Consider the following 121,896-nt stretch of genomic DNA (forward strand, 5'->3'; position numbering starts at 1 on the left):
AATGCTTTTTCCGTAGAATTGAATTTTTTGAAAATAAATCATATCCCCAGTAGTTTTGATTAAGACATCGGTAAATGCGTACACTATTAGTTGCATTACCGGTCAATCTATTTATTCAAACTGCTCCACCCATTCATAAATCGATGTGCATCAGGTGGATCATCATTGTTCCTCAGAAGAAGTAAGTTTTTTTAATTGACCAGTTGTAGTAGTGTACCCACTTCCTATGTGTGTGACAATTATGTTGAATTTTATTATTACATTTCAGTTCAAACAAATTTGATTTGCGGTTGGCATTGGTAAGAAAGCTGGACTCTGAGTTGAAACTGGAAGTTTTTATATGCACTCTTTTTAAAGTGCTGATGGTCAAATCGGCTGACAAATTTATTTCAAAAATAAGATGTCGTAATACATACATATTGTAGAAATTAATCTCAATGACTTTAACTCCCAAAATAAAATACATATTAAGTATACAGACAAATTAAGAAGGTTTATCCAAAATGAATGAAATCTATGAAGCATGACAAATGCTTTTAAAACAATCAAAGGTACAAATAAAAAAAAAACATCATAGATGCCAGGATTAGAATTCTATCTTTCCCCCAGACGCGCATTTCGTCTTCAAAAGACTGATCAGTGACCCTCATATCAAAAAATGTTTTAAAAGTCAAATAAAGTACGAAGTTGAAGAGCATTGCAAACCAAACATTCCTAAAAGTTTCTGAACTGTTTATAGCTCCGCCAGATGGACGAGATTGGGCGACCCAAACAGACATAATAACTAAACTTGATATCATTCTGATCAAGCAGGCAACTTTGTAAATACACTTGAAGATGATTATACTTACATCATGTACGTACAGTGTAGTAAAAATATACTTTCACTTATAAAAAGTGTTTAATATATACCTATATTTTCTTTCAGAACGATAGGTCATTCTTTCGAAGAATCAACTTGGACGATACCATGTTTCAATGAACTATGCGTCAAGGCATAAAATAATTACCTGTGTAAGGTCATTATTTCCCTTGATAAACATGCAAACTATAATTTACATCAACATTGGTGCCAATCTTTGATAGTTTAACAAAACAATCGTCATGGATGCACATTTTTACTTTAGAAACAAACGTAATGGTTTGTCAATTTATCGCTACAATAAAAAGACATGATCATATATGTGAGATGAATTTTAATGTTAAACTTTTCATAAAACTCTTGTATTGATATTCGTTTTCGTGTAGTGTGTAGATGTTTAATAATTCCGTGCTCTCTTCGTGCCAGAACTCTTTACATCTTACTCTATCAAACGATCAATTGATAACAGATTTTTATATTCTAATGAATAATAGCCACGTACTGCACAATACGGTCGGGGGAGTATACTCTTGATTTTTTTATTTAATAAACATGTATTGCTATTCAAAAGAAAATTATTCTGACTACTAGTAGTTCATTCGTAAACATCGTTGAAAAAAAAATGTTTACGCGATACAAATGTCATTACAAATAGACTAACAAATAGAAAAAAAAACACTTCATAGCATCCCACTCAATTCACTAAATTGGTACAATAAATTACTTACAAAGTGACTTGTATTTTTCATGCACCGTTATCAGGGTTATTTAAGGAATGACTGTAATATTTTTTCTGTCTATGATGAAATAACATAAAAATTTGGTGCACACTAAATAACGTCCGTAGCGTGTTATTTTACAGTGTGCACCACATTTTGTATGTTATTTCGAATAGACAGAAAAAATAGTATAGTCATTTCTTATCATTTAATTCTGAATTCCATTGAAAAGCGTAGAAAACCATGAAAAACGTTGATGACTCACGGTCACATGACATAATTATGTCTAAGGGCTTATGACAAAATAACGTCAGCCAATCAGAGAACGCGTTACATCCAAAATTAGATTATTGGGTGTTAACAATTCATTTGTGTATTTCTTCATGCAGTTACAGTAATATTTGTATTGTGTCTAGGACTTCTAACGTGTATTTGTAGATTAATAAGTGAGTTTTATTTCCCAATCTAAAAGAACCGAAGGGCGTATAAAAACCTGAACGCATCAGAAAGGAACACTTATGTAGTAGAGAATTAATAAGAAGTAGTGGATTCGTAAACGAAATCAACGCGCGACTTTAGATTCAAATCAAGTTTAGAACGCCACACAACCATTATACATTGTTATAATATACTTTATATATTACGATGTATACCCTTTATGACCCCCCTAACACGATAAGTAGATATCAAACAATGTCAACTCGTCCCACTGACCAATCGTCCCACATTATAATATCGCCACTTTATGAAAAAATCGCCCCACTCTTGTAACCGACTCGCCCAACTTTAAGAAAGTGCAAAATCAAATTGAACAATCAGTCTGACAACTCATTTCAAGTAAATACGATCCGGGTAAACTAATCAATATTATAAATAAACTGATTCTAAATGTTTACAAGTTCATCGTTAAACAGTGTATTTGCAACAGTGCTATGGACATTTTTTTAATATAAAATTCCCAAATGACTGTAGGGTTAGCTTTTGACCTTTTTATATCAACTTTGTACAAGATGAATTCACACACTTATGCTCTTTTGTGTGATTGCACACATTTGTAAAGTGGGTCTCAGAGGTCATGTGACCTGTTGGGTTACTAAGTCAGGAAACTTTACCATTTTGCCTAGTGTTGTTCATTTCAAACACAGAAAATTAAATGCATGTATGTGCCTGTTATCAACTCCCTGTGTCTGGTTGTACGGAGTATATTTAGATTTAAATTCAAATAATTGTGAAAAATATAATGACCACCTTTAAATCAAAGGAAAAAGTTTCGTTAGAAGCATACAAATATGTTTATTTGAAAAATCAGTTAATTAACAAAAAAACTCTTCGAAAAAATAAAAATTCAAAATAGAAAGTCCAAATCAAATGGAAATACAAAAGCGTCAACACACCAAACAAATGGATAACAACGAAGTAGTGTCTTTTTTATGTCAGATATTCTATATAAATCTTTCAGTGAGTATACGTCTTTAATATTGTCAAGTTTTTAATAAGTATGACATGTATTCCGGAAGCAGATGTGTAGCCGTAATGATCACTAACTTAGGTTATTGTAATCTTGTTTCATAATTATGGAGATTAAGTTTCCTGTAACAGATCCACCTCCGTGACGATACATGAAGTAGATACAATTAAGCATTTTTTTTTTAATTTTTGCCATATTTTCGGAATCCTCTGGTTTTATCCATGTATTGTCATTAAAAAAATGCCCACTAACCCCTACTTTTCTTTTCATAATTTTATTACATACAGTTTTAACAGCCATATTTCAAAATATTATAAAATTCTTGTTATTTTTTCTTAAGTCTTTGAAACAAATAAAGTGCTAATGTTAATTATATGAAAAATCAAGAGAGAATTATTTTCCGACAAATTTTTAATGGCTTTTATCTCGAAAACGAGCACATGGACGGACCCTTAATTTTTTTCCTACCTTTTTTAGTTTCTTTATTTATATACTATCAATTCATTATAGTCTTTTGAAAAGCTTGTTATTTTTTAACAGAGTATCGAACATCCTTAAAAAGACAACTTCAGAGAACAATTGTAGGTCTTTCACCTCTTATGATATATCTTGATCTAAACCCGCACATACATAAAACATTTTTAATTGCTGATCCAACTTTCTCAAATGAAAGTCCACAGTCAAGAAGGTCCATTACACACTGATCTGTTTGACTGTTAAAAGTGTATTGACCATTTTTTGGATTCGGTAGTAAGTTCAATTGTACGGTCATTTAAATCTGTAAGATAATCAATCTGTTCTGCTTGCTCATTTACTATTTTTGAATATTTTTTAATTTCGTCTTCATTGACCTTTATTTTTTTCTGAGTTCTTTCTGAGTTCTTGTATCTGTATTTCTTGAGTGCTGATTGCTGTTCGTGACGGGTTTTATTGGCAATACCTTCCCAATACTTAATTTTTCAATTCAGCCTTTTCTTCTCCATTCTGCATATGGTTTTAACTGTTTTAATATGGATTTTTTTCAAGCAGCAACCTTTTTTCTAAGGATTTCATATTTGTTTTTATGACTTGTATATTCTTTTTTGTGTCTATTTTCTTAGTAGATTCATGGTTAATTTGTTTTGCAATGATAGACATTTTCTCTAGGTTTTGTATTATCTTTTCTCGGCTTTCTATCTTTAGTTTTGTATTATCTGTCTTTGTTACTTTGCTCTGTATTGTTACTTTATTGAAAGCATTTTCTAATTATGTAAGAGTTGCCTTATTTACAGTACTATTTTCTGTTGATTCGTTGCTGTCAACAATAATTTCATTTGGTTATACAGTAAACTTTATGGAGGAACTCATTTTGTCTGTTGTGGTAAGTCCAATTTCTTGTTTTGAACATGTTCAATTTTTCTTTGTAAAGTTTACGCAAACCAAAGTTAAGCTTCCGAATAGTGTTATCACAAAGGCCGTCTTTAATTGACAGAAGCTGAAATGACCATTTAAGGAGATAGCGAAGTGACGCTCCAAGCTGTCTGCGTAACTGATCTAGTTCAAACAAAAGCCTATTTGTAAATAAGTTGATTTCAATTTGGCTAAAATTTATTTCATTTGTGTTAATGCTTCATGTTCTTAAGCATCCCATATTTTTCTTTCATTTTATTTTCGGCTCTTTAAAATAAATATTTACATATTCTATGAACATACCCTTAAATTTTTATAGACTACATGTAGATCTATATATTTTTTTACAGTTTCTTATTTTTCAATGAAGTATTTCAATTAAAAAAAAGTTTCTGGTTTGCTTTTTTTTATTTTCATAGCTTTTTCTTTTTCTTCGTGAACTTGAAAAAAACGAATTTAAATTACCACGGACCAGTACAGTTTTTAAACAACTATTACATGTTTGCGTAAATATGTTTGTAAAACAATTTAACATGCTTTAATTAGGTCTTTCCACTTTTCCGTGGAAAGACCTATTGATTTTGTTCTGATTATTATTATTATTATTATTATTAGGTCTTTCCACCTTTCCGTGGAAAGACCAATTGATTTTGTTCTGATTATTATTAAATTTTTTTTCAGCCTAATTTTTTTTCTTGCGTAGTATTGTTGTTTCATAAGATGTCGCTTACATATTTGGAATATGCTATCACATAGTTTATTCGCTTTAAAAATTTATAACCGCGTAACAAAATACTTTACTTTGTAAGAGTTATCTCCCCAAACACTGTTTTCCTTGTGGCCACTACTCCTTCGCAATCGTAAAAGATTACGACAAATTTAGTTTACCAAATTGCTCGTTACATCTTCAGGATTAGGAGTTAAGCCTTGACCGAAGCTATCCGGAGACTCCATATGAGAGTTATTCCCCCTTATGTATTTGATATAAGTGAAATGCATTTCTAACTGGTAAACCATAAGTGATAGAGGCCTAGGGTCTTTTGATTCTGGGTCCAAAAAAAATAAAATAAGGTCAAGGTCAAAGGTCAAGGTCATATTCAAAATTTTTATTTTGGCTTATTTTTACTAGTTTTCAAAACCTTATAACATATCAACATCTTAGTTTCACTAAATTGTAAGTGGCGACATGCCGTTACTTAGAAATGTTGATTGACAGGGTGCATGAACAATAAATAGTTTTCGCCCATCTTATATTTAGAATTATGCATAAAGTGATATAACTCATTAACCATACATAATAAAGACCTAGGGTCTTTTGATTTGAGATCCTTGGTTCATGACCTTGAAATTGAGGTCAAGGTCATAGGTAATTTGCACGTTTTAGATTTTGACCTTTGCTTTAAATTAATATTTATACATCATAAAGCCATAGGAAATGACATTTAAAACTGATTTTTAATATTTTGATAACAAAATAGATATTGACTGGTGGAAAGACCTTTTATTTTATTTATTTCATGATATAAATGTATGACATCAGACATCAGACTCGGACTTCTCTTGAACTGAATTATAATGTGCGTATTGTTATGCGTTTACTTTTCTACATTGATTAGAGGTATAGGGGAGGGTTGAGATCTCATAAACATGTTTAACCCCACCGCATTTTTGAACCTCTCCCAAGTCAGGAGCCTCTGGCCTTTGTTAGTATTGTATTATTTTAATTTTAGTTTCTTGTGTACAATTTGGAAATAAGTATGACGTTCATTATCACTGAACTAGTGTAATATATTTGTTTAGGGGCCAGCTGAAGGACACCTCCGGGTGCGGGAATTTCTCGCTACATTGAAGACCTGTTGGTGACCTTCTGCTGTTGATGTTTTTTCTATGGTCGAGTTGTTGTCTCTTTGACACATTCCCTATTTCCATTCTCAATTTGATGAATACAATTTATTATTTTCGTGTCTATAGATAGTTTTGATCGGGGAAGCAAAATTTATTTTATCTATTGGTTGCTAAGCTATCGTAAACAGATCGATTTACGCGAGACTTTGTCTTTGCAGTACTTTGCATACAAAGGTTGGATGGAGATTTTTTAATATATATATATGTTAGCGGCAATAAGTGAAATTAGGCATTAAGCTTAAATCCTAGGCAATAAGCTAACGCCTAGGCAGTAAGTCTATTGCCTAAATGATGTTAGTTATTAGTCTTAAATCCTAGGATTTAAGCTTAAATCCTGAAAAATATGTGCAGGCATTAAGCTTAATGCCTAAAACCTAAATGCGAGTAAATAAAAGACATTTATTCATTTAAATAACAATATATTTGTTAAATAATAACATTATGAGAACTGGGCCCTGTTTGTCGATCCTATAAGATATTCCTAGGACAGAAATTATGATAAAATTAGGACCGACTAACGACATGTCTCAGCATGCACATTGAAGCTATCTGAGGATTATCTTAGCTAGGATGTCCTAACCGCGTATTGACGTAAAAAATATCAAATGAAAAAAATTAGTATTGTATCAAATTTAACCAACAACTTTAATTTAAAAACCGACTAATTATTAGAAAAGTTTTAAATTAATTGTAAACTATATGAAACAAAACATAAGTAAAAAATATAACTACGTTTTATATTAGAATTGAACAAACTAACTGCAAATAGTTAAAATTTTACATATAATCAGTAAAATCATGCTTTGAGGGAGCTGACAACACTCCACAAGAGACTGGAAATAAAATCACTAATAAGATATGTTATCTATATTAAAATAATAATCTAAAAATATGAAAACTTGATAAAAATTTGTGTTCAAATAATTTTGTTATCACAAGTTGTGAAACTGTTAATAAAGAAAACTTACTTATCCTATAACAAAAATATTGAAAAATGGTGTGAGCAAAAAAATCACATTTTAATTTTGTCTACTTTTGAGCAGTTTAAATCAGCTCGACTATAGTGAAGTGAAACTTTTTTCAAATAAATATTAAAATTATTTTATAGAATCTCCCCCTTGTTTAATTGGATTATACCAATCACTTTTTTAAATCTTTTTAATATTTTGTAATATCACAAAAACATGAAAAAGTATGTGTAAATTCTGTTTTTTAACTGCTAAAATTACTAAATAAACTTACTAAATTTGAAGATCTGTCAAATGAATGTATATTTACACATGTTATATTAGAAGTAAATTTAGTAACTCCTTTATATCAAGAATAAATCACCAAATATGCATTAATTCCAGATTTCACTTATTGCCTAAAATTATGTTCGGCAATAGGATGAATAATCATCATAAGATTTCAGGTAATAAGCTTAATGCCTGAAAATTTCAGGCAATAACTTAATGCCTAGGCGTTAGCTTATTGCCTAGGATTTAAGCTTGATGCCTAATTTCACTTATTGCCGCTAACATATATACATGTATATATATATATAGATAAATGTCGTACCTTATTAATACTTTACTTTTTTGTCGGATTTATCTCATTTTTAAATCGGGAAGTTTTATTGTTTGCATTATTATTTTCCCGTGCTGACAATTGAACAATTTTTACACATATATATATATATGTGTGTGTGCAAGCGAAATGTCCAATAATGTAATCCCCCCCCCCCATCTTTTACGTTTGCATCAAGACGACGTTAATAGCGAAAACGTTCACCTTTTTAGAGTAACATTCGGTACTTCAAACAAAAATCGCTTTTTTCTTAAAAAATTAATTACTGTCAAAGACCGGTTTCTAAAAGAAAAACTTTCACACAATCGAATGAACTACATGTAAGTTTAAGCTACGGAAAGGTCAGGGAATATAACATTTTGTTCGTAATTCTTTAAAAATCGAAAATCATCTTAATGGTTGATTTGAAGCTTTATACCTACCTAAAAATCTTAATGAGCTAAAAGGCTTTCCTTTAGTTATCTCTGGTGTATTTCTGATTGCTTGGCTTGAAGCGAGAACAGACGCAATATGTCTAGTGCTGCTGAAAAGCGACCGTCTTTCCCGAACGTCGCGATAATCACGCTTTTGTAAACGTAAATAAAGGTGAAAAAATATTTTATTTCATGCACATGTATTACAGTTTGAAACAAAATACATTCTTTGCTTCCTAAATATCTACTTTTATTCACATTTTCTGCCTCCAAAACATTGATTCGGCAGTTTAAAGAAAGTTCATTTTTTTCATTTTTTGTTCGGTGGCAGATATAACGTCTTTGACGTCGCAATCCCACAGAGTCCCTACAAAAAATATATAAAAAAAGCTCCCTAGATTTTTTGTCTGTAGGTAATTCTCCATTTGTCCTAACGGCTTCTGGTTTTATATAGATTAGACCGTTGGTTTTCTCGTTTAAATGGTTTTACACTTGTAATTTTTGGGCCCTTTATAGCTTGCTGTTCGGTTTGCGTCAAGGCTCCGTATTGAAGGTCATACCTTTGCCTATAATGGTTAACTTTTATAAAGTGTTACTTGGATGGGGAGTTGTCTCATTGGTACTCATACCACATCTTCATATATTTATTGACACATATAAATCTGTGTCGTATCTGCTATCGTTCACTAAAATATCGTCATTTGAGTTTTATGGACCAGGCTATGACAAGTTGTAATTTAGGTTGGATTGGTCAGTCCGACATCTCTGCTTGATTAGGATTCGCTACTTTGCACCCTCTACCTCTACATCAACCCCTACTATCGCGTGCTCTATTAGATTTTGGTGGCATGACTGTGTTGTTTCCGAGAAATCTACATATCAATTAGAAATAGTAGGAATGATACAGTACTCATATGGAACACGATATTGACGTTACTGCTAGGAGCGTAGCAAGATCGCGAAATGAACGCGTTATGAACGTAGTATGGACGTGTTAAAAGTGTGCTATAATCGCAGTAGAAGCGTGGAAAGATGATTTTGCATCGGATAACTCGTGTTATGGTCGTAGTGAGAACGTGAAAAGCGTAGAAAGATATTGATAAGCGTAGTGAGGTCGCAGAATAAGCGCGGCGAGAACGTGGTATAATCATAGCGGGATCGTTGTAGAAGCGTAATGATGACGTAGTCGAATCGTGAAAGCAACTAAAATTTACATTTTAATGCCGCTCATACCGCGACCTCACCACGATCTGAATTCATTTTAGATCGCGGTAAGCGTGATGCGATCGTGGTCTAGTGGGACTGGGCTTAAACGGTTTTTGAAAAGAAGTGAAAATAAGCAAAAATTAAAAAAAACAATATGACTTTTACCTTTGACCTTGACCTAATTTTCCTGGGGTTTTTTTTGTGTTTTTTTTTTTTTGGACCAAGGACCTCAAATTCTTAGACCCTAGGTCTACTTCACTCATGGTTTTAATGTTTACAAGTTAGACCAAATGGTCAAATGCAAAAGGGAGAATAACTCTCACATTGAGTCTCCGAATAGCTTTGGTTCAATAGTCATCCCAATCCTGAAGATGTAACGAGCAATTTAATTAATTAAATAAATTTGTCGTTATCTTTTACGGTTACGAAGGAGTAGTGGCCACAAGACAAAGAGTGTTCGGGAAGATAACTCTCACAAGAAAAAAAGCTCGGTGAAATAGGCTCAGTTTAAAATCGTATAAAGTGCCCGATAATATTCACAAAAAAAATTTACTGCACAATAATAATGCACAAGAAAATAAATTTGGGGGGAGGAAAATATATAATGATCAGAACAAAAGCAAAAGGCCTAATCATGGAAAATTGGAAAAACCGATAATAATGATTTAATATGGCATAATATATGTCCTTTAGATGCAGTCTACCCAACTAAACATAAATTGGTTGTTTAAGAAATAATTTTATGAAATCTCGAAAAGAAAATCACGAAATCAATTGTTATCATCTAGATACTGATATTAATTAAACATGTAACAGATATAAATTGTGTTACGCCCGTTGCTCATTTTGATAGTTAATGTATTTTTAGTTATTCTCGTGACCACTTAATTTGAAAGTCGTCGATAACATGAAAAGTAACAAAAGTAAAGACAAAGCCGGAAAGGAATCCAATTTATGCATTAGGGGTTACGTACTTTATATATAAATGGTTGCTTTAGGTATAATTTTTTTACTTAAAAAAATCATTACTTATCTTTATTAACTGTGTATTTACAGTGTATCATAGATAAAATTTATTCGTTAAGTGTATGTTCATTTGTCTTACTACGTTTTTTGATTGAGTTAAGTTATTCCAACTGATATTGTATGGTAAATCTTTTAATGTTGTTATGTTAGACTATTGATTCATATAAGGGAGAAGATGTCATACCATTAGAAGGTTAAATACCGCCGCCAAGGCTCCGTGTTGAAGACCGTATCGTGACATATAATAGTTCACTTTTATAAAAGAGGGACGAAAGATACCAAAGGGACAGTCAAACTCATAAATCTAAAACAAACTGACAACGCCATGGCTAAAAATGAAAAAGACAAACAAACAACAGCACACACGACACAACATAGAAAACTAAAGAATAAACAACACGAACCCCACCAAAAAACTAGGGGTGATCTGAGGTGCTCCGGAAGAGTAAGCAGATCCTGCTCCACATGCGGCACTCGTCGTGTTGCTTATGTGATAACAAATCCAGTAAATAGTCTAATTCGGTAGGTCACATTCATGAAAGGGAAGGGGATTGTAGTTACGACGTAAGGAACATATCCGATACCATTTTTGAAACGGTTATTCCATAACGGTCAACCAACTCGTGATGGGTCCGTAAAATTTACGAAGGGATGATTTCAACTTCATTATTTGGAACTCTTGGTTTAATAGCTTCCTTGTGAGCAGCAACCCTCTATCAAGAAAATCATGATAGGAAATGGAAAGTTCACAATTGGAAAGCTGAAATCATCTCTTTTGTCGTAAAGTTTTGTTTTCAACCGACCCTCATTGTCAATTTCTAGATGTAAGTCAAGATATGAGGCAGACTTAACTGTATCTGAAATATCCTTTATCTCTAGCTCGATTGGATAGATGCGTTCCACATAGTCACCAAATTTTGAATTATTTAGTGAAAGAACATCATCTATATAGCGAAAAGTAGAGTTAACGGATATTGCTAACTTCTTATCTTTCTTCCTAAGAAGTTCCTGCATGAAGTCAACCTCATAATAATAAAGAAACAAGTCGGCAAGTAGAGGGGCACAGTTTGTTCCCATTTGAATGCCGACAGTCTGTTGAAAAATACGTCCTCCGAAAGTAACAAATATGTTGTCAATCAAGAAATCAAGCATCTTGATAATATCAGTTTCAGAGATTTTTTTGTTCGAATCAGAGTGATCCTTTACAAAGTAGGATTTATACCTCCCCAAGACAAGATACTTGTATCTACGTTGGCCATTCTTTTTTAACGAAGCAAAGCAATACCAACTCTTTCAATTTGTCTTTTAGTTTGGGATGTGAAATACTAGTGTACAGGGTAGAAAAGTCAAATGTTTTAATACTGTTACAAGATGAAAGAGAGTTAGATTGTATGTACTCTAAAAGATCTTTTGGAATTTTTAAGTATCCACATCTGATTCACAATAACTTTGAAGCCCGTCTTTAATTGCTGATAAAATAGATGTTAATAATTTAGAAAGAGGTTTCGTGGAGCACTTGGAAGACCCAGCAATATACCGTTGTTTGTAAGGACACTTATGTTGTTTAGGTATCCAATACAGTGATGGAAGATCCAGTTCTTCATCTTTGGTTGAAATTCCAAAGGAACACATAACAGACCTATGATTATCAAGGATTTCCTCTTTGGTATATGTCGTGAGGGTGTATGTTGAGTTTCCAAGTGAATTGTCAATACCTATTTCGTTTATCAAGCAGTTAATGTAATGAGTTTTACATATAAAAACGATGTTGTTTGGGGCTTTATCTGTGGGGACAACATATTTGTCATGGAGGTATGATAGGTGTTTTGCAACATTTGGGTCTTTAAAGATTGACGTAGTATGGGCATTGATAGACCCATTCAGTTTCTTAATTCTGATTTGTATCAACGACCTCACTGCCTTAATCCATTCGGAAAGAGTGTCTACGTCTTCCTTCTCGCGCTTAGACAATTGCCTGGTATAACCCTCAACTGAATCCATCAAAATTTTAAAGTTATATTTCCAATTGATGGATTTAGGTTCACGATATTTCGGACCTTTCGATAACACATTTCGTAGAGAAGTGTTATTAACAATGTTGAGGTCACCGGTAATAACGTGGCCAGCATGATTATATATGAATTGGGAACTAGCACAAGTGCAATCAGGAGGTTTAGACTTGAAGTCGTCAATATCGAGATCCTGCAAAACGTGTTTGTAATTGAAAATTTTAGTTGCAATAGGTTTGGTATAGGTATAAGAAATGATTGGTACAGACTGGTCTTTGAATTAAGGAGGTATTTTCGATTGAACTAATTTATGATGAAGGATATTGCCAAAGTTGACGCCATCGATACCTTTGTTGGCAAAGGAAAGCGACTTGGACGGAGAGTTGTTTCATTGGCAATCATACCACATCTTCCTATATCTATATATCCAAATATGTGATGTTCACTGCGAACAAATATATAAAATAAATGAAACAGTGGTTAGTTGCCTCTAGATTTCTTTTCAAAGCAATGTCATTTTATCAAACAAAAGTTCGATATATGCTGTTTAACAACTGTGTGTGTGTGTGTGCTAAAGATTCAATTCTAATATGACGTGCTTCTTTTGCTAAATGTGAATAAACCCATGTTTTAAATCAAATAAAACGTGTTTTCACATGAATAAACACTTCTAAACTTTTAAATGATGCACATGTTGTTCCTTATTCATTTATTATGACTGTAAGGTGCTGCAATTCCAAGTTGACGTATTTGACCTAGACACGAAAACTGTTCAATTGAGTTGACTTTTCAGAACTCCTCCCTCTGTATGCTTGTCGCTATAAAATAACTTAAATTTATTTTACACGTGTTCGTCGCTGTGTTACTGTATTTTCTATCGTGATTTAGAAATATTTCATTTGATGCGTGAAGATATGCATGCGTAATACAGATTCAAAATACAACGCATATGTCAGTCTCCACATATACCGACGCCTATGTTCGGAACAATGCACACATTCTTTGAATTTGGAACAAAAAATTATGATTTACTCTCAAATTGAATTGCGGAGAAATAATTAATCACATATATAAATATTGTTTCTTTTGTGATTTTTGTGTGTGGTGTTTTTTTTTGTGTTTTTTTTTTTTTTTTTAGGGGGAAGGGGGGTACCTAATGTTCTTCGAGAATGAGAATAGCTTATCCCGACGGACTTTAGCACAATTAAAAACAAACGCAAAGCAAGTAATTTTGAAATAATATATTTATTTGTGAACTAATATGTAAGCAAAGCAAAATCTATGCAGGTGTGTTCAGTTTATTTTAAGACGTTGTTAGTTTGTAACTTCTTGTTTCATTAAAAATGGCAGTTTGACATCTCTGTCATCTGGTACGTGGTGATTTGATATGTCTGTTATCGGATGTGCCTGTTTAATATTTCTTTTACGAGTTTGCCATATCAGTTTATCAGGAAACTTATATCTGGCTCCTGGAGACATAAGCAATATAATTTGCATTTCAAAATCCCAATATATAATGTACAGTCAGACGGTTCAGATCTCAGGTTCAGATATCATGAATCCAGAGAATGTAGAATGGGAACGACCATACGCCGCTTCCGCTCGATTATCTTTCTGGACATAAACCGTATCTCCTACATTCAATTGCAAGACGGCGGTAAACGTGTAACTATCCCCTTGTGTTTCGCTTGCATAGGGAATCATTATTGATGTTCCACTTTTCATCAACATCATACGTAGTGAATTAGGGGGAGCAGACACTACTGTACCTCCAAAAAAGTAGGTACCTTGTTTTGGGGCTTTGAATTTTCCTGTTCCAGGACTATAACCATTGCCTATGTTTGTGACAACATGGTTAAATTTTATTATATCATTGCTCCTCAAAGCAACAGTATCCGCTGTCCATACTGCAAGGAAGGCCGGACGAGGTTCTGAAACTAAAACATAAAAAATATTGACATTTGACATATTTTCCGCTCCCTATAGATGTCGGTTTGCATTAAAGTAGGCGTGAAAAATAACGTGTTGTATCTATACATGGGTGGTTACAACAAAGGTTGTATAGATAACTATGTATTATGCGTACAAATTAAATGTTATGTGTATTCCGACCTTGTCTTCTTGAGTATCAATATATTTTTATTTTGTAATTGCTGAGATTTGTTCTATAGTCTGTAAGAAATTCGTATATTTCTGACAAATATAAATGGTAACCCATATTTTTAAAATAAATTTGGAAAGTTTTGCTTTGAGCTCTGTTTCAGAAGAAATTTGGAGAAAATACAGAAGTTATTATCAGTCTACTTATTTGACCCCTTGAACTCGGTAATAGGACATAAGTATTTCAAATATCATGCAGAACAAATGTTTTAGTTGTCTAAATATGTGCATGCTTTTCAATTAGAATTTAAAGAAAACGTACAAAAAAATCTTTATTCTTGCGATATTTTTATCCGTCTTCAGGTAGAAATGTATTAGAATGTTTTAACACTTCATAAAGTGACGTTTTTGTTACTACATATACATCATAGAAATATGGCAAACCCAATAATAATATTTTTCGCAGCTTATTGTCCAGTTAAATTAATATTGTTGGATCAAAATATGTCTCTTATCATACCAAACTCTTTCAATGTAAATACATGTATGTTGATGTAAACTTACAACTTTGAAGCTTCGATTTGACTGTTGCTAATTCAGACTTAATAGTCTGATAACTCATTTTCAAACTGTTAAACTCCGGAAATAGGTCAAGTACTGATTGATCCGTCTGCAGAGCGACTCGTCCAACAAGGTTTAAAGCGATAATTGCAGCAAAAATGTGAACTAACAGAGCCATGGCCACTGGTTTCGGCGGGAAGTGACACCGGTGTTGCAGTGATATTATGACAATAAAGTTAAAAGCTGAAATAAAAGTTTTAAGAACTAATTATCGGTAACCTGTCGACATATGAGTTGCGTCGGATAGAAGATGCAAATGAATATCCATATAATTACATTAGATGTATGTTTCATTATGATACTTTATTCTGATTGGCTAACTGCACATCACGTGTTATTCCGTAAGCAATTGCATTGCTCAATAAAACTTTTCATTCATGATAACACGTGGTCCTACAATAAAGTGCACAGGTGAATTAAATAAAACAATGATAAAATTCGTATTTTCATGATCATTGTTAAAAAAAATGTAATTATAATTATTGAATGCTTCTTTTTGTAACTTCATAGGGTTGTAAAAGCGTTGACCATGCGCACATTTTTAGTATGAAGTGCTTCCGCGCTTCATACAAAATGTACTTCGGTTAACGCTTTTACACCCCAATGAAGTTACAAAAAGAAGCATTCAATTCTTAAATATATGTTTGGGAAAATCTTAATGCAAAGTATACATGTAACTGTTTATAAAATGAGTTGATGTAAGAAATTCTATAAAACAAACCAAATTCATCTTTTATGACGTCAACAATTCATCAAAGTCCTATACACGCACATGTTTTCTATCCGACGCATGCTCATAGTATACAGTGAATACAAAGCACGTCAACTTTATGTAAAATAAACATATATGACACCTTGCTTTATATATTACTGTTGATTGCTGAAAATTTTATATCAGAATCAGAATCAGAATAATTTAATATAGTATCACATACCAATATAAAACACAATAATTACATAATTACATAATATGCAATTGAATATTAAATATTACAATTAAAATATTGGTACCCAGAAAAATTACTGCCTTATGAGACTTATTGAAAATATAACACATATTCTAAAACAATTAAAACTAATGTACTAAAATATTACTACACACAATACCTTCTTCGATAAAACATATGATATAAAGTGTTTGCTTAAAATGGTTGAATTGCATCATTTGACATTAAAAAATAATTTGTCCTGTAAATAAAGGCAACAGTAGTATACCGCTGTTCAAAACTCGTAAATCTATGGACAAACAATAAAATCGGGGTAACAATCTAAACTGTGGGAAACGCATTAAATATAAGAGGAGAACAACGACACAACATTAAAATGTAACATACACAGAAAAGGACTAAGCATTAGACAAAATCCGATGACTCATGAGAATAACAAATATAACATCAAAACCAAATACATGAATGTGGGATAGAAAAGTACCGTGACACGTCTTATAGTAATGTGAATTCACACTCAAATATAAGAGAAAACAAACGACACAACGGAAACACAACGTTAAAATGTTACACACACAGAAACGAACTATGATATAACAATGGCCTTTCTCCTGACTTGGTACAGGACATTTTTAAAGATAAAAATGCTGGGTTGAACCTGGTTTTGTGGCATGCCAAACCTCGCACTTTAATGGCAATGTTAAATATAACATTTAAATGACAACATAATATTACAGGACTACAATACAAATAAATAGGAGAACGTATTAGAAAAAGAAACACATGATTATTAGATAACAAAAGGCATCAGGTTTAAAATTAAATTCGCCAAAAACGCGCCTCGTCCACACAAGACCCACCAGTGACGTCCAGATATAAAAGATCGAAAGTGAAAAAAAAGTACAAAGTTGTACAGCACTGAAGATCAAAAGTTGAAAAAGGTTGTGTCAAATAGGGCTATGTTTTTATGCTTGGGATAAGAACATCCTTATTATTTAGAACAATTTATGCTGCAAACAGTTTTTATCAAATGAATATAAAAGATATACATAATGTAACTGAAGTATTAACTAATTACAGAATACAAAACCCGAATACATATTGCAAAGACCAACACAGAAAAATAGACATACCCGACTTAGTCCAGGCCTCAACGTAAAAATTCAATCAAGATCGTTAAAAGTATCACAAACATCACCAGATTTCTTCATTAAATCATATCTTAAATCTATATAAAAATTGCATCCTAACAAAAAATATTTTTCATCTGTACAATATATAGAAGTACGCTCATTTAAAGGAATATATTTTGCTTGGTGTATTTAGCCGTTTCAACAGACAGTGGTGAACAGCCACTTTAAAAATTTGACAACAACTTGTCTATGCTGTCTGTTACGAACTAATTTTACATAAGAACTAAATTCTAAAACATGTTTATACTCTCTTTAAATACGTAATTTATTACCATTAATATATCATTATATCTGCTGAATCAAATTTTTAATCAAACTAGTTTCGTATATTTTTGGTTATGTTTATCTCTTTTTTAATACACATACTACATTTACTATACCTTGTCTTTATAGTGCATTAGAACCGGGACCGCTATGGCAAATACAATGGTGAGGCGGCGAATGTAGCTTTTTATAGTTTATGTCACACAGGAAAAAGGTTGGTCCTGAATGCAGATATTGTTTGCCCTGTTAAATGTAAATTACCAATCAGGGTGTTTTTATCAAGTAGAAACGATTGTCGTTGACGAGTCTCCCTTCAGTGCAATCATAAGACTTCACTTTAAGTCTTTCTCAGTCAAGTACTTGTTGACAATGATGCAGAACTTGAAATGTAATTGAGGACAAGTATCTACGGAAATCTTGCTACGGAAGCAGATGTGCATTCCATTGCATCACATTTTAATTACTTTTGTCATTCAGAATCCTTCACATAAGTTGTTTATTATGTTAATTTGAGACATCTAGTGAAAATAAAACCCAAAATAACCAAAAATACCGAACTCCAATGAAAATTCAAAACGAGAAGTAAATGGTAACATAAAAAATCTCAAACACATTACACGGTTCAAGAAAACATCTGTCAGATTCCTGACTTAATCTGTAGAGGAGCATTTCTTTATATAGAAAATGGTGTTTTATAGCTAGTTAAACCGCTCACTTGTACGACAGTAATATACAATTCCATTTATATAATGCATTAAGTAACTGACAATTATATTCACAAAATATCGTAAGCGTTCATCCAAATACATATAGCACGCTAAACATATATTTGTTTAAATCTACATGAAACGATGTTTGGAATTGGTTATCAAAGGTATCAGGATTAGAATTTGATACGCTAGACGATTATAATCCTGGTACATTTGATTACTATTTTAGACTCATCAGTGATGGCTTAGATCAAAATAGTTATTAAGCCAAACAAGTACAAAGTTGAGCAGTGAGGAACCAAAATTCCCCAAAAATATGGTTTGAAATTATTTCATATCTTGTCGTTTAGTAAATGTTATTCAATACTCATTGAAAATCCTAATATCACTGTATCATGTGTGAAATACAATAATTTTCGTATTAATTAACATAAAATCAAATCGTAATTTTTTTGGGAGCCCGCGACAGGAATATATGAGTTTGGAAAAATGCAAAACATATAATACAAATACGTTTATATTGTTCAGGGCAAATCTATTTTCTCTTTTTATCGAATGATCTAATTTCAAAACGAAAGACTTTGATTTAATAGCAGATGCATTATCAACACTCGAGCTTTCAGGTCTTGGACGATATATTTAATGTAAAAACTAGCATGTATTGTACGTAGCAAAATGACACTACGAGAAGGTTTCGATAGGTGATTATACAGAATAGAATAATTAGTCAAAAAGCAGAAAATATGGGATATATAATAGAGACAAGAAGACAATAAAATGAAAAAATGAAAAATAATTGGGAGCTGAATTATTAAATAGAGAATAATGAGCAAAATAAATACAAAATAGAGAAAATAAGCTGAAACAAATAAAGAATGAAGAAAGGAATGATCCCCTTCTTGACCCTCACACAAAATGGGAAACACATTAGAAAACTCCCTTCTGATTAAGGTTTACATGTAATAACTGTATAATATGATATATATTATATCATTAATCGGAAGTACTCCCTGGTATATATTTAGATTGGTATCGATTAGAGGGATCTAATCTCAGTCGTACTCGGCATTTTGGTTAACATTGGTACTTTGCGTATTATATCTTTCTGTTTACTTTTTTGCTTTCGATCGGGACTGTGTGTCAGCTATGTCTTTATGAGACCCTTTTAAAAGGCAGAATTAGACCGATTAGAGTGAAAAATAAAAATTCAGGAAAGAGATTACAATATCCTATCCCCCCTACTAAAAATTAAATGGTAGATCCCTTATGCAACCATGACCTTATAGTTTTGAGGTTTGAAAACGATTCTTCTGTGAAACTGGATAAAAGCAAACAAGCAAGCTAATGAACACATATCGCTGTATTCAATTTCATTTTTTACAGAGTTTGTCTTTAGTGACGTGTGGAAACAGTAGAGTGCCTCCCCGTGCTTCAGGTTTATGTTCTTATAATATACTAGATTATGGAGTGTGTGTCCGAGCGAGAACTTCTCTATGTTCATTACTCAAGTTAGTAATATTTATCAAAAAGCATTATTTCAATATTCAGCACTATTTAATCAGTCGCTACCCTGATACACCATTTCTTTTATTTCGTAGTGTAATTTCCCTTTCATGAATGTGACCTACCTAATTAGACTATTTACCGGATTTGTTATCACATAAGCAACACGACGGGTGCCGCATGTGGAGCAGGATCTGCTTACCCTTCCGGAGCACCTGAGATCACCCCTAGTTTTTTGGTGGGGTTCGTGTTGTTTATTCTTTAGTTTTCTATGTTGTGTCGTGTGTGCTGTTGTTTGTTTGTCTTTTTCATTTTTAGCCATGGTGTTGTCAGTTTGTTTTAGATTTATGTGTTTGGCTGTCCCTTTGGTATCTTTCGTCCCTCTTTTATGACGGGTAGCGTTTGACGTCTTTAGCCGAACAGTTTTATCATTTTTGCATCATTGAATTTATTGTGTGTTGGTTCATATTCTGGACGCAGTCTTTGATCCTTTTTAATAAAATCCACATAACAAAAAACATATATGAAGCGTAGAAATAGAAAAAATATTGAATATTAAACTCGTTCAAAGGGTATCTACACGTCTCTATCTTCAAAATCGCTTATCCAAAATTACTACCATCGCTAACATTTTTAACAAGAAAAATCTTGGTTACCCTTCTATCTATCTTAAACGTTGTAACATACACGAGCGAATCGTACGCGTTGAGATATATAAACATCATAAGGTGGTGACTAGGGAACGTCAAAATCATCTCTTATCATAATTGTTTTGTATCAAACTTCCCGTTAATGATATAGATATCAAGATCGAGGAAAGGGCAGTGGTCATTGCTAGTATTAGCTTTATGTAAAGTAAGTTCAACAAGATAAATTTCTTTAGTATACACACTGAAGTCGTCATTATTGAGAGCCAATATATAATTCAAATATCTAAAAGTATTGTTAAATTTTTGTATTAGATGTTGTTTCGATGGGTCTTTGCTGATTTTAGTCATACATTGTAACTCATGGCAATACAAAAACAGGTTCGCCTAACCTTAAGTTTAATTGAGGTCTGGAGCTAGCATGTCAGTTACTGCTTGTAGTCCGTTGTTATTTATGTATTAATGTATTATTGTCATTTTGTTTATTTCCTTTTTTGCGCCTGTCCCAAGTCAGAAGCTTCTGACCTATGTTAGTCTTGTATGATTTTTAATTTTAGTTTCTAGTGTATAATTCGGAGTTTAGTATGACGTTCATTATCACTCAACAAGTAAACATATTTGTTTCGGGGCTAGCCTAAGGACACCTCCCGGTGCGGGAGTTTCTCGCTGCATTGAAGATCCATTGGTTGACTTCGGCTGTTGTCTGCTCTATGGTCGGGTTGGTTTCTCTTTGACACAATCCCCATTTCCGTTCTCAATTTTGCATAACTAGCCAACTTCAGGTGACATAGGCAACACCAAGATCTCCGCCTATTCTAATGCGTTTCAAACAAGTTCTTAGTGTCGGCCCTGGAAGAGCGATTGATAACCTATAGTGTCTTGGATGTAGATGGTTGTCTCCACATCTTGATATTTTTCATAAGACTACACTTTCCTGCTTTATTCCACATTATTTTTAAGAAATATCTGGGACAATTATACTAATATTATACTAATACTAATAATATAATAGTCCCAGAATATATATTCAAATAAGAAAATTCTGTTTTAATTAACCATATATGAAATACAAGTACAACCGGGAAAAACAGGATACTTGACACTTGATAGTCAACATTTAATTACATGTTCAGCCCATCCGGCGGAATGGTGTTCACTTCTTTTGCTAGCTTTTGACTTCTAGCCATATGTTAGGAATCCTCTAGTTTTATCTATGCATGTAATAAATATTTTTGCCCGCTAAGCACCTTCTTTTCTTTCATAATTTTATCCAATATAGTTTAAAAGGCCATTTATGAGAAATGTATAGAACTCTTGTTATTATTTTATAGTTTTGCCAAGAAAGAGGGATCCCAATGATTAAAGGATGAAAATTGTAGAGAGAATCATTTCCCGCCCGACTGATCCAGTTTAAGGTATTTCGTGTGGGAGCATTCTCAGCCTGGATGATACAGTTGTACTTATTTATTTGTGGCAGCATTCTAAAGCACACTAATTCAGTTTGATGACTTTCTTTTGGGAACATTCTCAGTTCCACTGAACCAGTTTAAGGACTTTCTTGTAGGAGCACTCTTAGTCCCAATGATCCTGTTGAAGGTATTTCTTGTGGGAGTATTACCAGCCCCAATGAGCCAGTTACGGGTATTTCTTGTTGATTAATCATTCTCGGCCCTACAGATCCAGTTAAAGGACTTTCTTGTGGAAGCATTCTAAGTCCCAATAATCTTGTTGAGTGTATTTTTTATGGAATAATTATCAGCCCTAATGAGACAGTTAACGGTATTTCATTAATTCCTCTCCCCTCTAGATCCAGTTAAAGGTAGTTCATGTAGAAGCATTCTCAGTCCCACTGGTCCAGTTTAAGGTATATTTGTGTGGCGGCATTCTCAGACCCACTAATCCAGTTTAAGGTATATTTGTTTGGCGGCATTCTCAGACCCACTAATCCAGTTTAAGGTATATTTGTGTGGCGGCATTCTCAGACCAACTAATCCAGTTTAAGGTATTTTTTGTGGAAGCATTCTAAGCCCAACTGATCGAGTTTGAGATATTTCTTGTGGAAGCATTCTCAGTCCCACAGATATAGTTTAAGGACTTTCTTGTGGAAGCATTGTCAGTCCCACTGATATAGTTTAAGGACTTTCTTGTGGTAGCATTGTCAGTCCCACTGATATAGTTTCTTGTGGAAGCATTGTCAGCCCAAGGTATTTCTTGTGGAAGCATTGTCAGCCCAAGGTATTTCTTGTGGAAGCATTGTCAGCCCAAGGTATTTCTTGTGGAAGCATTTTAATCCCCACTGATCCAGCTTAAGGTATTTTTGTGTGGAAGCATTCTCAGTCCCACTGATCCAGGTTAAGAGGCCCCGCTTGTGAATATACAGCAAACTAAAAAATATTTTCATTTACAAAGTCCTGTACCGTGATTATAGTTGTTTAAAATTTCTGTGTTAGGCTCTTGTTGAGAGTTGTCTGATTGGCAACCAATCAACATTTTCTTATTTCGATAATAACTTGAGGACAGTGAAAGTGATGGACAAATGTGCCACCCAAAAATCAAACTTGATATATGTTTGAAGGTAATAAGCATTATGTAAAGGTTTCATTAAATTTGGTAAAGGCAAACTAAAGTTAGAAGGCAAAAACAGCAAATAAAGCAGCTTTTTTAGTTTGTAATAAGCATTCTGTATAAGTCTCATAACATTTGACATAGGCAAATGGAAAAATAATTTCAGGATGTGCAGACTGACATGCAGTCTTACAGACGGGCAAGGGTCAAACTAAGTTCCCCCCTCTGCTGGGACAGGGGCATAAAAATGCACAAATAATATGATTGGTTTAAAATTTCAATGTGAGCAATCAGATCTAATTTGATTGGTTTAATATTTGAATGTCACCAATATGATCTAATGTGATGGGTTTAATATTCTAATGTGACCAATAAGTTCTAATATGCTTGGTTTAATATTTCAATGTGACCAATAAGTCCTAATATGATTGGTTTATTGTGTCAATGTGACCAATAAGTTCTAATATGATTGGTTTACTATTTCAATGTGACCAATAAGTCCTAATATGATTGGTTTATTATTTCAATGTGACCAATAAGTTCTAATATGATTGGTTTAATATTTCAATGTGACCAATAAGTTCCAATATGATTGGTTTACTTTTTCAATGTGACCAATAAGTTCTAATATGATTCGTTTAAGATTTCAATGTGACCAATAAGTTCCAATATGATTGGTTTACTTTTTCAATGTGACCAATAAGTTCTAATATGATTCGTTTAAGATTTCAATGTGACCAATAAGTTCTAATATGATTGGTTTAATATTTCAATGTGACCAATAAGTTCCAATATGATTGGTTTACTTTTTCAATGTGACCAATAAGTTCTAATATGATTCATTTAAGATTTCAATGTGACCAATAAGTTCTAATATGATTGGTTTACTTTTTCAATGTGACCAATAAGTTGTAATATGATTCGTTTAAGATTTCAATGTGACCAATTAGTTCTAATATGCTTGGTCTAATATTTCAATGTGACCAATTAGTTCTAATATGCTTGGTTTAATATTTCATTGTGAAAAATAAGGTATGCTTCATTTAAAATTGCAATGTGACCTATAAGATCTAATATGATTGGTGTATATCAAAGTAAACAAGAAGATCTAATACCATTGGTTTATTTCAATGCATAGTTTAACATATAAATAAATTATAGCACACATTAATTGGACTACATTATTAAGCAATTACACAGTCAGAATAAAACTTCTGTCATAATTCTTCTAGATAGTTCAATGTACTAACAATTGACCTTATTCAATGTTGGGTTTTTATTAACTCCAAATTTTAAATTCCTGTTTTTAGCCTTTTTTTTAATTTTAATCATGTATGGAAAATAGCTAATATCCTCTTCTCATTTATGCCGTATAAACGAAAGAACAGACGGCATTGGTATAACGCACAGACCAGAAAACATATCGCCAATAAATGGGGCATAAAAAACACTATATTCTTACTCTTAAAAAAAATAGCATGTTAAAACTTGAACTTATTTTAAAAAAAATAATATTTTATTAATAATTATAATGAAAACTAATCTGTCTGAAAAAATATCTGCCTCATTTATCATTATAAAGAAGTGGGTTTTTTTCACAAAATATAAGATGAATGTTGCCAAAAGATACATTTCATAAATAATCATTTAAAAACTTTACCCAAACATTCACATAGCTTAAAATTTATCAATCAATATCAAACATTGATAATAAATAAAATAAACAATATATATTGCACATAATTATACATGATGTGATTTGTCATAAAAAGTGTGTACATAAAAAAAACATTAGACCTAGTTTATTAATAACACATGTTACACATGTATAATAAGATAAATTTATTGATTTTAATTTCTGAAGAACAAAATTCTTTTCAAAAAGGGGGAGGGGGTTAAAACCTGGATTTCAGCATTTTTAAAGTGAGTTTTCTCCCTTGGATCAGTTTTCATTCCTAACCAGTGTGAAACAGACATTACGGTTGTAAGAATATACTAGTTTAATGAGTAACCCCACCTTCTTGTTTGATTGAACTTTGAAATTAACATGTCCATATGTGTCATACTAAAAGCATTAGAATTTAAATGAAGAAATCTAAATATTGGGAATTTTAAACAATATTTTGCAAGTAAATTTCACAAATTTTTACAATTTTGCTTTGTCCATCTTTGACAGATTATTTTGAAGGAAAATAAATAAATCTTAAACAAACATTGATCAGATAACAAACTATTAATTTTTGGGACTTTGGAAGGAAAACTGGCAATTGATGTCACTTAAAATGTAAATTGAACACAATTTGCCACATGTGAGGTATGTTCTAAAAATTTGACAAGCTATTTATCACTAAAGATGAATAATTAAGACATTTGTCCACCACAACTGGACATGCTAGTGATCATTATATATTGTACACCCAGGTCCTGATTATTCTATGAAATTTCCAATAAAACCAAAACAAAGTGCAACCAATCACTATAATGGTGGCATCATATATGTCATCACTATAATGGTGGCATCATATATGTCATCACTATAATGGTGGCATCATATATGTCATCACTATAATGGTGGCATCATATATGTCATCACTATAATGGTGGCATCATATATGTCATAGACACAAAATAATACAAAGATATAACAACTAACACCGGTACTAGATATCTATATAGAACAATACAACACTGAAGACGCCATAATTGAGGTTGGAGTGAACAGGAAGAAACTTAATTTTGTGGATAATTTATTTCATGATATATGCTAAGCATGTTAAGCCAAAGACCAAATCATCAGTACGTTTGTGTCCATCATTTTCATAAATCGATTCTAAGCTTCTATGTTACATGGAGGATTTCCAATCTGTTTTAGGTAAAAGCTTAAAATACATTGATAAATCGTGAATTTTACAAATGCATAACTGATTTAAAGGGTTATCTTCCTGAACCAAGGTCTACTCCCTTAAATCAAAGAAGAATCAACTTTTACATATTCGTGACGATTTATATTCGCTTTATTTTTTACCAGCAAAAATAAGTTGGTTTACAGTAAACATGGTAAATTATCTGACATTGCAAATAGCATTTAAATATTCTGACCCAAATCACTATTAAATTTAAATAATTTTATCAAATGGTTGTAATTACAAAAGTGTTGTATTCTGTTAAAACAGTTTCTATCTTTAAAATAAATTGGCCAAAAATTCAACATTGTTACTGTACAAATGCTGTATTACATGTATATTATACATGTTATATGGAATCAACTCTGGTACTATCTTTTTCATTCCATTATACCATAAAGTGGGTTATTTTCGCACAGGTGTAAATTTTCGGTTATTTTAGGGGATAGATCAAAATTGTTTAAATAAATTCCACCAATTCAAAAGCCCACATGCAAAGGTATTGATATAAGTTTTGAATTTGCCGAAATAATAACGGCTAAAAAAGTTTGTATACCTTATTCAATGAAAATCTCAAAATTTTACACCTGCGAAAAAACCTGCTATACGATACCATGGGGCCTCTACCAATATACCATGTGTACAATCCCTTTACTTATCTTAATTATATTTCTGCCTTACTTATGATGTGTATGTAGTTTATAAATACTGTGACTGGATCCATGTAATAGATTCCATATATTTATATGTCCATGTACAATGATATAATTCAAAATTACAGAAAATAAAAAAGTATATAAAAATAAAATTTAGCAGAAAAAATGGAATATAAAAAGTACAAGAACTGTCATGACTATATAATAAAATATAATTCTGATGTTGAAATGAATGAATACATGTCAGTTTTATGCAAAAAATAAAATCAGCAAATTTGACGGTTACAAAAGTTATTCTCCAAGCTATAAATAAAAACAAATAGGTTAAAATTGAGGTCGTTACCATCATACACTACAACCAGCATGGGTTTGTCCTTCCACTCATCCATTGTGTCCACCATTTTAAGAGGATATGCCACTTCTATATTTTTGATATGTGGGGTTGGAAAGAGTTAAGACAGATAAAAATTATAAATGACAGCCAAAAATCCAAGTGGCAAGTATAAATAAAATAATTAATCTTTTATCATAATTAAAGAATTTAGCATAAAAATGACTTTGATTTGTTTTTAGAAACTATCGTATGAAATTTTATTGAATGTTTTTTAAATTGAGTGGATATAAGTTGGTTCTCCACAGTGGACAGGTACAGAAAGAAGCATCCACTTTAGCTGTAGTGTATTTGACTAGATCTTAATTAGAATATCTATACTGGCAGAGGTTTATCTTGAGGCTAATGCTTTTAAAACAGTAAATAAATATACCCTTTTGATTCTGAATTGAACTTATTTTTACAGTTTTTAATCTATGTTCGTTTTCATGCTCCTTGTCAACGATTTTATTGCTGTGTTGGAGATTAGTTAGAGGCCTTTGGCTGTTTTATGCTGTTTGGTCAGGTTGTTGTCTCTTTGACACATTCCTCATTTCCATTCTCAATTTTATTTAGTAAAATTTGACCTGTCTATCAAGTTAATTGTCATGATTGTGCAAAATATAATTTAAAAATAAAATGAAATAAAAAAATTAAAATGGTTTTCTGCTACATCATGTTCTTATAAAAATTTAATCTTTAAAGAAATAACACTGGTACGCATTTAAAAGACATAGTTAAAATGAGCACCATTAAACTGTACTTTTTTTCAACGTTAACAAAACTGTTATTGTCATCAAAGTTATACATTACTTAAAATTCATACAAGTTAAGAGTGTTAATTACATTGAAACATATAAAATGCTAGATAATCATTTCATTTGAGCTACGTCAGACAGAAATCAACCTTAAGCAAGTGCATGTATACATGTACATGTGCAAAAAAGTTCCAAAAAGAAATAACAAGATAAAAGTGTGTGTCTTACTTTTTTTTCTTTATTTTGTTATAAATTGAAAGTATATTAATAAAAAAACTAAAAAAGCAGAAAAAAATGGAGGTTCCGTGTGCTTGTTTTCGAGATACATGTATAAGCCGTTGAAAAATTTGGCGGGAAATAATTCTCTCTAGGTTTTTCGTTCACTTAACATTGGCACCTTTTTTGTTAAAAAAATAAGAAAAAATAACAAGGATTTCATAAGATTTTGAAATATGGCTTTTTAAATAATATGTAATAAAAATAGGAAAAGAAAAATAGAGGTTAGTGGGCAAATTTTTTTAATGTTAATACATGTATAGACCAGAGGATTCCAAAAATCTGGCAAAAATTCAAAAAGTAGAGGAGCAAACATCCTTAAGGTTACATATAAATTGTATGTCTTATAACAGGTATTTTCATTTACAGACTTTCGATAGATTTTTTTAAAATAGGTTACAAGAAGCATCAATCCTCATTTGTATAACATGTATAAGGTCGATTTCTATCTGACATAACACATTTCACATGTTTAAATATGCTCAACTTATGGTAAGTTATGACAGATATTTAATGAGAGGCTTTTTAAATGCATTACAAAATATTATCATTATTCTGATAAATGATTACGTACACATTCAGACAACATATATGCAGTAGCTTTCAGTAAAAACTTCATCTGATAAAAATGTTTTAGTGAATACAATTCTTTCAATCCCATGATCCTCTCCTTTGCAATAAACTGTACAAGGTTAGCCCGTTCTGTTTCTAACCATATTGATAGTTTGGGTTCTATGTTGCTTTCTCTTTGCATCTCACCTTTAAAGTAAGTATCTTTTGGTCCCCACAACAAAAATTCTATATAGCACCTAACCTGAGCAAGGGACTCTATTCTTCTGTATTGTAACATTTTACCGATTTTAAAAATCCCCATGTGAAATTTACCTCCCTTTGAATAAGCTCGGTAATTTAAATTTTCAGCTAAATACTTTTCCATGTACGCACATATAGACTCCACTTGTGAACTGTCATGTTGTTTCTGATGTGGCAAGAAAGCTATTGTGTTCCCATGGCAACGACTGCCGGGAGCAAGAACGAAGACATCACGGAAGTTTGCCTCACCTAATGAGAAGCCATGTTCTAAGCAGTGTGAAATAGCACTAAGGATCTGTAGGACATGAAACAGTAAAATCTCTAAATGTTCCTCTGATGGTGTGGCCGAATCGTATATCTTCTCCAGGGAAGCTAAGTGATTATTCATATTGTCTGTGATATCAAACTGTCCAGCAGCGATAAAACATTTAGCTGAATCAGGTTGTTTGTTGGAGTACTGTAAAAGTTGATTTGTTTTGATAAAATCGTCTGTTAGGTAGGAATGAGGGACCATGTCAGAGAATATTACACTAGGATGTAACAAGCTTGGGTGTTCTACAATACTGATATCTGGTCGGGAGTGTAGTAGCTGAAATAAGAACAAATTACACTGATTAGAAAACATGGATGTAACAAGCTTGGGGGTTCTACAATACTGATATCTGGTCGGGAGTGAAGTAGCAGAAATAAGAACAAATTATGTATTGATTAGAAAAAATCATTTTACCTCAGAGTTGTCTCCCTTCCACTGCAGGAGAAAAATAATTTTTAAATTTTATATTTATAAACATGTCTACAATGCTTATATCTGGTTGGGAGCAAAGCAGCTGAATTCATTTTATTTAAGAGTTATGTCACTTTCACTGCAGGAAAAATACATTTTTTGCATTTTTGAACATGTTAAATTTGTAAAACTTTATATTTACAATCTCAACATGATTGTCAACTTCCAAATGTTAAATCAATCTTTTAAAATTATTTGGAAAATAGATTGGTTACAATTTAAGCAAACATTATAACTAAGACATAAACTTTTTTAATGTAATTTCTGTCAGTGAGTTAATATAATGATTGGTTCATCTTTTTGTTGGAATTATTGTATCAATATTTTTTGTGTATCAGGTTTATGTATGCATATATGGAACTTTTGCTGATAACATATATATATGGCCAGCATGTATAAGACTTTAAATGTGTTACTGCAAACAATTGTTTTGTATTTACAAGTTTTTAGGTATATTGAACATTTAAAGTCATAAGAAACCTCAAATCAAAAAAAAATTAATGCATATGATTTTTATAACTCAATGGATAGTTTTCATTATAAAACTTGTGTACATATACTTTTTTCTGAAGAAAATTCTTTAATTTATTCATATTTAGAAGAAGTTTACTTTATTTGAATAGCTTCCTTCCAGCAAGCTATTCCCCCGACATATTTTCCGTATGCAAGGTGACCTCAGTGTGACCCATCTCGTAAAAATCCGGTGACCACAATACGCATGGATGTCCTTAAAATAAACTATTATCTGAATTTACATGTTAAACACGTGCTCAATTTCCATGCTTTTTTGTTTATTTTTCGTCAATTGTTGACAAACAGGTGACAATCGTTAAACTTCGGCTTCAAAACACGAACTTTAATTACCTGCCATATTTTCACAACAACACTGACCGATTGAGAAAAAAAATTGACAATTATACGAAATTTACACGAAAAAAATGATAAATTCGAGCACAGAAGACGAAGTTTAGGATGTTTGTATGCATTAGTTCAAGAATTGGAAGAACATTATTTTTCACCGGTCACTCGTTTCTTATGACTTTAAAGTTTGTTTGCTTCAGATATATCTGTTAAATTCATAACTTGTTTTACTATGTCAAGAGTTATTGCCCATGCTTCTTGTTGGGATTTTCAGATAAGTCAAGGGACTCATCTTCAAGGCCACATCTCATAACTTAACATATCTTAACATAATTATCTTAGACAAAACAACATCTATTGACAACTTAACAGTGTGCGTCAATCCCTTAATGGTCTTACCCGGCCACGTCCACTTGTATTTTTGTCCACCTGATGAGTTAAGTCTTTTTCAACTGATTTTTATAGTTGTTTTTATGTTGTACTGTTTTACCACTGTCCCAGGTTAGTGGGAGGGTTGGGATCCCGCTAACATGTTTAACCCCGCCACATTATTTATGTATGTGCCTGTCCCAAGTCAGGAGCCTGTAATTCAGTGGTTGTCATTTGTTTTTTGTTCATTTTTTTATATAAATAAGGCCGTTAGTTTTCTCGTTTGAATTGTTTTACATTGTCTTATCGGGGCCTTTTATAGCTGACTATGCGGTATGTGCTTTGTTGAAGGCTGTACGGTGACCTATAGTTGTTAATGTCTGTGTCATTTTGATCTCTTGTGGACAGTTGTCTCATTGGCAATCATACCACATCTTCTTGTTTTTATTTATTCAATAAAAGTGAATAAATGTAATCTAAACAATCAATAATCCTCTAATAATTTAATTTTGGATGTAACACTTCTTCTGATTGGCTGACGTTATTTTGTTGTCAGCCCATAGACATAATTCAGTCATGTGACCGTGACGTCATCAACGTTTTTTCATGGTTTTCTACGGTTTAAAATGGAATTTAGAATTAAATTATAAGAAATGACTGTAATATTTTTTCTGTCTATTCGAAATAACATAAAATATTACGCACGTTATTCAGTGTGCACCACATTTTTTATGTTATTTCTTCATAGACAGAAAAAATATTACAGTCATTCCTTAATTAACATATGTAGATTAATGTCAACAACGCTTACCATTAATTGACAGCTACACTGATTGGACCGTAACTTAGCATTATACACGATACATCTCTCCGACCTATGAACTGGCTTTCCATAGATATCAAAATCTCTCCATTTAAGAGGACCTGCAGAACCAGTAACGTTTAAATTCACATTATCCTTTTTGAATTCCTTTTCATAATGTGTGTATATTTCCCGTAGTGTCTGAAGATTAGCAGATGTCAAAAGGTTAACGGTCTCACGTAACTGTGACTCATTAAGGGACATTCCAATGGAAGGTCTATTCATAGCTATGTAGGGTTGTTCAAACACAGAACTATCAATAGGTTTTGGTCGTTTTCGTGGTAGAGGCCGTGGACGGTTTAAGGATCCAGATGCTGATGATGTGTCAGACTCAGTAAATGAAGAGGATGGCGACACTGTTATATTTCGTGAAATGTAATTTTGTAATTCAGTGACATCAGTTTTCATCGATTCTGCGTCTAAATCATCATCAAATTCATCTCTTTCATTATCATTACCGTTGATTTCCTCGTAAATTGGCTGAGAGGCTAAAATAACATTTCTGTTCTCAATCTTGGAAGACTTATCTTTGTAGTTATTTTTAGTCACATCTTTACTTCCTGTCTTTGAGGAATCCTGGGAAGGATTAGTCCGAACTGGTTCTAAATATCCTTCAGAACTGACTGGCAAATCAACAAATTTATCAGACAATGGATCATATGTATTAGGCTTAATGTCTGTGTTATCTCCCTTCCCTGGTGGTGGGGGTGGAGCTTCTTTTGGCACAATAGGTTCATAAAGGTTATCCAAGGAGCCAAGGGGAGAGAAGTCAGGCCATTCATCATATTTGTCATTTGTGGAACCCGATGATGTGGAACCACCTGCAAAATAAAGGTAAAAATAAAGGTCACAAAATTTTTTTTTATCAGGATAATAGAAATATATGTGACATGGTTCAAATCCAAGCTATTTTTGTACATAAATAATGCTGTTAGTTTTCTCATTTGAATTGTTTTACATTGTAGTTTCTTGGCCTTTTATAACTGACTATGCAATATGGGATTTGCTCATTGTTGTAGGCCGTATGGTGACCAAAAGCTGTTAATTTCTGTGTCATTTTTTGGTCTCTTGTGGAGAGTTGTCTCATAGGCAATCATACCACGATTTACATTTACATTGGCTTTTAAATCTAAGCTCTATAGTGTTGAAATAAGTTTGTAACCCTTAATAATAAAAGACAAGGAAACATTCAAACAATATAACTGTATAATAACTGTGACCACAGAAGGATCATCTCCAATAGTTATAATATTTCTCCAACTGATTGTAAAACCAGTTTACTTACCTTAGACCACAGAACAATCTTCTCCAATTGTTATGGTATTTCTCCAACTGATTGTAAAACCACTGTATACATACCTTAGACAACAGAACAATCTTCTCCAATTGTTATGGTATTTCTCCAACTGACTGTGAAACCACAGTATACATACCTTAGACCACAGAACAATCTTCTCCAATTGTTATGGTATTTCTCCAACTGATTGTGAAACCACTGTATACATACCTTAGACCACAGAACAATCTTCTCCTATTGTTATGGTATTTCTCCATCTGATTGTGAAACCACTGTATACATACCTTACACCATAGAACAATCTTCTCCTATTGTTATGGTATTTCTCCAACTGACTGTGAAACCACTGTATACATACCTTACACCATAGAACAATCTTCTCCTATTGTTATGGTATTTCTCCAACTGACTGTGAAACCACTGTATACATACATGGGACCATAGAACAATCTTCTCCTATTGTTATGGTATTTCTCCAACTGATTGTAAAACCACTGTATACATACATGGGACCATAGAAAGATTCTCTCAAATTGTTATGGTATTTGTCCTGACTTTGAAACATCTTTATCCGTTTATAAGTTATTACCTGAGACCACAGAAGGATCTTCTTCATTTATTCAGGTATTTCTCTTGAAACCACTTTATACATACCTGTTTACCATGTGTACTAACCTGCCAGTGATATTGTTTACCTTAAATTAGTGGAGAATAAAGGCTTTTTCCCCTGGAGAAGAATCCCAATTTGAAAAAAAATGGCTTAAAATTATTCCCAAAAGACAACTTTTTTCCCAAACAGTGCAGTCTCAGTAGTAATTGTGCATGAATACAAACTGAAAAACACTCATTTAAACAATTTTCTTGCCTAAAATGACTATATGTGCACATTTGAGGGTCTATTTATGTATCATCAATGACAAAAAGGTGTCTTATTTTAAAGTAGGGTTTGACTCTTGAAAATGGGTCTGTAAATCATGTTTGTAAATATAAGTTTCAGTCAAATTCATGGTTTATTTTAAATTTCCCAATTTGATGAAAATGACACATATTTTCCCAATAAAAAAGGGTAGAGGTAGTTTAGAAAAAAGCCAACAATATCACTGCCTGCAACTTCTAATTGACAGTGAAACCAGAATATACATACCTGAGACCATAGAAGGATCCTCTCCGATGGTGATGGTATTCCTCCGACTGACAGGAAAAGTATTTCCACAAGGATCTGTAACCATCTATAAACACAAACTTTTAAAATGCATATTCCTCAAAATATTGTAATCATACACGAGACCAAACCATTATATTTTAACTTGTTAGATAACTTGACAACTAGTTTATTCATCTTTTTTATTGTAGTTTATTCATCTTTCTTATTGCTCATGTTGCTTGTGTTTTAAAAAGTTTAATCTCCATAGCCATCATAGCTATGGGAAACAACTTATAGAACATGAGAGGAAATATCTAAATTTTAGTTGGATTTTTTCCTTTACACCAGCATATTCTTGTTAAATTAATGAAGCATGTTAGTGTGTCTGAAAAGTTTCATCATGTTAGTAGCTGCCTATGATGAGATTGGTTCATCTTTTTTTAGAATTATTGCATAACAGCTTTTGCTTATTGTTGTTGGTTGTATAGTGTCCTATAGTTATTGACATCCACGTCCTTTGATCTCTGGTGGATAACTGTCTCATTGGCAATCATACCTCATCTTCATATTTTTTTTAAATAAGCAGAGTTTCAGTCCTATCATCTAAGGAACGACTGTAGGATTTTTTTTCTGTCTAAGAAGAAATAACATAAAAAATGTAGAGCTCTGAATAACCTGTGTAGCATTTTAGAAGTAAATCATGAATTTACGTTGATGACTTCACGGTCACATTTATAAAAAAGTTATGCCACAAAACACAGTCAGCCAATCAGAAGACATGTTACATCTGACATTAAATTATATAGGTATAATCTTACCACAGGTCCTGATATATCAGAGAGGTCTATTTTCCTTGGCTGTAAATCACTGCCTTGTGAATCACTGATAGATTTAGTTCTTTTAACACTAGACTGCGGCCTTGAAGGAGCTTTTGATTTTCTGTTTAATTTTCCGAGGAAGCTTCGTCGACTTTGAGCTTTATTTGGCAATTCTATTTTCTCTACTTGTTTTGCTTCTTGTTGACTAGTATCAGAGTAATCTCCCTTGCCATCAGGAATAACTTCCTTTATTTCATCCTTTATTGAACACATTGATGATGTCATAGGTGATGTTTGAGGTTGACATAATGTTGACTTATGACCTTTTGAGGAAGGTTCCTCCTTAATAGATGTCGTTGATGTCGTCATTGGTGATGGAGGCGGAGCACCCAATGTAGATTTACGATCTTTAACTAATGAATTATCGTCTTTTAATGATGTTGTAGATGTTGCCATTGGCGATGGTGGTGGAGGACCGAGAGAAGATTTACGATCTATTGTATTCTTTGGTGATGCACTTTCAGAGGAGCTTCTAGAGAGAGGCTTTGGAGAAATAATGTCAGTATTGTTTTTAGTCACTTTTTTCTGTTCTTGTGTATTTTTTGGCAGTGTACCATCAAGGCTTGACTTCGGTGACACACTAACTTTTGTCTGTTCTGTATTTTTACTCAGCCTCATTTCCAGTTCCTTTGTAAATAATGAATGTTTAGTATCTGGTCCTGGGACAGGTATAACAGCAGGCCTAGAGGGCGCTGTACTTCTTTTAGGACTTTTTGCTCTCCGTCTGACCACTCCATTGTCCTCACCATGCTTTGGACTCTCTTCTAAATTACTTAAGCTACTTTCACTGGTCTTTCTACTTTGTCTTGGGGATCCTTTTCCATCATAGGACAACTGGGGACTAACAGTGGGTTTGTTAGGGTTCGGTGGTGGTTTTGGTCGTGTTTGAGGTCTGGGGGGAGGAGCAGTCAGTGGCTTCACAATCGGCTTTTTCTCTCTAATTATATCAGTTGCTTGTTCAGATACAGTTTTTAAATCTTTTTTATCAGTTTTTGGAGAATCTTTTCCATTTATCATATCTTTATCTTCTTGTTCCTCCTTTTTTTCACTGAAAGACTCAGACATATACATTATTATGCTAGTTCTTGGTCCTCGAGGATTAGTTGGCACTGGCTTCTGTGGAGTAGATTTAACTTTATCAGGTTTTGGTACACTTTCAGATTGTTTCTCTTCAGGACTATTTTTTGTCTGTTCATTACAACTTCCTGCTTTAGCTTCATCACTTCCTGTTAAAGGATAACTCTCGCCCGAAGAAGATGATGTATTAGAAACTTCTGATGATTTTGATAAATTTGAATCACTGTTTATCTGATCTGACTGGTCCACAGAATCCTTGCCTCGTTTAAGAATGTTCCTAAAAAATCCTGAAATTCCTCTCTTCGGTTTATTTTCTGGTTTTGCTTTTGCTGGTTGTTCTGGCTCCTCAAAAACATTTGCTGACCGTTTTGGTGATAAAGGTTTCTCTTGACCATGATCAATAATTGATTTACCGATGGTCACCATACCAAACTTTGGTTCTTGGAGATTTTGGTCTGAAGAGGAACTCTTTTTCAAAGAGTTATCAGAGTTCTGTCTATCAATTTTTGTTTTATTATTTTGCAATGGTAATGTTTTTGATTGGTCAGTTTGAACTGGTGAGGTTTTTGATTGGTCAGCTTGAACTGGTGAAGTTTTTGATTGGTTAGCATGAACAGGTGGTGGTGGCGGTGAAGTTGGAGGTTTAGGTGCTGGTTTTTTCTTCTGCTTTTTTATTATATTTGCAAGAGTAGCATTAAATTCTTTGGTAGACTTAATGCTTCCTTTGAGTGCTTTTATATCTTCTGCTCGCAATGTTGGGGGTCCAGAACTATTTTTATCTCTTGACAATTTAATCGGTAGGTCTGAATAAATCTCGTGATCTTCTATTCCACGAAAAGAATCGCTATCACTATACTTAGCAAGTACACCATTTAACATGTCAACAAGTTGCATTCCAGCGGAGGATGAATCTAAATCCAAATCATCCAGAAAACCATCAAAGAAATCCTCGTCAGGATCAAATTCATCATCATTCTCCATTGGAGAATTGTCTGTTTCATCATTACCTCCCTTTGATGGAGTTTGAACATCCTCGAATTTAGAATATAAGATCTCATTGATATCTAAAAGTTTATAAGGAGACGATGGTTCATTGTCACTATCGTGTTTTTCATTATCTGACCCTACAGAAGACACAGAACTTATTTTAGTCCGTGTCATGTTTGATGATAAATAATCGTCACTAAACACACTGTCGATGTAATTTTTCTTGGACTTTGACCTTAAAGGAAATGTTCCGTATCGTTTTGGAATAATAGCATCACAGTCCTTTAAATCCTTAAATCTATCAGCTTTCCATAAAGACAAAATTTTTATATCTTCAAATTCTCTACTGGAATTTTGTCGAGTTTTGACTGGTTTATTTTTTTCACTGTTTAAATTATCAACTTCAGAATTCCAAATTGTATTTTCTAAAGCTTGTAACACAAAAGAACGTTCCTCCTCCGTAAATGATAATTCTTCTACAACCGAGTCGGAATCTGAAACACTTTCATTTTCGTCATCTGAGTATAAGTTTACTATTCCACCGTCGTGTCCAATCACATCTGGAAAATCACTCACAAACTGAACATTTGCATGCTTGACATGTGAATTATTCCCCTTTAAAGAACTCTTCAAACTGCTTTTCAAATTTTTTAGATTTTCTGACTCACTGCTACCAAATGTTTTAATGATTACAGAAGTGCGTTTTTTAGGAACTGGAGAATTTTCTTTCACTGCTGCTCGTGAATGTTCTGCCCTTGACCGCTGACAGTTTGTACACAGATCTTTCCGCCATGCATTCTGGGTAAAATCAGAACAGGTAGCGGACATTACGCTTCCAGCTTGCTGCACCATCTAGACATATCTTCTACAATTAAAAATTTTTTAATTTTAATTTATTGTGCAAATACATTCTCATGAATGGTGTTTTTTTACAATGATTGAATGCATTTTTTTTCTCAAGAAAATAATTTCAGCTTTCATGTGCCAGTATTAAGCAGATTTAGCTATGACCAACTATTCATCATGTTCTAATTCAAAAATGAACCCAAATTTCTGTCATATTGAAAACAAGTGATCTTCGTTAATGTGTCCAGAGTTTATGCATACATAATATACATATACAAGTAAACAATTTTTCTATTATTAGTATACCAGAATCCCTTAAGTATTACTAATAGTCTCTGACTAACTATAATGACTTGGTAATTTGTCACAGTTTATAACTGTCAATGTAATTATTGGCTTCATAATTAATGACAATCAATACTAGTTATCTCCCCTACCATAACAAATGGACTGTTCCATAATAGTTAAACATTATGACATAATAGATTTAATCAATAACTGAAATCAGGGAAATCAGCATAGAAACAAATCAGCCTGGAAACAGACACTGAATAACCTACAGACCATTATAAAGGATTACAGATGGTTTATTATTATAATTACCCACAAACACTTTTAATCTCTAACCCAAATGTAGGAATTCTTATCTTTTAATCTCTAACTAAAACTAAAAGCAGGAAATATAGTATTTAAGACATTTAGAATTGCAAGAAAATAATTAACTTACTGTCATGACTGTTTAAATCAATTTTCAATATTTATTTATGTTTGAGAAAATAACTAAAGGATTTGTATAGAAATTTACAAAAATTAAAAAAGTTAAAATTCACAAATGATTAACACCATGAACATGAATGAAAATGAAAAATGTGTTTGTAATTTTGTAAATATATAAATAATTACAAATTTCTCGTGGTACATGTTTATATTGTTCTGTACAAAGGCTGCAGAAGTATAATTTTTATTTCCGAATCATGGGAAACTAAGAACATGAACATGTAACACGACAAATAGCAACAGTATTAAAACAAAATACACTTCTAAAGTTCCAAAGTAGATATTGAATAAGTAGGCTCATTGATATCAACTGTTCCTTTACAAAATATTGTTTTTAGAAAAAGACGAATTTAAAGTATCAGTTTGTTGAAAATGGCAAAGATGGCACTTAAGACCGTTTTGCTAAAATATCTGATCTGAAAGTTTGGAGATACAGAACCACCCATTTACTTAATGTATATACGTGTAAACAGATGTTTGATCATATTATCATTTCAAAGTTCTATCACAGAGACAAATCTCTACTACTCTACATGAAAGGGCAAGATTCCAAAAGTCCACCCCTGTCCATTATGTATTTTTTATCCACAAAAATAGCTTTCAATTATTAGTCTTATTACTTGAATCACTAAGTTTACTTCTCTCTAATTTGAAATGTCCTTGTTTATGTTTTTAGTCACGTTTTCCCCCAAGGTTACATTCTGTCTGTCTCAGCTTCATAATTAGATTTTACTTTTCATAAATTTCAAATCCGGAAATTTAAAATTCTAAATCTCAGCATATATTAAAAAATTATGGACAAACCTGTTACTATATAGTCTCCCTCCCTGATTTATCATGACAACAATGATATTATAGATAAATATATCCATGATTAACCAAGTCAATCAATCTCACCAGAAGCTTTGACTTAACATCAAGGATGCTGATTCAGTAAGAGTTTTCATGATGAGGATTCTTTTATTGGAAAAGCAGACTATTGATTCAATATGGCTTCCTTTAGAAAAATGTTCAATAAATTGATTTTTATCAGCTAGAAAACAGATGAGCAAAAAATATAATTAGCAACATGTGTATTTACAATGCAATTATAAGCACCTCTTCAAAACTCCTGAATTATACAGTGGGTGGATTATTCCATTCACATTGTAATAGTGGGTATGCAAAACCCCCTCAGAAACTTAGGAAATAGCAAATAATGGATTGATTGCTTGTGTTTTAACGCCAGTTTTAATCACCACATTTTGGGCTATTTCACATTGGCCAGTTTGTATAGGTGGAGGAAGCCAGAGTCCCCAGAGAAAACCACTGACCTTCAGTAGTAAAACTGCCAATCCTAGTCAAATAAGATTGGAACAGAGGGCACCTGCACGAGCGTGGTTCATCCTCACAACCTCATTGTTGACTGGCTAGTGATTACAGTAGTAGAACTACTTAGACCACTTGGCCACTGTAGCCCCTAGGGATATTGCATTTAATAATTATACCTAATAGATCCTAATAGTATTGGAATATTCTTAATTTCTGATCTTCACTTTAAGCACCAAAATCAGTCTTCAAAAAAAAAAACTTCTTTCATGGACCCATGGTATACATGTATAACTTTTAAAAATGGGAGTCATTTTTCATCAAGAATTTTACTGGCCTACACAAGGCCTCATGACTTCTGGTTACAGGTGTTTATACATTTTTTGTTTTCTAGAAGGATTTCTTTTTTTTAAGATAAAGGAAATCTTGCATTGTTTTTGAAGGAATATCTAAAATTCTTTTTCAAGGACATATCAAAAAAAATTTCTTTGAAAGTTGGATATCTGGTACCTTTCTGAATAAAATATTTTTAGACTGCTATTATTGTCATCTTAGATGCAGATTAAAATTAAACAATTCACAAACAAAATGGTCTCCTCTGCATTAATTATTTAATCATCAATTAAGGTGGTACCCAACACTTTCACTAAAATTAATTTGGCTCGTTTAATTTTAAAAAAAAATTGTCAAAGTAAATCCTTTAACAAAAATATAAAAATTTCAAAAATTTCGAACCAACTGTTTTGTCACAAATGGAAGTTTATAACGACCTTGACTGGCTATACAGCCCTTGCACGGTTGGTCCTTTTGTAAGAAAAATTACACTTGTTATATAGCAGTTTAAAAAACACCAATTTTGATCATTGAGAAGCTTAATATTCCTTTTACAACACAACATATATAAAATGTTTAGCTGACTTTACAGAGTTATCTCCCTGTAATGTTAGGTACCACCTTAATTACTAAATTGACAGTACATGAAATCTTAGGAAATTGATCTTGTTACCATATATACCAAAAAGTGTTAACCTGTCATGAATTATATACTAAACATGCTTAAAGAAGACCTAATCTGAAAACTTGACCAAAATACTGGAATATGTTACTAAGTTCAAGGTCATCAAGGTCTTATACTCCTTACAGTAAATCTGCATGTACCAAGTATTGCTATAAATCTATCATGCATAGTTAAGGAAGAAATGACATTTGATCCTGAAAGCAAATAAACTGACCTAACAAGGGAAAATTGGATTGAAGTAATAATGCATATTTTTAACAAATGTTTTATTTCCAAGTTCAATGAATATGAAGAAAATGAGATCTTTGGGGTTGCAATTCTATAAAAGTTGCAAATATATTTATTTTTTATTAAATATATTAACCATCTCCACTATATCATATACATTTTAATCAATGTACCCAATGTCAACGATATCTGTCCTTAAGTCAAATGGCTGTGCATTGATGTATAGGGTTTATTCAGTTCTCCCTTTATTTTGATAGAGTTTATCTGACCAAGTCTAATAGCTGTGTTTCAGTGAATAAGTTAATTCTATCTCCCCTACTTTAGTATTTGTTTCTATGTATTGGTGTAAACAGTTGATTCAATTTCCAGTAACATTACTTAAATATTTGTATTATAATTATCTCACTATAAATATCTTTACTTTAATAAAGAACTTGTCACATGCCTAAAATATCAATAACTAATTTTATATAGGACTAAATGTAATCTTTATCTGGTTATTTTATAAAACCTGGGATAGATTAGATTTTCCCTGAGTGGACATAACTAGTGGACATACCTGCCAACTGTCACTATTTGCTGGGGATTTCCCCCATTGAGGCTCCCAAATTGAATTTTTTAAAGAGCAATTATGTCCACAATTTTAATTTTACAATGAATTGAGGCTTATAAAAGTATGAAGAAGCCAAAAAACAACATTACACTGTATTTGAAGGCCCCCTTGAAGGTTTTTTAGGAGTATGGCAGCCATCTTCCACGCGAAACCCCCATTGGCATTTTGAAAACTTGGCAGGTATGAGTGGATTCAACTGTAAAGTGGTGAAAACTATCTCTATTAATATTTTGCATGTTTATTCATACCAAGCACCAGCTGACCAGTATAATGTTATAATAATTAATTGGTCTCAGTTTTTGCATTTCCCCTGGTGGACATTAATAAACATGTAAAACTTGAGGATTTAAAATATTCAAAAAACTATCTAAATTAAATTTGGCACATTTATCCATGTTTATTCAAACCCAATACTGACATTTTATTTAAATGGCCTCAGTTCTTGCATTTGAAAAAGAAAAATTTGAAGTAGTCCTATTTTTGGCAGATGACAAAGTATGGTAGGTTTTTCATACATCATTTATGCAAAGACAAAATTAATTCCTAATGTTAGCAGATGCTTAAAATCAATATCTAGTATTCTATATATAGTCAACAGTGACAACAAAAATACAGTCCTATGCTGGTAATAAATCCATAGACAAACATATCATGAATTTATCAGGTACAGGGGACATCTCATAGTCTTATACCCTTGACACATGGTAGGAGGTTATCTCAAACTCAATAGTTTATTACTAATAAACATTTTACAAAATTTCAAGAAAAACTTATTATTTTTAGAAAACATTATATTAGAATTGGCAAAAAAAATAGTTTTCTTTCTAAGTAACTGTACTCTTAAATCTATACTTTTTGCAAGTCTGATCATTTTAAACTGAATTCTACAATTTGTTGATGTTCTCATGGATTCTACAAGATTTGTTTTGTCCATTGTACTTGTTATATCATCTGAGGAAACTCAACACAGAATTAAATTTCTTGATGAATATATTTACCAAGAAACAAACTTTTGGTATTTCAAATAATAGCAGCTAATAAAGCATCCCCTAGTAGTGATAAAAGAAGATTATTAGATTTGGAAGGGAAATTTTTCTCAAACTACAAAACTTTAATACTCCTAGTAAGCATGAGACAATGATACCATATAAAACTCAGAAGATGTGGTATGATTGCTTAGGTGACAAACTATCTACCAGAGACAAGGATGTTAATGTGGTATGGGAGTCTAAAATAAAAATGATAGAATTTGTTCATACTTTGCCAAAACGTAGTATCTATTGATATATGTTGAAAAATATAATAAAAATGATATGTCACCGTGCATCTTCTCAAGCTACAGGACGTGACAAAATGACACATTTTGTATGAATTCTACAGGAAAAAAACACAATTTTGTGATTAGAAACTAAACAAAATGATAGAATTGTTAAATACTTAAGGAAAACATAGCTTTCAGACAATGTTTTGAGAATATCAAAAGAAAAGATAGGCCGGGTCACCATACGTTTTTTCCTGCTAAAATACAAAATAAAAAAATTCCATGTACAATCCTTCAGAAAATGCACTGTTTTAGAGTTACCTCCCCTTAAAATGTTAATTTTAATTTTTTTTTTTAAACAACCAAAAATAATCATCATTTGCAAAAATATTAATATTTTTAGGTTATTCTTATAAATTGATTCTTTTAAATGAAAATTCACATTAAATATCTGCATTCCTGCATCAAATTTTGCAAACTTGATAGAAAATCTTGACCTTTGGTTCTCTGTTTTTTACAATCCAAGATGGAGGAAGACATCCATACCACCTTAAGTTAACATACACTTTCCAAAAATTAGCAAAATCAATTTCACCCTTTGCTATATAAATTGTATAATTTTTTTTACAAAAGTGATTTGAAATGTTATGTTCTAAATGGTATTTCAATGCTCGCTGTTTTCTTCCTGAGTGTACTTTATCATAGAAGATCTTTTGTCTTGTGTCAAATCTATTTAAAGAATACTTCAGTATCTAATATTAACATATTACAGTTGTAAGTCTTTCCTGTTGAAAGTTTGTCTAGTTTAATTGGTACAAGTTAGGAATAAATATGGGGACCAAATTCATTATATTGGGAAATTCACAAGCTTCAAATAATTTAACATTTTAATTGCTGTTGCTCATCTTGAAGTTCACTGAAATATTGTAAACTTTCCCATGATAGAACTATAACAAGCACCGGTCAGTCAGTACACCTGTGACCTTACCTGACATCAATCTTCATCTGTCAACAGTCACACCTGGAAAATAGACAGGAAGTTCGTTAAGACTAGGTATATATCTGAGACAAATCATATGCTTACGAAAAATTCTATACTTTCTGCCTTCACTTCCGAATTTAGTCATTCCCTCCCCACCCATAAACCCCCTTTCTCCCTTTTTACCCAATTAATTAGTGTAAGAACTTTGCATACATTTTCAATTTTTTATGTATTTAGCCCACAAGTTCACAGGCACTTGTCTGATAAAAAAATAAGACAGTTTGTATCTATCAAAAATGTGGACTATTTCTTATGGCATATGTTTGAAAGAAGATAAGTCAAGTAAGACATCTATATAAGGCCAATTAAAATTAATTGATAGATTTTCATCCCCGTCCGCCCCTCTGAAATCGTCCCGCCCCGATATTTTTTATTTTATAAAATTTACGATTTACGGATTTTGTTGGTTTCCGTTACCGATAACCGTTAAAAATTTCGTTTCAATTATGACTTCCTGTCTCAAATTTCGGTTTTGTACCTCGAGTAAATCTAACCAAAATGATTGTCGACATATTCTCTGCTTTATGATGACAACATCATCTTCTGAGAGTAAAAACTGATAACGATAATGACGTTAAATATTCGTGTTACGAGAAAATTGTTGTGTCCTAGACCACAAATCGCGGTATGTCACAAATTTCTGTGATTAGAAAACTGAATTTTTTTTATGCAATGACTTTGTGTCAGGAAGTTTAAATGAGAAATATATCCCAAGCGCTTAACTCGTGGTACCCATTGATACAGAAACATGACTGGATTAAGGATATTGAAACACAAACACGAACTTGTATATTGAGTTTAAAAAGTCGACTAACATACGCTTTTTATTTACACGTGCCCTTAGATTTTACCCATGACTGTCTTTTCTTGTTGATTAATAGAAATTGTCCCAATACCCAAAAAGGGTAATTAAACAACAACTTCTTTTTTTATTATTAAGTTCACATGTGTTTTACATGGTAATTATATTTTCATTTTGCATAAATGCATAAGTACCAACCCTATTATTTTCAACACTGTTTGAGTTTTCTAGTTCTGTACTCATAATAATTGTGTTGCATACCAATGCATTTGCTTCATTTTATGGGGACTAAAAACCATCGTTTAGGAACCCAAATTCATTTGGTGTAGAAAGTCCAACTGAAGAGATCATTTCTACACATTTTTGTTGTTTAGCCGCAATTATATATATATATATATATAGAGAGACATTTATTTTAGGATTTGAAAAATAACGTAAGATTCCTCATACCTGTGTATACATGATATAAGCTTATTATTACACTTGCATATATGAAGAGCTCGTCACAAAATGGTTTCATATGAAATAAAATTTAAAAAATAAAATCCTCCCACCCGCCCCATTTTTTTAAAAAAATTGGATGAAAATCTACTAATTAATTTTTGTTGGCCTAAACAAAACATTCTCATACCCTTTGACCCATTTGGGTCTAAAACGACAAAAAAATCTGAAATATAAAGTCTGCGTTTCCTCACCTTCCATCGGAAATCTCTAAATCTCCAAAGTAAAGGACCATTTTGATAAATGAACTGTTTAATAATATATATTTACCTTGTGAAATAGATTACAGGTGTCAATCAGAATACACCTGACATAGGTAACCTTACTCTCAGGTGTACAAAACATTTACCTAATCTTGTATGTTACAACTGTTACCTAATAAACCAGGTAATTATGTAATATTTATGTTATTATCAACTCAGCTGTAAAATTAATTAACCTAATCCGTCATATAATTGATTTAAGTCATAAATTAGATTTTTAAAGGAAAAATAAACTTGATAAACTTGCACTTTTTAGATTTACCTTGGAGTTTGGTATTTTGTTAATCCTTTATCAATAAATATATAAAGTAGGTACTGAGTATGAACTGAGGGTGTGGGTGATATCTATAAGCTATATAAATTAGTAAATTGGTATTTCTTTGAGAACCAATAAAACGGTTAATTGGTTTTGTTATAGGAACACAAACCAACCATTTTATCAGTAACAAAGAACATTAATTCAACATTTTTATTGCTTCAAATATATGAATAAAGCCTATCGTTAATCCCACTTTCCAATCGTACATACTGTATATGAATAAAGCCTATACTAAATCCCACTTTCCAATCGTACATACTGTATATGAATAAAGCCTTTCCTTAATCCCACTTCCCAATTGTACATACTGTATATGAATAAAGCCTATCCTTAATCCCACTTTCCAATCGTACATACTGTATATGAATAAAGCCTATACTAAATCCCACTTTCCAATTATACATACTGTATATGAATAAAGCCTATCGTTAATCCCACTTTCCAATTGTACATACTGTATATGAATAAAGCCTATCCTAAATCCCACTTTCCAATTGTACATACTGTATATGAATAAAGCCTATACTAAATCCCACTTTCCAATCGTACATACTGTCTTCAAAATTATCCATGCCTCTATACAATATGTCAACCTATAAACTACCACAAGTCAAAGACAAAGTGTGAACAATTTTACTTATCTTTAACAGATCTGCTTTAAAAAAAGACAAAAGTTACCCTTAATATATCATGTATATATATTTCTCTAATTCTTCGTCAATTTATCCCTTTCTGCACCCATTGCATAAAAAAATTTCATCAAAGTGTGGTTTGTTTGATCTCAGTTCTTCATTGGTTAAAATACGATTATGACGTCAAATTTTCTTGCTTTCCTCTGAATTTCCTATTGTGACGACATGAAAAAAGGCGACCATGCCTGATGATGTCACATAGAAAGAACACATCTTTATCAGATCATTCGAAAAGAAGGAATATGTCTGCCTGCATATTGTTTGAAAATCATTACAGAAACAGATTCTACCACTGCATCTCGTGTAATACGATATTTATCCACTCTCGACAGTTAAATTCGCGTTTTAAATTTGAAAATTTAACTGTCTCGAGTGGATAAATATCGTATCATGCACACTCGATGCAGTGGTAGAATCTATATGAGTGTGTGTTTGAAGCCCCATTCTTGATTTGCCAAAGTATTTCTATAGACAGTAGAAAATGTAAATGTATGATAAATAAAATATGGGCATCTGAGGAGTAAGGACGTCAAATTCAGAATTATTCTATCTCTCTTTCTAGTCTAAACTTCCTCTTGTAAAAATCTATGGATATGAAAACAAAATCAGAAACATTCATGAAGAGAGATTTTTTTTTGTATGCAACATTGAATAAAAAATTTAGTCTCAGAGGGTATCATTCTTTTCTTGATTTTATGTGAGTTTTCACTTCCTCTGTTTAAGTAACAAAACTGAAAAAAAATTATGAACATTTGTAAAGAGATCATTTTGTTTTGTAGGCATTAAAAAATCAAACACCTTTAAATTTTAGTCTTTTCTTCTTTTCTAGATTTTATCTCGAGTTTTCACTTCCCATAATAAATTAAAGTTACGAAACTGAAAACAAAATTAAAAACAGTCATAAATTTTGTTTTGTATGCAATAAAAAATCAAACAACTTTAATATTTAGTCTGACAAAAGATACTTCAAATTCTTAAGACGGAAACGGAACTATGGCCTTTTTACAACATACCTGTGTTTTTATGTACATCTAAACGAACCTTCAAGCTCACCTGTCAAGGGTTTATAATAACGGAAGATTTAAACTTCAACAAATATTGACAACAAAGAATTTTGTAAATAAATGTTTATCACTGCTGTATCCTAGTCCTTTTGGTGACATTTAAACAACAGATTTTGTAAATATTTGTATGGAAAAAATATCATGGGATGATGAAATGAACAAATTTATCATATTCAATCACTATATATGATGTTACAATAGATTGTATTGTTATCTTCAAAACTTTATATACATATAGCAAAATTTGAAAAAATTGTAACAATCAGTACTTTATACTGTGTGACAGGCATATTCAGAAAATGATTCTTTTCTTTGTGTGAAATGAAGTAAAAATTTTAACATAGTATAAACCACATGTGTATTTTGATGCTAGTATGCTATTATGTAATAGAATTTTGCATCATAATATAAGACATTTGACAAATTTTTGATGTCATAATTAAAATTTGAATATTGCATGACGCCAGAAGGTTTTTTGGAAGACAGATCTATCATTCAGAGCAAATTCAGCTAAATACCCAAATGGTAAAGTGTCTACATGGTCTATGTAAGACAACAACTATAGACCACATGGCTAGAAAAAATGTTTGTTTTTAATTTTATCATTCTTAACGGATCAAGTAAAGGCCAATGAACTAGTGAAAAGGTTTTAAAACTTAAACCACAGAGGAAGTTGTTCTATTGAAGAACACTGAAATGGAAAATAGTTTCTAAATTTAAATACACAGCTGTTAGTTAAACTTGTACCTATGCCTGTACCAAGTCAGGAATATGACAGTTGTTATCCATTCGTTTGATGTGTTTAAACTTTTGAATTTGCCATTTGATTGGGGACTTTCCTTTTGGAATTTTCCTTAGGGTTCAGTATTTTTTTGATTTTACTTTTTTTTTTGTATGAATGAAAGTGTTTGAGGGTAAATGTTAATGAGATGGAAACCCAACAACACATATAAACTAAGCAAAATTCTAGAAGTGAAATCTACAGGGCAACACCTAGAGGGCGATGATTGTTTATCATTTTTTAACATTCATCAGAACTTAAAAGTTAATATTTTGTCTCACTAAAAGCAAATGGGTACATTTGTTTGTACATTGAAAATGACATTGTCCTGCGTCTAGACTTTTGTATCATTTCCGATAATCCCTAACTTGAAGTATGTACACAGATGGCACAAGGCTTAATATTGTCATTCTACTTATAATCCAATACTTTTAACAACTTTTAATTATTACTTTTTGTTTTTTATTCATAAATGGAATAGATTATTATACACCAAACACACTGCAGGGCAGTAAGAATATGCTTAGTTAAATTGAGAATGGAAATGGGGGATGTGTCAAAGAGACAACAACCGGACCATAGAGCAATATTACTTAAAACCATCTTTTTCCAATAATGATTTTATGTCATGAATTGATACTCCTGATGTCCCTACTCTTTCATCAACAACTTTGAACAAATAAGAAGTAGTGTCGTCAACAGTATAAAGTTTCATCATTATTTTATCATGATCATGTTTGTTCTGAATCAAAGGAGGAGTTATGTCCCCTACCAGAGACTATCAAAACATTTAGCTGTATTGAAGTAAGATCAATTATCTCCCCTTATAATATGTAGGACCATGTTGGTCATCCATGCTAGGGATCAGAAAAAAAACCAACTGAAATCATTGCAAAAGAGTAAATTATTTGTCATAAGAGCTTTTAAAAAATGTAAACAATGCAAAATGAAGACACATAAACTTGAACAAACTAGAGCTTCACATAGAAGAAGAATTTTTCATTTTTTGGTAAATGGGATTTTGTATTAGTGTCATAATGCATGTCAGGTGCAGGATTCAGACAGAGGCGCACCTATCCCGAATCCGAAGGAAAAGAAAAACAAAGAAAAATAAAGAATGTATTAAAGGTATGTATAGCATTAGCTGTGTACATTTCAATGAACAAAGATTTTACTTTCAACTGTTGTTACCTTTAACCAAAGAAACCACATACCCCAAAAACAATTTATATCAACATTTCAACAAACCTGCACTCATTGAAGTGAAGTTTAAACAAAGATGACATAAAAACTGAAGTAAAATAAATAAATGTGGTAATTTATGATATAATAAATGTTAACCCGATCACCTATATACTTTAAATTACAATCAACAAACATACAAAACATAACGGTCCCCAGGTAATCATAGAGGGCAACAGGTAATCAATTATCAGTGGAGAGTTTGTACAAAGTACTGTGTCATACTGAGGTTCATGGGTACATCACCTAGGGGAATATTTGTGATCTTTGTGTTCCGTGTCATACTGATGTTAAGAGGTATATCTTGGAGGTGAAGATTGTTTTATCTTGAAATATTTATTTTCACTGTTCAATAATTGAAATATGTTGTAAAAGAAGAGCTAAATTCTTGTAAGTTGACGACCCATTTAATATTTGTTTGGGGAAGCCCATGACAAATAGAGCATCAGGTGTCAACAGAGAAAATGAGATCCCAATCAGCTAACCCCCCACCCCCCCCCCCCCCCCTTTTGCCAGAACCAGAATAGCAAGTGGTCAAACTTTTATTGTTTAACATTTTATATTCTTAAAGTCAAATGAGAGGAACATGTGGGATTGACTAATAACCAGAAGTTTATAAAACACAAAATTTTAGAAGAAACAATAGGCCAGTCACTCAGACAGTGTTGATCATGTTCATCATTGTTCATTGGTGGTTGTTTTAAAATAAAAAATTAGTAAATAGCCTAACTTCCTCTCATAAAATAGGTGGCCAGGGGTGGATACGGCCATTTTCAAAAGGGGTATTCCCAACCCAGGATAAAGGGTGTGTTCCCAACCCAGGAAAAAGGGGGGTTTCAACCATACATGTCCCCATTTAAATGCATTAACCGAAAAAAAAAATGGGGGAGATTCTAACCCCTGATCACCTCCCCCCCCCCCTGAATCTGCCACTGGGTGGCAGTTGTTCAGTGTTTGTATAAACCTGGAGGGTGTTACTGTTTGTATCATATACCCCAATCTGTCCTTCTTATCTAACAAACAAGTATCATAACCATTATAACCACCCATTAACAGGAAGAATATATCACTTATCTCTAAGAGGATTTAAATGTTACTTTAACTTGGCTGTCTAAATTCATTTTCTAATTTAATCTGAAATGCCTCCTATAAACCATAGCAGTTAAAATCTCGATTAAAAAACTATATCCATATCTTTAAGCAAAAATAAAATTACAAAAAATAACAACATGAACAATGGGCAATCATATATATATATATGTTAAGAAATTTCTTCAAAGATTTTAAAAGCATATATATAAATTGTTTCATATAGAAATAAGAAGATGTGATTAGACAATTCTCCATCCAAGTCAAAATTGTGTAAAAAGTAAACAATAATGCCATTATCTGGCAGAAGCAGAAGCAGAAGCAGAATAATAGGTCAAAGATGTAATGGCTTCAAGCACAGAGTCTTGGATCACACAGAATAAAAAGCTATAAAGGGCCCTAAATGACCAGTGTAAAGCCATGAAAACAGGAAAATTAACAGTCTTATCTATCTATAAAACAATTGAGAAAAAAATCAAGAATGTGTCCTTAGTATATGAATGCCCCAATCACACCATCATTTTCAGTTGACTGTGAAATTTGGGTAAAAACTGTCATTTGTCATTAAAATTAGAAGGATAATATCATAGGGAATATATGTACTAAAATTCAATTTGATATGACTTCAACATCATCACAAACTACCTCGACCAAAAACTTAAATCAGATGAGGTACAGACAGATGAAAAGACGGACGAAAGAACAGACGAACAAACAGACAAACAGATGCACAGACCAGAAAACATAACGCCCATAAATAAGGGATAAAAACACTTACGAACCACATCAACAACCACTGAACAACAGGATCCTGAAAATCTTATCAGTTTGGCATGAAGTATGGGGTTTATTCATTTTTAGAATGAAGTTAAGCATATGGTATAAATCATGGCTATCTAATTTTTGTTTGGTTGCTGTCGTTTTGACAAATATCTCTGAATTTCCTTTACATTCTCGTCATCATAATGTCAGGTGCAAGCAAATTAAAGTCAGTCATTTACATACACAATGACCCTACAAATTTATATATGCTCCAGAAATAATTGACGTAAAATAAATTATTTTTTTTGGCGTTGAACCCCTACACACAAAAATAAAATTTAGAACAATGATCAATCAAAGAATTATTTTAAAATTTTGCCCTGAACAATAAGGATACAATCAGACAAAATTCTTTTGTATAAAAGTATTACAATGGAACAAGCTCTTTCCTATATATCTACCCTAACATCTGACCGTAATGTCACGATACCCATAGAGTTCCCCAAGTAGGACAAAGAAAACTTTTGCCTTGTCATCTAATTTTAAATTAATACAATAATACCCATGGATTAACTTTTTTGAACCATGTTTTTAATTTTTTAAAGACGTCAATAACCTTACTATATATTTAATATTTTTTAACTTAATGACCTGAAAAATAACTCTATACCACTAGCACATGACTTGACTTTTATGAAAGATATTAAACCTTATAGAAGGATGGGTGCAAAATGACGTAAAGTCTCTTCAATACAAAGGAGAAAAGATATTATAAACAAACAGACACACGAGACACTGTAGTAGGATGGAACAAGAGTATAACTTTATCTATATATATTATCATAGTGTCATAGTCTTCTCTCTTTTGTATTTAAGGAATACAAGTTACTTTGTTTGTTTCTTCATTTATAAATATCACTGGGAGAAATACAATCCATTCTAACATGTCTAAGGTAGAAAAGGGGCATAAAAAAGGTCTGAATAAGCTTGACCATTAGCCAATTAGAACTAGAATAATCAACAACAATAACATCACCCCTTTTTTTTTATCTACATCTTAAGTATGTTTTTTGTAAGGTTTGTGTTGCTTAGTCTTTAGTTTTCTATGTTGTGTCTAATGTACTATCATTTGTCTGTTTGTCTTTTTCCTTTTTAGCTATGGCCTTGTTGGTTTGTTTTCGATCTTTGAGTTTGAACATCCCTCTAGTATCTTTCTTCCCTCTTTTTAAACTTCTTAAGTAACAGTAAAACAAGTTGCTTTCTTTAAAAAAAAGAAATGCAATCGTAAACCCAAATGCTTGTTTGGCATTATATATTTATTAGATAATTGTTTAATAAAGATGTATTGTCTTATATTACTTTTGTTGTGCATAAGAATTAGAAACTGACATTGCCTGTTTAGTGGTTTAAATAATGTAATACCGGCTTCACACATCAACGTATCTATAGATCCGACGTACGTCGGCCGAGGTAAAAAAATCATGCACGCTACCAAAACGCTAGTAATTTTGATGCATTCAACCTGTCAATCATATCTGTATCGTGTGCACAACGAGCTTAAAGCGTGTATTGGGTGTGCGTAAAGCGTACCTTAGCGTTTCTCCTGGTCTTCCTACATTCCCAACTGCAGGTCTGTCTATATGTGAATGTTTGTCAATAAGTCTGTCACATTCACCCGTCTGTTTACATGTTTACCAGTCTGTCTATGTCCACTGGTTCGTCTACATGTTCACTAGCTTTGAAATAGCTTTCGGTAAGTGCGATTATTTCAGTGATTTGTGTCTATTGTTTTTATGTAAGTGATTATTGTGCACCGTACCCATAATTTTAGGGACGCGAATTGCAAACTGGTATTTTACAGTTTTTTTCTTGCGATGTGTTGTCCTTAAGGTTTGGTTCATTTGGGAGGGTTGGGTTTATGGCCACCACATTGTTTATGTGCCAATGTCCATTCTAAAGCCAGAAACATGTAGTACAGTGGTTGTTGTTCATAATTCATGTCGGTCAAGTTGTTTTCGTAAATTATTTTGTTATCAATAAGGCTGTTTAGTTTTGTTTGATTTTTGTTTTTAAATCTTAATGGTCGGGGCATTTAATAGCCGACTAAATAGTAGGTTTTTTTTCATTTTTGGAGGCCGCTCGGTGGCCTTTAAAGACTTACTACCACGTCATTGTAACTCTGGTTGGTATTTGTATCATTAGTGCTGGACCATGGTCGATCTTATATGCACCTTTGAGGCAGGCGGGATATTTTTGTAGATCTTGTACAGCTCAAACTAATGTGAGTAGTTCCTGTACTTCTATGTCTAGTCCCATGTTGCATGGTTAGAGAGGGTGTAATATCTTCTGTAGGTTTGATGAACTTTCACCCGTATCGGACTTCTTTTCCTAAATGAAAGCTTTAAGGCGACGAGTATTTTTGTATGCAATGTGCCCTTAACGTGTCTAAAACTTATCTGTAGCGTTTTCAACGCTCGTGTAGCGTGTATATTGTGTGCGTGCAGTTTACAGGTACATGTATATACGTTTGACAAACGCTTGAGCTGAATGATTTTTTTTTATGTTCCATTAAAATTTTCCTGAAGTAAAAGCGTTCACCAAGCGTATACCTTTGCATTTCGACGTAAGTGAAAACTTATGGAACACGTGTTTAAACGCTTGCGTAAAGTTCCTCTGGTGAGCAACTAAGTTACGCATACGACGATACGGACTTTGTTAATTTTCTTTTTTGACTGATTGTTTTACATTGTCATTTCGGGGCCTTTTATAGCCGACTATGCGGTACGTGCTTTGCCTGTTGTTGAAGGCCGTACGGTGACCCATAGTTTGTATTTCTGTGTTATTTTGGTTTCTTGCAGATAGTTGTCTCATTGACACCAAACCCGATATCTTCTTTTTTTATATTCGATATCTTATCGCCGACCTGGTTAAGTCTGCTAAAAATGCATGCATGATTCATTTTTAGGTTATCAGTCGTAATTAAAGTGGCACATTTAATTCGTTGTTTCATTGCTTTAAGTATCATTTCTTACATCTGCATGGTCAAATGTATATTTTTTTTAAATAAATTTTAGATTTAGATTTCAGTCACGGTTATTTTTTCCCCCTTCATATTGAATATCTATACTTATCAGTCGCATTTTAATGACGAAAAGGTTTCAGAGGTTATTAAAAAAAGTAAATAATGTTGCAATATTTAAACAAAGAAAATAACTTTAAATTTGCAATATTAATGAAAATAAATACGGACATAACTTTCATAATTAATTTTAACGTTATTTTCAATAAACGATTTTTTTTTAAATCCTCGTTTTTACACCTATTTGAGGCACGTATTTATGATTATATTTCCATGTCCTTGGTCTATCCTACACGTAAAATTTCAAAAAGTGCTAATACTTTTTTTAAAGATATTATTTTTAATTGTTCTCGTTCAAAATATTTTATTTTTTCATATTCAATATCTATTTAATTTTATTTTTAATAACCATTTTTTTTTTTATTAAAGTTGCAATATTTAACCAAAAAAAATAACTGTAATTTAATCATATGCAAGAAAGGCTTCCCTTTAATTTCAGTATAAAAAAATAAATAGCTTGCGTTTTACAACATGTACATCTTCACTAAACGTAAAATCTAAAATAAAATGCTACTAAAACTCTTTCTAAAGATTTTATTTTTAATTATTCTCGTTCAGAATATAAAGCGCATTGTTTACATGAAATCTTATCTCATATCTAAACACAGCTGGTTACATCGTTTGACTAATTAAAATACTACGCATGTAGGTTAATATTAGCAGCTTGTAATCGTGTGCAAAAAAATATTATATCATAATAAATTTCAGATCATACGTAAAATATCTCTATAGCAACTTAAGATGCTAATGCATATTCAACAGATTTGTAAGCTATTGCGCATGCATTTGAAAGGTGGTCATAGCTATTGCGCATGTATTTGAAAGGTGGTCATAGAAAGACCAGAAGTGTTCCGACTAACATCCGGTTTTCCGAAAGACTACATCACTCGTCCAATATATACTGCGTAAACCCTCAGGGGTTTACGCAATAAGAGAATAAATTCAATGGGTGACATATTTAATTACTTACATTCAATTAGTCGGTATATCCTATTCTGGTTAAATGTCCTCGAATATCACAAATATCATGTTAAATCCAATTATTATAAATCTCCACATCTAGTAAACGTTCTGTGTCTCCAGGTGGATATCTGAGGAACAAAGAAAATCAAATAGGTATGGTGAAAAAATATGTAAAATCTCAAGTACTTTTCAATGTTTTTTAACAAAGTGGTAACAGTACTCGGTCAATAATATAAATAAACATGGACTTTCTCAATACATATTTCCACAGAGTATTTCAATACATATTTCCAGTCCTGGTCAATAATATAAATACACACTGACTATCTCAATACATATTTCCAACATAACAATATTCCCTTTAATAACATAAATAATTTGTTGTTACGGTTAGGCGAACTTTTCTTTGTTTGTAAAAGTAACCGACTTTACCTTGGGTATTATCCTATTTAAATGCTCTTTTTCTGTCCTCAGTAGGTTTGATCTTAGTGGTGTTAGTAGTACCTTTAATTTAACGTTTAGAAAAACCGCAGCTTATCAATTACCTAAAATATCACAAGATTACACATTATTGAGTAAATAAGGACAAATAAATTCTCATTTCTTCTTTGTGTCTTTTTTTTTTGCATAGTCATTATTAGCGAATCAACAGTATTGATGTTTTGGTGAAGAACAGGTGTCTTTTAGAGAGTGTAGAAAAGGCTGTACTAATGACAGCATGATACGGCATTAAGTCAACAAGAGAATAATGAACAAATACAATTTAAGGTGGTACCTAACACTACAGGGAGATAACTCTGTAAAATCAGCTTAAAGTTTTAATTATGTTGCGTTGTGAAGGCAATGCAAAGCTTCTCAATGATCAAAATTAGTGTTTGTCAAACTGCTATATAACCAGTGTAATTTTTCTGATAAAACGCTTGGTTCAAATTTTTTGAATTTTTTATATTTTTGTTAAAAATGTTAAAGGGTCAAAGTAAATACTTTGTAAAAATTTTATAAAAATTAAACGAGCCAAATTAATTTTAGTGAAAGTGTTGGGTACCACCTTAAAGTTGCAACATTTTGTGCATGTAACAACTAAGCTTATTTGGTCCTTAGATATAGACTGAACCATTATGTAATTCATTGTTGCTGTCTTTGTTAGTAAGTCAATATGGATGAGTCCGTCTGTTGTTGGTAGGTGATTGTTGTTTGTTGTCTGTTGTACCTATATTGATGGATATATACATATTTAGTTGTACACTCAGACTGTATAAAAGATTTTATAGATATATTTTATAATTGTATAAATAAACCAATTTTTCAAGACTTTTTTCACCTTTCAGTAACAGTTATTTATTGATAACATCTTTTCAATGATTGAAAAAGAAATGTCAGCCATGTAGTTGAGAGGAAAAATAAAGAACTGAAGAAGGCCGATGGCCAAACGTCTTGAAAAATTGGTTTACTTATACAATTATAAAAAGTATGTTCCCTATTGGAATTTTGAAAACAAGGAGATATATTTTAATCAGACATTTATCTTTTATCTGACTAAATTCAGATATTAAGATATACATTATGTAAGGCCGTTAGTACCACATCTTCTTTTTTATATTATGTAATTACTTTCCTTGTTCTCTATATATACACATGATATATATGTCTCTCATTAATAAAATTATTCTAAATTCAAGTGACTTTTGTCTTCTATTGTATAAAATTTTATTATTAAATATTATCTTCTGTCTGCTAGACAATATAAGCTTCACTTCATCTCAATATAATGTCCTTCTAAGTTCTAGAAAAACAGAGCCCCCCTCCCTCCTCAAATTATGATACCAGAAACATCCCTTCCAAGACCTCTTCCAATTAATATCTTGATATTTTCCCATCTTGGCAAACATGGCAAGCACTCCCATCATTAAAATAAAATAAAACAACTTTATCTTCAGTTTAAATTCATTCTCAATTGAAGTGTGAAATAAAACACAATGGTTTTTTTTTCACTTTCACCTTTCAGTACAGTTTACATAGTAAACACTATAATCAGTGGGTTAATTAATGTAAGTATATTTTATCGTGTGTTTTTCTATGTTGTGATGTTATACTACTGTTTCAGAAAAAGGGAGAAGGTTTGGTACCATAAAAACATTTAATCCCGCTGCAAATGTTTGCACCTGTCCTAAGTCAGGAATCAGATGTACAGTAAGTTGTCGTTTGTTTATGCAATTTATATGTATTCTCGTTTTTTTATATAGATTAGATGGTTAGTTTTCCTGTTTGAATGTTTTTACACTAGTAATTTTTGGGCCTTTTAAAGCTTGTTGTTCAGTGTGAGCCAATGATCTGTGTTGAAGGCCATACCTTGACCTATAATGGTTTACTTTTATAAATTGTTATTTGGATGGAGAGTTGTCTCATTGGCACTCATACCACATCTTCCTATATCTATATAAGGGTCACCTCCAATAAGAGGTATCAAATTTACACCAAGATATTATGGTTAAGCAAAAAGAATAAATTTCAATACTTTTGAAGAGGGTTGGAACCCCTCATTTTTTTGGGACAACCAAATTATCAATGCATTTGAATGGTGACGTATAGTTGGAACACCCCCTTTACATTGGTTAGGAAGCCCCCTTTTTTCCACAATGTCAGTTATGTCAAAATCCTCTGATGTTGAACCAGTTAAAAAAATCTGCATATGAAAACACATTAAATTATGCTAGTCAACTTTTAACTAAGTGTAATATAACTTTTTCAAATTGTAAATTGTCACATTTCAGCTAGTGTTTCCTAAGCTGTACAAGTCCTGCCATTCATACATATGAAATACAAAAATGTATTTGCAAAAAAAATTAATATATAAATATAATTTATCTAACAAAATATATATTGAGTCTTATCAATCTTTTTAGATTTCCATTGCATTCTCTCCATGCATGCCAACATCATAAGTCTATGAATTATCAACAGGCGTTAGTCAAGGGCGTAACATGTATTTCTTAATCGTAATAATTTATCATGTACTTTTAGGAAAGTGATATTAAAGTCTAAACAAAAAAGCTTGTTTGAATATCATGTCTATGTCTATGTAGTCTAAGGAGATTATATAACAGAAGATGTTGACTATTAACCCCAGTGGCGGATCCAGTCATTTTAAAAAGGGGGTTCCTAACCCAGGACAAAGAAGGGGTTCCAACTACATGTCCCCATCCGAATGCATTGATTGCTCCCAAAAAAGGGATGGGTTCCAACCCCTGAAACCCCCCAACCCCCTGGATCCGCACCTGAACCCTAACAAGTACTAATTTTTTAATACACCATCAATGTATCTCAGACAGCAATCTCACAACTAAAGAAAAATAAATAACCAAACATCTAGCATTGTGTCTAAAGAGTAGCATTCATAATTGAGGGTGTTTTTTTATGTCAGTCTTATCTATGAATTTTTATCAATAATTAATATCTCAGTTTGACCATGTGGTAAACTGACCCCTACTAAGTAAATAAACCTTCTAACAGCTACTTTGGGTGGTTTGGCTGCAGGCTAACACTTCTACTCTACAAATACCACCTAATAAGTTAACTACAATAGAAAGTATGTTAAATTTTAACTTAATGAATAAAAAGATATCTGGAGTACATGAGAAAAGCAACCAAATTAGTTTTATCATTCACATGTTGAGTCACATGTATTTGTGGTTGTCTCATGTCAGAAAACTAATGGTGGTTTTAGAGGGGAGACTAGGGAAATGTTCCCAACATAGAGCTACTCAATGAAGTCACAAATTTAATATGAATGCCTTTTCTTCAACTTTCAAGCCATACTTTTAATGTTCAGCAGCAAATATTTCACACACGATCAAGAACAATTTATCAAAATTTTAAACACCAACAAGTGACACCTATATTGAACATGATCCCTAAATGACAAACCAAAATCAATATTTATCAAATACTTTCTCTCATTTTTAATTTGAGCAACAACCAACAACCTACAATCAATCGTTTTTTCTTATAATACAAAAAGATTTACCCTTTTGGTTTTTACTCTTGTATTTAAAAGTTAAGAAATTATAAAAATTGTAAACATACAACCTTATAGTGAACTGGTATGTCCAATGTATTTATTGACAAATTATAAAGAGTCTTTGTTGTGGCTTAAATCATAAAGAACAGATGTGGTCGGTGAGGCAGAACAGAGTTCAATAAACTGTGAAATGATGTGTATTGATTTTATTTAATGTGGGGTGGGAGGCTTCACTACATTAAATCATTACAAAATGACTTCAAGCCAAATATACATTATATTTAGTAGTCTTGTTGAAATTAATTATGCATTGGGATTTTATACTGTACTGAAGTATGCTTTTTTTGGATCAATCAGCAAAATAAATAAATGTATTTTAAAATAATATGTTATTATCATAATGTTTGAAGTATATGGAATAAATTTGAACTGCTGGTATTCTTAAAAACCAAGAGCGTAAGGACATACAAAATTATTCTTGGCCTTAGTCAAGGATTAGTGTTAGGGTCAGGCTATTCTTTTGAAAGATTTTAATAAAAAGTAACATATATCCAACAAAAATTTCTCTCTAGCTTTGCATTTTCTTTATACCTGTACTGTAAGACACAAATCATTAAACTTGTCTAGTAATTTTAATAGGACTTTCTAGTTAATGGTGCTGGTTTTGCTCATTGTTGAAATATAGCTGTTAACTTCTACAACCATGACATCATTTGGTCTCTGGGGGAGATCAGGAGAGTCTCATTGGCACAAATCTTCATTCTTTTAATTAAACTCCATTTTAATAATAAAAAAAAATTGAGAGTTTGCATTTTATATCTGGAGATTTAAGATTGATTTATTGATTGATTGTTAATGTTTTGACACCACTTTTAAGCGCCACTTTTGGGAGTATCAAATCATATTTCGTGGCAGCCATTTTTTATTGGTGGAGGAAGCTGGAGTGCCCAGAGAAAACCTCTGACCTTAGATAGGAAAACTGACAATCCGTGTCAATTAAGATTGAAGTTGAGTGCACTCACATGAGCAGAGTTCCAACTTACAACCTCAGTATTGACTGGCTAGTGATTACAGTCGTAGAGATTTAAGAAAACATATTCATGATAATGCATCTGTGTCGAGAGAGAGATGGTTTTGAATGTTAACTGAAAATATATCTGATCTTAACAAAGGAAGATGAACCACATTTTGGTCATTGTACTTTGAATTACACATACATGACATAAGAAGAAAGGCATCTGAGTCTCTCCTTCAAGCACAATATGCCATTTATATCAATCAATAATTTACATAATATCATACCAACCATATCTGTTTAATTGGATTGATCACAGTTTTGTCTCTAGGACTTGGTAATTAAATATTAGTAGGCCAATCATATTTAATTCTAAGTTTCAAGGATCAGTTATATTACAGTAAAAATGAGGATGGAAATGGGGACTCTGTCAAAGATACAACAACATGACTGAAGAGCAAAAAACAGCCAAAGGCCACCAATGGGTCATCTACACAGCGATAAAATCCCTCAGCCTGAGGGGCTTCAGCTGGCCCCTGAATAATAATGTGTATTATTGATAATGGATGTCATACATGCCTTTTTTTTTTTTAGCTAGTCATATTTGTAAAATCCTTTGTTTGAATGTATTGATTGGTTATAAAGGATTTTAATGACTGTCACATATTTATTGCTAGAAGGCTTTATCATGTTTATACATCCTCTGTTTTTTCTAATTTACAACAGGAATATATAGTAACAGAGGTTGACTTGATTATTAAACAAAAATTACTCAATTTTCTAACAAATAAATGTTTTCAAACTAATCATTGATGGTGATATCATATTCTATTTCATTATTCCAATTTCGGATAAGTTTCACGTTAATGAACCCACATTTACAAAATTCTGATTACATTGTTTGCTTTTATTATTGCAAAGAGGACAATACAGTTCAAATTTTGTTGAATTGAGGCAGAATGGATGGAAAGGCTTATATTATTATTGTCATGAGTCAGCATCTAACTTGTTTAACCCCGCCACATTCTATATGTATGTGCCTGTCTGAAGTCAGCTAGGAGCCTGTTATTCAGTGCTTGTTGTTTGTTGATGTGTTACAGATTTGTTTTTCATTCATTTTTGTACATAAATTAGGCCGTTAGTTTTACATATGTCATTTCAGGGCCTTTTATAGCTGACTATGCGGTATGGGCTTTGCTTATTGATGAAGGCCATAAGGTGACCTATAGTTGTTAATTTCTGGTTCATTTGGGCTCTTGTGGACAGTTGTCTCATTGGTAATCATACCACATCTTCTTTTGTATATTTACTATGTTATGTTAAGTATGTTCCCTTTAGGAATTTCTACACAAGAGTGCAATCTTTCAAATTTGTCAATTTACCAAAAAATACATTAATTACATGAATATTAAAACTTCCTAGCTTGACCATAATTTTAAACATTTTTTGCATTTCAAAATCTTATAACACCTTTTGTTTTTAAAGGCCATAGATGTGTAAAATTTCATTATATTTGAACACCTTATTGAAGACAAATTTTTTCATGACAGAAAATATCAAGTCAGTTTAAAAGGACTGATCATGTTTCTAATTAATTCTGCACCTTAAAATTTCAATTTAAAATCTTCCATTTATCCTTTTGTTGTCAATAACATGATTAATACATGTTTACTGATATGACAATTTTCTATGTAACATTTAAAAATTAAAATAACTGTTATATCTAATTTCCTAATTTAATCCAATTTACTCACACTATAAATTAAATTTCATAATTAAATTCAAGGACATGATATTTAATTCAATATATGTCTCTACTCTCATCATTCTAATCACACAATAAAAGTGTCTCAGTTGGGTTTTTTTGTTGAGCCCTTCACCAGTCTTTTGCCAGCTGACAGGGGTACTGTGACATGGACAATAAAATCAATAGATTAAATCCTAACCCAGACCATGTTACCACATACATTGTGTACATTGTCATTGATTATGTAATTATTGTGTAAATTTATGTATCCACTGGTCAAAACAATCATAACATGGGACAATACACAATTATGGCCTCAGAGATTTATTATTTGTTAAAGGTCCTATTCAAACATTTAAAACTAATTAGCTTAATTATTATCATAGTTTTATGATAAGTCACACAATATAACATTATTTATTATCATGATTTTTATTCAAGAAAATTGTAAATTTAACCATTCAGCGGATTGCTGGATATTTCCAGTATTAAAAATATAAATATCTTTCAATGGAACATCAATAGTGTCCAGATTATTGCTCAACTGTTTTTTACCAAAATAGTTTTATAAGTAAAAAAAAATTGGAAATACTTAAATCTGAATCTAGCCTGTATCCTGAATTTATAACAGTAACTTTAGAGGTTTTCAGGACTGGAAAGTTAATGTAATTCACTAATAAATTTTCATTTCACCTCTTTTATAGCCTTTCAAAGAATTGTGATTTTGACTGCTTATTATTTTGCTTTAAAGAGGTGCAATTTTCTTAAAGTTTGATAAGCTATGGTTCAAATAAAATATGACAGTAGACAGACTTCCATAGTGGTTAAACGGTCTTAAAAGGGGGATACACCTCTCAGATGTGCCTGTCCATGTGAAGGGGAAATAACCCTGATATATTTTGTGGACACAATAATACATGTACTTGAATCAGTGACTTTAAAATCACTCATTAAGGTAAGTATCCTGACTGTACAAAATCATATGGATAGTTAAGTTTGTTGAACAACCCTTACCCCCTCCCCCCTTTTTCAAAACCACCAGCACCACAGCCCTATACTCCCCTCAACCCCCAACCTCATAGTAGTTATCTCTGTGGTATAGATGGTTAGCATTAAAATCTACATACCACACTTGTTCTTCACACAGCTTCAAAGTCAATGAAAACATGTATAAACCCACAATACATTGTAACAATCATGACAACCAGTAGATGATAAATCCCAATTATGCCAGATTTTGTTGGTGCAAGTAAACTTATAATAGGACATCAAACACTTCATGGTAAACTTGATAAGACACTGTGTTTCTAGAGTACAACTTATCATGTCATCTTTCATTAACAAACTGCCAGTATTTGTATATAATCATGATAATGAACACTTTTACTCACCAGATTTTTATTCCAGACAATTCTGTTTTGAAATAGTCTGACAGAAAAACGTTTTTATAATCCTTGTATCAAATCATTTAAAGTGTAATTGCTGGGAAATAAAAACTATGTATTGCTACAACTTTCTACTGCCCAATCAAAACATTTACAGGTTTCAAAAACTCCATTCTCTTTCTAACATGTCTAATGAAATTATGTTATCTAAATTATGTTATTCCAGTGTGCTACACACAACTGTTCTCTTAAATGCGATTTCAAATATAAGAATCCCAATTCCTTGTGTGTATTCATGTGATGAAATATTTAGTGTATTTGTACTATTACCTTGAACATGTCATATTATTCCACAACAAATCTCTTTTATTCTTCTAATTAACACATGCTTCTGTCATTATGACTCAGATTTCAAAACACACCTGAAATGTGAAGTTGGAACATCTGGATAATTAGTCTGTGAGAATGATGTGGACTGTTCCATTGTTACCAATAGGGGTGTCCATGTTGTTATCACCATGTCATTATGATTACCTAAAATTACATATTTTATTAGAAAATCAATTATCAAAATGATAGCCTTATCTGCAGACATTTGTCTTTTCTGTCATATTTCAGTCAATACATTTTTTTTAAAAACATAATCTACCAAATAAAAAAAACCTAACAAGATGAAAAGATAATGTTTTGAAAATGTTATTAAATGTATGAAAATATTCTTATCAATATTTTTTCCAGTTTGTTTGTTTAATTTATTATTGTGGCTAAGGCCATGTTTGTTTATCAATTTATTTTGGGTCTAGTCGAATTTTATAAACCAACCACACATTAGAAAATAAAATTAATTCACTTATGAAAAACTGTTCATATGAGAACTATATAATTATTATTTATTTCTTCCAATTCAGATAAAAATAACACTAGTGCAGAAAAAGATTTTTCATCAATATTTATTATCAGTTTTGTATGTATTTAGTCTTATAATAGGAAATTCAAACCATATGCTAAACCAGAGACATGTATACGTATTTATATGTCTCTGGCTAAACTCGTCTTGTATATAAAACAAAAAACAAACCCAATTGTCAAATCTTTTAAACATGATATGTATGGCATGTTCTCCAGAACAGGAATCTCCAAACACAGCTTAAGTAAAGTTCCACAATGTGCTGAAAACATATTTACTTTTGCCCCTATATGGTTATGCACTCATCATATGGATTCCTGAAATAAAAATGCTTTAATATATAGCTCAAATAGCAGTGAAAATATGCTGTAAACAAATTTATTTTTGTGGATATTTTATTTTGTGTTTACAGCCCCTTCTAATCCATTATGAGGTGATTTAATTTCGCGATATGGAATAATTTGAGTTTGACATATTTTTACTTGCAAAGGTTGCAAAAATAAATCGCTCAAGAAAAATAGTAGGTTTACAATATGCACTTTTTACATTTAATTTTTTACCTTTTTAATTATCTGATTAATTTTTCTCATATAACAGCCGAAATGGTCTTGTAGTAGTGTGTTCACCTAGAGTGCTCATTGCTGAAGGTCATGGATTCAAACCAAAGACTTTTAAATTGGTAATTGTTACTTATCCAATAGGCACAATAAATGGCACCAAGGAGTAAGAGCAGAGACTTGTGAACTCAGAGCCAGAAAATAAATGATGCAGTGGCAGATCCAAGGGCAGGGTTCCAGGGGTTTTGGACGATCAATGCATTTGAATAAGGACCTATGGTTGAAATACCTCCCCCCTTTTTCTCCAGGGTTGGGCCCCCCTTTAAAAATGGCTGAATCTGCCCTGCAATATGTCTGTGTTGGGTAACTTGTTTTCCAAAAGACTATAAATATATAATTACCTTGTTACAAAGCAGGTTAAAAATAAAGCCATTTTATAACTTGCTATACATTTTGGGTTTTGTTTCCTGTTGAAAGCCGTACAGTTATAACTGTATTTTCTAATTAGGGGCAGATCCAGCCATTTTCAAAAGGGGGGGTTCCCAACCCTGGATAAAGCGGGCGGTTCCAACCATATTCCTATTCAAATTTATTGATTGTCCAAAAATAAGGGGGATTTCCAACCCCCAGAACCCCTCCCCCCTCTGGATCCACCACTGCTAACATATATACATGTCATTTGGTAAATGGTGGATATGTTCCAGACCATATGAGTATTTGGACCGTACGCGTACGGTCCGGACCGTATACGTATACTCGTACGGTCCGACCATACGCGTACGGTCGGACCGTATGAGTATACGCGTATGGTCCAGTACGAGACTCAGATAACCATTTATCACAATCTTTATTTTTAGTTTTATAAATTGTTATCATTACAATTACTTTTAGATGGATAAAATGAACAATTGAACAATTGACATTAAATATTTGTTTAATGGTATATCTGAATACTATTTTGGTACTCTCGCCCAAGGTGACACTTACTACCACAATTAATGATATATTTTTTACATTTACATGTTTGCAGTTCATTCATGTTCCTTTGCATTTGCATTTTTTTGTAAAGTTTCTAATATTCTAAAATTGTCGTCCCACATCATGTTAACTTCCGATATCGTAAACTTCTATGATCATAATTCAATTAATGTATTACTGATCGACATACTAAATACAAGATATTAATAGATTTAATAAGCGTGAATTTTTTTATTACTTAACAAATATAGCTTTTATTCCAATTACAATTGAACTTTTCCATATTAATTTGAGAGTTAAGTTATGTTGATCTGTACATGAACGTTACATGAATTTGTAACTTATAAACTTAAGCAACTTCTTAATGATATTAATCAGACCGTACGCGTACGGTCCGACCGTATGAGTATTTTGAAAAAGTACGCATACGGTCCAGACCGTACGCGTACGGTCCAAATACTCATACGGTCCGGAACAGATATATATAGTAGTCCCTATGTCAATCCTACCACATCTTCTTATTTTTTGTATTTGTATATACTCAAAATGTTTGATACGCATCTTGCATTTATCTCTTTGATTAGTGTTTGATTTTTGTGTGTTTCATAATTACACTTTCACCTATGGCGCCATATAAACCAAAATATGATTACAGCCAAAACATCCCAATTTACTACATATAATTTGATTGCTAACAAAACATACTTAAGACACTTATCAAATCAATGATTGATGTCTATACAAACAGAAATGATACTTCACAAAACATTACTTCATTTTTTGGCAAATAATTAATACTTTATAAAATTGTAAAATCATAAAACAATTTCAGAGAAGTGATAAGTAAATAGATGATTACCTTGTTTTATAAAAAAAACAAGAGGGTGATTATCTCCCCTTGACTGTATCTGGTTATTTTGCTTATTAGAAAATTAGTGGAATGTTTGTAAATATTGTGTAGATAATCAGGTTAACTTGTTAACTGCAAAATAATATTGATACTGGAAATTGGGAATGTGTAGAAGAGACATTATACAACACGACCAAGGAGCAGACAACAGCCAAAATCCACCAATGGGTCTTCAATGCAGCGAGAAACTCCCCCACCTGGAGACGTGCTTAAGATGGCCCCTTAACAAAAATGTATACATGTACTAGTTCAGTGATAACAGACGCATTCTCTTATCAGTAATCTATTGATTTCTTTTAAAACAATTGGTAAAATTATAATAAAAAATATTTACAATCTTAATTTAAGGAAATCATACAAGGAGTCTGGAAAATTTGTCCATGTTGTCTCTCTTGTAGATCTTATTCTACTTATAATCTTTTTGCTATTAAAAGATTATCTAGATAGAGTTGTGTCAAAAATACAAATATAGGTAAAAATCATCATTGAATCAGGGGTGGGAAAATGGGGGAATGCATTTAAGAAGTTGGTATATAATTTGAATTATTTGTAGATATTACGTGCTGAACAATTTCTCTCTTTTCAATTTGGTGCCAAAAAAGAAAAAGAACATTTCAACCAGTTTAGAAAGTTATCTAGCTTAGGGAGATGCATAAATTGACCTTGTTGATTCATGTTTCTATAAGTATGGTGTTTACCAAAATACACTCCTTTTCAAACATGTAGAAAAATGGCGGACAAAATTCTCAATTTTATATAATTTGTGTTTGGACCACTATATTTATATTCAATGAACAATTTTTGATACGAGTAAGACAATCAGGTAAGAACATTGTTATTTGAAGTTTTGTTAAAGTAAGAAAAGTCTCATATTGGTCACAATAATTATTTGTTTGTTTAAAGCAAAAGTTACTACCAGTCTAATTTGAGCTTGAATTCAGTGTTTTCAATTAGTGTTTGGAGAAAATCTAAATGTGTTTTTCTATGCTGGAAATAGAACATTGAAGGAAATTAAGTAAAACAGAAGTCAATATGACAAGTGTTGTGCTGTAATTGATATAGAACTACTCATTTGAGCCTGGTCAGAAAGAACCTATGAGAAAGTAGTACATACATTAAACAAAATAGTTCCTAGGCACAGCCATAACTTTGTCAACAAGTAAAAGAAAGGGACTTCAGATCACTTTAGAACTCTTGTTAAACAAAGGGACCTAGGATCACTATAGAAGAACTCTTGTTTAACAAAGGGACCTAGGATCACTTTAGAACTCTTGTTTATCAAAGGGACCTAGGATCACTTTAGAACTCTTGTTAAACAAAGGGACCTAGGATCACTTTAGAACTCTTGTTTAACAAAGGGACCTAGGATCACTATAGAACTCTTGTTAAACAAAGGGACCTAGGATCACTTTAGAACTCTTGTTTAACAAAGGACCTAGGATCACTTTAGAACTCTTGTTTAACAAAGGGACCTAGGATCACTATAGAACTCTTGTTAAACAAAGGGACCTAGGATCACTTTAGAACTCTTGTTACATAAAGGGACCTAGGATCACTTTAGAACTCTTGTTTAACAAAGGGACCTAGGATCACTTTAGAACTCTTGTTAAACAAAGGGACCTAGGATCACTTTAGAACTCTTGTTAAACAAAGGGACCTAGGACCACTTTAGAACTCTTGTTTTAACAAAGGGACCTAGAATCACTTTAGAATTCTTGTTTAACAAAGGGACCTAGGATCACTTTAGAACTCTTGTTTAACAAAGGGACCTAGGATCACTTTAGAACTCTTGTTTAACAAAGGGACCTAGAATCACTTTAGAACTCTTGTTTATTAAAGGGACCTAGGATCACTTTAGAACTCTTGTTTAACAAAGGGACCTAGGATCACTTTAAAACTCTTTTTAAACAAAGGGACCTAGGATCACTTTAGAACTCTTGTTTAACAAAGGGACCTAGGATCACTTTAGAACTCTTGTTAAATAAAGGGACCTAGGACCACTTTAGAACTCTTGTTTAACAAAGGGACATATGATCACTTTAAAACTCTTTTTAAACAAAGCGACCTAGGATCACTTTAGAACTCTTGTTAAATAAAGGGACCTAGGACCACTTTAGAACTCTTGTTTAACAAAGGGACCTAGGATCACTTTAAAACTCTTTTTAAACAAAGGGACCTAGGATCACTTTAAAACTCTTGTTTAACAAAGGGACCTAGGACCACTTTAGAACTCTTGTTTAACAAAGGGACCTAGGATCACTTTAGAACTTTTGTTTAACAAAGGGACCTAGGATCACTTTAGAACTCTTGTTTAACAAAGGGACATAGGATCACTTTAGAACTCTTGTTTAACAAAGGGACCTAGAATCACTTTAGAACTCTTGTTTAACAAAGGGACCAAGGATCACTTTAGAACTCTTGTTTATTAAAGGGACCTAGGATCACTTTAGAACTCTTGTTTATTAAAGGGACCTAGAATCGCTTTAGAACTCTTGTTTATTAAAGGGACCTTGGATCGCTTTAGCACTCTTGTTTATTAAAGGGACCTAGGATCGCTTTAGAACTCTTCTTTATTAAAGGGACCTAGAATCGCTTTAGAACTCTTGTTTAACAAAGGGACCTAGGATCACTTTAGAACTCTTGTTTAACAAAGGGACCTAAGATCACTTTAGAACTCTTGTTTAACAAAGGGACCTAGGATCACTTTAGAACTCTTGTTTAACAAAGGGACCTAGGATCACTTTAGATCTCTTGTTGAAAGTTTCATTTGATTAATAAAATCATAAATGAAATCTTAATAGAAGAGCACATTTTCCTTGTAGTTCAGATCAGAAGTACCTGTTTTGTCAAATTTCTGGGAACCAGTGCACTCTAATATCATATGCAATTAAAAGTATGCTAATCTTTTCAGCACAAGTCAGGGTAAGGTACAGTTTAGACTTGAAATGGCAGCAACTTTATTTGAACTTCAGACAAAGTAACTATTAATGCTTGAAATTGTAGAATTTAACATAGAAAGGAATGAGGCTATGGATTAGCAGTTTTACATCTTATCACTCAAATCAAAGGCTAAAGTTATAAAGGTTGAATAAAGTACAAACTTTGAGGACCCAAATTTCTGAAAGGTATTGGGGGGGTCTCATTGGGGGGTTCCGATCCCGGATCCCGCTTACTGTTTTGTCAGATTCCTGTATCCCGCTTACACTATATACGTAAGCAATTCTCATTTTTTTGTCATTTCCCGGGTCCCGCTAGACCTCATTTCCTGTTTTCATGACACAATAATTTGACTTTCCCGTTTTCATGACACAATAATTTGACTTTCCCGTGTCACGCTTACCAAAAATCGGCAATCCCGCATCACGCTTAGACCCCAATGAGACCTACTATTGGCTATTGTCAAATGCAGCTTAGGTAATTTATTCTTGATAAAAAAAAGTTTCATTTTTATTGCTGTTAATCGAACCCCTTTATTAGGTATAATATATATTCATCAGAGGGCATAATGATGATCTTCTGAAACCTGTTCATTTGATTTCTAAGTAAAAGGGAAATAACTTTAAATTTAAAATCTGATGCCAAATACAATCTCAGGGTCAGGAAAAAATCTTGAGTAACGAGGTAATGTCTAGATATTGAAGTTTCTGTCCACACTGGTCACATAAATAGAAAATGAACTGCATTGTTTATAATTTACCAAGTTGATAAATTTTTTACCATGTTTTTTTTCACTACTTCAGAATAAATAATTTAGAAAATATCATTAATTTGATGATGACAAATGGATATTAAGACTGTATTACATTATTTAGTCCATAAAAATGTCCAAATGAGACAGTAGAGAAAAGAGAGATATATGTTGGAGTGATTAAATTAAGTTATCCCTCTTTGAACAATATTTTAAACAATTTCCTCAAAGTTTCCAGTCAATTACCAAAATTTATCAAATTATTTACGTGATGTCTAACAAAGAATTTATGAATATTTGACATAATTTGGGTTAAATAAAACATTTTTTAACTGTCCTACCAGCCATCAGGGACTTTCTATAATATATTTGGTATAGAAAGTCCCTGGTGTGCAAAGTTCTGTTAATTACTAACTGCTTATCCTATATTTATAGATGATAATTTTTTTTGGTCATAATCAGTCAAATAAAGCTCTAGTCTAGATAATTCTTTTTCAGACAATCATTTGTTGGTTGTGTATATCATGAGTTTTATTTGTTTTGTTGAGTAATTTGTACTACTAAGCTCTCCTCATACTCCTGCATGGCCTAGTTTTAGTTTTATTCACTTTCTTTATATTTGCTCTTAATTGTTGATGGGTTTTTTTTGGTGAAAATCCAGTGGCAAATGCTGAATGAACTATGATCAACTATTAAGGCAGCAACCATTTGATTTTCTGGGGGGGAAGGGGGGGGGGGGCTATGATTTTTTTGGGAAAAAAAGTTTGTTTCCATTTTTTGGAGAAAAAAATCATTTGTTTTTGATTCTGAAAAAAAAAATTGTTTGTTTCACCCTCAGCTGCCACTGTATGTTATGCTAAAATTGAAAGAAAAAAATTGTTTTCAACTTATCACGAAAAAAATAAATTGTTTTTCGCCGCAGAAAAAAAAACATAGCCCCCCCCCCAGAAAATCAAATGGTTGCTGCGTAAGGGGGCCCCCTCCAGTCATGCTTCAGTGATTCCTTATGCCCTTTAAAAAAAATATATAAAAAATGATAGGATTATTCAAGCCGAGGATTTGTATAGTACTATACAAATCCTTGGATTATTTTTTTCTAAAATTTTCATTTTTTTTCTTTTTCTTTTTACTTTTAAAGTCACAGCACATTTTAAATCAATAATAAGCATTAATGAACATATGCTGGCCTACAGTAAAACCAGAAAACCCAGACACATGCAGCCTCCTAAATTAGTGACAATCTGGTACCTTCAAAAATTCATTGCCAAACACAGGGACAGAAATAAACAGGGAATCAGTTAATCCGATCCGTGTTTACACAATTGCTAAGGGAAACGTCACTTCCTGTGAAACAATTAGAATATGGTCAATGTTTCTATAATATTTACATGTACATTTCGAAATTAACCTCTTTATTTCATAACTTGATATCTATTCGGTAAGTGTGATGAAGAAGGTTACGTCTTTTCATACGATATTATTTGTACTTTTATTTTTTGCAAACTTAACCTAAGCTAATTTTGAAAATGAAAGTGATATGCTATATTCCTGGCTCTTCAAGTTTAATTTTTTATCGATCTGTCAATTTCTTTGGGACATTAATATTGGAATTCCGGTCTATTGGAATGACCATCTAAATTAAAATTTGTTAAGATATTGCAAGACTTATGGTAGCAAGTTTTTGAAGTAAACAAGTCACATGGGGGAGGGGGCGATTTTGACACCTATTTACGCAAACTCCCTGGTATTGAATATAGGTATCAGGTTTGTTCGCGCCCAATATTCTTTCGCACCCCACACATTCGCACCTCACATGTTCGCCCCCTGAAGTTTGTTCGCATCCTACACATTTGCGCCCAATTTTTTAATAGAATTTCAGTTGAATAATTAGATATTTTATCATATGTATATTATATACCATATAATTTTATTTTCTTGAATCAAGTTTGAGGAATTATCATATATTTTTTTTTTTTATATTAATTTGATGATTAATTATTTTAAAATGTTAATTATGTATGATTACTGCTAATTGGTATTTAATTATACACAGCCTAATTTGGTGTTATTTTTAATGGGTTTAAAACTCATGATTGTTGGTTTTAATTCTTTTAACTAATGCTTTGATGTAATTAACTGCATATATTTAGCTTGGTATGACTAAAACTTTGAAGATTTTAAACAAAAAACATGATAGATAATTGTTTTTAACAGCTTGTCTCCTTTGATAAAAAAGAATGGCCAACGTAGATACAATTCAATTCAATTCTTTATTACTTTAAGCACATTATGCTTATCAGTGCAATAAATACAAATACATTTCTATAACACAACATGACATAATACATCAGAGAAGCAAATACATATCAAGTATTGACCAATAACAGTTTGGTCCTATGATTAAGTGCATTAAACAAGAATTTACACAAATTACGCAAATCTTTTACATTTTCAGTGCTGAGAAGTTGCACTAATTTGAACGACGATGGACGTCTATAATAATAAGGTTTAATAAACTTTCTCCTCAAGTCTCTTTATCTTGTCTTAGGGAGGGATAAATCCTACTTTGTAAAGAATCACTCTGATTCAAACAAAAAATTCTCTGAAACTGATATTATCAAGATGCTTGATTTCTTGATTGACAACATATTTGTTACGTTCGGAGGACGTGTTTTTCAACAGACTGTCGGCATTCCAATGGGAACAAACTGTGCCCCTCTACTCGCCGACTTGTTTCTTTATTATTATGAGGCTGACTTCATGCAGGAACTTCTTAGGAAGAAAGATAAGAAGTTAGCAATATCCTGTAACTCTACTTTCCGCTATATAGATGATGTTCTTCCACTAAACAATTCAAAATTTGGTGACTATGTGGAACGCATCTATCCAATCAAACTAGAGATAAAGGATACTACAGATACAGTTAAGTCGGCTTCATATCTTGACTTACATCTAGAAATTGACAATGAGGGTCGGTTGAAAACAAAACTTTACGACAAAAGAGATGGTTTCAGCTTTCCAATTGTGAACTTTCCATTTCTAAGTAGCAACATTCCAGCAGCACCTGCATACGGGGTATATATCTCCCAATTGATACGATATTCCCGTGCTTGCATTTCCTATCATGATTTTCTTGATAGAGGTTTGCTGCTCACAAGGAAGCTATTAAACCAAGAGTTCCAAATGGTGAAGTTGAAATCATCCCTTCGTAAATTTTACGGACACCATCACGAGTTGGTTGACCGTTATGGAATAACCGTTTCACAAATGATATCGGATATGTTCCTTACGTCGTAACTACAATCTCCTTCCCTTTCATGAATATGACCTACCGAATTAGACTATCTACCGGATTTGTAATCACATAAGCAACACGACGGGTGCCACATGTGGGGCAGGATCTGCTTACCCTTCCGGAGCACCTGAGATCACCCCTAGTTTTTGGTGGGGTTCGTGTTGTTTATTCTTTAGTTTTCTATGTTGTGTCATGTGTACTATTGTTTTTCTGGTTTTTTTTTTCATTTTTAGCATGGCGTTGTCAGTTTGTTTTAGATTTATGAGTTTGACTGTCACTTTGCCGACTTTGGTATCTTTCGTCCCTCTTTGATCTCATGTGTGTTTGGACAAGTATGACATTATGATGGCTAAATATTTATAACAATTCACTTTTAAGAACTCATTTACAAATTATTAACCAAAAAACCAACAAATTTTTTTACTCGATCAGGATGATTTTTTTACAAAAAAAAAAGATATGAAGATACAATGTACGATTAGTATTTCATAGTATATGATAGTTTAAATAAAATTTGGGCGCAAATGTGTGGGGTGCAAACCTACTTTGGGTGCGAACATGTAGGGGGCCAATGTGAATGGGCGCGAATGTGGTTGGGCATGAACAGACCCTGATTCTTGAATATATTGCTTATTACTGAGGGTGGTAAAGGGTTATTTTAGTGCAATGTGTTTTGCCATTTTTATTTCACATGAAATCAGTAAAAAGATCAATGTGCAAAATTTTTTAATTGTAATTGTTCATTGTGAAATGGAAATTTTATTTTGCATTCTTCCATGCAAATACATTTTTTGTACCCCCATCCCTTTTTGGTGCCCCTCATTACTGTGGTGATCTACATGTCTATGGACAGGTATAGAAAATTCCCATCTCTAGGGACAGTATATAAATATACTATAAATTATTGTAAGCTTTTATTATTGCGATTTTTAAAGAGTGGAAATCCATGAGGGATTAATTATTGGGATTTAAGGAAAAGCTACATATATTTGCATCATATATATCATACACCTTATCACTATTTATTCCATACAGGGTAAGTTCTGAAATAACACAACTTTCCATCCAATTGTAGCTATCTAGGGCCCTGTTGCATATTTTTTTTTGAAAGAGACCTTTTTCAGGGGTTAAAAAATCCACTAGCCCGACGCCCGGGACTAGATCATTTACGCCTCGGGCAATTAAAATGTGTAATCCGATATGCCCGACAGACTAGTAACAAAAAATTCTTGACGTTTGGTATTGACCTGTATTGTTGCACAGCTCTTGAGCACGAAACCATGCCACAAAATATTTCTTAAAATTTTAGTACGAGAACCCCAGGAACTTCGTCAGTTTCAAAACGAAAAACGGTAGATGAAGGGAGTAACGAGGCTGAAAATTCATCCTCCAAAAATGCTAAATACGACAGGGAAAAGCCGCGGAAAAAAAATAATAGTGTCAAGGACAGCCGTCTTTAGCGCGAGACTCACATATGTTCATGCTTATTTAGCGGCATTTTCCTTTGATCTTTACAATTTGGCCAAAAAATCACGCATTCACTTCCTGAAAAGTTGGCCGAACTGGGACACAATGATTCCCCTGGCAAGGTTGGCTGTTGCTGATGAAAAAAAAACAGACAATGCTCTGTGAATATTGCCGTTAGTTGTCAATAAAAAGTCTGCTTTGTATGTGGGAACAACTAAGTTAGGTTAAGCACCAAAAGAAAAAATAACAGATCGACAAAAATTATTAAATACAGTGTATAATGTCTCCTTCAAAACAAAGGACACCCACTTTGTATTATGCAGCAAACTCTTGATTTTTAAGGCATACTAGGGCTAGTAGGTTAGTTTTGGTGGACTAGCAGTTCTTCCAACAGGGCTAGTGAAATCCTGCTGCCAATAGGTCCTGGGCTAGTTAGCTGTAACAAAATTTTTTAACCCCTGCCTTTTTATTCCCTAGCTATTATTCAAAAACTGTAATTATGAAATTTTTGGCTTTATTTTATTATTGAGAAAAATGCAGTAGGATAGCTTTTGCAAATGTACAAAACTCACAATTTAAATTTTGTAAACTTTTGTTATTTATCAAGTTTATAATTATATACATGCATGACATGTATGAGCACCAATACCAGAAATAGCAGCAGTTATGAAAATCCCAGATCTCTGTCTGACAATGTCTGACAAATGAATTCTGAAATGCACACAAACAAATTTCTGATTTAATAATTCAAATCATAATAATTATTTTCAAAATTTGCAGTGAGTGCAACATTGTTTTGATAAATTGGAGTTGGAAAATTTATCATTCTATTTTATTTGATAATATATATATATTTTTAGGGTAAAATAATACTGTGTTCCGGTGAAGAAAATAAAACTAACTGAAAATGGGAGACGTGAGTAAAATGTTTACAGTCTTAAGATATATATATATATATCCATCATTGTCCATGTAATGAAAGAAGATTTTCTTATTTTTATATTGTTTGTTTGAAGCATGTAAGAAATATCCAAGCATAAATGACCTGCACTAGATATGGTACAATTTTTTTCTTTCTATTTTTGGTTTCAACTATTTTTTTATATATATTAACCAAACATGTGTAATGCATACTTTATTGTGAGCCTGGTAGCTTGGATTATTAAATTTTTATGCGAGAGATATTTTTTATTTACAGAAGAAGATTACCATGGAGACAATCCAGACTTATGTGAGGCTTGACAATGAGATACATATGATGGAAATAAAAAACATAAGGAAGAGCCTGAAGATGAAAGAGGACCAGCTAAAAGATGTACAGCAAACTGAATCCCAGCTAAAAACACACTACAAAGAATGTCAGGATAAAACGTAAGTCTACCAATGAATGAGGAATTTGAAAAAGAAGAGTTCAATGCAGATCACACAAAAGTTTTTGACAAAGGTAACAAACTCCTATTATAGCTATAAGCTAACCAAATTCAAAAAGAGAAGATCTTAGAAGACGAAAATCACTTTCTCCTCCACTGTCAAATTAATAATGTTTTACGTGTCTTTTAGTTTTATTCAGTTCAATGAGATTTAATGCAACTTGCATACAAATGAAGTATGCAGCTAGCTGTAAAACTAGGTTTATTCATTTATACAAAATGTCCTTTTTTAATTTTTCCCATTTACTGTAAATCATGGCCAGGGTGCCGCAATATCACCGTGCGCAACGTCCCAGTGTGTCCAGATTGACATCCCTTTTATTTTACTGTCAATGCTGATGGGATTTGTTTTTGTGGGGATGAGAGAAACGTGTTTTTGGCTTTTTCAAAAAGACGGAAAAAGTGTGTGCACTTAAGTCTCGTATAGTCTATCCACTGCATGCCTGGGCAATTTGGGTTCCCCTCCAAAATCCCGGATTCACGCTACCCTTGTCGTTGCTGGCAGAAAATCAGTAAGTGTATACATGCTACATGTATGTGTAAAAAATACTTGTGTAGTCTACTTGTTCAAAAATAAAAACGAACAATGATGTTTCAACAGTTTATCTGCTATGATCGGAAACAACCCTCCGAACTAGGCGATTCGGGTACCCCGACGTTATACAAAATGAGACCCGAGTTTTGCGGATTTATTGTGATTTTTTTCATATTTTTCCCAATTTTGTCTTCCATCGATACAATGAATTATATCATACTAGACATCTACTTCGTTTTGTGAATATGTATTCGATGCAATCTCTATCATCAGTTTAAACATTACATCCACGTATGTCTATTCTTTGAAAGTTACGGACATCTCTATTGGTATGATGAAAAAAGTTACGGACAAGTTGTTTTGAAGTTACGGACAGCCTAAGTGTTTTTTAAAATCGTGCTGTGATCGTTTATTTTGTAGAATTTAATCACCTTTTCAGTTTAGGGGTTTCCCTAAACGATTAATACAACTTTTAAATTCAGTTGTTTAATTGATGCATTCGTGGTATTGTTATTCTATAGAAGAAAAGTATCGAACCGACGCAAGACTTAAGTTACCCACAGCCGTTTAAGCACAGTGGTTTTTATCAGGGATGGTCACTGGATCTAAAAATGGCTGTCTAAGACGGGCCCAAGTAGTGCTTCAGTGATTTCCTAAATAATTATCAAAACTTTTCTTACAAAAGGAGGGGGAAGGCCACCTGGCCCCCCTCTTAATGCCTCTGATTGTAACTCTTCTTAAATTCTGTTTGGTATCATTCCCTCCCCCCTTATTTGGCCCCAGTTTTTTTTAAAACAACCCTTATCCCTTGGGGTTTTGCAAGTTGATGTACTTGAGCTGTAAGTTGTACCATTACATCATTCATCTATAGCATGGATTGCTATTGGATTTGTCTTTTCTTTCTTTTCTCACTAAAACTGCTAAATCATTAAATTTTGTTTTAACGATTACACTTGAAGTGTTCTAAATCAAAGTACAATCAATACCCTGGACTTGTTTCTACACTGATAACATTCGATGCATAGTAAATTTGTTACATGAAGATAATGGACATTCTGTATTGATTGGTTTAAATGTTTTATTAATTTTAATGGTAATTTATAGTTCATGTCAACATTGGTGAATCTATATGTTAGTTGTATAATAATTCACTTTGATTAAGTTTGTTAAGTGGTCTGTGATATTGAATGAGGGTCTGAACTCTGAAGGAGATTTCAGAAAAGAGAAAAAAGCCTAAAATGAACATTAGAGAAAAAGGCCCATCAAATGAATAAAAGAGAAAAAAGACCCAATTTAAATAAAAGAGAAAAAGGCCCAAATAGTTAAACAATAGAGAAAAAAGATCAAATATTGAGCATTAGAAAAATAGGCCCAAATATTGAGTATTAGAGAAATAACCCAAAAATTGAGCATAAGAGAAAAGGCCCAAATATTGAGCATTATAGAAATAGGCCCCAATATTGAACATTAGAGAAAAAGGCCCAAAATTTGAACATTAGTGAAAAAGGCCCGACAAATGATCTTTAGACTGTTAGTTGTCCAGTTTGAATGTTTTTTCACTAAGTTTAAGGATCCTTTATAGCTTGCTGTTCAAAGTAGGTCAATGCTCTGTATTGAAGGCAGTACTTTGACTTAAAATGGTTTACTTTTCACTAATTGTGACTTTGATGGAGAGTTGTCTCATTGGCACTAGTACTCATACCACATCTTCTTATATCTATAAAGACAAAAAGACCAACAAAGTTTACAATACAGAAAAGGGCCAAAAAGTTATGAATAATTAATTGTGGTTGCTTAAAAATATTAAAACTAGAGAAAAGTGTCCTTAAATTAAAAAAAATAAAACGAAGAATCCCATAATAAGTTAACAGAAATGGGAGAATGTTTCTGTTGGGGGAATTAAAACTTTATATAATTAATATTGATCAAATTGATTGAAATCCAATTTTCAGTTTAAAGATTAATGACATTTTTATGCAGCTGATGTTAAGACACATATTCAAGAGCCCATTAAAGAACCAGAAAATGATTTTAATATTACATGTATTGATCAAAATCGTGTAAACTGGACAGCACTAATAAACTTATAAACTTATATTTTTTTTTCATTTTTGTCGAGCCTTCGACTTTTGTCGAAAAAGCGAGACTAAGCGATCCTACATTCCGTCGTCGTCGGCGGCGTCCACAAATATTCACTCTGTGGTTAAAGTTTTTGAAATTTTAATAACTTTCTTAAACTATACTGAATTTCTACCAAACCTGGACAGAAGCTTGTTTATGATCATAAGAAAGTATCCAGAAGTAAATTTTGTAAAAATAAAATTCCATTTTTTCCGTATTTTACTTATAAATGGACTTAGTTTTTCTGCGAGGAAACATTACATTCACTCTGTGGTTAAAGTTTTTAAAATTTTAATAACTTTCATAAACTATCCTTGATTTGTACCAAACTTGGACAGAAGCTTGTTTATGATCATAAGATAGTATCAAGAAGAAAATTTTGTAAAAATAAATTTCCACTTTTCCGTATTTTACTTATAAATGGACTTAGTTTTTCTGCGAGGAAACATTACATTCACTCTGTGGTTAAAGTTTTTAAAATTTTAATAGCTTTCATAAACTATCCTTGATTTGTACCAAACTTGGACAGAAGCTTGTTTATGATCATAAGATAGTATCAAGAAGAAAATTTTGTAAAAATAAATTTCCACTTTTCCGTATTTTACTTATAAATGGACTTAGTTTTTTTGCCAGAAACAAAACATTCACTCTGTGGTTTAAGTTTTTAAAATTTTTATAATGTTCTTAGACTATCCTGGATTTCTACCAAACTTAGACAAAAGCTTGTTTCTGATCATAAGATATTATTCAGAAGCTAAATTTGTAAAAAAAAAATTCACTTTTTCCGTATTTTACTTATAAATGGACTTAGTTTTTCTTCCAGTTAACATTACATACAGTCTGCAGTTAAAGTTTATAAAACATTTATTAGATTCATAAACTATCCTGAATTTTTTACCAAACTTGGAAGCTTCTTTCAATCAAAAGACAGTATCGAGAGGGAAATTTTTATTGTTGTTTTTCCTCATTTTTGTTGAGTCTGCCATTAACAGCAGAAGTAGGCGAGACACTGGGTTCCGTGGAACCCTTACAAATTTTTCTATTACATGGACTTTCTGTTTTGTGTTTTTTTTTCTCTCTACATATATTTATTTCTTAGTAACTCAGTCAACCATGTCCGTCAAAGTTTCATATAATTACTCGCCAAAACTTAATACATGTACTAAAAATAAATTAAGGACTGAAAGTATATATGTATACATAATATTTATGTTATATGAATTTAAGGCACAACTACTACATAAGTATAACTAACATAAAAAAGCAAAACTTATGAATGAAATTGAACAATAGGAATTATCTGTAGATATTTAAACATTTTGTCTCATTGGAAGTCATACCAAATCTTCTTATTCATAGAAGTTAAGGGTTATATGCAGTTTACTCACAATTTTGTTTAAGTGTTAAAAAAAAAAGCAAATGAAAATGTTTATTGGATATTTGAAGTCAACCATTTTATGTCTTGTTGATAAGTGCATTGATTTGAAATTGAAAAGCAAATTCACCGCTTAAATTTATACTGGTTTGAATTGATTCTCAATTGATACTGAAAAAAGAAATTTTTATCACAAGCTAAATTTGAAACATTTGTAGATTGTGTTGAAGTAATAATCTATAAGAGATCAAAAATTTGTGGAATTGAAACTAAACAATATAAGAATAGAGTTTCAATTTTAAAAAAGGAAAAATAACAAGGGGTCTGTTAAGAACAGTAGTTTGGTGCCCCTCCTTTTTCAAAATCCTAGATCAACATCTGTTATTGCAATAACATTATTGAATATTAGTAAATTAAATATTCAAGATTACATCAATTCGACAATTGTCTTTTTGAGAATCTAATGTTTACAGTAATCATCATAGAAATTGATCATTATCTTCATTTTATCCATATGTGACAATAATATTAAATGATATTATGACTTTAGGACTTGTCTGACAGTAAAGACATGTTTAACTTTAGGGGCTTCATTAAGCTTGGTAAAAAAATGTTGCTTAAAACACTAGTAATCAATTCAGTTGTAGATGGCCGTTGCAAATCAAAATGTCTGTCCCTATATTGATATCCCCTTTTTTTCCATTTTTTCCTCCCTCTCTTAAAAAAACATAGCTTTTGAATTGATATATCATACAAAAAAAATGAACAAATGATGTAAAATTGTCAATTTTTTAAATTTCAGGAAAAAAGAAAAAGCGGATGTTGATGATTTAACTGGTAAAGGCGGGCAAATACAGGCATCTTTAGGCAAAGCTAAATTTGACCAACAAATGTCCAAAGAACAGGTAACTATCTTCATTGGGTTGGCAGGCAAATACAGGCAGCTTTCATAAGTTTCATCAACAAGTGTATTCAGAACAAGTAAATTTATTGGGATAGCAGCCAAATACAGGCAGACATTATTGTGATACGTACTTTATTAAACCCCTCTTTAAAAATGTTTTACCTCCATCTGTCCATCCATCTGTTCCATGATGTCACATCTTTCTCAGGAACTACTAGTACTACATCATAAAGATTTCTGAAATTTGGTTTTATGGCTAATATAATTCAGCTATACTGTGTGATGCTTTTTCAGATTCATTTAAGAAATAATTCATGGAAGCCATAGATTTGTTGGAAATTTACACATGGCCTGGGCCGTGATATTCGAATTTTATCCTGAGCGTTAGCGAGGGATAGAATTAACGAATATCACGGCCCAGGCCATGTGTAAATTTACAACAAATCTATGGCTTCCATGAATTATTTCGATTCTAATAGGACAAATACGATCATTAAAAAACTGAAGCGATGATGGGTATACCGTGGGCTGTGCTATTTTACCCACTGTTCGATAAATGTAAAACAAATCTAATAAACCTGCATGAATGATTTCTTAACTAACCGTTAGAAAAAAATGTGATTACATTTTTACTTCTCAGTAAACCCAACATTTGCAATTTTAGATTTGCATTTTTTATCGTAAGCTACCGTCAAATTCACTGTTGACATGTTGTAACCAAGCCGCCATGTTGACTTGCTGAAATCAGTAAATGTGCGAAAATTGCAATAGAACAGAAAACAAGCAACACCTACCTCAATACTTTATTTTAATGCAATTGTATCCGAGTTTAGAAGGTAAACGCAATAGAAAAACCTAAAAAATCCCAAAAATCATTACTGGAATTTCGCGGAATTTTAATTTGTTTTGTTTTTGTCCATTTTTCCGTTCTCTAATGTGTAAATTCTTTTTGTTATGCATCAGAATCAGAATAAATGTTCTGTAGGGTTTTATTCAATTGCAATTGTTAACACAGCGAAATCCACAACCGTTTACACATAGGTTACGATACATGTGGATTTACGTGGGAGGCATATTTAAACAGCCATTTGTGTACATCTTGGAGTCTGCGCTAAGTATAGATATATCGAGAATTTTATCACGGTGTTGTTTACAAAGCGAAAGAAGCACGTCATATTAGAATCCTTAACAAATTTCTGTTTACCGAACACTTACATATATTACACTATTAAAATTATCCAGTTACAGCAGGGGTATCATCAGTGAGCAGTAGCTCACAGTTTCACTTGTCAATCTCATTATTCCCTTTAATCAAAACATCAAAATGATTTCTAAATTTACAGTGCATACATGTTTTTTTGTGAATTAAAAAAAAAATCCATTTTTTTTTAATACTTGATTTCCTGTAATTTACAAATTCTTATTTGACATTTGAATTTTGTAGTCCATGTTGAACTTTTACATGTTTTATATTTGAAGAACACTGAAAAAATTATTGAGTAAATCAACAACAAAATAGAATCCCATGAATAAACATGAATCCACTGTATGTTTGATAAAACAACATGTTACATTGCTACAACAGGACATCTACAGACAGTCAAAGAACTGTTACTAGTTGTAGTAGCACAGAGCAATTGGCACCCTCTTTACAAGAGGTATCATAAAAAAGGAATTGGCACCCTCTTTACAAGAGGTTTTATAAAAAAGGAGTCTTGGCTAAAATGTTTTTAACTTCTCATTAACAGGCTGAGTACCTAGAAGCTTTAAACAAAGAAGAATTGGCCAAGAAAGATTTAGAAGGAATCACAAAACAAATCCAAGATATACAGGCAGAAATCAAGAACCTTACACCAGAGGTGGAAAAACTGGACAAACTTGTCGCTGAACAGGAGGAGTTGTTGTGTATGTATGAGGGATTGATTTAATAGATAAGGAGGTGACAAAAATAGACAAACTTGTCATGAACTAGAGGAGTTGTTGTATGCGAATAAGGGATAGATTTATATGTATTTCTGAAGGAACTAATTAACATAGTTGTTTTTTCTGCAGAAATAATTTATCTATTTTTGCCATTTTTTAATTTTCTTGATGCATTTCTGTAAGGGAAAATCATGTTTTAACATTTTCGCGAATATTTATATTAATATTTTTTTTTACTCTTTTACAAATCTTGAAATTAAGTGGCCCCCCAAGAATTATTTTACAGTAACTGTATCTTAGATTGTCCCTCTGATTTTCAGCCAGCATCTTTAAAGGTGATTATGGAAGTCAAAAAGAAAATGAACTGGAAAGTAAAATGGACATGTTAGTAGAAAAGAGAAACAGAGTAGGAGTGGCCAAATATAAATGGACCAATGGTAAAGTCCTTTTACAACATGCTGTCAATCAATTAGCATATGCTGTCAAAAAGTGGGACGAGTTGGGCAAACTAGACAAATCGTAAGTACTTATACAGAAATTGTTTATATAGGACTTTGATAATATAGGATTAAACACATTTTTTCTAGAGGTTATTGATGTGTAAACCGGGGCGATTAACTCACAAACTGAATAAAAGTCCGAAGGACTTTTATGTTGAGTTTGTGAGTAAGAGCCCCGGTTTACACATCAATAACCTCTAGACAAAATGTGTTTAATCCTTATAATTCTTCAGCCAAACATTTGTGATATTTAATAAACATTTTTTTGTTGATGGCTACTATATATATTTACCATCAAAAGCACAATGGCAAGTCGTAACTAAGGAGTACGCCGCCATCTTGACTTACTAAAAACCATAAATGTCCGATAAATACAACGGAATCTTAAATGAAATAGCACCTACCTCAAAAACTTCATTTTAATTAAATGTTATCCGAATTTGAAGCGTACGAGTAACGAAATAATCTTTCCCTTGAAAATTTCCATTCGTATGACGTCGTGGGTTGCCATGACGTAAATTCGCCAAATCCTTCATGAAATTTCGCGGAATTTTATTAAATTTTATCTTTATACATTTTCGAAGCTTTAGTGCGTTAAACTTATTTCCTTTTTTGTTACATATGCACTAGAATAGTCACAACTGTTATGCAATTGTTTTTAAATCTCGGTTTGCTGAAAATCCCGGGATCACTGCAAGCTTGTGTATCGCGCATGAATAGATTACAAAAGTAGTTTCGGAAACATGGTTTATCGAAGTGTAAACTTAGAGAAAAATTCTAATTGACCAATCCAATTCAAGTATTTATAGATATGCAAATCATATAAGAATTATAAGAATATATTCATTGAGAACTTTGAAGTCATTTTGAGATAAAGATTGCATGAAATTCAAACAAAACTCTTATGTGTTATGCCATATTTGTGAAGACTGTAATGTGTTCTACAAAACAGTAAGGCCATTTTGAATCAGAAATTGTTTATATGATTCCTAAATAGATCTCTCCTAGTAATATTTATCATGTTTGTGTTTGATGATAATGTCTATGTACTTCCTTCTTTCCATCTGTATGTAAACTTTTTGTCCAATAACTCGAATTTGCTTTGAAGCAACATTTACTTGTTGGATGATATTTGGATAAAAGAATTTATCCTGATTTAGAGTAATTTCTCGCAATTTAATTGGCTGATATTGACGTAATAAATTTCAGTACATTTTTTTATTACGTCAATTGGAATTATCTCCCTTATAACGTTGGCCTAATAAACAAATATTTTTTTTACGTTGCTTTATAGTCTTAATATTTTTCATTTTTCACAGTTTTAGATTAATTATATAATTATATTTGGTTGATATTGTCCTAGATATTGAATTTGAATTTATAAATTTGTAATAGAACAAAATCAGGATAAATTCGTTACACAGTGTGCAACTGTCCTAATACGGAATTTATCGGGTCAATAAAATTCATATCGGGTTTTGCTTCGCCTCACCCGATATGAATTTTATTGACCCGATAAATTCTCGTATTAGGACAATTACACACTGTGTAACTAATAATATTCATTGAGAAACTGTACTGTGGATTTATTTATTTTCATGGGTACCATTTTACGTGGATTAAGGATGTTCGCTGCTCAGTTTCAAAATAAATAACTTTTCATAAAACTAGTATGCATTTATAGGGAATAAATTGAGGAATCAAAAAAGCAAAAATAATATAGGGGTCAATGTGCTTGTTTTCGAGATCTCAGCCATTGTAATTTTGGCGGGAAAATGCTCTCTCTTGATTTTTCATAGCTTTATCATTGACCAGTTAAAGTTCTCAAATACTATTAAGAAATAAATAAAATTTTATAAGACTTTTACAAATTACTTATAATTATACTTGTAAAAGAATTATAAAAAGAAAAATGGGGGTTCATGGGGAAATTTTTTTAAGGCATTCAAATAGATAAAACCAGAGGATTCCGTAAATCTGACAAAAATTCCCAAACATGACCAGCAGACATCCTTAAGGAAAACTGACACTTCCATGGATATTTAGTTCGTGGTTTTGCCAAAGTCTGAATACTAGCCAATAGAAAATTTACAATTCGAGTTGAACATTTAAATACGTGGTTAACCTGTACCGTACCCAAGAAATCAACGAAGTTTGTATCTAACGAATATTAATGAATCCACAGTATATTTATATGACTTCATTATTTAACTTCCAGAGTCAGTTACTCATTTCATCAAAATTTAAGATATAGCCCATTTCGGTATACCTTTCCTGATTTACAAAACTAAAAATGTTATTGTGTTACATATGTCTGGCATTGCTGTCTTAAAATTTTCTGGTACAATTAGATACACAGTTCAACCAGCCAAAATAGTAGATTTGCACAAATTTTGAAATTTGTGTACAGAGTAAACTTTTATGACAAACTAGAGTAAAAGTTTATGACTGTTTGCCAAACCTCTCCATATCTGTGTTTTACAGAGATACAAAAACAATGTATACCATGGCAACAGAAGCGAGGAACAACTTGTCAGCAGCTATACAGAATTTACAGAACACACAGAAATATCTAAGTAACATACAGTTCCCTTATTGTAAGGAGGACGAGATCAAAACACTACAGAAAGCTACGGCTAATGTGTACATAGATATGATGACAACTGACAGACACAAACATGCCCTCAACTGTTTCAGTGTCACACACAAGAGGAGCTATGCATTGCTGCAATGGTTTGATAGCGTAAGTCTATAAGTTTGGAAAAAAGATTATCTTTATATTGAGTGTTTAAAAAGAGGAAATTGTGCTCTTCAAGATTATTTTATGTTCAATCACTGTCTTAAAGCAGAACAGCAAAATCTGTTTGTTGAAACTGTTATTAGAAAGAAATGATGTCTGTCCGAATAAAAAATGGTGTCACTTGGCATGTACCAACTAACTAAGTAAGTCTATAAACATACTACCAACTCTTAGGGTGTTACCATGGCAATCCATGGATAAAATCAGAGAATCCAGAATATCTGGCAGAAAGTAAGAAACAAGATAAGTGAGAATTTTCTTTATATCATTATATTGGTTTTTACTCTAGGTTCTTACATCTGTAATTGAGAAGGATTTCAGATCAGCCTCCGATGAAGAAAGAGAATGTTCTAAACAGTTAAGGATAGAGAGATTGAGATTGATGAAGGAATCGGTGGAGAAAGACGGAGGAACCTGTAATCTGGATGCTAGTAAGTCATTTACAAGACATCTTAGTCAAGAAAGAGACTTAATTAAAACTACGCAATTATTGACATGATATATAAAGTTTGGAAACAGATTGCAAATATCAAATTGTGATAATTGATCTTGCATTGGTGTATGTCCATTCAAAATGGTGATAATAAAATTGAGAATAGAAATGGGGAATGTGCCAAAGAGACAACAACCCGACCATAGAAAAAAACAACAGCAGAAGGTCACCAACAGGTCTTCAATGTAGCGAGAAATTCCCGCACCTGGAGGCGTCCTTCAGCTGGCCCCTAAACAAATATATACTAGTTCAGTGATAATGAACGCCATACTAATTTCCAAATAAATGCATGTTATAATTTTTGAATTAGCAGTATCAGGGAAGTAATAAAAATTTAATTTGGTTTTAACTTATATAAGTTTAACATATGTACTATGATTGAATGGTTAAAACTGCTGTAAACCAACTAATTTTGGCAATCGATTTATTATCACGACATTTGAAAGTAGAAAGGGCTGACCGCGAAATAAGTATCCACTAAAATAAGTTGGTTAATACATGCAATTAATGAGTAAACATGATAAATGTAAACATTGAATAGAGATATTTAAATTTTGTCAGCATACATGTTTTGTAGTTTATGAAAAGAAACAATTTCATAGAAAATTGAGGTTCTGTTTTTTATATGTCTGTCTTTCTAGCCAGTTGAAGTAAATAAATAATAATGGCTATTCCAGTTGAACATTACATACTACATTGTATCAGTAAACTCGAACTAAAATTAATTTCGCACATTACTAGTTTTGAAATATATACAAGTTTATAACAGATATCTGCATGAATGTGCTTGATCACTCTTTATTTGAACTGTCCCCCTTCTTAAAGTAAGAGTTATGCTAAAATTGAAAGCCCACATCTTAGTGAAGCGTATTTAAATGTATGTGTAGTTCTCACTTACAGTTTGTTAATTTAGCTTTAGGTCAAAAAGGTGAGAAAACTCAAAGACAGGTTGATTTATTGTGAGTTGTGAGCTTGCATAATAATGTGTGTTAAGTGATTTTATTAATTTTAACATAAAAAAAATAAAATATCTCTGTATTATAATATAATTAGCTGAAGGAGATTTTATTTTAATGTTTATGAAGCAATTAAACTACAAATATTTCGATCAATGCTAGAATGCAGGGCTATCGCTGAGTTAAGTTACATACTCAACAGTTTTGCTAGCTTTGAAATCTTTTGCTTGTAAAAGTTTGCTGTCATTAAAATGAGTTTCATTTAACTTTTATATCAATTTATTGAAGCTACATGTTAGTATAACTTTAATTTAAAGTTTTGTTTAGGGTGTGAAAAAAAGGTTCACAGATGTTTTTTGTTGACCTGAAAGATATTTAGATAGGGTATCTCACTGTCTGTACTCCATATCTAAGCAAACTGATGATTACATTTTCTGATGTGTCCCAAGGTTTACAAAGAGAACAGGAGGAGTGTGGTAAATATAAAGGGGAGATAACTATCATATATTTATAATTTAACTTGGTCAACATGTAGTAGAAAGGAATACAGTATTACTAAATCCTTAGTGACAAGTTTTAATTTAATTTTTATGACAGTACCATACTGTTTTTTAAGTCTTTTTGCAATCAGAAGATTGTAGTTTGTACATAGAGAAGGTACATTTTGTGGCATTTTCCACCTTGGAATTCACCAAAAATTGCATACTACCATTTCTTATCACCTTTTTACCCACAAGATGAAAATCATACCTTCTCTTTTCACTTTTAAAAATATCAGATGCTTTATTTTTTCATACCAGAGGGTTTTATTGATGTTATTTTTTTTTATTCTACATGTCAAATAACTTTATCCAAACAGAAAAATTAAACTCATCTATATCCTTTCAGCTACATGCATGATCATGTAAATTATATTTATTTATCTTAAAAGGAAATTATATACATATATATATATATAATGTATCAGTGGACTTGTTGGTCCGAAATAAAGGGAAGCAACTCCTCTTGGTTCTTCTCTGTGCTGCACTCAGCCCTTTCTGTGTACCCCTGTCTTCAAGACAATCCTTCTGCCATTATAGTTCGTCCTATTCACTTTTTTGTAGATAGTAAAATTAATACTTTTCAATGCAAAGATATTATTTGGTTGGTTTTCTTAATTTTATAACAAAAAAACATAAAAGTAAATAGATAGAACCTTTGTATAATTGAATAAATTTCATGTTTTTTTGGGGTTTTTTGGTGTGTCGTTCCTGTGTTTTTTTTTATATAAAAATTATCAAACTGTCCCTTTCATACAAGATATATATATGACACTAATATGCCCTTCATCTTTAAACTGTACCCTCTGCTATTAACTCATAGCTAGAACTCTATATGCATCTCTATTTGTGATTAGTGAGTCTACCTAATCTTTATTGATGGTTTGCTGCCAGTATAAGGTACATTTACTCTATAGAGTAGTAAGCATATTATTGCAAAATCTGATGATGATAAAACATCAACACGTACTAAATTATATCATTTAATTCATAATATTTTCTACAGTTTTATCACAGCTTGAAGGTATGTCATAGAGAAAACAGATTAAATTACATTGGTATTAGCTGTATCATAATCATTTGTGTGTTTAATTTGACAATCTTCAACAAATTTTTCTCTCAATTTTTTTTATTAGGGGGGTTACTTTTTTAACAGGGATTTCAAATGGAATTCTAGTTTTTGGTTCGGGTGTTTGATGGTGGGTGGACATGTCAACAGCTATTTCTGTTTGTTAATTGAACTAGTTCAATCAAATTCAATGGGTTTTTTTAAATTTTGTAATATGTTCACTATTGAAATTCAGTAGTTATGTAATAAAAACAGTTTTCTGTAATAAATGAATAAAATGATTTGTTGGGGATTTTTTTTATATAAGAATGAACAAGGTACAGGATATGCATCACAATTTTTTACTGAAAATAAATTGATTGCATGCAGCTTATACCATAGTTATTATTTATTCATGTTTTCTCAATTTTTCCAAAACCTATTATTCCATACAACCAAAAGACAATTGTTATGTGGTTGACTGTTTTATTAGATTGCTATAGGCTATGAAGGCTTGTGGGTATAAGGTTGCACTATGATATATGTTTTTTCTCTAAAAATGGGATCATCTTGAATCCGATTTTTTTGGAATTGTCACACTTAAGGAGTGAACTTTTGTAACATCATCAAGAAAAACAAGGGGAAAGAATTAACACTTTGGTAAAATTTGCATTTATGGCCATCTTTAACTTAAACAAATTTATAACTATAAGTTATTAATTTGCAACTGACCCCTAAACCAAGTGGCACACAGGACTTTAGCTGTCATTTTTTTATTTTGAAAAACAATTCAATTCATTAGAGATGACATCTTCATTGAAAGTAGACTTGACATCATAAACCCCCTATCTACTGACTCTATATGGATCTATAGAATTAAACCAATCATATTGTCACTAATTTGCAGGAGGTGCCATAACTTATGTTAAATTATAACATCATCACACCATACATACCAGTGGCGGATCCAGAAATTTCCATAAGTGGGGGCTCACTGGCTGCCTAAGAGGGGGCCCGATTTCGTCACGCTTCAGTGATTCCCTATATAAGCAACCAAATTTGTTTTTTGTTTCTCAAAAGGGGGGCCCGCCCCCCCCCCCCCCCCCCCCCCCCTCCTAAATCTGCCTCTGCATACATACAGAAGGTGACAGACCATAATAGATGTGGTATGAGTGCCAATGAGACAACTCTCAATCCATGTCACAATTTGTAAAAGTAAACCATAATATGTCAAAGTACAGTATTCAGCACATAGCCTTAGCTCACACCAAACAGCAATCTATAAAGGGCCCCCAAAAAAGGGCCCCAAAAAAAGGGCCCCAAAAAAATTACTTGTTTAAAACCATTCAAAGGAAATATAAGGTTATATTCCACTCACCCATTTAGATAAGGCAAAAATGTTCAAACTATTACAATTAATTAATGTTTTCCTCTTTCATATTAACATTTATAAGAAAACTCTGGTTTCCTTTTTGAATTGTAAGTGAAAAAGGACTTTTATTAAGCACAACAATTGATTTGTAGGTTTAAAAACCAATATCTTTCCATTTGATTGACTTTATGTTCTCTGTAACCGTTTTAAGAATACACACTTGATATTCTGTGGATTTGAACTTTGACCCTGCAAACCAACTGAGTGATGTGTTAACTATTTACTAACATTTATACATTCTCTCATTCTCTCATTCTCATACACTACAACTGAACTCACAATTGTTTTTAGATCTCATTAAATCTGTGCTAAATTATCATATATATAATATACATATTTGTTACATTTGTAGGTTATGAATTTAAAGTTTTTACCTTTTGATAGTTTAAATATTAGATTAAAGAATCTGACTTTTACTTTAATTTTATGTTTATTTAAAGGATTAAAAAAAGAAAATATTATCACAGATTTTTCTCCCTGTAAAGTTGAGCTTTTAGTTATCTCCCTTGTTATATTTAAATTATCTCCCCTTGTAATTTCAGGTCAGGAAGAAATAAATGACAAACAGGTAGAACAAGAACTGGTGGGTTTGACTGATGCTGATGATGTACCAGGATCAGAAGGATCAGTATGTCTTTTAATTATTGTTCTAGCAGTGAAAATTTTGAAAAAAGGGGGGTCTGAAGCAGAAGAATTACATCCCTTTACCCACACTTCACATAAATCACCAAAATAATTTTGGGGAAAAAGTTAGATTTCTTCCTTTTCTCAAATATAATACCTCTGATTCAGAAAGCCACTGGATCAAACCTGGAAATCAAATTTTGAAAGAAAGATTGCTGATAAGGGTGGTACGTAACACTACAGGGAGATAACTCTACAATATCAGCTGAATGTGTTATTCACATTGTATTGTTAAGGAAATATTAAGTTTCTTTATCGTCAAAATTAGTGTTTGTCAAACCGCTATATATCTATTATCATATGATTTTTTCAGCTAAAGTGTGTGGTTCAAGTTTTGTGATTTTTTTATGTTTTTGTCAAAGGGTCGAAGTAATTATTTTGAAAATTAAAGGAACCAAATAAATTTAAATCAAGGTGTTTGGTACCACCTTAATTAAGGGTTATCATTAATACATGTGCATCCCTATTAAGGGACAATCTCTTATTGCTGCCAAACATTTCAATGACACAGATTCCCCCAAACCATAAACGATATTCTCTACATATCTATATACAGGGTTTCCCCTGGGTCAATTTTTTTTTTACGCCACCTCTTTCGCCAAAACAATATATTTTTCGCCACTTTATTATTTTTTTCGCCAAGTAACATAACTATATTTTTCGTTTAAAATTTACCTTTTTTTCTTACCCCCCCCCCCCCCCCCTCCTTTTCCCTTAAATAAGGTGATTTTGCCCCATTGTGTCTATGATTATTCTGTCAAACTTATTTTAGAGTCTACATTTAATGAATAAACACTAAACATTTACTTTAAAACAATAGATTTAGTTTTTAACATAAAAGGGGAAAATATTCATTGTATTTTAAACAACTTTTCTAAATGAGGGGCCACTATACTTTTAATAATAAAGACGATATAAGTCCTGGAATACAACAAAATTAATGGACATGTTTTGATTATATAATACCAGTAAAGTTCGTAGGGAAAGTTTCTTTAAAAGAAAAATATTGATGTGCCCTTTTGTAATAAGAAGTGGTTTTTACAACAAAACAAAAGCTTTTATCACATGATATTTTGATCCCTCATTTCATGTGTAGTCATAACATTGAAGCGCTACTCTCATTTGAAGGGTTGTTCACAACCTTTTGGATATATTTCTTCATAACGACAGTTTTCTTTTCTTGACCATCGTAAATGAAAAAGTTGAGACTAAAACTATGCTTGAAACACACGTGTCACTCAAACGACTTTAAAGTAGTATCCCTAATCAATTACCTATATTAAAGTCAAAGGATAATTAAAGTTTTGAATCGGAGATTTTTCTTGCTTTTGATAATTTTTCGTCACAACAACAGCTTTCTTTTCTAAACTATCTTTAAAAGGAGAGGAGACGTCAAAAGTTTGCTTCAAACACGTGCGTCGCAAAGTCGTAAATAAATTTTGTATGTGACATTTAGCGGAAGCCATTTAAGCATATTATTTTGTCAACAATTCAATCAACACCTTTATTAATTAGTCCTTTGTTGTCGATAGCTATAAAAATGCAATCAGCTGATTATTGATTTTCTGTCCAAATCTTAATGAGGTCAAGGTGAATTCCGAGTATTGTCTGATCGGGTAAAGTCTGAGAAACTCGAAAAAAGTAAATAAACAAGATGGAGGAAAATAAATCCTTCTATATATTTCTTTCGCCAAATTCTTTCGCAAATGACGAATTTTTATCGCCACAATTATTATTTTTTCGCAAATTGCGAAAATGGCGACCGCCAGCGGAAACCCTGTCTATATATCTGTTTATTTTTTTCCATTTATTTCATATCAACAATATGTGATAATAATGAATCCACATTATATATATGGACTTTGCTGACTTTTTACTTGTTTATTTCTCTAATAGTCTAAAAACATGCCACCACCAACACCAATGCCACTGAAGGACCTGGCACCACCGCCATCGGAAGAAATGTTGTTTGGAAATATCAACAAGCTCAAAGATCAATATACAAAAGAAAAGTCAGAGTTTACAAAAGTTCAGGAAATGAATAAACAAAGACTTGACCAGGGTTTACAAGAGAAGTTAGCTGCAAGACGTAATCGTAAAAAAAGGGTCCAGGAAGAATAAGCCTTGAGAGAACCAATAAACAATATGTCCAGGAAGAATAGGCCTTGAGAGAACCAATCAACAATACGTCCAATTAATTGATTTAATGTTAAAATTGTCAATACATACTGTATACTATTTGTATAATATGTTGTTGTAGACACCTGGAACCCTCCACTAGGTACAAGTTTTGGTTTATAAGAGTTTTGAAAATTGATAACCTGAAGTTCTATTAAAGCATAAATGTGATACTAGTAGTATCCATTTGAATTTTTGTTTCCAGATTAAATATTTTAAGGTTAAATGTCTTATATTAGTCCTTTAGCAGTATTAGAAATGGAATTGATTTGCACTATGAATTAAGTCCCACACTGAAGGGTTTTGTCTTCTAATCTCTTTCCAAAATTTCAATCAAGCATGACTCAAATTAATATCATTGCTTTTACTTGCAGAAATTTAATAGACAATCACAAAACAATTACATTATGTGTATGTTTTATTTGAATCTCATCAATCTAATCGGAGCATTGGCAATCATGTGAATTATTCTTAATTAGAGTACTCAAGCAATTGATCCAAGGTTACATGTACCTCTATAACAATGTCTGAAAATACATAGCATGTTCTGATTGCATAAGTTTCTTTTGAACAATGTATATGAAACATTCAATTTAAGATACTTAAAATGCAAAACAATAGTTAAGTATGAGGATCTTATTTGGGTCAAACGTATAGTGTAGATTATTCAGTTTTAGAATAAAGTGCTGTAGGCAATAGTCAAAATTCAGGTTCCATAACTCATGAACAAAATGTGACCTTAACATTCATTTTTGAAAAGTAATACAAATTCTCCACTTAAAATTATAATACCAAAATTAGTTTGTCTACATACAAAAGCAGTTTGGGTAAACTTTTAAAAAATAGTAAATATTTATGTATGTAAATAGAATGGACCAATTTAGATTTACTGTCTTTATGATTTATGTTGACTAATTTATGGTCAAGGTAAACTAGGACAATAAGCTCCATCCAAATCAATTAGTTTGCCTGGATTCAATTTCGATTTTTGAAATGTTACATTACAATCTGTATGATATGGGTGTTATGTCTTTGTATGTAATAGGCCAGAAATATATTTCTTAGTTTTATGCCACGCTGACATGTAAGGCTGCAATGCAATGTATAAATATGTTTTTTGTCAGTAATTAAAAAATTAAGAATGTTATTTAAATGGCCTTTACTGAATTAGTGTTGTACATTCCGTCCTATAGAAATAATCTTGTGCAGCTTTAATATATATTTTGTGAGTTATATATCTGTTTGTATGGGTTTTCTTTATTATCTCCCTTTGTATGTTATTTGGGTTATCTCCCCTGATAAGCTCAATGTATGATCTCTCATCAAAGAATCTGTGATAAGGCTTCATATCATTACCCTTTATTACACTATTAGTCATATAAGTATATCCCTGTTAGGTGAATTAGTATAGACTTAAATGTAAAAACCAAAATTTTTTCTAGACTAAGTTGATCTTAATTCAATGAGATCTATACAATACTGGTCTGTAATTTTTGTCTGCAATTGGCTCATGTTTGTTTATATTAGCCAAATTTTCTAGATTTTTTAGTACAGAGAAACAAAGATGTTTTGTCAGATAAATACAAAATGAAGATATTTCTACCTTAACTAAAAAAATTAATTTTAAAATCAAAATACCTCATATTTGAATTTCAAATTGGCAGCAAAGAATAGGTTATGAGGTCTTTTTTAATGACCTGTCCTCTGTAGGAAGGATCCTGTACATTCTTATAGGATACCTTACTAGTAAAATTAACATTGTTGGAAAAGGGAAATGTTAGAATGACATTTTGTAGATGTTTAAAATTTGTTAATTTATCAAGCATGCCTTCCATTAAATTTGCCAAAATTGAAAAGGTATTTCAATCAAATTTCGTTTTCTTTCAAGTAAATTATAGATTTAGATGATAAAAATATTTGTAAATGTGAATTTTGTTATATTAAAAAGATAGATTCTATTGTAAAATATTAGACATCTTCAAAATTTAAACAGAATTTTGTGAAACTTATTATCCTCAAATTTGTAAATGATATTGGTTAAAATTTGTATCAGAAAAACCAAGTGAATTGGGAGATCGAAAAGTATGGGTTGTGTACATGGATTTTTTTTAGATAAATTGTAAAATTAGCGCACAAGCATCAGATATTAAATATATAAAGGATACAAGAACAGTTGATCTCTATCAAATACTTTTTTTCTAAATCATCTAATGAGGCATAATTATATAACTGTAGTTAATGTTAAATTTAGTGTAACAATTCCAAAAAACACCATATTTATTGTGAATAAACACCTTTTTTGATGTCTTTTACTTTATACACGTTGTGTTTTACATAAATTATTATGTTGTAATATTTTTATTACAGATCTTTAGAGATTTTTTTATTATTAAACATCATTGATTCATGAATTGTTTTTCTTCTTCAGTAAATTGTAACTCTTTGTAGCCATAAAAACATTAGTTGTGGATGTGGTGTCAACAATGGTAAATATTTGTCTTTAATGCTGGCAAGAAATAGTTCTGTGTTGACTGTTTCAATTGATAGTTGTTTGCTAAATATTAAGAGAAATATATTTATGATTTCCTGATAACTGCTTTTGAGCTCATCTGGCCAAAAGGCCAAGTGAACTTTTCTAATCACTTGGCGTCCCTCTTCATCCGTCATTAACTTTTACTAAAAATATTACTGAAGCTACTGGGTCAAATTTATTCTAGCTTATTCTCAATCATTGGAGTATCAAGTACCTGCTAACCAACATTGCCAACATGGCTAAACATAGAACAACAGAGTCAAATGCAAGATTTGTCAATAATATTGAAAAGTGCTATGAACAGATAAAATCTAACTTGGTCAGAAATGTTAAGAAAGTTAAGATCTACCTTGTGTCCATTTACTGATGCATAATTATTGCCAGACGACTTCTTATAGAAAAAAATGACTTAGCAGAAATCGTTGGATGACTCCTTATCTGAGTTATTGCCCTTTAATGATGATTCCCCTCCCCCTCTTTTTTTTTTGGTGTTTATGATTGACTTCTTACAAATTTCTATTAGCTTTGCCAAAGATAACCACACTAGACCACAATCATTATTAGAGTATAAGTATAAAATATTGTGTCAGTTTAGTATTGATAGAATTATTTCCCTTTAATAATTATAGTATAACTAATCGCCGTATTTGAATATCAAAAATAAGACAACGCGTGACCAAATGACGCATGGATTAAACGAGTGCTGCGCACTCGTTTAATCCTTAGCGGTGTTCGGTCACAAGTTGTCTTATTTTTGATATTCAAATACGGCGATTAGTTATTCTTTTTATTACATTGGCAAATGGCCTTATTTTTATGAAAGTAATGTAGAAAATGTAAGGAACTATATCTTTTTCCTACGCATTGACAATTTGTTTTGATCCGACGTTATCGACGTCTTGACAACACCTATTGTTGTATGACGTCAGAGAGTGAAATAACCACGTTTATTTCACATGTGAAATTATCGGTTTTTATCTAACTGGGAAATCAATGTAATTCATTGCAACCAATGTAATAATGATTTTTGTTGAGCCTGCAACTTTTGTTGCAGAAAGCTCGACATAGGGATAGTGATCTGGCGGCGGGTACGGCGGTGGCGGTGTTATCTCACTTTTTAAAAGCTATATATTTTAGAAGGTGGAAGACCTTGATGCTTAATATTTTGTATACAGATGCCTCATGTTACGAAGTTTCCGTCAGTCACATGTCCAATGTCCATGACCTCATTTTCATGGTTCAGTGACCACTTGAAAAAAAAGTTCAGAATTTTTGTAACGTTGAATTCTCTCTTATTATAAGTAATAAGATAACTATATTTGGTATGTGCGTACCTTGCAATGTCCTCATGCCCGTTAGACAGTTTTCACTTGACCTCGACCTCATTTCATGGATCAGTGACCAAGGTTAAGTTTTGGTGGTCAAGTCCATATCTCAGATACTATAAGCAATAGGGCTAGTATATTTGGTGTATGGAAGGACTGGAAGGTGTACATGTCCAATTGGCAGGTGTCATCTGACCTTGACCTCATTTTCATGGTTCAGTGGTTATAGTTAAGTTTTTGTGTTTTGGTCTGTTTTTCTCATACTTTATGCATTAGGTCTACTATATTTGTTGTATGGAATGATTGTAAGGTGTACATGTCTAGCGGGCAGATGTCATCTGACCTTGACCTCATTTTCATGGTTCAGTGGTCAAAGTTAAGTTTTTAAGTTTTGATCTTTTTATCTAATATTATATGCCAAAGGTCAACTATATTTGGTGTATGGAAATATATTATGATCTATATGTCAGTCCCGCAGGTTTTATTTGACCATGACCTCAATTGCACGGTTCATTGGACAGTGTTAAGTTTTTGTGTTTTGGTCTACTTTTCTTAAACTATAAGTAATAGGTCAACTATATTTGTTGTATGGAAGCATTGTTAGCTGTACATGTCTGCCTGGCATGGTTCATCTGACCTTGACCTCATTTTCATGGTTCATTGGTCTTTGTTTAACTAACTTTTATAATGTTAAGCTTATGTGACAGTTGTAATAATGCTTTATACTTAGGACTATCAACATAATATCAATGATTAGTAAAGAAGGCGAGACATTTCAGTGTGTGCACTCTTGTTACCCTTTTGGACTGACTTGATATCTAAATGTTCCAAGACTTATCACTACTTTTTTGATACACAAAATATAGTGCATTGATCATAACATTCTATACATCTTATCCATGAATATTTCCAGAAATTTATCGATGTAATATATAAATGCTCAGATATTCAAGGCACATAATGATGTCACACCTGTCAAGAAAATTACATAACTTTTGCAAGGTGCAAGAATCTAATAACTGTTAAAAAAGTAAATGATGTAATTGTTAAAGCCATCTTTAAAAATTGGATTTATATTCCTTTGTCTAGAATTACTGTTAAATCAACTACAACCAATGGTTTAAACAATGCAATGTTTAATGTTACTTTGCACTGATAAATTGAAGCAATCTTTACCCTCAGTGCTTACAAGCACTTTGATTACTCGAAAATGGCTATTGTTGAAGATGCAGGTGAGAGAGACAGGTTCTGTAGAGCCTGTAGTTTTTGGTTAATTTTGAATTTTACAAAAATTGGCATATGCATTGTATTTTATCTGGGACTTTTACACTAACATTCATAAATTTGAAGACTGCCACTGAATATCACATAATTCACACTATCATTTTGCCTTCCTAAATAACACAAGGTAACGGCAAAAGAAGTGAAAGTTGCCACTTAACATCACATGGATCATACTGTTTGTGTCTTCCTAAATAACAAGGGAATGAATAAATGAATAAGGGCACCCTTATCCCCCTACTCTGGTATTGTCTTCCTGTTTAACACAAGGCAACTGCCAATGAAGTTAAAGTTGCCACTTGACATCACAAGGCAACGACCAATGTAGTGAAAGGTGCCAATGGATATCACATGGTTCATAATATGTATTGTATTGTCTTTCTAAATTACACAAGGCAACGAACAATGAAGTGAAAGTTGCCACTTCCAATTATGATTTGTCTTCCTAATTAACTCATGGTAACAACCAATGAAGCGAAAGTTGCCACTTCCAATTATTGTCTTCCTAATTAACTCATGGTAACAACCAATGAAGCGAAAGTTGCCACTGGACATCACATACATTGTTCATACTATGCATTGTCTTCCTAAAGCATACAAGTCAATGACCAATGAAGTGAAAATTGCTACAGAATATCACATAATTCATACTATTCATTGGCTTCCTGATTAACACGAGGACGTTAACAATCAATGAACTGAAGACTGCCACTGAACATTAAATATCCTGTCAAAATATTCATATTTCAGGACTAATGTTCCATTCCTTGATTTTGAATAAGTATGATGGTTTTTTAAAATAAGAATAAACCTACTGTTAATTTACTTATTTGATCCAGTTATTGTCTGATCGGTAAATAAATGCTGATTCAGCAAAAAGTGTTCCGAGCAGAATCAAAATATAAAGGAATTCTCTTGTCTGTATGTGAGCTCAGAAGTCTAGTTTTATTAATCGTGCATTGCTGTTCCAAGAGGTTTTTTTAAACGAATAGAAACTGGTAACACCTATTTCAGTTTGGCCTTTTATACTAGTACAGGATATATTTTTTATAAGTTGTTATTTACTTGATTTTAATTAGTTTTCAGTAACACACAAATCTGTGTTTTGTCTTTTAGTATGTTGTTGCAACACTCTCCGAGGTTAGGGGTTGTTGTGGGGGGGGCCTTTGGCACGCCAGTTAACATGTTTTACTAGCCATATTATTCTGCATATGCCTGTCCCAATTCATGAGCCTGTAATTCAGTGGATGTCGTTTGTTGCTGCTTACAATCAGTATCGTATAACTTTTCGTGAATTGTTTTGTTCATAAATCTGACCAGTAGTTTTTCTCGTTTAAACTTGTTTATACATTTGTCATTTCGGGGTCTTTCAAAACTTGGTATACGATATGGACTTTCAACGGTTGAAGGCCGTAGTACAGTGACCAATCTATGCTAATGTCTACTCCATTTAGTCTCTGATGGAGAGATATCTCTTCGGCACTTAAACCGCATCTTCTCATTTTTTTTATGTAATAAAACAATACTCTGACGAAAAGAAAAAGTTCACTAAAACTGAGACCACATTCATGTTTTTCGACACACAATTGGCCTCCCTAACAAAACAAATTGCCCTTATGCTACTGCTGACTTGTCCCTTTATTGTATAGATGAGGCACACTTAGGACTATAAGAAAAGTGAAAAGAAGAGACCGTCATCCTGAGCAGCACGACTGGTGTCACATGTGGAGCAGAATCAGCTTGCCTGATGTCACCCCTGGTTTTTGATAGGGTTCGTTTTGTTCAGTTTTTAGTTTTCTATGTTGTGTCTTGTGTACTGTTGTTTGTCTGTTTGTCTTTTAGTCTTTTGTTGTCATGGTGTTGACAGTTTATTTTCGACTAATGAGTTAGAATGTCCGTTTGGTATCTTTCGCCTCTCTTTTTAATTTCGTGATCCCATCCTGTGTATAATTCAAAATTAGATGAATTTTGCAATTATCTTAGTAAATGAACTTGAAATAAAGGTTAACACAGATGCAATTAACTCAACTTACATGTTTTCTTTAGTACCTGAACCTAATTTGGTTCATTTTGTTCCTTGGTCTGTTATTTTGTTCTGCTTGGGTTGTAAAACTATCATTATATTTTGCCAACTTTTGTACTGGTTTCTTGGAAACATGATACTTTCTCGTTACAGGCAAATAGAGATGATCTGCAACTTTAAGAAGGCAATAAATCAATGGGTAGAAATTCTTATACCAATTAATGGGTCGACCCATACGTACATGATGTGCACCTACTGTAGACTAAAATTTGTGTTTTTATCTTTATATCTCCTAATATCATCTCATTTAAGTAAGATAGTGGTAGATGTGAAATATATTTGTGACGGAGAAGGGATTTTCACATTATTATTTTATGAATAGGGCAGGGGAGTTCAAACCACAACCGGAGGTATAATATACCCACATTTATATGTTGTGCACCCCCCTTTTTTGGAATAAAGTGTTGCTGTCATGTATCTTGCGATTAAGCTACACAAAACACCTTACAAATATAGATTTATTTCGTCTTCAAGCCATTGATCCACTACTAAATTGTCTATTCTTCTTACCAGCACACTTGGTACAATTAAAAACCTGATAATAAATTGTTCAAATAAGGCCTTCGAAAATAGTGGAATTAATTACTTTTGGAGTGTCAAGAACTCGTTGGAAGTACTTGATAAATTGCATGCTAATATTGGTGATTTTAAATCTGTTCAAAGTTTTGATTTTTCTACCCTGTATAGTCATTTTTTAGTAGCAATAAACAAAAAAATTATCTCAATTGGACATGCTTTGATACTATATATGCCCTTGAATTTTTACTTGAATTTGCACCACTTATTGCAGACCTGTTTTTGTATTGCTATGAGTTACAATTTAAGACAAAGCAAAGGCCCATCGAAACAAATTTAATAATACTTTTAGATATTTGGATGATGTTTTGGCTCTCAATAATGACGACTTCAGCATGTATATTAAAGAAATTTATCCTGTTGAACTTACTTTAAATAAAGCTAATACTAACAATGACCACTGCCATTTCCTCGATCTTGATATCTATATCACTAACGGAAAGCTGAATACTAAAATTTATGATAAAAGAGATGATTTTTCATTTCCTATCGTTAATTATCCATTTTTAGATGGTGACGTACCCTTGTCACCATCTTACGGTGTTTATATATCTCAACTTGTACGATTCGCTCGTGTATGTTACAATGTTTTAGATTTTAACGAGAGAAATTTATGTATTACTGAAAAATTATTACACCGGTGTTTTCGATATCACAAACTAGTCAAAACATTTACTAAATTTTATCATCGGTATAAGGACATCATTCGTATATATAGCTCAACATGCAGACTTCTTATACTTTCAGGTATTTCACATCCAATTTTTTATGGAAATATTCTTTATAAAGCACAAAGGTGTCAGTATTAACCTCAAAAACTAACAAAACCTTTGAATAGACTTATTAAGAAGGGATATAGTTACGATACTGTTGTCAGGTCATTAAAGATTGCATATTTTGGCGTCTAACGGGAAGGATTGTGCCTGATGTTCATATGATGAAATCATAATCTTTCAGTCAGTTTAATTGAAGTCTGGAGCTGGCATGTCAGTTACCTGCTAGTAGTCTGTTGTTATTTATGTATTATTGTCATTTTGTTTATTTTCTTTGGTTACATCTTCTGACATCAGACTCGGACTTCTCTTTAACTGAATTTTAATGTGAGTATTGTTATGCGTTTACTTTTCTACATTGGCTAGAGGTATAGGGGGAGGGTTGAGATCTCACAAACATGTGTTGTACTGAATTTCTGCTGCTGTGTCTGATGACTTTTAGCGCCTGGTGTAAAACAAGAGAAAGTTCTAGTAAATATAGATGTTTATTTCTTGAAATCAGTAATCAAAGTGCTACAGATTTTACACAATAAAATAGCAAGTCTCACTTGATAATAAATTTAGAATTTCACAAATGAACTAAATTAAGGGACATAACTCTATGCAAATTTTAACTAATAAAATAAAACTTGCCCAAACTCTATTTTATCAAGTGAAACAGCTTTACAAAAATTTACGTACAGGTTAATGCATAATACAATATGTTAAATAAACCGAATCATTTCAACTAAAAAGGATATTTAATTTCAAATGTTTTGTATAATAATTTGTTGCTATGGAAACAATAAACCTTTAAAATTAATAAAATCATTGCCATACTATCTTGATATTTAAACGCATAAAATCTAATACCAAATACAATTTATTCTGAATAAATTTGTATGTAAAATAACTTTGCATAATTCTTAAACAGTAATAACTCTTATTGCAAAATATTAAAAATAAAGAATATACCCATGTTGCTTAGCAACAAACATGTAGTTGTTATAGTAAAATTGTGAATTGCCAAAGACAAAATTTTAATATAACACATGTTTAACCCCGCCGCATTTTTGCGCCTGTCCCAAGTCAGGAGCATTTGGCCTTTGTTAGTCTTGTATTATTGCGTAAACCCCTGAGGGTTTATTGCGTAAACCCCTGAGGGTTTACGCAGTATATATTGGACGAGTGATGTAGTCTTTCGGAACAGCGGATGTTAGTCGGAACACTTCTGGTCTTTCTATGACCACCTTTCAAATACATGCGCAATAGCTATGACCACCTTTCAAATGCATGCGCAATAGCTTACAAATCTGTTGAATATGCATTAGCATCTTAAGTTGCTATAGAGATATTTTACGTATGATCTGAAATTTATTATGATATAATATTTTCTTGCACACGATTACAAGCTGCTAATATTAACCTACATGCGTAGTATTTTAATTAGTCAAACGATGTAACCAGCTGTGTTTAGATATGAGATAAGATTTCATGTAAACAATGCGCTTTATATTCTGAACGAGAATAATTAAAAATAAAATCTTTAGAAAGAGTTTTAGTAGCATTTTATTTTAGATTTTACGTTTAGTGAAGATGTACATGTTGTAAAAAGCAAGCTATTTATTTTTTTATACTGAAATTAAAGGGAAGTCTTTCTTGCATATGATTAAATTACAGTTATTTTTTTTGGTTAAATATTGCAACTTTAATAAAAAAAAAATGGTTATTAAAAATAAAATTAAATAGATATTGAATATGAAAAAATAAAATATTGTGAACGAGAACAATTAAAAATAATATCTTTAAAAAAAGTATTAGCACTTTTTGAAATTTTACGTCTAGGATAGACCAAGGACATGGAAATATAATCATAAATACGTGCCTCAAATAGGTGTAAAAACGAGGATTTAAAAAAAAATCGTTTATTGAAAATAACGTTAAAATTAATTATGAAAGTTATGTCCGTATTTATTTTCATTAATATTGCAAATTTAAAGTTATTTTCTTTGTTTAAATATTGCAACATTATTTACTTCTTTTTAAAACAAGGAGGTCGCATAATAACCTCTGAATCCTTTTCGTCATTAAAATGCGACTGATAAGTATAGATATTCAATATGAAGGGGGGGAAATAACCGTGACTGAAATCTAAATCTAAAATTTATTTTAAAAAAATACACATTTGACCATGCAGATGTAAGAAATGATACTTCAAGCAATGAAACAACGAATTAAATGTGCCACTTTAATTACGACTGATAACCTAAAAATGAATCATGCATGCATTTTTAGCAGACTTAACCAGGTCGGCGATAAGATATCGAATATAAAAAAAGAAGATTGAGACAACTATCTGCAAGAAACCAAAATAACACAGAAATACAAACTATGGGTCACCGTACGGCCTTCAACAACAGGCAAAGCACGTACCGCATAGTCGGCTATAAAAGGCCCCGAAATGACAATGTAAAACAATCAGTCAAAAAAGAAAATTAACAAAGTCCGTATCATCGTATGCGTAACTTAGTTGCTCACCAGAGGAACTTTACGCAAGCGTTTAAACACGCGTTCCATAAGTTTGAAGTACGTCGAAATGCAAAGGTATACGCTTGGTGAACGCTTTTACTTCAGGAAAATTTTAATGGAACTTAAAAAAAAATCATTCAGCTCAAGCGTTTGTCAAACGTATATACATGTACCTGTAAACTGCACGCACATAATATACACGCTATACGAGCGTTGAAAACGCTACAGATAAGTTTTAGACACGTTAAGGGCACATTGCATACAAAAATACTCGTCGCCTTAAGGTAGCACTCCACAGTTAGAAAATAAAATTAAAAATGAGCCCCAAAATGTTTTATCATCTCCTATTCCTGGATTTTTAATACATTAACCTAACTGTTTGTGTTGTACATGTGCATATGTATGTAATCAGTATCTTCCATAGATTCAATTTTCCAAAGTTAAAAGGGTGAAAATCAATTCCTTGTATGTGTATCCATGGCAACATTCAGCATTTATTTACCATAAAATATTGCAAAAAGGGGGGTGAACATGTCATATATCCCCCCAAAATTTGGATCAAACTAGAATTTCAATGCCTTTGAGTGATACCTTTTTAGAAACTGTTTTCTTAAATCTTCCTAATGATCAAATAAAAAATGGGTGTCTTTCGCCTCATTTTTTCGTAAAATCCAATCACAAAGTTCGTGCGATAAAAAGTTGGAAAAAAACATTACAATAATTGCCGGACCAATGTATGGTATGGACATGCAAATACGGACTGTCATACAGAAAACAGCCTATATTACATACATTACATAACCTTGATGTTCATATAAACCCAATACAAAGGCTATTTAAATACTCAGCTATCCAAAAATGAATTTTATTGCACACTAGCTCTCATATTTAAAAAATCCACAGGGGCCAAAATGCGAAACTACACACCTATCTGTGGAGTGCTACCTTAATTAAGGTGAATTTTTTTCCCTCCTGCCTCAAATTTTTTTATGTTTTCTGTGTTCTACTAGTTGTTACGATGAAAATGGTACCTTAGTTTTTAAAATTGGTTCAGTAATAAAGATTTTATGAAGGTTAGCAGTTGGTGTTGAAACGCGACAAAAAGTGATTTTAAAATAAATGCTGGATCATAGTGAAAAACTTCAAGTCTGTCTCATTATAGGGGTAAATTTCTAAAACTTTTCCCTTTTTTTTATTTGAAATTATAAAATTGCCTTAAAAGAGGACAAATTGTACATGTTTTAGGTGTTTGAAAGCACTTATAGGTAATTTTTGCTGTAAATAGCATACCTAACCTTGGTTTAGAAGCTCTCAAGCAGGGTATAAATTTCTAACAGTACTGGCATCATTAAATTTAATTAATGCCAAATTATGATATAAAATCCTGCTAAAAATGTTTATTTGACTTATTCGCATTCAAAAATATAAAGCCATACATTCTGAGATTATCATATAAAGCGCAATCTTTGGTTACAAGGGCAAAGCTAACGGGGTACAAATTTAAGACCGCAACATGTCTAAGTGTCAAAATGTGTATATTTGGTTGCTAAGGACAGTAAACAATAAAATTAACATAAATTGCATTCCTAGCAGTTTTTTTACAATCAGAACTAAAACAAGAACACAAAAGACTAAAGATTTGTGGTCAATTTTAACTTTAAAAGTGCATTTCTGTGCTTTCTGATGTGCCATAAGGTAGCACTCCACAGTTAGAAAATAAAATTAAAAATGAGCCCCAAAATGTTTTATCATCTCCTATTCCTGGATTTTTAATACATTAACCTAACTGTTTGTGTTGTACATGTGCATATGTATGTAATCAGTATCTTCCATAGATTCAATTTTCCAAAGTTAAAAGGGTGAAAATCAATTCCTTGTATGTGTATCCATGGCAACATTCAGCATTTATTTACCATAAAATATTGCAAAAAGGGGGGTGAACATGTCATATATCCCCCCAAAATTTGGATCAAACTAGAATTTCAATGCCTTTGAGTGATACCTTTTTAGAAACTGTTTTCTTAAATCTTCCTAATGATCAAATAAAAAATGGGTGTCTTTCGCCTCATTTTTTCGTAAAATCCAATCACAAAGTTCGTGCGATAAAAAGTTGGAAAAAAACATTACAATAATTGCCGGACCAATGTATGGTATGGACATGCAAATACGGACTGTCATACAGAAAACAGCCTATATTACATACATTACATAACCTTGATGTTCATATAAACCCAATACAAAGGCTATTTAAATACTCAGCTATCCAAAAATGAATTTTATTGCACACTAGCTCTCATATTTAAAAAATCCACAGGGGCCAAAATGCGAAACTACACACCTATCTGTGGAGTGCTACCTTAATTAAGGTGAATTTTTTTCCCTCCTGCCTCAAATTTTTTTATGTTTTCTGTGTTCTACTAGTTGTTACGATGAAAATGGTACCTTAGTTTTTAAAATTGGTTCAGTAATAAAGATTTTATGAAGGTTAGCAGTTGGTGTTGAAACGCGACAAAAAGTGATTTTAAAATAAATGCTGGATCATAGTGAAAAACTTCAAGTCTGTCTCATTATAGGGGTAAATTTCTAAAACTTTTCCCTTTTTTTTATTTGAAATTATAAAATTGCCTTAAAAGAGGACAAATTGTACATGTTTTAGGTGTTTGAAAGCACTTATAGGTAATTTTTGCTGTAAATAGCATACCTAACCTTGGTTTAGAAGCTCTCAAGCAGGGTATAAATTTCTAACAGTACTGGCATCATTAAATTTAATTAATGCCAAATTATGATATAAAATCCTGCTAAAAATGTTTATTTGACTTATTCGCATTCAAAAATATAAAGCCATACATTCTGAGATTATCATATAAAGCGCAATCTTTGGTTACAAGGGCAAAGCTAACGGGGTACAAATTTAAGACCGCAACATGTCTAAGTGTCAAAATGTGTATATTTGGTTGCTAAGGACAGTAAACAATAAAATTAACATAAATTGCATTCCTAGCAGTTTTTTTACAATCAGAACTAAAACAAGAACACAAAAGACTAAAGATTTGTGGTCAATTTTAACTTTAAAAGTGCATTTCTGTGCTTTCTGATGTGCCATAAGGTAGCACTCCACAGTTAGAAAATAAAATTAAAAATGAGCCCCAAAATGTTTTATCATCTCCTATTCCTGGATTTTTAATACATTAACCTAACTGTTTGTGTTGTACATGTGCATATGTATGTAATCAGTATCTTCCATAGATTCAATTTTCCAAAGTTAAAAGGGTGAAAATCAATTCCTTGTATGTGTATCCATGGCAACATTCAGCATTTATTTACCATAAAATATTGCAAAAAGGGGGGTGAACATGTCATATATCCCCCCAAAATTTGGATCAAACTAGAATTTCAATGCCTTTGAGTGATACCTTTTTAGAAACTGTTTTCTTAAATCTTCCTAATGATCAAATAAAAAATGGGTGTCTTTCGCCTCATTTTTTCGTAAAATCCAATCACAAAGTTCGTGCGATAAAAAGTTGGAAAAAAACATTACAAAAATTGCCGGACCAATGTATGGTATGGACATGCAAATACGGACTGTCATACAGAAAACAGCCTATATTACATACATTACATAACCTTGATGTTCATATAAACCCAATACAAAGGCTATTTAAATACTCAGCTATCCAAAAATGAATTTTATTGCACACTAGCTCTCATATTTAAAAAATCCACAGGGGCCAAAATGCGAAACTACACACCTATCTGTGGAGTGCTACCTTAATTAAGGTGAATTTTTTTCCCTCCTGCCTCAAATTTTTTTATGTTTTCTGTGTTCTACTAGTTGTTACGATGAAAATGGTACCTTAGTTTTTAAAATTGGTTCAGTAATAAAGATTTTATGAAGGTTAGCAGTTGGTGTTGAAACGCGACAAAAAGTGATTTTAAAATAAATGCTGGATCATAGTGAAAAACTTCAAGTCTGTCTCATTATAGGGGTAAATTTCTAAAACTTTTCCCTTTTTTTTATTTGAAATTATAAAATTGCCTTAAAAGAGGACAAATTGTACATGTTTTAGGTGTTTGAAAGCACTTATAGGTAATTTTTGCTGTAAATAGCATACCTAACCTTGGTTTAGAAGCTCTCAAGCAGGGTATAAATTTCTAACAGTACTGGCATCATTAAATTTAATTAATGCCAAATTATGATATAAAATCCTGCTAAAAATGTTTATTTGACTTATTCGCATTCAAAAATATAAAGCCATACATTCTGAGATTATCATATAAAGCGCAATCTTTGGTTACAAGGGCAAAGCTAACGGGGTACAAATTTAAGACCGCAACATGTCTAAGTGTCAAAATGTGTATATTTGGTTGCTAAGGACAGTAAACAATAAAATTAACATAAATTGCATTCCTAGCAGTTTTTTTACAATCAGAACTAAAACAAGAACACAAAAGACTAAAGATTTGTGGTCAATTTTAACTTTAAAAGTGCATTTCTGTGCTTTCTGATGTGCCATAAGGTAGCACTCCACAGTTAGAAAATAAAATTAAAAATGAGCCCCAAAATGTTTTATCATCTCCTATTCCTGGATTTTTAATACATTAACCTAACTGTTTGTGTTGTACATGTGCATATGTATGTAATCAGTATCTTCCATAGATTCAATTTTCCAAAGTTAAAAGGGTGAAAATCAATTCCTTGTATGTGTATCCATGGCAACATTCAGCATTTATTTACCATAAAATATTGCAAAAAGGGGGGTGAACATGTCATATATCCCCCCAAAATTTGGATCAAACTAGAATTTCAATGCCTTTGAGTGATACCTTTTTAGAAACTGTTTTCTTAAATCTTCCTAATGATCAAATAAAAAATGGGTGTCTTTCGCCTCATTTTTTCGTAAAATCCAATCACAAAGTTCGTGCGATAAAAAGTTGGAAAAAAACATTACAATAATTGCCGGACCAATGTATGGTATGGACATGCAAATACGGACTGTCATACAGAAAACAGCCTATATTACATACATTACATAACCTTGATGTTCATATAAACCCAATACAAAGGCTATTTAAATACTCAGCTATCCAAAAATGAATTTTATTGCACACTAGCTCTCATATTTAAAAAATCCACAGGGGCCAAAATGCGAAACTACACACCTATCTGTGGAGTGCTACCTTAATTAAGGTGAATTTTTTTCCCTCCTGCCTCAAATTTTTTTATGTTTTCTGTGTTCTACTAGTTGTTACGATGAAAATGGTACCTTAGTTTTTAAAATTGGTTCAGTAATAAAGATTTTATGAAGGTTAGCAGTTGGTGTTGAAACGCGACAAAAAGTGATTTTAAAATAAATGCTGGATCATAGTGAAAAACTTCAAGTCTGTCTCATTATAGGGGTAAATTTCTAAAACTTTTCCCTTTTTTTTATTTGAAATTATAAAATTGCCTTAAAAGAGGACAAATTGTACATGTTTTAGGTGTTTGAAAGCACTTATAGGTAATTTTTGCTGTAAATAGCATACCTAACCTTGGTTTAGAAGCTCTCAAGCAGGGTATAAATTTCTAACAGTACTGGCATCATTAAATTTAATTAATGCCAAATTATGATATAAAATCCTGCTAAAAATGTTTATTTGACTTATTCGCATTCAAAAATATAAAGCCATACATTCTGAGATTATCATATAAAGCGCAATCTTTGGTTACAAGGGCAAAGCTAACGGGGTACAAATTTAAGACCGCAACATGTCTAAGTGTCAAAATGTGTATATTTGGTTGCTAAGGACAGTAAACAATAAAATTAACATAAATTGCATTCCTAGCAGTTTTTTTACAATCAGAACTAAAACAAGAACACAAAAGACTAAAGATTTGTGGTCAATTTTAACTTTAAAAGTGCATTTCTGTGCTTTCTGATGTGCCATAAGGTAGCACTCCACAGTTAGAAAATAAAATTAAAAATGAGCCCCAAAATGTTTTATCATCTCCTATTCCTGGATTTTTAATACATTAACCTAACTGTTTGTGTTGTACATGTGCATATGTATGTAATCAGTATCTTCCATAGATTCAATTTTCCAAAGTTAAAAGGGTGAAAATCAATTCCTTGTATGTGTATCCATGGCAACATTCAGCATTTATTTACCATAAAATATTGCAAAAAGGGGGGTGAACATGTCATATATCCCCCCAAAATTTGGATCAAACTAGAATTTCAATGCCTTTGAGTGATACCTTTTTAGAAACTGTTTTCTTAAATCTTCCTAATGATCAAATAAAAAATGGGTGTCTTTCGCCTCATTTTTTCGTAAAATCCAATCACAAAGTTCGTGCGATAAAAAGTTGGAAAAAAACATTACAATAATTGCCGGACCAATGTATGGTATGGACATGCAAATACGGACTGTCATACAGAAAACAGCCTATATTACATACATTACATAACCTTGATGTTCATATAAACCCAATACAAAGGCTATTTAAATACTCAGCTATCCAAAAATGAATTTTATTGCACACTAGCTCTCATATTTAAAAAATCCACAGGGGCCAAAATGCGAAACTACACACCTATCTGTGGAGTGCTACCTTAATTAAGGTGAATTTTTTTCCCTCCTGCCTCAAATTTTTTTATGTTTTCTGTGTTCTACTAGTTGTTACGATGAAAATGGTACCTTAGTTTTTAAAATTGGTTCAGTAATAAAGATTTTATGAAGGTTAGCAGTTGGTGTTGAAACGCGACAAAAAGTGATTTTAAAATAAATGCTGGATCATAGTGAAAAACTTCAAGTCTGTCTCATTATAGGGGTAAATTTCTAAAACTTTTCCCTTTTTTTTATTTGAAATTATAAAATTGCCTTAAAAGAGGACAAATTGTACATGTTTTAGGTGTTTGAAAGCACTTATAGGTAATTTTTGCTGTAAATAGCATACCTAACCTTGGTTTAGAAGCTCTCAAGCAGGGTATAAATTTCTAACAGTACTGGCATCATTAAATTTAATTAATGCCAAATTATGATATAAAATCCTGCTAAAAATGTTTATTTGACTTATTCGCATTCAAAAATATAAAGCCATACATTCTGAGATTATCATATAAAGCGCAATCTTTGGTTACAAGGGCAAAGCTAACGGGGTACAAATTTAAGACCGCAACATGTCTAAGTGTCAAAATGTGTATATTTGGTTGCTAAGGACAGTAAACAATAAAATTAACATAAATTGCATTCCTAGCAGTTTTTTTACAATCAGAACTAAAACAAGAACACAAAAGACTAAAGATTTGTGGTCAATTTTAACTTTAAAAGTGCATTTCTGTGCTTTCTGATGTGCCATAAGGTAGCACTCCACAGTTAGAAAATAAAATTAAAAATGAGCCCCAAAATGTTTTATCATCTCCTATTCCTGGATTTTTAATACATTAACCTAACTGTTTGTGTTGTACATGTGCATATGTATGTAATCAGTATCTTCCATAGATTCAATTTTCCAAAGTTAAAAGGGTGAAAATCAATTCCTTGTATGTGTATCCATGGCAACATTCAGCATTTATTTACCATAAAATATTGCAAAAAGGGGGGTGAACATGTCATATATCCCCCCAAAATTTGGATCAAACTAGAATTTCAATGCCTTTGAGTGATACCTTTTTAGAAACTGTTTTCTTAAATCTTCCTAATGATCAAATAAAAAATGGGTGTCTTTCGCCTCATTTTTTCGTAAAATCCAATCACAAAGTTCGTGCGATAAAAAGTTGGAAAAAAACATTACAATAATTGCCGGACCAATGTATGGTATGGACATGCAAATACGGACTGTCATACAGAAAACAGCCTATATTACATACATTACATAACCTTGATGTTCATATAAACCCAATACAAAGGCTATTTAAATACTCAGCTATCCAAAAATGAATTTTATTGCACACTAGCTCTCATATTTAAAAAATCCACAGGGGCCAAAATGCGAAACTACACACCTATCTGTGGAGTGCTACCTTAATTAAGGTGAATTTTTTTCCCTCCTGCCTCAAATTTTTTTATGTTTTCTGTGTTCTACTAGTTGTTACGATGAAAATGGTACCTTAGTTTTTAAAATTGGTTCAGTAATAAAGATTTTATGAAGGTTAGCAGTTGGTGTTGAAACGCGACAAAAAGTGATTTTAAAATAAATGCTGGATCATAGTGAAAAACTTCAAGTCTGTCTCATTATAGGGGTAAATTTCTAAAACTTTTCCCTTTTTTTTATTTGAAATTATAAAATTGCCTTAAAAGAGGACAAATTGTACATGTTTTAGGTGTTTGAAAGCACTTATAGGTAATTTTTGCTGTAAATAGCATACCTAACCTTGGTTTAGAAGCTCTCAAGCAGGGTATAAATTTCTAACAGTACTGGCATCATTAAATTTAATTAATGCCAAATTATGATATAAAATCCTGCTAAAAATGTTTATTTGACTTATTCGCATTCAAAAATATAAAGCCATACATTCTGAGATTATCATATAAAGCGCAATCTTTGGTTACAAGGGCAAAGCTAACGGGGTACAAATTTAAGACCGCAACATGTCTAAGTGTCAAAATGTGTATATTTGGTTGCTAAGGACAGTAAACAATAAAATTAACATAAATTGCATTCCTAGCAGTTTTTTTACAATCAGAACTAAAACAAGAACACAAAAGACTAAAGATTTGTGGTCAATTTTAACTTTAAAAGTGCATTTCTGTGCTTTCTGATGTGCCATAAGGTAGCACTCCACAGTTAGAAAATAAAATTAAAAATGAGCCCCAAAATGTTTTATCATCTCCTATTCCTGGATTTTTAATACATTAACCTAACTGTTTGTGTTGTACATGTGCATATGTATGTAATCAGTATCTTCCATAGATTCAATTTTCCAAAGTTAAAAGGGTGAAAATCAATTCCTTGTATGTGTATCCATGGCAACATTCAGCATTTATTTACCATAAAATATTGCAAAAAGGGGGGTGAACATGTCATATATCCCCCCAAAATTTGGATCAAACTAGAATTTCAATGCCTTTGAGTGATACCTTTTTAGAAACTGTTTTCTTAAATCTTCCTAATGATCAAATAAAAAATGGGTGTCTTTCGCCTCATTTTTTCGTAAAATCCAATCACAAAGTTCGTGCGATAAAAAGTTGGAAAAAAACATTACAATAATTGCCGGACCAATGTATGGTATGGACATGCAAATACGGACTGTCATACAGAAAACAGCCTATATTACATACATTACATAACCTTGATGTTCATATAAACCCAATACAAAGGCTATTTAAATACTCAGCTATCCAAAAATGAATTTTATTGCACACTAGCTCTCATATTTAAAAAATCCACAGGGGCCAAAATGCGAAACTACACACCTATCTGTGGAGTGCTACCTTAATTAAGGTGAATTTTTTTCCCTCCTGCCTCAAATTTTTTTATGTTTTCTGTGTTCTACTAGTTGTTACGATGAAAATGGTACCTTAGTTTTTAAAATTGGTTCAGTAATAAAGATTTTATGAAGGTTAGCAGTTGGTGTTGAAACGCGACAAAAAGTGATTTTAAAATAAATGCTGGATCATAGTGAAAAACTTCAAGTCTGTCTCATTATAGGGGTAAATTTCTAAAACTTTTCCCTTTTTTTTATTTGAAATTATAAAATTGCCTTAAAAGAGGACAAATTGTACATGTTTTAGGTGTTTGAAAGCACTTATAGGTAATTTTTGCTGTAAATAGCATACCTAACCTTGGTTTAGAAGCTCTCAAGCAGGGTATAAATTTCTAACAGTACTGGCATCATTAAATTTAATTAATGCCAAATTATGATATAAAATCCTGCTAAAAATGTTTATTTGACTTATTCGCATTCAAAAATATAAAGCCATACATTCTGAGATTATCATATAAAGCGCAATCTTTGGTTACAAGGGCAAAGCTAACGGGGTACAAATTTAAGACCGCAACATGTCTAAGTGTCAAAATGTGTATATTTGGTTGCTAAGGACAGTAAACAATAAAATTAACATAAATTGCATTCCTAGCAGTTTTTTTACAATCAGAACTAAAACAAGAACACAAAAGACTAAAGATTTGTGGTCAATTTTAACTTTAAAAGTGCATTTCTGTGCTTTCTGATGTGCCATAAGGTAGCACTCCACAGTTAGAAAATAAAATTAAAAATGAGCCCCAAAATGTTTTATCATCTCCTATTCCTGGATTTTTAATACATTAACCTAACTGTTTGTGTTGTACATGTGCATATGTATGTAATCAGTATCTTCCATAGATTCAATTTTCCAAAGTTAAAAGGGTGAAAATCAATTCCTTGTATGTGTATCCATGGCAACATTCAGCATTTATTTACCATAAAATATTGCAAAAAGGGGGGTGAACATGTCATATATCCCCCCAAAATTTGGATCAAACTAGAATTTCAATGCCTTTGAGTGATACCTTTTTAGAAACTGTTTTCTTAAATCTTCCTAATGATCAAATAAAAAATGGGTGTCTTTCGCCTCATTTTTTCGTAAAATCCAATCACAAAGTTCGTGCGATAAAAAGTTGGAAAAAAACATTACAATAATTGCCGGACCAATGTATGGTATGGACATGCAAATACGGACTGTCATACAGAAAACAGCCTATATTACATACATTACATAACCTTGATGTTCATATAAACCCAATACAAAGGCTATTTAAATACTCAGCTATCCAAAAATGAATTTTATTGCACACTAGCTCTCATATTTAAAAAATCCACAGGGGCCAAAATGCGAAACTACACACCTATCTGTGGAGTGCTACCTTAATTAAGGTGAATTTTTTTCCCTCCTGCCTCAAATTTTTTTATGTTTTCTGTGTTCTACTAGTTGTTACGATGAAAATGGTACCTTAGTTTTTAAAATTGGTTCAGTAATAAAGATTTTATGAAGGTTAGCAGTTGGTGTTGAAACGCGACAAAAAGTGATTTTAAAATAAATGCTGGATCATAGTGAAAAACTTCAAGTCTGTCTCATTATAGGGGTAAATTTCTAAAACTTTTCCCTTTTTTTTATTTGAAATTATAAAATTGCCTTAAAAGAGGACAAATTGTACATGTTTTAGGTGTTTGAAAGCACTTATAGGTAATTTTTGCTGTAAATAGCATACCTAACCTTGGTTTAGAAGCTCTCAAGCAGGGTATAAATTTCTAACAGTACTGGCATCATTAAATTTAATTAATGCCAAATTATGATATAAAATCCTGCTAAAAATGTTTATTTGACTTATTCGCATTCAAAAATATAAAGCCATACATTCTGAGATTATCATATAAAGCGCAATCTTTGGTTACAAGGGCAAAGCTAACGGGGTACAAATTTAAGACCGCAACATGTCTAAGTGTCAAAATGTGTATATTTGGTTGCTAAGGACAGTAAACAATAAAATTAACATAAATTGCATTCCTAGCAGTTTTTTTACAATCAGAACTAAAACAAGAACACAAAAGACTAAAGATTTGTGGTCAATTTTAACTTTAAAAGTGCATTTCTGTGCTTTCTGATGTGCCATAAGGTAGCACTCCACAGTTAGAAAATAAAATTAAAAATGAGCCCCAAAATGTTTTATCATCTCCTATTCCTGGATTTTTAATACATTAACCTAACTGTTTGTGTTGTACATGTGCATATGTATGTAATCAGTATCTTCCATAGATTCAATTTTCCAAAGTTAAAAGGGTGAAAATCAATTCCTTGTATGTGTATCCATGGCAACATTCAGCATTTATTTACCATAAAATATTGCAAAAAGGGGGGTGAACATGTCATATATCCCCCCAAAATTTGGATCAAACTAGAATTTCAATGCCTTTGAGTGATACCTTTTTAGAAACTGTTTTCTTAAATCTTCCTAATGATCAAATAAAAAATGGGTGTCTTTCGCCTCATTTTTTCGTAAAATCCAATCACAAAGTTCGTGCGATAAAAAGTTGGAAAAAAACATTACAATAATTGCCGGACCAATGTATGGTATGGACATGCAAATACGGACTGTCATACAGAAAACAGCCTATATTACATACATTACATAACCTTGATGTTCATATAAACCCAATACAAAGGCTATTTAAATACTCAGCTATCCAAAAATGAATTTTATTGCACACTAGCTCTCATATTTAAAAAATCCACAGGGGCCAAAATGCGAAACTACACACCTATCTGTGGAGTGCTACCTTAATTAAGGTGAATTTTTTTCCCTCCTGCCTCAAATTTTTTTATGTTTTCTGTGTTCTACTAGTTGTTACGATGAAAATGGTACCTTAGTTTTTAAAATTGGTTCAGTAATAAAGATTTTATGAAGGTTAGCAGTTGGTGTTGAAACGCGACAAAAAGTGATTTTAAAATAAATGCTGGATCATAGTGAAAAACTTCAAGTCTGTCTCATTATAGGGGTAAATTTCTAAAACTTTTCCCTTTTTTTTATTTGAAATTATAAAATTGCCTTAAAAGAGGACAAATTGTACATGTTTTAGGTGTTTGAAAGCACTTATAGGTAATTTTTGCTGTAAATAGCATACCTAACCTTGGTTTAGAAGCTCTCAAGCAGGGTATAAATTTCTAACAGTACTGGCATCATTAAATTTAATTAATGCCAAATTATGATATAAAATCCTGCTAAAAATGTTTATTTGACTTATTCGCATTCAAAAATATAAAGCCATACATTCTGAGATTATCATATAAAGCGCAATCTTTGGTTACAAGGGCAAAGCTAACGGGGTACAAATTTAAGACCGCAACATGTCTAAGTGTCAAAATGTGTATATTTGGTTGCTAAGGACAGTAAACAATAAAATTAACATAAATTGCATTCCTAGCAGTTTTTTTACAATCAGAACTAAAACAAGAACACAAAAGACTAAAGATTTGTGGTCAATTTTAACTTTAAAAGTGCATTTCTGTGCTTTCTGATGTGCCATAAGGTAGCACTCCACAGTTAGAAAATAAAATTAAAAATGAGCCCCAAAATGTTTTATCATCTCCTATTCCTGGATTTTTAATACATTAACCTAACTGTTTGTGTTGTACATGTGCATATGTATGTAATCAGTATCTTCCATAGATTCAATTTTCCAAAGTTAAAAGGGTGAAAATCAATTCCTTGTATGTGTATCCATGGCAACATTCAGCATTTATTTACCATAAAATATTGCAAAAAGGGGGGTGAACATGTCATATATCCCCCCAAAATTTGGATCAAACTAGAATTTCAATGCCTTTGAGTGATACCTTTTTAGAAACTGTTTTCTTAAATCTTCCTAATGATCAAATAAAAAATGGGTGTCTTTCGCCTCATTTTTTCGTAAAATCCAATCACAAAGTTCGTGCGATAAAAAGTTGGAAAAAAACATTACAATAATTGCCGGACCAATGTATGGTATGGACATGCAAATACGGACTGTCATACAGAAAACAGCCTATATTACATACATTACATAACCTTGATGTTCATATAAACCCAATACAAAGGCTATTTAAATACTCAGCTATCCAAAAATGAATTTTATTGCACACTAGCTCTCATATTTAAAAAATCCACAGGGGCCAAAATGCGAAACTACACACCTATCTGTGGAGTGCTACCTTAATTAAGGTGAATTTTTTTCCCTCCTGCCTCAAATTTTTTTATGTTTTCTGTGTTCTACTAGTTGTTACGATGAAAATGGTACCTTAGTTTTTAAAATTGGTTCAGTAATAAAGATTTTATGAAGGTTAGCAGTTGGTGTTGAAACGCGACAAAAAGTGATTTTAAAATAAATGCTGGATCATAGTGAAAAACTTCAAGTCTGTCTCATTATAGGGGTAAATTTCTAAAACTTTTCCCTTTTTTTTATTTGAAATTATAAAATTGCCTTAAAAGAGGACAAATTGTACATGTTTTAGGTGTTTGAAAGCACTTATAGGTAATTTTTGCTGTAAATAGCATACCTAACCTTGGTTTAGAAGCTCTCAAGCAGGGTATAAATTTCTAACAGTACTGGCATCATTAAATTTAATTAATGCCAAATTATGATATAAAATCCTGCTAAAAATGTTTATTTGACTTATTCGCATTCAAAAATATAAAGCCATACATTCTGAGATTATCATATAAAGCGCAATCTTTGGTTACAAGGGCAAAGCTAACGGGGTACAAATTTAAGACCGCAACATGTCTAAGTGTCAAAATGTGTATATTTGGTTGCTAAGGACAGTAAACAATAAAATTAACATAAATTGCATTCCTAGCAGTTTTTTTACAATCAGAACTAAAACAAGAACACAAAAGACTAAAGATTTGTGGTCAATTTTAACTTTAAAAGTGCATTTCTGTGCTTTCTGATGTGCCATAAGGTAGCACTCCACAGTTAGAAAATAAAATTAAAAATGAGCCCCAAAATGTTTTATCATCTCCTATTCCTGGATTTTTAATACATTAACCTAACTGTTTGTGTTGTACATGTGCATATGTATGTAATCAGTATCTTCCATAGATTCAATTTTCCAAAGTTAAAAGGGTGAAAATCAATTCCTTGTATGTGTATCCATGGCAACATTCAGCATTTATTTACCATAAAATATTGCAAAAAGGGGGGTGAACATGTCATATATCCCCCCAAAATTTGGATCAAACTAGAATTTCAATGCCTTTGAGTGATACCTTTTTAGAAACTGTTTTCTTAAATCTTCCTAATGATCAAATAAAAAATGGGTGTCTTTCGCCTCATTTTTTCGTAAAATCCAATCACAAAGTTCGTGCGATAAAAAGTTGGAAAAAAACATTACAATAATTGCCGGACCAATGTATGGTATGGACATGCAAATACGGACTGTCATACAGAAAACAGCCTATATTACATACATTACATAACCTTGATGTTCATATAAACCCAATACAAAGGCTATTTAAATACTCAGCTATCCAAAAATGAATTTTATTGCACACTAGCTCTCATATTTAAAAAATCCACAGGGGCCAAAATGCGAAACTACACACCTATCTGTGGAGTGCTACCTTAATTAAGGTGAATTTTTTTCCCTCCTGCCTCAAATTTTTTTATGTTTTCTGTGTTCTACTAGTTGTTACGATGAAAATGGTACCTTAGTTTTTAAAATTGGTTCAGTAATAAAGATTTTATGAAGGTTAGCAGTTGGTGTTGAAACGCGACAAAAAGTGATTTTAAAATAAATGCTGGATCATAGTGAAAAACTTCAAGTCTGTCTCATTATAGGGGTAAATTTCTAAAACTTTTCCCTTTTTTTTATTTGAAATTATAAAATTGCCTTAAAAGAGGACAAATTGTACATGTTTTAGGTGTTTGAAAGCACTTATAGGTAATTTTTGCTGTAAATAGCATACCTAACCTTGGTTTAGAAGCTCTCAAGCAGGGTATAAATTTCTAACAGTACTGGCATCATTAAATTTAATTAATGCCAAATTATGATATAAAATCCTGCTAAAAATGTTTATTTGACTTATTCGCATTCAAAAATATAAAGCCATACATTCTGAGATTATCATATAAAGCGCAATCTTTGGTTACAAGGGCAAAGCTAACGGGGTACAAATTTAAGACCGCAACATGTCTAAGTGTCAAAATGTGTATATTTGGTTGCTAAGGACAGTAAACAATAAAATTAACATAAATTGCATTCCTAGCAGTTTTTTTACAATCAGAACTAAAACAAGAACACAAAAGACTAAAGATTTGTGGTCAATTTTAACTTTAAAAGTGCATTTCTGTGCTTTCTGATGTGCCATAAGGTAGCACTCCACAGTTAGAAAATAAAATTAAAAATGAGCCCCAAAATGTTTTATCATCTCCTATTCCTGGATTTTTAATACATTAACCTAACTGTTTGTGTTGTACATGTGCATATGTATGTAATCAGTATCTTCCATAGATTCAATTTTCCAAAGTTAAAAGGGTGAAAATCAATTCCTTGTATGTGTATCCATGGCAACATTCAGCATTTATTTACCATAAAATATTGCAAAAAGGGGGGTGAACATGTCATATATCCCCCCAA

General features: G+C 32.0%; 3 protein-coding genes across 9 annotated transcripts; 1 reads left to right on the top strand and 2 right to left on the bottom strand.

Annotated features, from left to right (window-relative positions):
* Positions 1–13,792: 13,792 nt before the first annotated feature.
* Positions 13,793–17,944, bottom strand: LOC139496344 (complement C1q-like protein 2). Its single transcript, XM_071284863.1, has 3 exons — positions 17,808–17,944; positions 15,231–15,470; positions 13,793–14,503 (listed from the first exon to the last, which is right to left on the bottom strand). Exons 2-3 carry the CDS (start codon positions 15,403–15,405, stop codon positions 14,100–14,102), a joined length of 579 nt encoding a protein of 192 aa, XP_071140964.1. The 5' UTR covers positions 15,406–15,470; positions 17,808–17,944; the 3' UTR covers positions 13,793–14,099.
* A 9,539-nt stretch (positions 17,945–27,483) lies between these two features.
* Positions 27,484–64,560, bottom strand: LOC139496364 (uncharacterized). 4 transcript variants are annotated; one of them, XM_071284890.1, is made up of 7 exons: positions 64,357–64,560; positions 55,869–55,989; positions 44,191–44,223; positions 35,028–38,016; positions 34,210–34,294; positions 31,718–32,589; positions 27,484–29,481 (listed from the first exon to the last, which is right to left on the bottom strand). In XM_071284890.1, exons 4-7 carry the CDS (start codon positions 38,001–38,003, stop codon positions 28,630–28,632), a joined length of 4,785 nt encoding a protein of 1,594 aa, XP_071140991.1. In that variant the 5' UTR covers positions 38,004–38,016; positions 44,191–44,223; positions 55,869–55,989; positions 64,357–64,560; the 3' UTR covers positions 27,484–28,629. The 4 variants fall into 4 exon arrangements, with proteins under 4 accessions (XP_071140991.1, XP_071140992.1, XP_071140993.1 ...); XM_071284891.1 differs by having other exon boundaries at positions 64,033–64,488; XM_071284892.1 differs by lacking the exon at positions 64,357–64,560 and adding an exon at positions 56,294–56,404.
* A 7,802-nt stretch (positions 64,561–72,362) lies between these two features.
* Positions 72,363–97,153, top strand: LOC139496365 (uncharacterized). 4 transcript variants are annotated; one of them, XM_071284896.1, is made up of 11 exons: positions 72,363–72,504; positions 76,689–76,744; positions 77,027–77,199; positions 82,092–82,194; positions 83,942–84,098; positions 84,437–84,635; positions 87,101–87,359; positions 87,706–87,847; positions 88,823–88,837; positions 92,427–92,512; positions 94,465–97,153. In XM_071284896.1, exons 2-11 carry the CDS (start codon positions 76,736–76,738, stop codon positions 94,687–94,689), a joined length of 1,368 nt encoding a protein of 455 aa, XP_071140997.1. In that variant the 5' UTR covers positions 72,363–72,504; positions 76,689–76,735; the 3' UTR covers positions 94,690–97,153. The 4 variants fall into 4 exon arrangements, with proteins under 4 accessions (XP_071140997.1, XP_071140995.1, XP_071140996.1 ...); XM_071284894.1 differs by lacking the exon at positions 88,823–88,837 and adding an exon at positions 89,315–89,341; XM_071284895.1 differs by lacking the exon at positions 88,823–88,837 and adding an exon at positions 90,411–90,428.
* Positions 97,154–121,896: the final 24,743 nt, after the last annotated feature.

This window comes from Mytilus edulis, chromosome 11, assembly GCF_963676685.1.
Source record: "Mytilus edulis chromosome 11, xbMytEdul2.2, whole genome shotgun sequence".
NCBI classification, from domain to species: domain Eukaryota; kingdom Metazoa; phylum Mollusca; class Bivalvia; order Mytilida; family Mytilidae; genus Mytilus; species Mytilus edulis.

Bases quoted from the DNA above. Each gene is read 5' to 3' on its own strand.
- LOC139496344 (XM_071284863.1), bottom strand. From the start codon at position 15,405: ATGGCTCTGTTAGTTCACATTTTTGCTGCAATTATCGCTTTAAACCTT. The intron at 14,504-15,230 runs GTAAGTTTACAT...TTTATGTTTTAG, and splicing joins CAAATCGAAGCTTCAAAGTT to TTTCAGAACCTCGTCCGGCC.
- LOC139496364 (XM_071284890.1), bottom strand. From the start codon at position 38,003: ATGGTGCAGCAAGCTGGAAGCGTAATGTCCGCTACCTGTTCTGATTTT. The intron at 32,590-34,209 runs GTATGTATATTC...TTTATTTTGCAG, and splicing joins GGATCCTTCTATGGTCTCAG to GTGGTTCCACATCATCGGGT. The intron at 29,482-31,717 runs GTAAGCGTTGTT...TTCTTATTTCAG, and splicing joins AGTGTAGCTGTCAATTAATG to CTACTACACTCCCGACCAGA.
- LOC139496365 (XM_071284894.1), top strand. The intron at 77,200-82,091 runs GTAAGTCTACCA...TTTAAATTTCAG, and splicing joins AAAGAATGTCAGGATAAAAC to GAAAAAAGAAAAAGCGGATG. The intron at 87,360-87,705 runs GTAAGTCTATAA...TTTTTACTCTAG, and splicing joins TGCTGCAATGGTTTGATAGC to GTTCTTACATCTGTAATTGA.